Here is a 130,002-nt window from a genome sequence, read left to right as displayed (position 1 = left end):
ATCCAATCAGCTTCGCGCCCTAGATGGAAAGGGAGGAACACATGATATACACAAAGGGATCTTAACGGAAAACATACCTGGGAAATCCAATCAGCTTCTTCACGCCCTAGATGGAAAGGGAGGAACACATGATATACACAAAGGGATCTTAACGGAAAACATACCTGGGAAATCCAATCAGCGACGCACCCTAGATGGAAAGGGAGGAACACATGATATACACAAAGGGATCTTAACGGAAAACATACCTGGGAAATCCAATCAGCTTCGCGCCCTAGATGGAAAGGGAGGAACACATGATATACACAAAGGGATCTTAACGGAAAACATACCTGGGAAATCCAATCAGCTTCGCGCCCTAGATGGAAAGGGAGGCACACATGATATACACAAAGGGATCTTAACGGAAAACATACCTGGGAAATCCAATCAGCGACGCGCCCTAGATGGAAAGGGAGGAACACATGATATACACAAAGGGATCTTAACGGAAAACATACCTGGGAAATCCAATCAGCTTCGCGCCCTAGATGGAAAGGGAGGAACACATGATATACACAAAGGGATCTTAATGGAAAACATACCTGGGAAATCCAATCAGCTTCGCGCCCTAGATGGAAAGGGAGGAACACATGATATACACAAAGGGATCTTAACGGAAAACATACCTGGGAAATCCAATCAGCTTCGCGCCCTAGATGGAAAGGGAGGAACACATGATATACACAAAGGGATCTTAACGGAAAACATACCTGGGAAATCCAATCAGCTTCTTCGCGCCCTAGATGGAAAGGGAGGAACACATGATATACACAAAGGGATCTTAACGGAAAACATACCTGGGAAATCCAATCAGCGACTTGCCCTAGATGGAAAGGGAGGAACACATGATATACACAAAGGGATCTTAACGGAAAACATACCTGGGAAATCCAATCAGCTTCGCGCCCTAGATGGAAAGGGAGGAACACATGATATACACAAAGGGATCTTAACGGAAAACATACCTGGGAAATCCAATCAGCTTCGCGCCCTAGATGGAAAGGGAGGAACACATGATATACACAAAGGGATCTTAACGGAAAACATACCTGGGAAATCCAATCAGCTTCGCGCCCTAGATGGAAAGGGAGGCACACATGATATACACAAAGGGATCTTAACGGAAAACATACCTGGGAAATCCAATCAGCGACGCGCCCTAGATGGAAAGGGAGGAACACATGATATACACAAAGGGATCTTAACGGAAAACATACCTGGGAAATCCAATCAGCTTCGCGCCCTAGATGGAAAGGGAGGAACACATGATATACACAAAGGGATCTTAATGGAAAACATACCTGGGAAATCCAATCAGCTTCGCGCCCTAGATGGAAAGGGAGGAACACATGATATACACAAAGGGATCTTAACGGAAAACATACCTGGGAAATCCAATCAGCTTCGCGCCCTAGATGGAAAGGGAGGAACACATGATATACACAAAGGGATCTTAACGGAAAACATACCTGGGAAATCCAATCAGCTTCGCGCCCTAGATGGAAAGGGAGGAACACATGATATACACAAAGGGATCTTAACGGAAAACATACCTGGGAAATCCAATCAGCTTCGCGCCCTAGATGGAAAGGGAGGCACACATGATATACACAAAGGGATCTTAACGGAAAACATACCTGGGAAATCCAATCAGCGACGCGCCCTAGATGGAAAGGGAGGAACACATGATATACACAAAGGGATCTTAACGGAAAACATACCTGGGAAATCCAATCAGCTTCGCGCCCTAGATGGAAAGGGAGGAACACATGATATACACAAAGGGATCTTAATGGAAAACATACCTGGGAAATCCAATCAGCTTCGCGCCCTAGATGGAAAGGGAGGAACACATGATATACACAAAGGGATCTTAACGGAAAACATACCTGGGAAATCCAATCAGCTTCGCGCCCTAGATGGAAAGGGAGGAACACATGATATACACAAAGGGATCTTAACGGAAAACATACCTGGGAAATCCAATCAGCTTCTTCGCGCCCTAGATGGAAAGGGAGGAACACATGATATACACAAAGGGATCTTAACGGAAAACATACCTGGGAAATCCAATCAGCGACTTGCCCTAGATGGAAAGGGAGGAACACATGATATACACAAAGGGATCTTAACGGAAAACATACCTGGGAAATCCAATCAGCTTCGCGCCCTAGATGGAAAGGGAGGAACACATGATATACACAAAGGGATCTTAACGGAAAACATACCTGGGAAATCCAATCAGCTTCGCGCCCTAGATGGAAAGGGAGGAACACATGATATACACAAAGGGATCTTAACGGAAAACATACCTGGGAAATCCAATCAGCTTCGCGCCCTAGATGGAAAGGGAGGAACACATGATATACACAAAGGGATCTTAACGGAAAACATACCTGGGAAATCCAATCAGCTTCGCGCCCTAGATGGAAAGGGAGGAACACATGATATACACAAAGGGATCTTAACGGAAAACATACCTGGGAAATCCAATCAGCTTCGCGCCCTAGATGGAAAGGGAGGAACACATGATATACACAAAGGGATCTTAACGGAAAACATACCTGGGAAATCCAATCAGCTTCTTCACGCCCTAGATGGAAAGGGAGGAACACATGATATACACAAAGGGATCTTAACGGAAAACATACCTGGGAAATCCAATCAGCGACGCACCCTAGATGGAAAGGGAGGAACACATGATATACACAAAGGGATCTTAACGGAAAACATACCTGGGAAATCCAATCAGCTTCGCGCCCTAGATGGAAAGGGAGGAACACATGATATACACAAAGGGATCTTAACGGAAAACATACCTGGGAAATCCAATCAGCTTCGCGCCCTAGATGGAAAGGGAGGCACACATGATATACACAAAGGGATCTTAACGGAAAACATACCTGGGAAATCCAATCAGCGACGCGCCCTAGATGGAAAGGGAGGAACACATGATATACACAAAGGGATCTTAACGGAAAACATACCTGGGAAATCCAATCAGCTTCGCGCCCTAGATGGAAAGGGAGGAACACATGATATACACAAAGGGATCTTAATGGAAAACATACCTGGGAAATCCAATCAGCTTCGCGCCCTAGATGGAAAGGGAGGAACACATGATATACACAAAGGGATCTTAACGGAAAACATACCTGGGAAATCCAATCAGCTTCGCGCCCTAGATGGAAAGGGAGGAACACATGATATACACAAAGGGATCTTAACGGAAAACATACCTGGGAAATCCAATCAGCTTCTTCGCGCCCTAGATGGAAAGGGAGGAACACATGATATACACAAAGGGATCTTAACGGAAAACATACCTGGGAAATCCAATCAGCGACTTGCCCTAGATGGAAAGGGAGGAACACATGATATACACAAAGGGATCTTAACGGAAAACATACCTGGGAAATCCAATCAGCTTCGCGCCCTAGATGGAAAGGGAGGAACACATGATATACACAAAGGGATCTTAACGGAAAACATACCTGGGAAATCCAATCAGCTTCGCGCCCTAGATGGAAAGGGAGGAACACATGATATACACAAAGGGATCTTAACGGAAAACATACCTGGGAAATCCAATCAGCGACGCGCCCTAGATGGAAAGGGAGGAACACATGATATACACAAAGGGATCTTAACGGAAAACATACCTGGGAAATCCAATCAGCTTCGCGCCCTAGATGGAAAGGGAGGAACACATGATATACACAAAGGGATCTTAACGGAAAACATACCTGGGAAATCCAATCAGCTTCGCGCCCTAGATGGAAAGGGAGGAACACATGATATACACAAAGGGATCTTAACGGAAAACATACCTGGGAAATCCAATCAGTGACGCGCCCTAGATGGAAAGGGAGGAACACATGATATACACAAAGGGATCTTAACGGAAAACATACCTGGGAAATCCAATCAGCGACGCGCCCTAGATGGAAAGGGAGGAACACATGATATACACAAAGGGATCTTAACGGAAAACATACCTGGGAAATCCAATCAGCTTCGCGCCCTAGATGGAAAGGGAGGAACACATGATATACACAAAGGGATCTTAACGGAAAACATACCTGGGAAATCCAATCAGATTCGCGCCCTAGATGGAAAGGGAGGAACACATGATATACACAAAGGGATCTTAACGGAAAACATACCTGGGAAATCCAATCAGCTTCGCGCCCTAGATGGAAAGGGAGGAACACATGATATACACAAAGGGATCTTAACGGAAAACATACCTGGGAAATCCAATCAGCGACGCGCCCTAGATGGAAAGGGAGGAACACATGATATACACAAAGGGATCTTAACGGAAAACATACCTGGGAAATCCAATCAGCTTCGCGCCCTAGATGGAAAGGGAGGAACACATGATATACACAAAGGGATCTTAACGGAAAACATACCTGGGAAATCCAATCAGCTTCGCGCCCTAGATGGAAAGGGAGGAACACATGATATACACAAAGGGATCTTAACGGAAAACATACCTGGGAAATCCAATCAGCTTCGCGCCCTAGATGGAAAGGGAGGAACACATGATATACACAAAGGGATCTTAATGGAAAACATACCTGGGAAATCCAATCAGCTTCGGCCCTAGATGGAAAGGGAGGAACACATGATATACACAAAGGGATCTTAACGGAAAACATACCTGGGAAATCCAATCAGCTTCGCGCCCTAGATGGAAAGGGAGGAACACATGATATACACAAAGGGATCTTAACGGAAAACATACCTGCATGGGAAATCCAATCAGCTTCGCGCCCTAGATGGAAAGGGAGGAACACATGATATACACAAAGGGATCTTAACGGAAAACATACCTGGGAAATCCAATCAGCTTCGCGCCCTAGATGGAAAGGGAGGAACACATGATATACACAAAGGGATCTTAACGGAAAACATACCTGGGAAATCCAATCAGTTTCGCGCCCTAGATGGAAAGGGAGGAACACATGATATACACAAAGGGATCTTAACGGAAAACATACCTGGGAAATCCAATCAGATTCGCGCCCATCGATGGAAAGGGAGGAACACATGATATACACAAAGGGATCTTAACGGAAAACATACATGGGAAATCCAATCAGCTTCGCGCCCTAGATGGAAAGGGAGGAACACATGATATACACAAAGGGATCTTAACGGAAAACATACCTGGGAAATCCAATCAGCTTCGCGCCCTAGATGGAAAGGGAGGAACACATGGTATACACAAAGGGATCTTAACGGAAAACATACCTGGGAAATCCAATCAGCTTCGCGCCCTAGATGGAAAGGGAGGAACACATGGTATACACAAAGGGATCTTAACGGAAAACATACCTGGGAAATCCAATCAACGACTCGCCCTAGATGGAAAGGGAGGAACACATGATATACACAAAGGGATCTTAACGGAAAACATACCTGGGAAATATATGGTCTATCATTGTTGAAGGTCTAGAGGAGTTACACTGTCTGGCTTTCTTAAATGCATCTGAATACCAATTTAGATAACTAAGTCAGTCTGTAGTACTGCAAGAAGTGAGAGAAATGTTTAATATTAAAAAATTAGGTAAATGATTTTTTTTTCAATAGGTTAAATTGTTCTTAACTAGTACTTAAACAAGTAACATTTGTTGTGGAACTGTTAAAAAGTTAACATTAAACACAAATGTAGCATCATAAGGGGAGGAAAGGCAATCCCCCCTCCCCCACCTCTGCTTTTGAAAAACTTTTTAACTTAAAGACAGATTTACAGATATTTGGAAGATGTATTACATATAAACCATTGTGAAGAACACATCTACTCGCTTCACACTAGCGCTGTGTACAAAATAATTTTAATCTGACATTTCACCAAATTATGTAACAGAATTTGCTTCAGATATTAAAGCATTCGGCAAAATGGAAAAGTTGTAATCTATGAACAGTAAAACCTACAATCATACAAATGTACTCTTTTGTATTTAAAGTGATATAGTTCCATCTTTTGTTCATATGTCTGAACAAGATAAGTTTAGTTTCATTTTAAAAAGTAATGATGTGGACATTAGTACTGTATGTGTAGCTGGAATAAGCGATATGCATGATTTGAACATTCATTTAAAGCAAACATAATGTTGCTAAGAGCTTTAATAATATTAAAACTTATTGTAATAGCTTGAATTAATAATATATTATGAATAACACCTCCACGCAATGTAGATATAAAATATGTATCTCTTATCATTGAGAAAATATGGTTTTTTGTGTTTGTTTGTTTGTTTATTTAAGGTCTTTCCTCTCCGCGAGGAAAGACCTTATTGTTTTTCTCCTGTTTTTTTTTTTTTTTTTCATCCAGCATTTGTTTGACATGGCCTCCCCTCGTTTCTATTGGAGTTATCAAGACCAAATATGGACCATCGGTAGACCTCATCATGAAGTATTACCAGATGAGGCTGTGTAGGATTTCATCATCCCCTTTAGAAGTTATCTCCCTTTTATTTATTTTTTTCGACATGGACCCCCTCGTTGTTTTTAAAGATATCATGACCTTATTTGGACAAAAGTTAGATCTCATCATGATGTGTTACCATATGAGGCTGCTAAGGATTTCATTATTCCCTATGAGAGTTACGTCCCCTTGATTCAATTTCTTTCTTTTACATTTTTCTCAAAAAGTATTCAAGATAGAATCGATTTGAAAACGGCAACATGTACAAGACCAGATGGCAACGATAATAAACAAATACAATCATTTTGTTGTTAACCCTGATAAGGAGTTATTTCCCTTGAAAAAATATATATCTCGAGAACCAAAAGTCGTAAAGACTTGGGACTTACACCAATAATCTTAAGTTTATATGACCCTTAATTTGCACCCAAGGTCAAAGGTCACCGAGTGCAAAAAAAAATTACGCTGCAATTTCAAGCTTTCATATTAAGAAAACGATAAGAGTTTGCTGCATACTTACAGCGTATAAAATGTTCCTCTCGACGAACTCTACATTTTATACACTGAGCTCAAAAGTGTCCGACTGTCTGTTCAAAAGTTACGACGGGATGATTCTTAAAAATATAGTATTGTGTGTATATCTTTTTAAAGGTAACAGATATCAACCTACTATAAACTGCAAAGATGATCAGTAGTTCAAGACCTTCAATTTGTCAGGTCATGATGAAATTTCACCTTGAACTTCATATTATACTATGACCTTGACCTTGTGATATTTGAAAGGTCAAGTGGTCCTGAGTTGAATGGTGATAGTCCCATGTCTCTACGACTTCCGGTTCTCAAGTTTTGTATTTCATCATATATTTGATGATTAATTGTGACCTTGGTGAACTTTGAAATTGTCCCAATTCATTTCTTATAATGTTGTCCTTCATCTGTAGATCATTTATCATTTAACAGATTTGAGATATCTATTGTCGTTTTAGAGATAATGCAGTTTGAAGTTTTGCGAGCGGAGGCATGTATTTCTGAATCATCAAGAGCTTACCACTTAAAATATTTTAGAAATTGAAGAGGTGGACATAGTTATATGTTTGACCAAATACCAAAAACATTCCATGGAAAAAAACACCAAAAAATCAATTTGAAATTTTCATGTTTTGCATTGACTTTGTAAGTTTCATAACTTCTATTTATATAGTTGATATTGCATCATTATTTGCACTTTGTCAAATGGGGCCATCTGATATATCAAATTGAAGGTCTTAATAAACTCTACTTAAAAATGAAAATTTTAAACCCCCTTTTCATCCCAGGGGGACGGGTGGGGTCATTTAGTGCAAACATTCAAATTTCTCCGATGGTAAGGTTGTCGCATATCAAATGAAAGAACATAAAGCGTACATTTCAAATTTCAAATTGGTGTCTCCCAAAAATGGGTTGGATGGGGTCATTGAGTGCAAAAAATAAATGTTCTTTTAAGGTAGGGTTGTTGTATATCAAATGAAAGGTCATGATGTGTACATTTGAAATATCAAATTCCCGACCTCTAAAAATTAGTTGGATAGGGTAATTAAGTGCAAAAATCAAACTTTCTAGAACATGGTGTTGTCGCATATCAAATGAAAGCTCATCTACTCTGTTCCATATATCATTATTCCGATCTCAAAAATGTAGGCGGATGAGGTCATTAAGTGTAAAAAGCGAAAAGTTTCAGAAGGTATGCTTGTCGTATATCAAACGAAAGGTCGTACAAAGTACATTACGAAAACATCACTTTTACAGGAAAGACCTTTCAATTGTTTTACAAACAATTGAGATACTAGTTTTGTATTTGTATTTGTATTTTGCAAATGTCAGCTAGTATAATTTCTGTATAGGAATTTACACCAATAAATTAATTTGATTTGATTTGATTTACAATCATGAGGCCATTAGAAGCTGCATCAGTAACTCTTGTAAACATAATGCGTATATAATATTGACCAATGCATTTAAGTAGCCTAGGTCTTTGTAAGAATCATGCAGAGGATGATTGACATGGCATGTTTTTGAAAATTGAAAAAGGGAAAGTTAAAGTACCTTTAATATAGAGTTAATCAATTAAACACTTCACTATTCAAAAATGTCAAAAAAAATGACACTTTATAACATTTGTTTCCATATAGCAGCTATTCAATGAAACACGCTAAAATTTTATATTAAAAAAATCTATAATTGGCAAGGGATCATCCCGGATGTCAAAAACATTTTTGCATAGCTCTGACCTTACTTATAATCAGATACCAATCCTACCAATGCAGCCACTGAAAAAATGAAGTCTTTGTAAACACTTTCCAGATTACAGTGGTGAAAAGATATGGCAAGAAACTGAAAAAATATTACTTTGAAAATTACCAGATAAATACATAAGTTTTTAATTTTATTACATGTATCGATGTTGGATAAAATAAGGACAAATCATTAAAGGAGGGTCTAATATCAAGGTATATGTTAAACCATGCAGGAGCAGTTATTTTCCTTTTCTGCCAGTGCACTTATGTCTGGTACTATTTCCAAGGATTAGTAAACGGTAGTGTCAATGAAACTTTGTTAGGTGCTTGGGCCTCTATAAACAAGATGCTTTCCAAATCTATTTGTTGGTTATCAGGAAGGATACCTTTGTACAGTTCTTAAATGTAAAGAAATTTACTTTTTACAGACCTGTCTCTATCATGTCTACATTTCATTCAGAATCATCATACATTGGTTAAGGCTGCTATATATTATTCCTTGTTTTAAGCATCAAACTATTAAAATTTAAATCCCAGATTTCTGGTCACAGCCCCCGCCGATTTTCTTTTCTTTCAGTATAAAAGTGACTTAAATATGACCCGTTTCCTTCAATTTCCTTACTTTAAGAAACATCAGTATTGCTTGAACCTGGAAGCAATTTTTATGCAAAAACAAGCTGAGATTGCTGTTCGGTGAGCCAAGGCTCAATCTTGAAGGCCGTAAACAAATCTTACAAGACCAATTTGTACAAAAATGGCACAGTATGGCTGAAAGTGCCTCAAGAGGGGAACTTTATTTATCATTTAAAAGGGATTTCTGTCTTGAAGGCTACTTGATGAAACTAAATAAACAACGCAGAGTACAACTGAGTAAACTGCGATGTTCAAATTTAAAATTTCCTATATAGAAGCCGGTAGATGGTTAAATCATACCTGCCAACTTTTCAAAATGCCCATGGGGGTTTTGCGTGCAAGATGGCTGGCATAGTCCTAAAAAAAAACTTTAAGGAGGCCTTCAAATACATTTTAATGTTGTTTTATGGCTTCTTCATACTTTTATAAACCTAAAGTCATTATAAAATTAACTGTTTAGTTTAAAATTATGGACACAATTGCTCTTTCAAAATTTCAATTTGGGAGCCTCCATGGGGGAAATCCCCCACAAATAGTGACAGTATGGATAAATATACCTCGTGAGGACAGAATATGCACATTATGTGACATGGGGGTGATAGGAAATGAATTGCATTATCTGCTAGTATGTTGTAACCCTAATATTGAAAGAATTAGAAAAATACATATACCAAGATATTATTTTTTTAACCCAACAGAGGACAAGCTATTTGGTTTGCTATATACTATTGTAATATAAAAGTACTCAATAATGTCGCATTATTTTTGCAAAAAATCATGAAGTATTTTTGATAAAAGAAACTGTTTAGTACTTACCTAATTAAAGTTGTGTGTTATAATCCATGCAATTAATCATAAGATATCTATACGTATGCCATGATATGTGTATTTGTTTGGATCGTTTAAATCACGTGTCAAACAACCCGTATGTTACGGTGTGTTTGATGATTTATATTAAATTGACCTGTATATATGTTTATTTCAATTTTGTTCTGTTATTATACCACTTCTGTCAAGCTGTATATTATGTATATCTGCCTCTTGTAACAGTGTAAACTGTCAGAGTGTACAATAAAATCTTGAAATCATTGACCTATAATTCTTAACTTTAAATACATCGAGACCGCGGATTTTTTTCTCAATAAAATCAGTGGCTAAAAATGACCCGTTTTCCTTCGATTTCCTTACTTTAAGAAACATGAGTGTTGCTGGATCCTGGAAGCAATTTTTATGCAAACAATTATTATCTGTATTTAAAGACATTTTTGTAAAAAATTTAAACTGGTAAGTTAAAAAAAACATATAAAGCAAGATCATGGCACAGAACGCAAGATATTATTTTTATCGAGGACCTTGAATTTCAATATTGTTGAAAGCTGAACAGACATGTATATAACACGTGAAGCTAGTTTTAGATCCTCCTCATGTTTGTTTTTTTTTTTTGTATTATTATTATATGATTACTTACTCGTTTTTATAACTGATTAAATAACTAGTCAGGCGCGTAGCTAGCTACGTTTACGTCAAAACGCCCGGGCATACACTTGAATTTTGATAAAAAAAAAAAGTATATTTTAATCTAAAGAAAATAAGAAGAATTTGTTAGAAGCACATCAGCTTTATAATTCTTTCTACAATGGCTTGTAATTGCGGATCAAATTGACGAAATTTACTTTTCAGCCAAATGGTATAATATTATATATTTGTTCATTTTCTGTCAAGTCTGAATCTACTGTGAGTTTTATACTCAGTCGCTTCCCTTTTGTTTAAAGCAATTCAGTATCGCTGAGTTTCGTTTTGAGTTTTACCGAGTCTTTGACATATCTATAACGCCAAAGCGAGACATATTTAGCAATCGTAAATTTCGTCGGCGGCGTCAATATTTAGGTTCAGCAAGTATTTGTATAGTATATATATATTTACTATACAAATCTTTGGGTTCAGTATGTTGTTCAAAAGAGAAAACTGACTGAGAGCATAATATTGAAGTTAGTTTACCCGTGTTTTAATGCGACTGTCGTACAAGTGAGAGGTTTAGCGCGATAAAACTAGGTTCAATCCACCATTTTTCTTCATTTGAAAATGCCTGTAACAAATCAGGAATATGACAGTTGTTGCCCATTCGTTTCATGTGTTTTATCATTTGATTTTGCCATTTGATTTTATACTATTTACGGATAAATTTAACAGGTACGTAAAGTTATAGTCCGGGGTAAACATTTGTTACACAACAATCACTTTGTCAAAACTTCATCGAGTTAAATGAAACTTCAGCAGAATCCGAGCATTTTTTACAATTTTTGTCTGAAGCAAAGTTTTGAAATTAATTCGTTTATTCATTTTCAGTAGCATGCTGATAGACTGTATGGCTTTTAAAAAAATTATAAATGCATCAACCTTCATGGATTGTCATAAAACTTGGGCCGAAACTAATATTCCAGATAAAAAATAAACATCTAAAGAAAATGTTTGATTTTTTTTAAATCCTGCAATGGACTGATAAATGGATTCACTTTTTGCGGGGAAAATCCCAGACAAAAACCAGGGTTCCAGAACCCTTTGCGATATCTAATATTCCACTGAACATATCTAAAGATTAATTACCGGTATTACATGTTCATTTACGAAATTTCGACATAAAAAGGTGTTTTTCTTGGTTGAGTGCTTTACCCCCATGGCTCTTTTTAAACATATTTTAAAGTTACTGGTTTTGACATTTTCTCTGAATCCAATGTTCATTATATTCAAAATGAATAATTCAACATAACAGATAAACCATTTAGATTCTATAGTATGTTGCTACTGGTGAATTTATTGACTGGAATGGTATCCATTCTCGATAACTCGTTAGCTTATGTCACAAGAAATTGTTTGACATGGACCCCACACCTGTCCAAGGTTCGGGCGTACACGTAAAAATGACATAGCTACGCCACTGCTAGTGATTATTTGATTACCAAACCAAATATCTCATGATTATTTGATAATTTAGGACTGTTTTTTTAATATTTGAATATCTTGTTAATTTTTTTTAATGATTATGTGATTATATTTTATATATGAGGAGGTGGTACCACAAAGTTATTTAATTAGTACTTAATAAAGCATTTCTAGAAATGTACATGTCGCTTATAAATTCTATAATTCTAATTATATCAGTCTCACCACATGCACACGTATACAAAAATTTAAATCTTGCTTCATTAGTCATATTTAAAAAAGATGGAACTATTTAACTAATTTTGGAAAACAATTGGTCTCTAATTATATTTAGTTTTGTACATTTTAAAAGTGAAATGAAATTCATCTTCAACTTCTAAGAGACACAAAGGACAAATTATTTCGTCCACAGGGGTTTTAGTGTGACGCCCTTGTTCAATTCTAACAACACTATTACTAATGCGAATTTTAGCAAATTGCCCTATTACTTTTCTGTCTATATTTAACAATAAATAGGTTTCCAATTTATAATTTTCTTCATTCTGTCTATATGTTCTCAGCTTATTACCGTGTACTGATTTATTATCACAAAATATATTTTCTTTCCAATAATTAAGATATCTAAACGCCTTTTTGAAATAGTATCAAGATTTTTCCAAACATGTGAAAAATGTAATGTAGCAAGTATAAACTGTTCAATCTTTTTAGCAAATCCATTGCATGCAATATGGTTAATTGCAGGTTTGAACAATATACATCTTTAAGTAAACAATTGTTATCAGATTTTATTACATGCAACCAGAAGCCAATTGACAGTTTTAAAGCTTCTATAAAAACTGGATACATACCAAGTTAATTGTCGCAAAAGGACTGATGCCCATTATGAGTTGCACTAACAAAAAAAATCACCTTCAATATATACTTAATCCATCAAATTTTCAACAGATACAAAGCTTATAAAGTTTCCTTTTTTACAACAGTCAATGGAACTGAGGACAGGGGACTTTTGATTTACCGATGGTTAAACGTTTTGTGGTATAATAATATGTTGTAATTTTTTATTTGATTTGTCACTATATTATATACTTGCAACACTTGATATAATTGATTACTTGTACAATTTTTGTGGAGAAAAAGATAATAACTTGTACAACTCACTGTTTTTGAGTTGAATTTGTAGCTTTTTCTGTTTTAGATGTTTTACTCAAACAGTCCTTTCTTTGGTTTTGTTAGCTTGGGATTTTGTTGTCGTTTGTCTGGGTTATTTTTCATTAACTATTTTCTCTTATTTATTTGTTTGGTTTTTATTTAGTAAATATCACTCGATTGTGTTTTTTTTTTTCTTTTTCTTTCAAGTGTTTATTTATATTGATTTTGAAATGTTAGAAGATTACAGACGGAAAAAAAGTACAATAAAGTCTAACTCGAAGAATTAGACTTTTTCAGTCAACAATGTAATATTGAATTGTTATTCAATTATTAAAAATGCTGCTGATAAAGCTGACATGATTGTAGAATTCAAACCCAAGAACAGTCGACCTGGTGTCAGGTCAAAAAAACGTAAACCTTATTTTAATCAAGATTGTTATTTAAAAATCTCCACTGGGGATTGCAAAGGGCTGAAACAAAAGAAAATCTCATTGCTAGTAGTAGAGAGTATAAACGTACGCAGTTTAGAGAATATCAGAAGTCTGTTATAGACAAATTGAAAAACTTGCGTAAATCTGATTCGAAAGCATACTGGTCTCTTTTGAACAAATGTGATACTAAAGGTAACAAAGCTGTAAATAAAATTGCTATGGATGTATTATATGACCATTTTAAAAATCTTAATGCTCTTGATGAGCAGGATGATAACGATATTGTATTACCTAATAATATTACTGATTATAATATTGAATTAAATCAAGATATTACTGAAGACGAAGTATTATATGCTGTCAAATCATTGAAAAATAATAAAGCATGTGGTGGTGATCTTATATCGAATGAATTTTTGAAATATGGTACAGTAAAGTTAATGCCTGTTTTTGTAAGAATATTTAATATTGTATTTCATAGTGGTATTATACCTGATATAATACCACTATGAAATACAATATTAAATATTCTTACAAAAACAGGCATTAACTGATATAATACCACTATGAAATACAATATTAAATATTCTTACAAAAACAGGCATTAACTTTACTTTACCATATTTCAAAAATTGGTCAGAAGGTTATATATATATATGTCCAATATTTAAGAATAAAGGTAATCCAAATGATGTGGAGAATTATCGTGGTATTACTATTTTAAGTTGTTATGGTAAATTATTTACTTGCATTTTGAATAATAGGCTTCATACATATTTAGAAAATTCTGGTTTATTGTGTGAAGAACAAGCAGGGTTCAGAAAAGGTACGACAGATCATATTTTTAATTTGAAATGCTTGATTGATTTATATTTACATAGAGGAAGAAAATTGTATTGTGTATTTGTTGATTATCGAAAAGCTTTTGACTCTGTCAGAAGAGTATATTTATGGCAAAAACTGTTAAAATGTACCATTGATGGAAAAATGTTTAAGATTATAAACAGTATGTATAACAATGCAAAGTCTTGTGTGAGACAAGGCAACTCTTGTTCAAACTTGTTTATCTCCTGTATTGTTTGCCATTTTCTTAAATGACTTGGTCGAATTTATGTCACATTCATATAATGGTTTAGTTGATATGAGTATTGCAGCACGTCTTCTTGATACTGATGAAGTCGCTGTATATTTTCGTTTATATTTGTTATTGTATGCAGATGATATTGTAATTTTAGCCGAATCGGCAGCAGAGTTACAAGCCTCATTAAATGCCATGTATTTATATTGTCAAACCTGGAAAGTGCAAGTTAACATATCCAAGACAAAAGTTGTAATATTTTCAAGATCTAGACTTAACACAGATAATATGAACTTTAAATATAGTGGTGAAAGCCTTAATATTGTTACAAATTTTCAATACCTTGGTATTATATTTTCATGTAAGGGTAATTTTAATGACGCCAAAGCACATCTTGTACAGCAAGCAAGAAAAGCCATGTTTATAGTCTTAAGAAAGGCTAGGAAGTTGAATTTACCAATTGATATGCAATTAGAGCTATTTGATACAATGGTTGTACCTATTTTGTTATATGGTGCAGAAGTATGGGGTTTTGAAAATTGTAATATTATAGAAAACTTGCATATGCAATTTTGTAAAATAATTTTGAAGGTTAAAAAAAGTACTGCTCATTGTATGATTTATGGAGAATTGGGTAGAATACCATTACATATTCTTATTAAAGCTAGAATGGTTGGTTTCTGGCAACGTATCATGTGTGGTAAAAGAGAAAAAAAACCCATATACACTGTATTCTATATTGTATCAGCTTAGTAAAAGGGGTATCTATCACTCGAAATGGTTGTTAGAAATTAAAAATACTTTATATGAATGTGGATTTAATTTGATGTGGGATGATCAAATAAATGCCAAATCTGATAATATTAGTAAGAATGTCAAGAAATGTTTAAGTGATAAATTTATGTTGAACTGGAGTAATAATGTTATGAACTCTGCAAAAAATCCTTCTACCATTTAATTTCAAAGATAAATCAAGACAAAAATTTGCATATATTGGAAACAAAAGTAAACCCTTAATCAAATAACCTATTTGTTTGCACAAGACAACGAAGTACTACATCTCGAATTACACAATAAGATCAATCTTTTGCATTTACATTTGCCTGTTTTACAGCCACCCCAACAGCTGCGGTGAGCATGGCCTTGGCCAATACTTAAAAAAGCAATTGTACTGCATTCCTGATGTTAACGTCAGTAATTATATTGAAGTTGAGAGAACACCATCTATATAGCGGAAAGTTGAGTGAGAGAACATCATCTATATAGTGAAAAGTTGAGTGAGAGAACATCATCTATATAGCGGAAAGTTGAGTGAGAGAACATCATCTATATATATAGCGGAAAGTTGAGTGAGAGAACATCATCTATATAGCGGAAAGTAAAGTTTAAGGATAATGCTATAACTTATTTTCTTTCTTCTTAAAAGAAGTTCCTTTATGAAGTCGGCCTCATAAGAATAAAGGAACAAGTAGGCAAGAAGAGGGGCGCAGTTTGTTCTCATTGAACAGTTGAATGCCGATAGTTTGTTGAAAATAAAACGTCCACCAAACGTAACAAATAAGTTGTCAATCAAGAAATCAAGCATCTTGATAATGTCAGTTTCAGAGAATGTTGTGTGATTTTTTACAAAATAGGATGTATCCCACCCTAAGACAATTAAGATACAGTACATTGTACTTGTATCTACGTTGGCCATTCTTTTTCATGAAACAAAGCAATACCAACTCTTTCAATTGTTTTTTTTAGTTTGGAATGGGGAATACTTGTGTAAAGTGTAGAAAAATCAAATGTTTTAAAACTATGGCAAGATATAAGAGTTTAATAATGAATCGGTAGACAAAATAAAATCTGTCCCTTCGATAGAATCAAGAAAAATTGTCAAAAATTAGTGTTGTAAATTTTCAGACAAGAAGTGGCTACACGCAATTCTTAAAATTTCCACCCAAGGAAAAGGGCTATAACTTCTTTAAGGATTTCACTTACATTAATGATTGAAGGAACACAATCATACTTTAGATTGTTTCGTAACTAGTGCCCCTTTAATGCTTTTCTATCCAGTGTATAAGGGCTTTGACTCCTTTAAGGATTTTTCTGAAGATTTCTACCCAGTGTATAAGGGCTATAAAGCATTTAAGGATTGGTCTGAAGATTTCTATTCAGTGTATAAGGGCTATAAAGCCTTTAAGGATTAGTCTGAAGATTTCTACTTAGTGTATAAGGGCAATGCTATTATTTAAGGATTTGTCTGAAGATTTCTACCCAGTGTATAAAAGCTGTGTAATTCAGTGGTTGTCGTTTGTTTATGTGTTACATATTTGTTTTTCGTTCATTTTTTGTACATTAATTATGCGGTTAGTTTTCTCGTTTGAATTATGCAGTATTGGCTTTGCTCATTGTTGAAGGCCGTACAGTGACCTAAAATTGTTAATTTCTGTGTTATTAGGTCTCTTGTGGAAAGTTTTCTCATTGGTAATCATACCATATCTTCTTTTTTTTATGAGTCCTTTAAAGGGACTGATTCGACTCAAATTCTTATATGATTTATAACAATGTCAAACATTTATCCAAACTATAAAAAGTCTACAATAAACAATTTACAGGGCATGGGCTCAATTATATGTAGCTTCATTCGTGTCTATTTTAGTCTAGACGTCATCTATTAGATTTCGTAAAGGGTTATGTAGAAACCTGGTTCGCGCCCGGTCAACCTGATTGCTTTCCGCCAAAGCTGAAACCGGCCTCTCTCAGACCTTTTGAAGATTTAAAAAAAGATCTTTTGATATTATACTTAACAAGATATATCATTTTGTTGAAAAAGTGAAATTTCGTTACTTTTAGTCGAACTTACAAGCAATTGAAGAAAGAATTGCATGGCTGATCTGCTTTTATATTGTATTGAGATTAAAATATCTTTGCCTTGGCTTACACCAAACAGCAAGCTATAAACGGCCCCAAAAAATAAACATGTATTACCCTTTTGTTCTATTTTCAGCCATGTGGACCTTGTTAGAAGGCAGTTAGCATCAACAGGCAAGTTTTGAAACAAGATGCCAAACAATGATTGTAACTAGATTTGCCTCCATTTGGCTCAGTTGTAAGTTAAACAGACAACAATAGTTGTTGAGAATAGCTCACTTGACCTATGTGTCAGGTGACCTTAAAATGTGACAAAGTTACATACGTATGTGCAGAACAATTAAAAGAAACAACCAACAAACTTTAATATCAAGTTAACTTTTTTTATTCAATTAGAGTGTATCAATTCATCATACTCTAGGGGTTCATTTCTCCATACTGTTATCTGTGGCTCTGGATACTTTCTTTGTTTCACTGGATCTTTGTACTTAAGGTATACTGTACTTCTAAACTTTACTGATTTTGTATTGTTTATCTGAAATTGAATGGAAAAAAACATTTTATTTTTATTTTTTGGACCATTCCTCATGATAGAAACCACAAAGTGAGCTATCCTATGTATGGGAATGCATTCTCAATTCTTTATATTTATGCAAAAATTATTCACGAGTCCAGTCCATGTGTAAATTTACAACAAATCTATGGCTTCCATGAATTATTTGATTCTAATAGGACAAATAAAGTTTTAAAATAAATTGCTTTGCCAAATGCAGCTGGTTACGGCCGCATTGGTTCAACCCTGAACAGTTGGGGCAAACATATAATTAAACTCAAAACATTAAAGAGTATGGAAAAGCCTTGGTCTGACAAGCGAAAAACGTTGATAAGACGCACATCAGTAACTAAAAGTTCAAACCATAACCAGGATGGAGTACCACAAACCCCACATAAAACTTCTGTGGTGTAAGTATGATGCGTTAATAAAATCACATATGGTGTTGAATGAGTAGTATAAACGGCCGCGAAGGTTACAAATATGATGTTAATTGTCTTCTAATTGTTGAAATTCTGAAAATTTGAAATCAAAAGTTACCCACATCTAAAAATAAAGTTACGGACAGTCTGCTTAGTTTCGATCAAAAAGTTACGGAAATCTTATGCATTTTAAAAAAAATTAAAGTTGACCTTGCGCTTTAGTGAACTCTGTATTAACAAATTTATGGTAATTGTTAGTCATTTCTTTATTCCTATAAATATTTACATTCTGCATGAAAAACATCGCATTAGGTACATTTTGTATGAATTAAATATGAACGAGTTTAGAGTCTGCCATATGCATCTTGGGCTGTGGGTAACTTAAGTTACCCACAGCCGTTTAAGCACAGTGATTCCATTCTGTGGTTCTCTAAAAGAAGACATTTGTATGTATTTCTCATAGGGTCCTTTGTTAAACTAAGTCCCCCGCTTGCAGCCATCTTTGATGATCGAATCAGCTAAAAAGTAACAACACTTGGTCAGCACCTCATAAGGAACATTCATGTTATGTTTGGTTTCATTCCATTCAGTGGTTCTCGATCTATAAGAAAGCATTTGAATGCATTTCCCGTAGTGTCCTATGTTAAACTAAGTTTCCCCACTGGCGGCATCTTGAATGATGGATTGACGACAAAGAAACAACACTTGGTCAGCACCTCATAAGAAACATTCAGGCTGTTTGGTTTCATTCCATACAGCCATTCTTTAAAAATAGACATTTGTATGTATTTCCCATAGGGTCCTATATTAAACTAAGTCCCCCGCTTGCAGCCATCTTTGGTGATCGAATCAGCTAAAAAGTAACAACACTTGGTCAGCACCTCATAAGGAACATTCATGCTATGTTTGGTTTCATTCCATTCAGTGGTTCTCTAAAAGAAGACATTTTAATGTATTTCCCATAGGGTCCCATGTTAAACTAAGTCACCCCGCTGGCGGTCATCTTAAATGATGGATAGGCTACAAAGTAACAACACTTGGTCAGCATCTCATAAGAAACATTCATGCTACGTTTGGTTCCTTCCCATACGGTGGTTTTTCTAGAAGATGTTTAAAATGTAAAAAGTTAACAATGACGAAGACGACAGACAACAGACGACAAGTACTGATAAAAATCATAAAGTCTACAAAACCTCACAAATACAAACATAAGACTATATGAAAAAATATTCTTGACCTGGTACATGTATTTTGCAAAGAAAATGTTGTGTAAAATCTGGTTTTACAGCTAGCTAAATCTCCCACTTGCATGACAGTTGTTGGTAGCTCAGTTGTGTGAGCAGTAAGAAAATTTTGTTGCACAACCAAATGACTTCTAGATGTCAAAATGCTCATAAAAAAGGAAGTTGTCTACTTACAGTTATTCCAAGCGTTAATCTCCCTGGTGTAGTCACAGGCTCTTCTGGAAGTTCTATGCAGCCTTCGTCTGATATTTCTACATTCTGATTAAAAAAAAAGACAATTAAATGGTCAAAAAGCAAAATGTTATTTGTCAATTAATTTAATTCCAGTAACCTTGACATCCCTACTTAATAGTATAGAAGTCAGTATCATAGAGTTTTTCATGCAATCATTACCAAAAACTCATGTAAAGTAAGTATATACTAAGATTTCCAGTTTCACTCTATTCCCAAGATAATCCTCATTCTTTAAACAAATTTAAATAACATTCCCATTTCAGCTATAACACAGATTGAAATTTATTACTACCTATAAATATCAGATACACTGTTGTTCTTGACAAAGAGAAATTTCCATATTTTCCTGCCCAAAGCACATTGCTACCAACAGATGTAAACACACTTTTCCATCTGATTATGATTTTTTTTGTATCAACTTGTTAAAATGTTAATTATTTTTTGTCTTGAGACAACTAATTGTATTCAACTTTTAACAAGAAATATTTTTTTTAGCTTTCAATTAAAATGAACTATATTATTTTGTTTCCATTCTTAAACAAACTGTTGATCCATAATCTTTTCACTTTCCTTCTTAAGTACACAATCTCTTTCAAGAAACAATTTTAAAAAAAAACACTGTGCCCCAAAAAAATGCATGGTTTGTGCTTTTAATATTTACCAAAAGTCTGAGAGCTATTCTGACATGTGACTTTTCTAGCTGCCATTTGGTGTCTCCATTCATTGGTATGGGAAGGTGTAATTCTGATATTTCCTTCAAAAACTATAATGATAAAACCATTTGACATAAATAATTTTCATCATAGACAGTAATAGAACATCGGGTTCTTTACATAAATATCTATTTACACAGAAATAAATGCAAGTGAATTATTTTGCTTTTTTTTTACTTCTAGATTTCCAAGTTTTTTAAGTAAACAGTCAAATCAGTGAGGAACAATAAAAAGCAGCATAAAAAAATGTTTAAACATTACATATACTTGTCTTTTTACAATCTTTGATTGATGTTCAAAAAGTAAATACATTTGTAATTCAACATTGTGAAGATTTCTTCATTGAAATACTGAAATGAAAAACAAATATCAATAGTTACTAGTTTAAGCAAGATAAAGATAAGAAATTAATAAAGTTCATCTGATATTTAGCATTCAAGACAACTAACTTAATGCTTAATTTGTGTCAAAAGTGATAATTTTTCAATCATTTGCAATTGGCCAAAATCATATGTATATTTGAAGTTTTGTTTTCTTTTTAAAGTGTTAATCCTTATCTATTACATCCCTTAGGTTGGAAATTAGCACTATATTCTTTACCTTTCTTGTATATGGTGTGAAGTTCTTATATTTCCTAATTTCTCCTGTTTCCTGGAAATATACAATAGATGTTAATGTCAGTCTGAGGTAACCCTATGATTTGGTTTAGGAATAATCAGTAACTATTTTTGTTACAACATTCTTACTTTTTACCCATGAATTCCATGACTATATTACAGTAGTATCCAATGAATATCAATGAATTCACAGTATTAACAATATGTGTAACCTCAATCTGCAACATAAGACACTATTGACTGTCTCACTATCTGTTTCATCCAATTCATCTGAAAAGATGAATTTACTACCACATTTAAAGCTTTTTGATTCATGCGTTATACCTATTCTGTTATATAGCAGTGAAGTTTGGGCTACTATTAGTTTTGTGAAACAAAATACTACCATCGAGTCAAACTATGCAAACTTCAGTCCAAATAAAATTCAAATTAAATTTGCTAAATTTTTATTGGGTGTAAATAAAGGTGCTGTTAATAATGCTGTACTTTCTGAATTAGGTTTATTCCCACTTTCATTGTCAGCCCTTAAAAATACAATTAATTTCTGGCTTCATATCATTAATATGGACAGTGAGAGTATGGTAGTTTTATACTTATCACCAAAGTATGTTCATTATAACATACAATACATATTTACATAGTTTTATCAATATATTTTCTGTATTTACAAAGAAAATCAATACTTATTTTTTTTTTTTATTGACTGCTGCCTGCAGTGACATAAACTACTGTTACCAAATTACAATGTTAGTTGAGAACAAAAATTTATGACAAAAGAGATAATTTCAGCTTCCAAGTTGTGAACTTCTCATTTCAACGTAGCATGAGTTGGTTGACTACTATGAAATATCTGTTTAAAATAAGACAGATGAAGACAGATATGTTTCAATTGTTGAAACCTCTTTTCTTCGAATTTGACGTACAGAATTAGTTTATCAACGGATATGTACTAACATGAGGAAAATGAAGCATGCCACTATTGAAGCAGGATCTGCAGACCCATCCAGAGCACATGCGGAGAAGATTTTTAAAAAGTTTACAACACTCTGACACCAAGTGAGCTAAAAAGGTAAAATGTTAGCACTTGTATTTTTAAATGTATTAACACACAAAGATATTTGTAGTCTTCGCAAATATTTGATTTATGAATAAAGAAGCTTTAACAATATTGTCATTCAACAGACCAATATAGACTTATTGCAACACCTCAAGCAACTAAAAGGAAACAATAACTTACTGAATATTCATATTACCACATGTTATATATTGTGTGGTAGTGGATAGTATTTGTTGTCAGGTTATAAAAATTGCATAATTTGGTATAACATGTAAAAGTGATTCACTCATGGAGTCTTTGCATTGGAAATAATAAAATTGAAAATGGAAATAGGGAATGTGTCAAAGCGACAACAACCCAGCCATAGAGCAGACAACAGCCGAAACACATTTATTCTAAAACCAGTTGTGGGTTATGTTCCTTCATATTTATATTTGATGATGGTATTTTAGTTCATTTTTATGTTATGGATTTTAGTGTGAGGTCGATTTTTACTTAATCATTTTTTTTAGGAGCCTGCTCAAGCCCTCCTCCAGGTGGGGATTGGATTTGCTGTTTTGAAGACCTGTTGGTTGCCTTGGGCTGTTTTCAACTCTGAAGTCGAACTGTTGTCTCTTGGAAACATTTCCAATTTCTAGATGCATGATGAGGATGGCAGCAAATTCAAATGGACATTTAAAACAAGAACATGTTAATGCAATTTAAAAATAAATGCTGCTTTGTTCATGCTGAGCCAAGATTTTTATATTGTCATCCAACATGAACACTATATTCTAACTCCAAATCATGCTTGGAAGAGAAGCAGCAAAATACACATTTTAAAGTCTTTGGTTTCACACAGATGGGTTGGAACTCAGGACAAATTTGTTACCACAAGACTTATATTGTAGTATAATCTTACTATGACAATAAATTTATTTGTTTAGACAAAAAAGAAAAGATTTGAGATTAAAACCCTATTAAATAGCTGTCAATGAGAGGGAAATATTAAGGTGTCTTGTCTTGATCATTTATTTCGGCGTTTTACATTTCCGCATTTTGGCACTACGTTTCTACATTAAAATTCCTACGTTTCCACATTAAAATTCCTACGTTTCCACATTTTCATAGTACTCTTTTCCGCATTGTTTTTACATTGATTTTGTTAAAGATTATTTGTGTTTCCACATTTTAATTTTGAATATATGCCTAGAACTTGGAGTTAAAATGAGAATGAAATGATTCCGGCCCTTTAGTGGTTCTTTTCGCTTCTGTGTCGGGAGGAGATCCCCATCATTTGTGGTGGAAACTATATATATTATCATAATAAAATACAAATTAAGAAAATATACTATGATAAAATAAAGATTGCATATTTTGGCTTTAACATTGATTCACTGATAGGGTCTTTGCATCGGAACTAAACACATTTATTTCTAAAAAAACAGTTGTTGGCATGACACGGGTTATGTTCTTCTCATATATTTTATGATAGTATGATACTAAACCCCTAACGGGAGGGATTGTACCTGATATTCATATGATGAAGACATAATCTTTCAATCAGTTTAATTGAGGTCTGGAGCTGGCATGTCAGTTAACTGCTAGTAGTCTGTTGTTATTTATGTATTATTGTCATTTTATTTATTTTCTTTTGTTACATCTTTTGACATCAGACTCGGACTTCTCTTGAACTGAATTTTAATGTGCGTATTGTTATTCTTTTACTTTTCTACATTGGCTAGAGGTATAGGGGGAGGGTTGAGATCTCATAAACATGTTTAACCCCGCCGCAATTTTGCGCCTGTCCCAAGTCAGGAGCCTCTGGCCTTTGTTAGTCTTGTATGATTTTAATTTTTAGTTTCTTGTGTATAATTCGGAGTTTAGTATGACGTCCATTATCACTGTACTATTATGCATATTTTAGGGGCCAGCTGAAGGACACCTACGGGTGCGGGAATTCTCGCTACATTGAAGACCCATTGGTTGCCTTCGGCTGTTGTTTGCTCTATGGTCGGGTGGTTGTCGCTTTGACATATTCACCATTTCCTTTCTCAATTTTATATCTTATATATATGTCACAGTAAATAGGTGAAATTTGGTTAAAATCCAGGATGGTTTATGAAATCTAATAAATGTTTTAAAAACTTTAACTGCAGAGTATGTAATTTTAACTGGAACCAGATGCTCCGCAGGGCGTAGCTTTATACAACCGCAGAGGTTGAACCCTGAACGGTTAGGGCAAGTATGGACACAACATTCAAGCTGGATTCAGCTCTAAATTTGGATTGTGATTAAATAGTTGACACAGCATAGGTTTCTGACACAGAATGAATGTGTTCTAATGAACTTAAAATTTGTGTTTCTCTTAGAGCAATTCACTATGCTGTTGAATATTAATCCTCTCAAAAAAATGTTTGAAGAAATTTTCTTTTTTATTTATGAAATTTCAAATGAGAAAAATTGAACCCAATTTTTTTAATCACATCCCCCTTTCCCTTATTCCAAAACTAATCTCAATTAAAATTTCTAATGGAGTTTGCAACAATAACTACTCATTTAAATACATCATAAAATATTAAGATGTAAAAAAACTGCTTGTTATCACTGAATGGTAAAGATTATTTTAATTTATCAGTTGGTAGTAAAAAGTGAATATACATTGTATATTGTATATAACAAAGATTTAAGTTGATTCTGGACAAAGAAAGATAACTCCAATTAAAAAAAAATCTTGCTATTGCACAATATTTTGCAATTAGATATTTCTTGCTTACTATTCTGGACAAAGAAAGATAACTCTAATTAAATTTTTTTTTGATATTTCACAATATTGTGCAATTAGATATTTCTTGCCATTGCGCAATACTGTGCAATTGAAAAGACTTGCTATTGCACAATACTTAATATAATAATTTTAGATCCTGATTTGGACCAACTTGAAAACTGGGCCCATAATAAAAAATCTAAGTACATTTTTGAATTCAGCATATCAAAGAACTTCAAGATTTCAATTTTTGTTAAAATCAGACTAAGTTTAATTTTGGACCCTTTGGACTTTAGTGTAGACCAATTTGAAAACAGGACCAAAAATGAAGAATCTACATACACAGTTAGATTTGGTATATCAAAGAACCCCATTTATTCAATTTTTGATGAAATCAAACAAAGTTTAATTTTGGACCCCGATTTGGACCAACTTGAAAACTGGGCCAATAATCAAGAATCTAAGTACATTTTTAGATTCAGCATATCAAAGAACCTAACTGATTCATTTTTTGTCAAAATCAAACTAAGTCTAATTTTGGACCCTTTGGACCTTAATGTAGACCAATTTGAAAACGGGACCAAAAGTTAAGAATCTACATACACAGTCATGACAGTTAGATTCAGCATATCAAAGAACCCCAATTATTCAATTTTGATGAAATCAAACAAAAGTTTAATTTTGGACCCTTTGGGCCCCTTATTATGTTGGGACCAAAACTCCCAAAATCAAACCCAACCTTTCTTTTATGGTCATAAACCTTGTGTTTAAATTTCATAGATTTCTATTTACTTATACTAACGTTATGGTGCGAAAACCAAGAAAAATGCTTATTTGGGTCCCTTTTTGGCCCCTAATTCCTAAACTGTTGGGACCTTAACTCCCAAAATCAATACCAACCTTCCTTTTGTAGTCAATAACATTGTGTTTAAATTTCATTGATTTCTATTTACTTAAACTAATGTTATTGTGCGAAAACCAAGAATAATGCTTATTTGGGCCCTTTTTTGGCCCCTAATTCCTAAACTGTTGAGACCAAAACTCCCAAAATCAATCCCAACCGTTCTTTTGTGGTCATAAACCTTGTGTCAAAATTTCATAGATTTCTATTAACTTAAACTAAAGTTATAGTGCGAAAACCAAGAAAATGCTTATTTGGGCCCTTTTTGGCCCCTAATTCCTAAAATGTTGGGACCAAAACTCCCAAAATCAATACCAACCTTCCTTTTGTGGTCATAAACCTTGTGTTAAAATTTCATAGATTTCCATTCACTTTTACTAAAGTTAGAGTGCGAAAACTAAAAGTATTCGGACGCCGGACGACGACGACGACGACGACGACGACGACGCCGACGCCGACGCCAACGTGATAGCAATATACGACGAAAATTTTTTCAAAATTTGCGGTCGTATAAAAAAACTTAAGTCCATTTATAAGTAATATACGAAAGAAGGAGGTTTTTTTACAAACTTTATTTCTGGATATATTATCTATATGATCATAAACAAGCTTCTGTACAAGTTTGGTAGAAATCCAGGATATTTTGAAAGTTATTAAAATGTAATGTTAGCTGTTGTAACTAGAGGCTCTTATTGAGAGCCTGTGTCGCTCACCTTGGTCTATGTGCATGTTAAACAAAGGACACAGATGGATTCATGACAAAATTGTGTTTTGGTGATGGTGATGTGTTTGCAGATCTTTACTGAACATTCTTGCTTCTTTCAATTTTCTCTATCTATAATAAACTTGGCCCTAAAGTTACAGAGGGAAATATTTTGTAAAAATTTACAAACATTTACCATATTAATGAAAATTGTAAAAAATTTACTATAAAGGGCAATAACTCCTTAAGAGCAATTCTATATAACTGTCAAAGAGATATCAAAGTACTCAGAAATGGCATGTCTCAGAATTAATTGAAATTCATGTCACATGTTTGCTTAGTAATACTAATTTATAAAATAAAGTAATTTTTTCTAAATTCAATTCATGGTTGCCATGGGTGACGGGCAACCATTTTTTGATATTTCTGCTCATTTTCTGGAAAAAATACTAAGATTTTGTCGAATTTGAAACATTTATTTCAGAGCATAAATACAAAACAATAACTATTGAATGACATTTATGTTCATAAACTGCATTTCTGTTACTATAAAATAAAAAGTATAAAGTGTCAAGTCCAATAAAAAAAAATTTTTAATGGTATCTTAATAGGGTACTTTCTCCAAAACTCCATTTCTGGAAAAAAGTGATTTTCATCATTTTTCAAATTATTCTCTAAGAAAATTGCAGTGTAGAAAAATCTTAAAACTTGTTATCATGTTTCATTAATATAAAAGATTACAACCGGATGCTCTGCAGGGCGCAGATTTATACGACCGCAGAGGTTGAACCCTGAACAGTTGGGGCAAGTATGGACAAAACATTCAAGCTGGATTCAGCTCTAAATTTGGATTGTGATTAAATAGTTGACACAGCATAGGTTTCTGACACAGAATGAATGTGGTCTAATGAACTTAAAATATTTTTTTTGCCTTTGAGCAATTCACTATGCTGTTGAATATTAATCCTCTCAAAAAAATGTTTGAAGAAAGGAGTAGGTCCGGTAAGGATCGATTTTGGCCTCAAATTTCAGGTTCATCTGACGAAAGATTTTGACCACTTTTTAAACACTTAAGTGTCTATTTCGTTTAAATCAGTTAGTTTATGTGAAAGATTTTAACTGATTTAGTCATTAAAAACGATCCGATTCAAGCTCAAATATGAAAAATCTACCAAATATGCTGAAAAATGTCACTTTTCAGATGGTTTTTGTCAAAAATGAAAGTGGCCGCATCCGTGTTCATCCTTAACCTTTATATATGTTATGTATTATCATAAAATACAACTTACATTTCAATATAAAGGATGAACACGAATGCGGCCACTTTCATTTTACACGAAAACCGTCTAAAATTTAACCAAAATGCTAGAATTGTGAAGATTTCAGTAATTTAGCATGACTTTATGGTGCTAGTACCTGATGTGTGTGCATTGTTATGTCAAAAACAGCCCATATTTATGTAGCAGAAGCATTCTACTGTCCAATAAATAAATAAAAGTTAACATTTTAAAAACTTTATAAAACTGCTATATTTTGGGGCCAAAAAGGGGTCTTACTGGACCTACTCCTTTTCATTTTATTTTAATTGCAACAATAACTACTTATTTAAATACATCATAAAATATCAAAATGTAAAATAAAGTGTTTTTTATCACTGAATGGTAAAGATTGTTTTAATTTATCAGTTGGTAGTAAAAGTGAATATACATTGTATATTGTATAAAAATAAAACAATGATTTAAGTTGATTCAACTACTATTCTGGACAAAGAAAGATAACTCCAATTGAAAATTTCTTGCTATTGCACAATATTGTGCAATTAGATATTTCTATCTATTGCGCAATACTGTGTAATTGAAAATATTTGCTATTGCACAATACTGTGCAATTGAAGATTTCTTGCTATTGCACAATACTGTGCTTAGTATTGAAAATTTCTTGCTATTGCACAATACTTTGCAATTGAAGATTTCTTGCTATTGCTGAATACTGTGCAATTGAAAATTTCTTGCTATTGCACAATACTTAATATAATAATTTTGGATTCTGATTTGAACCAACTTGAAAACTGGGCCCATAATAAAAAATCCAAGTACATGTTTATATTCAGCATATCAAAAAAGCCCAAGAATTCAATTTTAGTTAAAATCAAACTTAGTTTAATTTTGGACCCTTTGGACTTTAATGTAGACCAATTTGAAAACGGGACCAAAAATTAAGAATCTACATACACAGTTAGATTCGGCATATCAAAGAACCACAATTATTCAATTTTTGATGAAATCAAACAAAGTTTAATTTTGGACCCCGATTTGGACCATCTTGAAAACTGGGCCAATAATCAAAAATCTAAATACATTTTTAGATTCAGCATATCAAAGAACCCCAAGGATTCAGTTTTTGTTAAAATCAAACTAAGTCTAATTTTGGACCCTTTGGACCTTAATGTAGACCAATTTGAAAACGGGACCAAAAATTAAGAATCTACATACACAGTTAGATTCGGCATATCAAAGAACCCCAATTATTCAAGTTCAATTTTGGACCTTTTGGGCCCCTTATTCCTAAACTGTTGGGACCAAAACTCCTAAAATCAAACCAACCCTTCCTTTTATGGTCATAAACTTTGTGTTTAAATTTCATAGATTTCTATTTACTTATACTAAAGTAATGGTGTGAAAACCAAGAATAATGCTTATTTGGGCCCATTTTTGGGCCCCTAATTCCTAAACTGTTGGAACCAAAACTCCCAAAATCAATCCCAATCTCCTTTTGTGGTCATAAACCTTGTGTCAAAATTCTATTCACTTAAACTAAAGTTATAGTGCGAAAACCAAGAAAATGCTTATTTGGGCCCTTTTTGGCCCCTAATTCCTAAAATGTTAGGACCAAAACTCCCAAAATCAATCCCAACCTTCCTTTTGTGGTCATAAACCTTGTGTTAAAATTTCATAGATTTCTATTCACTTTTACTAAAGTTAGAGTGCGAAAACTAAAAGTATTTGGACGATGATGACGACGATGCAGACGACGACGCCAACGTGATACCAATATACGACCAAAAAATTTTCAATTTTTGCGGTCGTATAAAAATTGATGAAAAATTGGTAAAAAAATACTATAAAGGGCAATAACTCCTTAAGGGGTCAACCTGTTTGTAGATCTTACTTTGCTAATCATTATTGCTGTTTACAGTTTATCTCTATCTATAATAGTAACTTGATAAACCATTAAAATTCTTGTCAGATTTGCTCTAAATGCTTTGGTTTCAGAGTTTTAAGCCAAAAACTACATTTTTTCCCCTATTTTCTATTTCTAGCCATGGTAGCCATCTTGGTTGATTGGTTGGGTCACAGCATACATTTTTAAACTAGAAACCATAATAATTATTGTAGCTAAGTTTGGTTAAATTTGGCCCAGTAGTTTCAGAGGAGAAGATTTTTGTAAAAGATTACAAAAATTCATGAAAAATTGGTAAAAAATTACTATAAAGGGCAATAACTCCTTAAGGGGTCAAATGACCAAAATGGTCATGTTGACTTATTTGTAGATCTTACTTTACTGAACATTATTGCTGTTTAAAATTTATCTCTATCTTTTATAATATTCAAGATAATAACCAAAAACTGCAAAATTTTCTTAAAATTACTAATTCAGGGGCAGCAACCCAACAACAGGTTGTCCGATTTGTCTGAAAATTTCAGGGCAGATAGATCTTGACCTTATAAACAATTTTACCCCCTTGTCAGATTTGCTTTAAATGTTTTGGTTTCTAAGATATTATCCAAAATCTACATTTTACCCCTATGTTCTATTTTTAGCCATGGCGGCCATCTTGGTTGGATGGCCGGGTCATCGTGTGGCCAAGTTTCGGTAAAATTGGCCAAGTAGTTTCAGAGGAAAAGATTTTTGTAAAAGTACAGGACGCCAGATGAAGGACGCAGGACGACAGACGACAAGTGATGAGAAAAGCTCACTTGGCCCTGTGGGGGCCAGGTGAGCTAAAAATGGCCAACAGTCTTATATCGATAGTCAGATGAAAAATCAATTGCTGGCCAACAGTCTTATATCGATAGTCAGATGAAAAATCAATTGCTGACCAACTTGGCAGAAAAAAAACATTAATATCTTATTTATTTTAAAGAAACATAATAAAAGAAAATACAAAACTCCAAGGAGTTATTTAAAAACTCATTGTAATCATGATTACTTGTCAGTGTGATCATTAACTTGATAAGTTACTTTGAGAAATGGTGTAATCCCTTTATTTAATTTAATTGTAAAATTGACAAAGTAATTGTAATTCAATAAATTCAGAAATTATTTGTTTATTCATCAGAACAAAATTGATGAGCAAGTAACAAATGCTGACCATCACACTAGATGGAAGTTTTCTTCACAACATATGGCATAATGTTCAAGTGGTCAATTTCCTTGATCGAGCTTTAGAAATTTAATTGTTCCACCAAACATTGTAAAATTGATAACAAAGGTATTTTTTGTAAATTGATTAACTGCTTGTCTGGCAAAACAGCCTTTGGACCTCAGAGTAAAGGACTATAACAAGTATTGGTGTGGTTGTGGTCATCTAACAAAACAGCCTTTGGACCTCAGAGTAAAGGACTATAACAAGTATTGGTGTGGTTGTGGTCATCTAACAAAACAGCCTTTGGACCTCAGAGTAAAGGACTATAACAAGTATTGGTGTGGTTGTGGTCATCTAACAAAAGATTTTTTATTTTTGTCTCCTAGAACTAGTCTTCAATGTTAAAACAATCCATGTCAAATAACTGTGTGTTCAATAACTACTTGTTCATTGCAATGAGCTAACACAATTACATATTGGCATTCCGATTTTTTACCTTTTATTTACAAATGGAGCAATAATGTGGTTGAATCGATAGGAGCAATATATGCACAAGAAAAACGTCTAGGTGGGAAAAAAAAATATTCAAGGAGAACTAATTTTGTTGATGTTGTTGATTCCGTCATAATGATACAAAATAAAGATAGGGTCACTGACTTTGTTTTTACGGTATGCATCATTCAAAGTTGTGTTCTTTGTGAAAAAATCCAATAAAACTTCAAAATAATTGTAACATCGCCGCATTGCAGGTTGAAAACATTGATTTTTTATGCTTTTCACTACAAACTAGGTAACAAATTGATTTTTAGCCAAAAACAAAGTCAGTAACCATATGATTATTTTATATCATTAAAACAGAAATTTATGTGTCAACAACATAAAGTTTTTTAAGAAAAATCTATGAAGTAGAATTAGAGATTTGCCGATTTTAAGACAAATTTATATGTTTTTTCACTGATTTTATGTGCTTTTTGTATACAAATAATCACCCATATTAAAAGAAATCAATCTTCAATATTTCAGATAATCTAAGAGATTCTGTGGATTCATTATTATTTGTTGGATACCAATTTTTTTTGGTTTCGTGAATACACACAGTGTGGAACAGAACTGTACGGTTTTCTAATAATTTGGTAATTCAGGAGACTGTCAAGTGGGGCTCCAACATTTGCAAAATACCTAGTTGCTTGATGGAAACTTTGATGAACTCTTATGTTACTATATAACGTTTCTACTTCAAGTTTTGGTTGCTCAAACATTCTTTATGTAAATATGAACCAATAAAATAATAAGAAAGATATATGCATCCAAACGTTTTCCTTAGAATGATGGAGCTCCGTGTAAAACGATCAAAATTATCACACAACAAATATAAAAAATGTCAAATAAACATAAAAAAATCACTGCTTGCTACCTGACTCTTCACATGTACCTTTTCTGATATATAGTCTTACCTGTCTAAAAGTTTCAAAGCCATTGTCCCAGTAGAAATCCAAATATATTCATTTTCTCCATGTAGGATATTTTTATTGACTGTACAATAGCTTGCATGTTTACTGTACAATCACTCGGACCCTTCCTGTACAATTGCTGGGAGCTTTCCTGTAGAGTTGCTTGGCCAAATTTATTAAATACATTGCATATGCATTGCATTGGTTGTTCCTTGTCTGTCCTATTATATTCATCTATAGTATTTGAAATGAAAATAAGTACAAAACCAGTCATTTTGACAATAGGCTATTTGCCAAATCCCGTAATTGACCTTGTAATTAGAGATCCCTATTTCAGGTGTCTCCCTTATGAGGGACATTAATTTTAATTTTTAATGGAGAGCTAGCAGAACGAGCAAATTTACCTGTGCGTAATGTGAGTAATCTTTAAGGTTTCAAATCTTTTAGTTACATTAATTTGTTAATCTAAATACTTTTGACATCAAAAATTATTTTTTATGAAAAATTAGTTAAACCGGCGATACATCACTTTCAATTCATCATACTTTGCATTGACAAAAGCCAATTTTGTCCGGTATGGAACCAGTCTACGATTGACAAAGTGTGTAATAACAGAATCAAATCGGTAATTGGCAAATGGACTATTAAGAGGAACCCTTTTAAGGTGACTATATCAGAGACAAAAACAAAATGTGTACAATGGATATAAAAACAAGAATGTGTCCATAGTACACGAATGCCCCACTCGCACTATCATTTTCTATGTTCAGTGGACCGTGAAATTGGGGTCAAAACTTTAATTTGGAATTAAAATTAGAAAGATCATATCATAGGGAACATGTGTACTAAGTTTCAATTTGATGAAACTTTAACTTCATCAAAAACTACCTCGACCAAAAACTTTAACCTGAACTTCACACTATTATTTTCTATTTTCAGTGGAAAATGAAAATGGGGTCAAAACTATAATTTGGCATTAAAATTAGAAAGATCATATCATGGGAACATGTGTACTAAGTTTCAAGCTGATTGGACTTCAACTTCTTCAAAAACTACCTTGACCAAAAACTTTAACTGGACGGACGGACGAACAAACGGAGGCACAGATGGACGGACGGACGAACGGAGGCACAGATGGACGGACGGACGAACGGAGGCACAGACTAGAAGACATAATGCCCCTCTACTATCGTAGGTGGGGCATAAAAAAGATGTGGTATGATTGCCAAAGAAACAAATCTCCACAAGTGACCAAAATGACACAGAAATTACCAACTATAGGTCACTGCACAGCCGTCAACAATGAGCAAAGCCCATACCGCATAGTCAGCTATAAAAGGCCCCGAAATAATGATGTAAAATGAGAAAACTAAGGGCTTGTTTATGTACAAAAAATGAACGAAAACAAATATGTTACACATAAAAAAACAACCACTGAAGACAAAAAGAAAAGGACAGTACAAAAAATGTTAAGAATCTAATCTAAAATAAAAATGAAAATAATCCTCGTACAAAATAAATATTTATATATACTGAAAAGGTGACTAGATGCTCTGGAAGGGTAATTAGAATATTTTGAATGTTACTTAGTATATTATTTACCAGCAATTTAAAAAAATAATAAATACATATTTGAACAATACAGCTACTGGTAGAAACTAATTCATAATAAAAACAATTTACGAAAAACATATATGACAGACATGAACCAATGACAAAATGGGGTTAAAAATGTCTGTGTGCGCTCATTTCTCCATAAAACTAGTACAACACAAGACAAAACTATAAAAAATCAGTTGAATGATCAGATCATCATTTAATACTATCATTGACGATATCAAACCAGGTGCAGATCCAGTCTTTCTGCAAAAGGGGGATCCAAACCACGGAACTCCCTGAAAAGTCCACAAAATTTTTAAAAATCGTAAAAAATGGGGTTTCAACCACCAAAACTCCCTCTCCCCGCATACCGGATCCACTAATGAATACTGCATCCATTAAAATAAAAGCTTGAAACATCAGTAACACTTTTGAGTGTGTAATTTAGGTTTTAAAAAAAACTGATAACATTACCAAATAACTAACTGTTATTAAATCGTAACAGAAAAAGGAGAGAAAAATCATGCCAGGCACAGGGGTTTCATTATCTTTCATGTTGACCGGTACATTCCTATTTGTAGGTGGTACTTTTCAATGTATTCAATGAACATCTTATGTAAAAATTCCTGAATTCAGGCGGTACTTATCAGTAGCATAGGAGGGTAAAAGTACTTGGTACCGCCTCCTAATGAATGGCCTGCAGGCATATGTTGCATTGGATTACAGTAGTTTTAATAAATATTTATATGACAGATATCATGGAAAACATAAACTGATCATGAATGTGGCAGAGGAGTTAATAGTAAGCATTATCTACTTAAGAGTTATAATTAGTCATATGCCACTAAAAACTATTGCAGCAAAATGCAATGAGTGTGTAGGTAAAGGTAATACCTTTGACTAGCTTGCCTGCTAGCTGGACCGTGAAGTCATAACAAGGTAAAGTAGATTACCCTCCTTTCGGAGTAGTCTAGTTGGCCAAACGATGAAAGAAAAGCTCCAAGGGATTGTACAGGAAGGCTCTGAGCGATTGTACAGTAAACTTGCAAGCAATTGTAGTCAATAAAAATATCTGACATGGAAAAAATGAATATATTTGGATTTCTATTGGAACAATGGCTTTGAAACTTTCAGACAGGTAAGACTATATATCAGAAAAGGTACATGTGAAAATTCAGGTAGCAAACATTGATTTTTTTATGTTTATTTGACATTTTTTATCACTGTTGTGTGACAATTTTGATCATTTCACACAGAGCTCCACCATTCTAAGGAAAACGTTTGGATGCATATATCTTTCTTATTATTTTATTGGTTCATATTTACACAAAGAATGTTTTAGCTACCAAAACTTGAAGCAGAAACGTTATATAGTAACATAAGAGTTCATCAAAGTTTCCATCAAGCAACTTGTTATTTTGTAAATGTTGGAGCCCCACTTGACAGTCGCCCGAATGACCAAATTATTAGAAAACTGTACAGTTTCTTTCGCACACTGTGGTACAGGTGAACCATGAATTAAAATGTTCCACGAATAAAATATTTTCAATAGGCTATGTATACAGAGATTGGCAAAACCAAGAAATCAAATATCCCGAATATGCAAGATTTTCAGTTGTAGTTCACCAAGCCAAGGTTGTATGCAAAATGTTGGCAAAATCTGCAACATAGCCCATTTACTGTTCCTTAACCATAAAACAAAATTTTCAAAGACACTTTATCTACATAATTATAAGGTTGTTTTTCTATAAGATAAGAAACCTGCATTTACCTCAAGTCTCTGTTGGACTTCAGCAATGTTCTCTGGTGTGGGATAAAGTGCATGTCCCAATGGCAATAATGAGTTTCTAAAAATAGATCTTTTCACCATTACAACTTGGCCCGGGTATCCTACACCTGTAAATGATTTTATTTTAACATTATTGTTATCTATAACAAAACGTTAGCTGATAATTAATAATCTGAAAAAGAACATAAATTCTAGTTTAACCTACAGTGTACAATCTTATTATCATGGAATTAAAAGTCCCAATAGAACCTTATTGCTCAGTAAACAATACATTTTTTTAAACAAAAGGTATCACTGTGATGGGTCAATGTATAGTTTTGTTTAAATAGTTCAGGCTGTTTAAAGCAAAAAGTTTTTGGCTTCATTATCCAATAAGTTCCATTGCTTACTATGGATTCATTATAATTCATTAGGTATGCATTTTCATGGATTTCCTGGGTGCAGGTGAACCACTAAATTAAATGTTCAACGAATAATAAATTTTCTATAGGATTGTATGCACACCACTGAATTAAACATACACAAACAAGTTTTCCTTAATCAATGGAAATTGGTACCAAAGAGAACTAGAGGCTCTAAAGAGCCTGTATCACTCACCTTGGTCTATGATCATACTACACAAAGGACATACACATGATACATAATAGATGAGAATAGAATTCATAAGAAAATTATGTTTTGGTGATGATGATGTTTTTGTCAATCTTACTTTACTGAACATTCTTGCTGTTTTCAATTTTCTCTATCTATAATGAAATTGGCTCAGTACTTTCAAAGGATAATATTTTGTAAAAGTTTACAAAAATTTACAGAAATTTACAAAATTGTTTAAAATTTACAATAAACCCTTAAGGGGTCAATTGACTGTATTGGTCAAGTTGACTTATTTGTAGATCTTACTTTGCTATACATAACTGTTGTTTACAGTTTATCTTTATCTAAGATAATATTGAAGATAATAACCAAAAACTGCAAAATTTTCTTAAAATTACCAATTCAGGGGCAGGAACCCAACAACAGGTTGCCTGATTTGTCTGAAAATTTCAGGGCAGTTAGATCTTGACTAAATACACATATTTAAATGAATAAGATTTGCTCTAAAAGCTTTGAATTCAGAGATAATAGCCAAAAATTGCATTCTACCCCTATGTAATATTTTTAGCCATGTCAGCCATCTTGGTTCACGGAAGAAGGTCATTGGACACATTATTGAAACTACATACCCTTAAGATGATGGTTGCCAAGTTTGGTTAAATTTGTCCCAGTAGTTTCAGAGGAGAAGTTTTTTTAAAAAGATTAATAAAATTTTAGAAAAATGGTTAAAAACAGACTACAAAGGGCAAAAACTCCTTAATGGGTCAACAGATAATTTTGGTCATGTTGACCTATTTGTATATCTTACTTTGCTGAACATTATTGCTGTTTACAGTTTATCTTTATCTTTTATAATATTCAAGATAAAAACAAAAAACTGCAAAATTTCCTTCAAATTACTAATTCGGAGGCAGCAACCCAATATCGGGTTGTCCGATTTGTCTGAAAATTTCAGGGCAGATAGATCTTGACCTGATTAACAAATTTCCCTTACCATATTTGTTCTTAATGGTCTGATTTCACAGATATAAGCCAAAATCTACATTTTACCCCTATGTTCTATTTTTAGCCATGGCGGCCATCTTGGTTGGTTGGCCAGGTCATCGGACACATTTTTCGAACTAGATAGCCCAAGGATGATTGTGGCCAAGTTTGGTTAAATTTGGTAGAGAAGTTTCAGAGGAGAAGATTTTTTAAAAAGATTACTTAAATTATAGAAAAATGGTTAAAAATTTACTATAAAGGGCAATAACTCCTTAAGGGGTCAACTGACAATTTGGTCATGTGATCTTACTTTGCTGAACATTATTGTTGTCTACAGTTTATCTCTATCTTTTATAATAATCAAGATATTAACCAACCAGATGCTCTGCAGGGCGTAGCTTTATACGACCGCAGAGGTTGAACCCTGAACGGTTAGGGCAAGTATGGACACAACATTCAAGCTGGATTCAGCTCTAAATTTGGATTGTGATTAAATAGTTGACACAGCATAGGTTTCTGACACAGAATAAATGTGTTCTAATGAACTTAATTTTTTTGTTTCTCTTAGAGCAATTCACTATGCTGTTGAATATTAATCCTCTCAAAAAAATGTTTGAAGAAATTTTCTTTTTTATTTATGAAATTTCAAATGAGAAAAATTGAACCCAATTTTTTTAATCACATCCCCCTTTCCCTTATTCCAAAACTAATCTCAATTAAAATTTCTAATGGAGTTTGCAACAATAACTACTCATTTAAATATATCATAAAATATTAAGATGTAAAAAAACTGCTTGTTATCACTGAATGGTAAAGATTATTTTAATTTATCAGTTGGTAGTAAAAAGTGAATATACATTGTATATTGTATATAACAAAGATTTAAGTTGATTCTGGACAAAGAAAGATAACTCCAATTAAAAAAAAATCTTGCTATTGCACAATATTTTGCAATTAGATATTTCTTGCTTACTATTCTGGACAAAGAAAGATAACTCTAATTAAAAAAAATTTGATATTTCACAATATTGTGCAATTAGATATTTCTTGCCATTGCGCAATACTGTGCAATTGAAAAGACTTGCTATTGCACAATACTTAATATAATAATTTTAGATCCTGATTTGGACCAACTTGAAAACTGGGCCCATAATAAAAAATCTAAGTACATTTTTGGATTCAGCATATCAAAGAACTTCAAGATTTCAATTTTTGTTAAAATCAGACTAAGTTTAATTTTGGACCCTTTGGACTTTAGTGTAGACCAATTTGAAAACAGGACCAAAAATGAAGAATCTACATACACAGTTAGATTTGGTATATCAAAGAACCCCATTTATTCAATTTTTGATGAAATCAAACAAAGTTTAATTTTGGACCCCGATTTGGACCAACTTGAAAACTGGGCCAATAATCAAGAATCTAAGTACATTTTTAGATTCAGCATATCAAAGAACCTAACTGATTCATTTTTTGTCAAAATCAAACTAAGTTTAATTTTGGACCCTTTGGACCTTAATGTAGACCAATTTGAAAACGGGACCAAAAGTTAAGAATCTACATACACAGTCATATATATTGACAGTTAGATTCAGCATATCAAAGAACCCCAAATATTCAATTTTGATGAAATCAAACAAAAGTTTAATTTTGGACCCTTTGGGCCCCTTATTATGTTGGGACCAAAACTCCCAAAATCAAACCCAACCTTTCTTTTATGGTCATAAACCTTGTGTTTAAATTTCATAGATTTCTATTTACCTATACTAACGTTATGGTGCGAAAACCAAGAAAAATGCTTATTTGGGTCCCTTTTTGGCCCCTAATTCCTAAACTGTTGGGACCTAAACTCCCAAAATCAATACCAACCTTCCTTTTGTAGTCATTAACATTGTGTTTAAATTTCATTGATTTCTATTTACTTAAACTAATGTTATTGTGCGAAAACCAAGAATAATGCTTATTTGGGCCCTTTTTTGGCCCCTAATTCCTAAACTGTTGAGACCAAAACTCCCAAAATCAATCCCAACCGTTCTTTTGTGGTCATAAACCTTGTGTCAAAATTTCATAGATTTCTATTAACTTAAACTAAAGTTATAGTGCGAAAACCAAGAAATACCAAGACGACGCCGACGCCAACGTGATAGCAATATACGACGAAAATTTTTTCAAAATTTGCGGTCGTATAAAAACTGCAAAATTTTCTTAAAATTACTAATTTCGATGGCAGCAACCCAACAACAGGTTGTCTGATTTGTCTGAAAATTTCAGGGCAGATAGATGTTGACCTGATAATCAATTTTACCCCCCATGTCAGATTTGCTCTAAATGCTTTGGTTTCAGAGATATTAGCCAAAATCTACATTTTACCCCTATGTTCTATTTTTAGCCATGTCGGCCATCTTGGTTAAACTAGATACCCCAAGGATGATTGTGGCCAAGTTTAGTTAAATTTGGCCCAATAGTTTCTGAGGAAAAGATTTTTGTAACGACGGACTATGGACACCGGACGCCAAGTGATGAGAAAATCCACAGTAATTATGTTCTAAATAGGATAATACCAGACATAGCTGAAGTAACCACAAATTTGTAAATGAGTATTATAAACTTTCTTTTGTTGAATCAAGCATAAGTCTAAGGAACGATATACAGATTTTGAAGCAATTCTTAATTTAAGTCTGTACTTAAAGCAATATTTTTCATAAAAAAAATAGTTTTATTTGAATAATTTGTTTGTGCTAACATGTGATTTTATACATTTATGTGTGTAATTTTTAAATTTACTTTATGTGTACTGTGAACTCATTAGTTTTCGAAGATATTTGATTTTGTGCTTTACTTAGGTCAGTAGAAAATTGTACTTAATTGAACATTTGAATTTGTGGTTCACCTGTAACCATGTAATCAACAATAATGAATCCATATTACTACAATACAGAACCCCAGTGCATATATGGGTAAATCCTTTCATTATCATTACTTTGTATGACATTCTTGTATGAAAGGTACCCAAAAGTAGAGCGATTCGTATTAGTAACAAGAGGCAATCACAACGACAGCAAACCGGATTTATTAACATTTATTTGTGTCCTGGCAATATCACAAGAACCATAACTGATGAATGCTGAAAGTGAAAATCGTCAATATCAAATTTGACCTCCATTTTGTAGTCAGTATCAACATATTAAAATTTGAAAAGCTTAGATTGAATGGTTCATTAGTAAATGCAACAACGTGAATAAAAACACCATTTTACAATCTTTCAAGAACCATAACTCCTGAACGGTAAAAGTCAAAATCGTCATTATTGAACTTGACCTCTATTTTGTCATCAGTAACAACATATAAAAATTTCAAAAGCTTTGGTTGAATGTTTTATGAGAAAATGCACGGACACAACTGGAAACACCATTTTTCAATCTTTCAAGAACCATAACTCCTGAACGGTATAAGTCAAAATCGTCATTATTGAACTTGACCTCCATTTTGTCATCAGTAACAATATATTAAAATTTGGGAAGCTTTGGTAGAACAGTTCATGCGTAAATGCATGGACAAGACTGGAAACTCCATTTTTCAATCTTTCAAGAACCATAACTCCTGAACCATAAAAGTCAAAATCGTCATTATTGAACTTGACCTCCATTTTGTCATCAGTAACAACATATTAAAATTTGGGAAGCTTTGGTAGAACAGTTCATGCGTAAATGCACGGACACGACTGGAAACTCCATTTTTCAATCTTTCAAGAACCATAACTCCTGAACGGTAAAAGTCAAAATCGCCATTATTGAACTTGACCTTCATTTAGTTGTCAGTAACAACATATTTAAATTTTAAAAGCTTTGGTTGAATGGTTCATGAGTTAATGCCCGCCCGCCCGCCGTACATCCCCAAATCAATAACCGACATTTTTGTCACAAAAATCCGGTTAAAAAGTAAGATATACACAGGTAACCCCAGGTAGTGCTATAATCTACAGAAACGACCAGTGACTTTAAGTAACAATCATAATGAGGCCCAATCCTAATTATATTCAAGGGTTAAACATGTTAAAGTAAAAGTTGAATAATTCTATTAAGTTGAAAAGGGCTTTTGTTGTCCTAAGGTTACTTTCACTTGCCCAATGTAATCAGGATTTGACAGTAAAGGTTATCTGCAACTGCTGAACATAAACCATAAAAAATAAGATATATTTTTGTAAAGTGTCCCCAAATAATCATTGATTTGGTGTTGTAGTTTAAGATGACAGATTTAATCGTATGACTTACCATCAACTACTTTAGTCAGAAGGCATTCTATATCAGGCAGTGAAATCTGATGTTTGTTTTCTTTCAGTTTTATCACATCATATTTTTGGTCAAATATGGGATTACTTCCCCTTCTACGCTCAGGTGTGTAGTTCTCATGATCAAAAACACAGGTACTCTGAAATGCAAAATAGTTAAAAATCTATCACATGATTACAATATGAAAGCTAACAATTATGAATTACAGTTTCTCTCCATCTTTTTTTAGTTTTTGTCCAAAACAAACATAAGGGGAAACAAATAGTCACTAAAGTGCAGTCACCTCTAAAAAAAGAGTCTAGTAATGATTTTTACAAATTTTAGTCATTTGTAAATATTGTCTTGCTGATCTTTTTTGCTAGTTAAAGTGTCTATCATATGCAGCATGGCTTCTCTTGATCTATGAAATAACAGCAACAACAGTCGAATCCATACAAAATAAATTGGGACCGGTGTCATATGGTATTTTGAACCCCCTAAAAAGTGAACCCGGGGTCAAAATACCATGCGGTAAAATGACCCCGGGGTCATTATACCGCATGGTATTTTGACCCCGGGGTCATTTTTCACATATGGTATTTTGAACCCCCCTGCGGTATATTGAACCCCCCTGTTTTTGATAAATAGTATTGCAGATAATCTAATTTACAATTTATTGGCTATCATTTTTTTTTATTTGTGGTTTTAAGTAGGGGGTTCAATATACCGCAGGGGGGTCAAAATACCATGGCTAAGTAAAATTTTCAAAATATCTTTTCCAGTATATTAAATACATACAAACTTCTTATTGGAGAATTATAACTATGTTAAGGAGTCAGAATAGCTTGAATTTTTGAAATTCAAGGTCTATAGTAGGGGGTTCAATATACCGCAGGGGGGTCAAAATACCATGGCTAAGTAAAATTTTCAAAATATCTTTTCCAGTTTATTAAATACATACAAACTACTTATTGGAGTATTTTAACTATGTTAAGGAGTTAGAATAGCTTGAATTTTTTAAATTCAAGGTCTATAGTAGGGGGTTCAATATACCGCAGGGGGGTCAAAATACCATGGCTAAGTAAAATTTTCAAAATATCTTTTCCAGTATATCAAATACATACAAACTTCTTATTGGAGTATTATAACTATGTAAAGGAGTTAGAATAGCTTGAATTTTTGAAATTCAAGGTCTATAGTAGGGGGTTCAATATACCGCAGGGGGGTCAAAATACCATGGCTAAGTAAAATTTTCAAAATATCTTTTCCAGTTTATTAAATACATACAAACTACTTATTGGAGTATTATAACTATGTTAAGGAGTTAGAATAGCTTGAATTTTTGAAATTCAAGGTCTATAGTAGGGGGTTCAATATACCGCAGGGGGGTCAAAATACCATGGCTAAGTAAAATTTTCAAAATATCTTTTCCAGTTTATTAAATACATACAAACTACTTATTGGAGTATTTTAACTATGTTAAGGAGTTAGAATAGCTTGAATTTTTTAAATTCAAGGTCTAAAGTAGGGGGTTCAATATACCGCAGGGGGGTCAAAATACCATGGCTATCTAAAATTTTCAAAATATCTTTTCCAGTTTATTAAATACATACAAACTACTTATTGGAGTATTTTAACTATGTTAAGAAGTTAGAATAGCTTGAATTTTTAAAATTCAAGGTCTATAGTAGGGGGTTCAATATACCGCAGGGGGGTCAAAATACCATGGCTAAGTAAAATTTTCAAAATATCTTTTCCAGTATATTAAATACATACAAACTTCTTATTGGAGAATTATAACTATGTTAAGGAGTCAGAATAGCTTGAATTTTTGAAATTCAAGGTCTATAGTAGGGGGTTCAATATACCGCAGGGGGGTCAAAATACCATGGCTAAGTAAAATTTTCAAAATATCTTTTCCAGTTTATTAAATACATACAAACTACTTATTGGAGTATTTTAACTATGTTAAGGAGTTAGAATAGCTTGAATTTTTTAAATTCAAGGTCTATAGTAGGGGGTTCAATATACCGCAGGGGGGTCAAAATACCATGGCTAAGTAAAATTTTCAAAATATCTTTTCCAGTATATCAAATACATACAAACTTCTTATTGGAGTATTATAACTATGTAAAGGAGTTAGAATAGCTTGAATTTTTGAAATTCAAGGTCTATAGTAGGGGGTTCAATATACCGCAGGGGGGTCAAAATACCATGGCTAAGTAAAATTTTCAAAATATCTTTTCCAGTTTATTAAATACATACAAACTACTTATTGGAGTATTATAACTATGTTAAGGAGTTAGAATAGCTTGAATTTTTGAAATTCAAGGTCTATAGTAGGGGGTTCAATATACCGCAGGGGGGTCAAAATACCATGGCTAAGTAAAATTTTCAAAATATCTTTTCCAGTTTATTAAATACATACAAACTACTTATTGGAGTATTTTAACTATGTTAAGGAGTTAGAATAGCTTGAATTTTTTAAATTCAAGGTCTAAAGTAGGGGGTTCAATATACCGCAGGGGGGTCAAAATACCATGGCTATCTAAAATTTTCAAAATATCTTTTCCAGTTTATTAAATACATACAAACTACTTATTGGAGTATTTTAACTATGTTAAGAAGTTAGAATAGCTTGAATTTTTAAAATTCAAGGTCTATAGTAGGGGGTTCAATATACCGCAGGGGGGTCAAAATACCATGGCTAAGTAAAATTTTCAAAATATCTTTTCCAGTTTATTAAATACATACAAACTACTTATTGGAGTATTTTAACTATGTTAAGGAGCTAGAATAGCTTGAATTTTTTAAATTCAAGGTCTATAGTAGGGGTTCAATATACCGCAGGGGGGTCAAAATACCATGGCTAAGTAAAATTTTCGAAATATCTTTTCCAGTTTATTAAATACATACAAACTACTTATTGGAGTATTTTAACTATGTTAAGGAGTTAGAATAGCTTGAATTTTTGAAATTCAAGGTCTATAGTAGGGGGTTCAATATACCGCAGGGGGGTCAAAATACCATGGCTAAGTAAAATTTTCAAAATATCTTTTCCAGTATATCAAATACATACAAACTTCTTATTGGAGTATTATAACTATGTAAGGAGTTAGAATAGCTTGAAATTTTGAAATTCAAGGTCTATAGTAGGGGGTTCAATATACCGCAGGGGGGTCAAAATACCATGGCTAAGTAAAATTTTCAAAATATCTTTTCCAGTTTATTAAATACATACAAACTACTTATTGGAGTATTTTAACTATGTTAAGGAGTTAGAATAGCTTGAATTTTTGAAATTCAAGGTCTATAGTAGGGGGTTCAATATACCGCAGGGGGGTCAAAATACCATGGCTAAGTAAAATTTTCAAAATATCTTTTCCAGTTTATTAAATACATACAAACTACTTATTGGAGTATTTTAACTATGTTAAGGAGTTAGAATAGCTTGAATTTTTGAAATTCAAGGTCTATAGTAGGGGGTTCAATATACCGCAGGGGGGTCAAAATACCATGGCTAAGTAAAATTTTCAAAATATCTTTTCCAGTTTATTAAATACATACAAACTACTTATTGGAGTATTTTAACTATGTTAAGGAGTTAGAATAGCTTGAATTTTTGAAATTCAAGGTCTATAGTAGGGGTTCAATATACCGCAGGGGGGTCAAAATACCATGGCTAAGTAAAATTTTCAAAATATCTTTTCCAGTTTATTAAATACATACAAACTACTTATTGGAGTATTTTAACTATGTTAAGGAGTTAGAATAGCTTGAATTTTTAAAATTCAAGGTCTATAGTAGGGGGTTCAATATACCGCAGGGGGGTCAAAATACCATGGCTAAGTAAAATTTTCAAAATATCTTTTCCAGTTTATTAAATACATACAAACTACTTATTGGAGTATTTTAACTATGTTAAGGAGTTAGAATAGCTTGAATTTTTTAAATTCAAGGTCTATAGTAGGGGTTCAATATACCGCAGGGGGGTCAAAATACCATGGCTAAGTAAAATTTTCGAAATATCTTTTCCAGTTTATTAAATACATACAAACTACTTATTGGAGTATTTTAACTATGTTAAGGAGTTAGAATAGCTTGAATTTTTGAAATTCAAGGTCTATAGTAGGGGGTTCAATATACCGCAGGGGGGTCAAAATACCATGGCTAAGTAAAATTTTCAAAATATCTTTTCCAGTATATCAAATACATACAAACTTCTTATTGGAGTATTATAACTATGTAAGGAGTTAGAATAGCTTGAAATTTTGAAATTCAAGGTCTATAGTAGGGGGTTCAATATACCGCAGGGGGGTCAAAATACCATGGCTAAGTAAAATTTTCAAAATATCTTTTCCAGTTTATTAAATACATACAAACTACTTATTGGAGTATTTTAACTATGTTAAGGAGTTAGAATAGCTTGAATTTTTGAAATTCAAGGTCTATAGTAGGGGGTTCAATATACCGCAGGGGGGTCAAAATACCATGGCTAAGTAAAATTTTCAAAATATCTTTTCCAGTTTATTAAATACATACAAACTACTTATTGGAGTATTTTAACTATGTTAAGGAGTTAGAATAGCTTGAATTTTTGAAATTCAAGGTCTATAGTAGGGGGTTCAATATACCGCAGGGGGGTCAAAATACCATGGCTAAGTAAAATTTTCAAAATATCTTTTCCAGTTTATTAAATACATACAAACTACTTATTGGAGTATTTTAACTATGTTAAGGAGTTAGAATAGCTTGAATTTTTGAAATTCAAGGTCTATAGTAGGGGTTCAATATACCGCAGGGGGGTCAAAATACCATGGCTAAGTAAAATTTTCAAAATATCTTTTCCAGTTTATTAAATACATACAAACTACTTATTGGAGTATTTTAACTATGTTAAGGAGTTAGAATAGCTTGAATTTTTGAAATTCAAGGTCTATAGTAGGGGGTTCAATATACTGCAGGGGGGTCAAAATACCATGGCTAAGTAAAATTTTCAAAATATCTTTTCCAGTTTATTAAATACATACAAACTACTTATTGGAGTATTTTAACTATGTTAAGGAGTTAGAATAGCTTGAATTTTTTAAATTCAAGGTCTAAAGTAGGGGGTTCAATATACCGCAGGGGGGTCAAAATACCATGGCTAAGTAAAATTTTCAAAATATCTTTTCCAGTTTATTAAATACATACAAACTACTTATTGGAGTATTTTAACTATGTTAAGGAGTTAGAATAGCTTGAATTTTTCAAATTCAAGGTCTATAATAGGGGTTCAATATACCGCAGGGGGGTCAAAATACCATGGCTAAGTAAAATTTTCACATATCTTTTGCAGTATATCAAATACATACAAACTTCTTATTGGAGTATTATAACTATGTTAAGGAGTTAGAATAGCTTGAAATTTTGAACCCTTTACTATAGACAATTCTAAAAAATCTGGCAATTTTAACTCTTATATGTAGTTAATATACACACACAAGTAGTTTGTATGTATTAAACTTGCTGGAAAAGTTAACCCTCACTCTAGACCTTTTATTTAAAAAGTTCTGGCATTTCTAACTTTTTTATGGTAATAAGTATTGTGTTTAAGTTTCATAAAATTTGGTTATTGAGTTAGAGAACGGAAACAAAAAATTCAGCATTTTTTCCATCTGTAAAGGGACATAACTCTAGAACAGTTAAAATTTATTAGATTTAAATACAAGGTATCAAAGACAGACTTGAAACGACTCTCAGAGACCCAAAATATAACAAAATCAGTAAGGCTGGAATCCAATCTGGGCAAAATGCTCCACAATAACTGCATTAGATCTGAAGCAGAAAGTATTCCTCATCACAGAGACAAATTGGCAACACCTGTACTGGTAGACAGGGTTTAGACATTTCCAACAATGGTCAAAGGTAACACCAAAAGAGCAGCATGGTGCAGTCAAAACAAGACATGTAAACTAGAGGCTCTAAAAACCTGTGTCGCTCACCTTAATCTATGAAACAAAGGACACAGATGGATTCATGACAAAATTGTGTTTTGGTGATGGTGATGTGTTTGTGGATCTTACTTTACTGAACATTCTTGCTGCTTATAATTATCTCTATCTATAATGAACTTGGCCCAGTAGTTACAGTGGAAAATGTTAGTAAAAATTTACAAATTTTATGTAAATTGTTAAAAATTTAATATAAAGGGCAATAACTCCTTAGGGGGTCAATTGACCATTTTGGTCATGTTGACCTATTTTTAGGTCTTACTTTGCTGTTTACAGTTTATCTCTATCTATAATAATATTCAAGATAATAACCAAAAAAAACCAAAATTTCCTTAAAATTACCAATTCAGGGGCAGCAACCTAACAACAGGTTGTCTGATTCATCTGAAATTTTCAGGGCAGATAGATGTTGACCGGATTAACAATTTTCTTCCCGTCAGATTTGCTCTAAATGCTTTGGATTTTGAGATATAAGCCAAAAACTGCATTTTACCCCTATGTTATATTTTTAGCCATGGTGGCCATCTTGGTTAGTTGGCCTGGTCACCGGAAACATTTTTTAAACTAGATACCCCAATGATGATTGTGGCCTTATTTGGTTTAATTTGGCCTAGTAGTTTCAGAGAAGAAGATTTTTGTAAAAGATTACTAAGATTTACGAAAAATGGTTAAAATTTACTATAAAGGGCAATACCACCTAAAGGGGTCAACTGACCATTTTGGTCATGTTGACTAATTTGTAAATCTCACTTTGCTGAACAATATTGCTGTTTACAGTTTATCTCTATCTATAATAGTATTCAAGATAATAAAAAAAAAAAAAAAAAATTCCTTAAAATTACCGATTCAGGGGCAGCAACCTAACAACGGGTTGTCCGATTCATCTGAAAATTTTAGGGCAGATAGATCCTGACCTGATAAACAATTTTACCCATTGTCAGATTTGCTCTAAATGTTTTAGTTTTTGAGTTATAAGCCAAAAACTGCATTTTACCCCTATGTTCTATTTTTAGCCATGGCAGCCATCTTGGTTGGTTGGCTGGGTCACCGGACACATTTAATAAATAAGATACCCCAATGATGATTGTGGCCAAGTTTGGTTTAATATGGCCCAGTAGTTTCAGAGGAGAAGATTTTTGTAAAAGTTAAAGATGACGACAGACGACGACTAAGGACGACGGAAGCCAAGTGATGAGAAAAGCTCACTAAATGGCCCTTTGGGCCAGGTGAGCTAAAAAGGAACAAAGAAAGGCAAAAGCAGTAGAGTCAAGTTGTCAAGGAGCATGGAAGAAGTGGAAAATGCCAGAAAGAAAGATCACATGGGCAGAGTTATGGAGGATGGAACCATTGAGAATATCATTCATGCTTAGATCAGTCTATGATACACTTCCTTCCCCTTCAAACTATCATCAATGGGGACTGATAGAAGAACCAGACTTCAAGTTGTGTGGAAAAAGAGGTACTTTTAAGTGAAACCGTTTGTAATTAATGACAGTTGTCTATCATTCTGTATATAAGGTATCAATTCTCTTGAGTAAAGAATTGGATAATAAAGTGTGGGAATCAACTTTCATATCAATACACATCTTGTACCATATTTTATTCAATAATAAATTACACAAGCATAAGATACTTATAAATACTTTCATAATTTGTATGCAAGTGTATATCTAAAATAAAGTAGCTGTTTTTTCTTAACTTAAGGACAAATTACATGCCAAAAGTTGGCAGTAGATGATTATCAAAGTGGTAGTCCAGTCAAAGTTATTTTACTGTCAAACTCATTGCAACAGAAAATGTTTGAGTTGTAATCTATAGCATTAAGCCCCAAATATACAAAGTCCCAAAAAATCTTACTTGAGGAAAACTCAAAATCAACATTTTTAATTTCTTATGGAAAGGAGTAGGTCCGCTAAGGACCGATTTTAGCCTCAAATTTCAGGTTCATCTAACGAACAATTATGGACACTTTTTAATCACCTAAGTGTATTTTTCAATTGATTCAATTAATTATGTGAAAGATTTTAACTGATTTAGTCATTACAAACCCTCTGATTCAAGCTTTAATATGAAAAATCTATCAAATTATTATTATATAAAATGCCAAAAAATGTCACTTTTCAGTTGTATTTTGTCAAAAATAAAAGTGGCCGCATCTGTGTTCATCCTCAACCTTTTTATATGTTATGTATTATCATCAAATACAACTTACATCTCAATATTATGAATGAACACTAATGCAGCCACTTTCATTTAAGACATACTTCAACTAACGAACAGCTCCAAAAGTATAGTTAGTATACCCATTTTTGTTCAGTTTATATGTGCATATGTGCACAAACATGAGCATTATAGGAAACTATATTTCAGTGTGTATACATTTTGTAGATTTTGTAGTTAACCTGTGCTTAGTAAATTGTTGCTAGGGAGGCCAATGTCTTAGGATCTTAGGAAAGATTTAGAACAATCTTTCCAAAAATGGTGTTTAAAATTTCTGAAAGTCATGTTTTTTATAAGTTTACTTTATTTATATGTTTTGGAGTTAAGTGTGACATCCATTTTTTTCTGAACTATTACACATTTTTGTTCATGGGCCAGTTGTAGCCTGACACTAGGTGCCTGATTTTCTCAGTGTTGAAGACCCATTTAAGTGGCCTTGTGCTATTTTCACATTCCACATTTCTATTCTCAACTTTATAAAAACAACTAATTAGTTTCATGATATGTCTTCAACTTAAAATTCTGCAACATAATTCAGCATGACTTATAAATCAAAAACATCCATACCTAAGGTTGCTGACCAATACTTTCTCAAATTTATAAATTGTATAAAAAGTCTCACACAAGTGAACTTATGAATTAGAATATTATGTCTTTTATATATATAAAACGTCTGAATAATTGTCAACAATTTTTCCCACGAGAGCGCTGGATCATGACAAGTAACGGTACATATACACAATAAATAAATTATATAAACGCCTAACAAGTGTTCAAAACAACACCAATAACAAAAAAAGGAAACTATAATTGTTATTATTTATAAATATTTCGGATAAAAGATATCCTTCATCAGTATGATGTGATATTAAATGAATCATATCAGTCTACCTTGATTAAACTATAACAATCTGGAAATTTATACAATAAAAAAAGTCAAACCAAACATCAGTTAAGACACTTGTACCATTCTTAAAATTTCTTAAAACATGACATAGGTTATATGGCAAATAACAACAGAGACTGGAAATGTATGCTTCAAACAAAAATAAAATTGTGCGATATGAACTAGCACAATTCTAAAACTTTAACAGTGATGACAGTTATGATGTTACAAGAACGATTGCGTCAATAAAAATTCCAAATAATGAACAAGCACTGAACAATCTAAATTTGTAAACATTTTAAATTTGACAACGGTACAATAATTACAACAGAGGCTGCGTATTTAAACATCGCAAACAATAGGCCGTTAAAATATAATAAAAATAAATTTTGACTAAGGTAAACTAGCTGAACGTGGCTTGGTACTTTTACATCCCTCAAAAAATTAAGCAATTTTAATTGGTATATTCAACAAATTTATTTTTAAAGATGAGTAAGGTAAAGAAATAGAAACAGAGACTGAAGTAATAAGTAAAATAGCCAGAATGTGAAGCACTAAACGAAGTCGAACTACATCTTTTCATTAATCCCATTTAGTGCCAAAGTTTTTAATTTTTATATCCAAAATCTTTCCGGAGTGAGTCTATCATCCATCAAGTAGAGTTGTGGTCAATGATTGAAATGGTCAGTCGATTGAGATCTGCCTTAGTGTGGCCAGGGGATCTCAAATATCGACTGAGAGGGAGGTCTGGCTTGCATTGGTAATTGATGTCTTTTATATATATGACGCCCTTCAAGCAAAAACAACCTTATCACATTTGACGTCGTTATTGGTAGTTAACGCTAGAATGAAACATACAACCAAAAAATAAATTGCACGTTGAAATTGAGACATTTTTTTTTTAATTAAAAATATAACGTTATCCATGCGTGTTGAATAGTATATGCGTATAGTACATTGCTTCTGTAAAATAATGCCGTATTAACGATTCAAAATTTAAACATAGCATGATTTTAATTTTATGATATAATTCTATTAAAACTTTAAAAATTCTTGTTTTGACACAAATTGTACATGTATATTCTTATTGTCTTAAGTGGAATGATTGATAAACAATATTAAAAAAATCCCCACATCACTGAGTCTCATTAAGTCATAGTACCACGATGTGTGATGATGCAATACAATAAATGTATTAACCTTCAAATATATATAAACAATAACAATGTTACATATAAAAAAAATATATATTTTCTAAAAAAACACTTAAAAGTTATTTTCAGAAGCTAGATTTCTTTTATACTTTATGTACGGCAAGTTATTGTATGAAGAACACAAGAAAATAATTTAATATTTTGGAGAACATTATGCATGCCAAATGCAGGAAATCTTGTGATCGTTTGCTTAAGAGAAGTCAAGGACGACAGAGAAGAAAGTCTGTCTGAAAGTTTTGGTTTTTTCTTTTTGCCACGTTTTAATCCGCAATATTAACTTCTGTAGATAAAACAATAAATAAATTTGTTCAAATAAAAACATTCTGTGAGTATTTTATAATATCAAAAAGTTTGCAGTGCGTTTAAAACTGTTAGTATAAACATGTAGATGGAGCGCTAACAAATATCAGTTAATTCATTGTCTACACGCTTTTGAAGTTTACATAAATCTCCTACTAAAATCACCTATAGAGGTCCGGCCACTGATCTTTAAAGTGTGAAGGGATTGGAAATTGGAATTAACTCGGCACATACGACACAAAAACTTAAAAGTATAATGTTGGCAATAACCTACAATTCTGTTCTTTGGTCAGGTTGTTGTATTTTTGACACATTCTGCATTTCCTTTCTCGATTTTATTAAGGACAAGCTTTATTTCAATCTTTGTTTAGCATTTTCTAAAAGTAAACAAAGTAAATATTTTCTGCTTCCTTTCGAAAACAAATTCCTTTATTCTTAAATGGTCTGTGTGGTAGGCCCTGAAGAATCAAACCAACAAAGAAAGAAAGGAAAAGGAAGAAAATCATCAGTAATCATTAGAAAATACAGATGCTAGAGGCTTGAGGTATTCGAAAAATGATTGATTAACATTTTTTGATGCATACACAAGATCGTTTTAGCTGGTTAATCGCTGTTTCAATGTTGTCAAATATATATATAATATTTAGTGGTCTAAGTTCAATTTCTATTGTATTAATTTTCTTTGATTATGAATAAAATGAGATGTGGATATTGTTTGACTTAAATAATTGTTGACTTTGTTGAAATAATATGCAGCTTTAGTACAAAAGTTATACAATGACGAGTAGACAATGTTTTAATTGATTTTTGTGATTTAATGCTCAGAAGTCACTAACTGTATCATGTGTCGTGTAAATCTCTAAAATCACTAATAGATCAGGTTTACAAAATGAACTTTCAATGGTATGTTTTAACGCCATGTTATTTCAGAAACAGAAGAAAAAAACAGCAATAATGCAATGTTGCGTTAACTTTCTAAAAGTTGATGCTGGATATAAAAAAATATCTTTAAATAGGTGGCAATGACTAATTGAGGCAGCACAGGCTGAAAAAATGTACAACTAGATCACATCAAATAATCTTGTTGTTCTTCATATTTTTTTCAATCCTGAAATGTCATACTTTAGATATTAAAAAACTATCTATTTTACTTTTGAATAATATTGAAATACTCAAGTTGACTTCGAATGAATTTTTTCTGATAAGGGATATCCCGGCGAAACTTTTTATAATCATACATACACATAGTCGATATTTATGAGCAACAAGGAGAGATTGAGATTTCGCACTCGAGATATATTTGTAATGTTATTTAATAAAGTTTTCCAATGTCATTTTTCGTTTAAATCACTTTAGCTTAACGGCATTTAAGTTTGTTCTGTAAACATTTACATGTGTACATGCATATGTTTATTGCAAGAAATACATTTAAAATGGATGTTATTGCACACACAGCTGCAGCTTTGGTTTATCATTAAAAATGGCAAAAATAACTCGAGATTGGGGTTGTCTTGTTATATGTATCAACCAATTGGAACAGGATGAAAAAATAAGGCATATACTCTCTAAACGTGAACTATCCAAAGAAGGCAAAGACATGTATTTATTGGTTCAATTAAAATCAAAAGGCATAGATAAATCCTGTTCTAGATAGGAGAGCGAAAGCATACACAATTTGCATATACTTTTGACGACAGATAAGTTTGTCATGATGTATTTCTGTTACCCATGATTAGAGATTGTATTTAAAATCTTTGAGCAAACACATGAACATTAATAAAACTACCAAGAAAATATCGAAATTTTGATACACGTCCGAAAAATGCATTTTCATTTGAGGCCAAATTGAGGGAATTTCAAATATGGTACAATATTTGAAAAATTACGCTTTACACAGTTTACCACAAACAGTCCCTCCTAACAGAAATGACTCTGAACCTCAAATTGTGCTATCTTCTTGTGAATTTAAACAGTCGGGTTTTGACACATATGTATCAGGATTTCAGGCAAATGGAACTGGATGTAGATATAAGAAGATGTGGAATGAGTGCCAATTAAACAACTCTCCATCCAAGTCACAATTTATAAAAGTTAACCCTTATAGCTATATATAGGTCAAAGTAAGGTCTTAAACATGGAGCCTTTATAAACTAGATGTGTCCACTTAACAGAATGATCAAATATCTGGTTGCCTTGTTGTCCACGCATACTATTTGCATCTATGTATTCTGATGTGTGTTGTAGTTGTAAAAAAAAATATGAGTCTGTTACATTGGCACAAACAGATAAGAAAAAAAATGAAAGTTCCCAAAGTTACATACCACATATGTAAAAACAAGAGCTGTACAATAAATGGTTGTCAAAATCGCGCGCAAAAAAAAATATAGAAATTATAATCAATAAAGATTTTATTTTTAAATGTTCACTTTACACTTGAATTCGATCAAATTATTAGTTTGCCACTTCATACCCATCAAGCTTGATAAATATATTATTTATCCTGTAGAAAGGTTAAAGTTTTTGGTGTATGTATGGAAGTAAAATGAAAATAATAACAAATTTTTGGTTGATGAAGATGAAGCAATTTTAAGAGATTGTGCCAATACAAAGGGTCCAAACACAACAATGACTATGTTTGATCATACTATTGAGTGTTATGGTCTGAGTGAGGCTGAATACATTGTTTTAATTATTCTGGTACGTTATTTTCACTTTTATTTCTGTTGAGGTGGCTTTTAATAATAAATTCTTACCAATATGAATTATGAAAATAAGGAGATATGTTATAAGTAAGTAAGTAAGTAAGTAATTATTTATTATAGTGACATGTGTATCAGAACATACATTTATACAATTATATACATAGCAATTTGATATTTATACCCGGCCCCTTGGACCTATATGTCACTTTTGCAATATAATATCATATCCGAAAACGTAAAAGTTTACAAAATAAAAATACAGAATTAGACGTAAAGTTGTTTTTTCTATGAATGAAAGCTGAATTTACAAATTTTGCAGTTTGAATTTGATAGTATTTCAATAAATGGATAAGTTTTTCGCTGTTGTCACTAAAATTGTCTAATGCGGCCATAGGTAGAAACCTTTGTCTAAGTTTGTCATAACATGGACAGTTTAACATAAAATGTTTTTCATTATCGACCTCTGGCTTTTCACACAGTACACATATTCGGTCTGGTAGCGCTTCGTTACGGAACCTTCCGGTCTCAATGCGTATAGGAAGAATCCCACATCTTAATTGGGAAAGAGCCGATCGTTCTTGTTTAGACAGATTTGATGTAATATACTGTTCTAGTTCATAATTTTCTGTGAAGGTCACAAATGTTCGTAGTTTCGGTGATAAAGCAGATTTGTATTTCCAGACACTTTCAGTATAACATAAAAGTTTTTCTTTAGCTTCTTGTATGTCCACTATTTGTTTTGTTTCATAGAGGTTACTTAAACCAATTTTATTAAAAATGTCCATAACTTGTGTGCACCATAATCCATTATTCTTATACTCCCACTCGAAAACTTTTTTCGTGAGTCTCTCGTCGTCCATAAGAATGAGACGGTTCCATAGGCGTACCATATTTAACCAATGTCTTTGCGTTGGTGGTAACCAGCCAAGTTCACTGTTTAATGCTATTGTGGGTGCAAACCGATGTAAACCACAGAAATATCGTACTGCTCTGTTTTGTATCATATCAATGCCATGATAAGTATTGTAGCCCCAGACACCAGAGCAATAATCTAAAACAGGGCTGATACAGAAGTTAAACACAGTTTCAAAGGTTTTAAATCCAATTTCTTTGTATGAATGAACTTTTGAAATAGCAGCACCAAGTGCTCTACCACCGGCTTTGGCAAATGCATCCGCTGCAGCAGTAAACTTAAGTTTCTCGCTAAAAATAACGCCCAGGTACTTGTATTGCTCAACTATTTGTAGTTGTTCATTTCCAATTTTGAATGTTGAACTGGTCCGTGGAATTCGACCTTTCCGGAAGTGCATAACACTTGATTTTGCACTATTTACGTTTAATCTCCATTTCTCACACCATTTATTAAGTACATCAAGAACAACTTGCATATCGCGTTCGTTTTTAGTCACTAAAGCAATATCATCGGCGTACAACAATATACTGATTTTTTCATTTTCTACCGGGATACCCATGTTCAAATTTTTAATCTCAACAGCTAAGTCTTTATAAAGATCGAAAAAAGCGTCGGCGAAAGGTTGCCTCCCTGTCGGACACCATTTACACAAGGGAACCAGTTCGTTTGGAATCCGTTTACACGCACACAAGACTCAGTGTTAACATATAAACTGGATATAGCATTGTACATGTAACCATCTATTCCATTCAATCTAAGTTTGTACTGCAGTAAGTTGCGATCAACGAAGTCAAATGCTTTCTGCAAATCAACGAAAGTTACAGGTAGACTTCCGAACTTTAAAACATCTTCAACAGACCGGGAAGTATCCTAATCGTGACCATTTCCTTCTTGATTATTCTCCTGACTTGAATCTTCATTTTTCTTAACTATTCTTCTGTTTGCTGTCATGCGATATTGCGCACCTTGCTGCAGTTCCTTTAAAAGAGTGCGTGTATTTAGTTCCATCATTCTCTCTACATATGATTTGCTGCTTCGTAAATACACACTACGATAATCAGTCGATTGTCTGAGTTTATGTTTTTCTCTAAGAATTCGTTTTTTGATCTCGACGCTGGGGAAACAAATTTTAACAAATCCAGGTTTATCGGATCTTTTACTTCTCAATCGATAGGTAGAAATTATATCGTGTTCTACCACAGATCTATCCAATTCAGAAACAAGTTTCTGTGCTTTCGCCAGTATGTCTTCGCCTTCCTCAAACAGAATATTACTTGTTATAACGGCCATGTCATCAGAATACTTTTGTGTATTGTCGAATTGACTATCATGATTTGTTTGATTAACAAAAGAAGTATTTCCCGTTAAGCCACCCGAGGCGATTGACGACTCCATCGTATCAAGTCTTGTCGCAATACCGTGAACAACGTCTGATAACTGTTCAATCTTTGATTGTTGACTGCCAATTTCTAAATCGATATCAACTTTTAATGCCTTCATTTTACTGTCAATACTTGAAGTTAAATCGGTACGCATTTTATCCAGTTTACTTTCGAACATCTTTTGCATAGAGGCCTGTCCTTTTTTCAAATCTCCCATAGAATCAATCAACATTTTAAGTTGATTTTTTATTTCGGGGTCGCTTTCTGCATTTGACGCCATTTTAACAGTTTTCCCTTCAGGTTTGGGTGTCTCACCATCCGAAGTTTGAGGCCTTTTCTCACCTTTTTTGGCTTCTAGGGTTGACATTAATCACATTATATCATGTAATACACATTTAAATCCATCTAAGTCCATATAAGCTAATCCAAATCAGTTTTTCCAACAAAAATTTCTGACATAGAAAAAGAACGTCTTTACACTGACGCATGCGTATAAATAAATGAAATCGCTACCAAAATAAAAAGAATTCTTATATTTAAAATCAAACAAATAAAAGTATTTCAATATTTATTATTCTGTTATTGTAGAAAACAAAAATCTGTATAAATGACTGACTATCTTGCTTTGTGTGTATTAACTGGACGATATAAGAAAATAAGCCTAGTTCTTTGGTTATACAAAATGCTTGTAAGATTTTGTCAAGCTAAACAATTACTGACGATCAAACTGTGATACTGTATCTCATTTAGCAGAAGTGTTATGAAAATCATCATCAGTAAAATAAGTGGTTTTACCGTTTAACAGTGTAAGCAAGACTGAGAAAGATGAAACTACTTAGCAATGGAGAGATTAGAAACCAGTTTTATCTGATTTTTTTAAACCTATTCTATGGTATCAGAAAGTACCATTATTTCATCGTCTGTCATGATAAATCGGGAATTAATATTGCAAAAGAAAATGCAACGGGTTGAAAATCAGAAATAGATACTCTGCAGTTCGATCTGTTGGCTCGTCCTTCAGTTACATGTATTCCCTCCGCCAGACTTGCACGTGTTAGGTAGGAACATCTATATTAAAAAATTTGTCCATATGGTAGGAAGGAATATCCAGCTCCATTTTGTCAAGCACAAGGAGAAGAGTAAACTAGTAAATTACAGCAAACTTAAATCGACGTTAAAGTGTATGATTCAAACGTTATATTGAATTTTACGTTAGAACACATTTTCATGTGTAATTAAAATTAAAATTTATCAACTAGATTTTCACTAATCATTGTCAAATCTTTTACATTGAGTTGGCATTAGATTTTTCTGTTTAATTAATGAAAAATCTGATAATACATAATTTTTGCTGTAAGGATCGTTTTTGCTTGTCGGGCATCATATATAGTATTTGTATTCGTTCAATCATCAATCATCTTCAGGACATTATTCTTTACCACCCAGTATTGTCCAATAAAACCCTGGTTTTCACAGTACTTCCCACTGTGCTTGGCAATACTCATATAACAGGGGTTTTTGCCAACACAATCTATATACATATCAAATGTATATAGATTGGGTTGGCTAAGATGATATCTTAATGTTTGGATTTTCCAATGTACAAAGTTTAATAAACATTCAATACGTTTTCTTCAGGGTGCGCTTTACATGCAGGTGCATTATATGTAAGGAAAAACACAATCTTCCCCCCTAAAAACGGCTGTGCGCCTTATAAAATGATGCGTTTTTTATTCGGGAATATACGGTATACTTAATACATGTAGTATAAGCAATTTCAGTCTAACTAAAAGGGGAATGTTAGGATCTTACAATGTTCATATTTTCAATCATAATTTTTAGCATGAGGGAGGAGCTTCATTTACAGAACTTCAAAGTGAATACATAAGCATTGTGAAATAGGAAATATATAGATAAATGCACTATTTGAAAGTCATTGATTTTGTGTGTGTGGGGGGGGGGGGGGATTCTTCAGTTGCATTTCTGTAATTGTACAATTGGACATTTTAGACCTTTTGTTCTCTATTTCATGCTACACTTACCCTGATATGTTGTAATTTGCAGAATGTTGGTGTTTTGGTCATTTGTCTTGCCACTGATTGACATGCATCATATCCTACTCTAACAAATGACTGCATGTTTATGTGGTGTATACTCAGATTTTCTTTTCAGTAATTCTGTATTCTAAAAAAAAAAAATTAACTAAAAATAATTATACAGATTTTCATAATTAATTCCCTTCTTTCTAAAAAATAATACAGTGTACTTATTGTCAGGGCCATAACTACCTATGAGGCAGGCAAGGCAACTGCCTCCCATGAATTTTCTACCCCCAATTTTTTTTTTTGAAGTAATAAAATGAAATATTGACAATATGTACACGAAGAACTTGAATTTATATTATAGCCAACACAAGTTTACAGTTTTAACAGTGTTATCATGATACGTGATATATGTAATTTTTCCGGATTTTTGATCGATAGTGAAATGTTTCAATATTTGTTTGGTTTTTTTTCGTGTGGCCGTCCGTCTGTTATTTAGTATTCGTACGAGAACACATATGAACTAGCATTGCTTTTCGACCATTTTGAATAAAATTTAACTGTTCACATTTATTTAGGGGCTCAATTAAGCAGAGGAAGTTACCTTTGTATTCTGAATCTTTTATGATATCGGAAATTCGTTACCAGCTGAATCAGCTGTTGGATCATTTTTTTTTTTACGTCTTCCGATCGTACGAGAACATTATGATCAATGCCTTAGTAGTTAAACACTCCAATTCGTTGTAGCAGGGACTTTCTATACTAAGTATATACTACTAAGGATATGCTAGTATAGAAAGTCCCTGGTTGTAGTTATATACATGTCTGTTCAATTTTCAACAATATTGAAATTCAAGGTCCTCAATAAAAAAACAAGTTCTATCAGGCCTCTACAATAACTTTTTTTTCAACTTGTCCAGTAGGACAAGTACATACCAAAACTTACTTGTCCGAATGAAATTGTTACTTGTCCAATTTTTTTTTACAAAAAAATAACCTTTTTACATCTTTAGTTGATTAAAGGAACAAAACGAATTAAACAATAGAACAGAATTTCATGTTTTTCTTTTGAAATACTTTTCAAAAATATGAGTCAAGTACAACTGAATCTAGTTATGTCACCATCTGATAGGCCTGTTTACTCATTTGACATTTGTATCCTATATTTTTCTAAGTTGAAAAAAGTGTATTCAAATACAATCAATAAAAAGAAGACAAGGTCTGATTGCCAATGAGACAACTCTCAGCAAGAGACCAAATGACACAGAAATTTACCACTATAGGTCACTATATTGCAAGTATTGTTTTTTTCTTCTTATGATCAAATATGATTTTGTGAATTTTATGGTAAATAATAAAAAAAAAATTGTGAAAAAATTACTTGTATGGTATGTATTATATTAAAGGAACAGAATAAGGTAGCAAAGTGATGAGTCACTGATTTGTTTTGGTCCCGAAATGTCTCCTGCCTTGCCAAACTGTCTATCAATCATGTCTACTAAATATGTCTCCTATGGTGCCAAACTGTCTATTAAACTTGGAGCTAAACCTGTCAGGTGACGAACTGTCCTATAAAGTTACCTTATCTACAAAGCGCATCATTGATTCGGATCAGTTATACTGGTTTCCGAGAATAGTATACCTTTACCTTTCAAAATGTACCTGACAAAGAACCAGTTAAAAATTATCAATTGCAAGTAGAAAAAGAAGAAGAAAAAAGTTTTGCATTTGAATAAACAGAATACAGACACAAGTCAAATTATTATTTGTTTTCTTGTTTTCTGTTTATAATTACTTTGTTCATCAAAGTTGGATTATTAAAATTTATTTTCTGCAAAATAATTGAACTTGTCCCGACGGACAAGCTTGAAACAGCTTTTACTTGTCCGACCTTTTTTCCCTCTGGTACAATCGGACAAGCGTTATTGTCGAGGCCTGAGTCTATGATCTTCCTTTACATGTTTTTTTGACTTACCAGTTTGTTTGATAACAAAAATATCTTTAAATACAGATAATTATTATTTGCATAAAAATTGCTTCCAGGATCCAGCAATACTAATGTTTCTTAAAGTACAAAAATGAAGTAAGGAAATCGAAGAATTTTTAGCCACTGATTTTATTGAGAAAAACATCCGCGGTCACAATGTATTTAATAATAATTATAGGTCAAAGTACAGCCTTCCAGACGGAGCAAGACGGAGCAAGATGGATCCTTGGCTCATCTCGAACAGCAATCTCAGCTTGTATTTCCATAAAAATTGCCTCCAGGTTCAAGCAATACTGATGTTTCTTAAAGTAATTAGGAAATCGAAGGAAAAAGGGTAATTTTTGCTCAGAGAAAAAAATTGTCGGGGGGGCTACCCCCCAACCCCCCTCTCTAGGGGGCCTCAGTCAGCGGCCACCAAACCACTGCCTCCCCTGAATTCAAACCCTAGTTATGGCCCTAATTGATGAATAAACAACTCATAACAATTAGAAATTTCATAAGTGATTTTCCTTAAAAACTGGCAAATTGGTAATTCTCCCTGAACAAGAAGTTCAACTAGCTGTGTAAACTCAAATTAAGTGACCCATTTCAATGCATGTCTTAACTTGACAGCTTTGGTGTCAAACACACTGTAAATAAACATTCTAATATAATGTGATTCTTTCGCTTTATGAATAAACCTATGTTCTAAATCCAATAAAATTTGTTTGCGTATTGATTAGTGCAGAATAAAGAATATCAAATTGGCATGCATTTAATATATTTTATTAACTAATAATACTTCCAAACTCTTAAATGATGCACATGTTGTTACTTATTCATTTATCATGACTAGTACTGTAATGTGTTGTATTTCGAAATTGACATATTTGACCTAGGACAACCGTTCATGCTGGCTGTTAAAAACTCTTCCCTCTGAAAAATCAAAGTGCCAGTCGTTTGCTTAACAAACAGAAATGGGAGGTTCATGGAAGAGCCTGCACAAACGTTCTACACATATACACATCGGACATAGAAATTACCTTAATTGTTCTTATCAGAATCGAAATAATTGATGCAAGCTATTAGTTTATTGTAGTTTTAACATGGGTACTAAGGCATTATATTCGTGTTATTTTAGCCCTCACTATTGATCGGGCAAACATAATCACGAATATAATGCCTACCCATGTTAAAACTACAATAAAGTATAGCTTGCACCAATTATTTCTTAACCAATTACTTTTGCTTTAGGTTGTAAAAAAGTGTATTTCAAAGTTGTTTTAAAAACAATTTGAGTTACTTCCCCTTTTGCCCCCATTCACAATATACTCTTTAAGCTAATGGTCTTTTTTTTGTAAAAAGATTAAATCTAAAAAGAATTGAATGCAAAACATGTCAGATTAATACTTTTACTTATTTTTCTACCTTAGAACAATTAAAAAATAAAAAATTCTGAAAATTACTTTTTTCATCTATGCTTCCTTTAATTGTTTAACATTATTTTATTATATTCTACTATCAACAATTTATTAGGTTAAGCCAACCATAGCCAGTCAAGGTAGTTAAAAACTTCCATTTGTTGTTTTATAAGGTTTAATGTTAAAAGCTGCACAAATGTATTGTAAAGAAAAAAACAAATTGGCACATTGTGTGTAAATCATACCTGCCAACTGTCACTATTTGCGGGGGGATTTCCCCCATGGAGGCTCCCAAATTGAACATTTGAAAGAGCAATTTTGTCAACAATTTTAAACAAAACAATTAATTTTACAATGACTTTCAGCTTATTAAATAAAGTATGAAGAAGCCAAAAATCAACATTAAAATGTATTGGAAGGCCCCCTTGAAGGTTTTTTAGGACTACATGTATGACAGCCATCTTAAAAGTTGGTAGGTATTATCATGGAAGTAATATTTAAAAGGAATAACAACGACTAATTAGCATGTATTAACGGCCTGCAGAGCTCTGTACTAAAGTCATATGATTTTATCCAATTATAGTCTCAGCGGCAAGACCCCTTTGTGTTACCGCGGTTGTAAAATGGCATCTGGAATTTCTTATCAGTCACATGATTTTATCGAGTCCGGTAATTATAAAGCACCTGTGTGAAAGCCGAGGTTTATTAATTAACAAGGTGGCGCTGTATCATATAAAACTTCTACCTTCAGAAAGAAGTTGTATGATGTAAAAAACTTGAAAAACGGACGAGAATTGTTCAAACTACAACAGTTTAGCATGGAAAATTGTATTTATTTTAGCATATTTTTGCTTTTTACAGTTTGTTTTAAACTGTTCTACAAGTATTTTCCGGTTAAAAGCGGATCTCGAGTAAAAGTTAAATACTGATGAATCGGTCAGGTTTCACATGATGTTTAACAAAATAATGTAGACAAATCTAGACATAGATTTTTTTACTGTCGAACTGTGCAAAGTTCGAGATTTAAAAAAAGAATATATTTACTTTCAAGTATTCTAAATTTTATATATGTCATAAATGTCATTGAGTACATTATTGAAACTGGACCTAAACTAAAATGGGGATAATATGTTCGTAAATAAATATTTTTCTTTTAAAGTGTTTATTGTGGAATACTTAATATAACAAGCTATAGCAATAATTAAAACAAACAGACAAAATGAGCTTGACGCTATATGTCTTACGGCAAATTAATTTTACACGACTTAGTTTATGTATCAAGAACTATAAATTAAAGGAAAGAACCGTTTAGAATTGTGAATATTCTAATTGACTAATACAGGAAATACAAAGATTATTCGTATTTAATAAAAGGAGGTCCAAACCTATTTTTTGTACAATCATCTTCTTAACTTACGAAAATGGCCTTTAAACTGTCTGTAAATATTAAAATTGATAATGACCCAGCCTTGTTCTCCAATTTCATATGTGATAGCTGTCAGTTTAAACTATTAAGATCGAACTAACCAGAAATAGGAAAATTGGTCTAAAATAAAAATGGAACAAATGACTATTCAGCTGTGTACTTGTTGACGGAATGTAACGAATGAACTATTCGGGTTACTTCAATCACACGTCTATACAACAAAAACTTGTCTGTTCGTAATTCTCCATGAACACGAAAATGACTGAAAAGTGTCAGTGATTTGTTAGATCACATGTGGAGAATCAACTTCCATGCCAGATATTAAACCAATTAATGAGTTATCGAAAAATGGGCGGTAATGCAGATGAAACCTTTGAAGTGACAACAATGTTATTCCTTTCAATATTACTTCCATGGTAATATTATACAGTGTTATAGTATAAATATGAAATGGAATTTAGGCAGTGTAACACAAATCAATCCATGGCTTTCAAGTGCAATGAAATAATAGTATGTACAGTTTTAAATTACTTGACCATGTAAACATGTTTTGGAAACTGTTTGATTTAAATTATAAGAAAAATGTCCCCTAAATCCTGAAGTACAGCTAGAAAAAGGTTGTATGAATTATGACCTGAGCTTTCATTCTTCAATGCAGTGAATTTTCATTTGCATAGGTTGACAGTTATGATGCAGCTTGATTTTTTAACAACAGATTTGAATGTTTTTGAGTTCTAGAAAAGACAAGGCTTCACTATATAGTTCATGTTTTGTTTTTCCAGAAGTACTTGTTCCAGAAGTACTTCAAGTATTACAAATACTATCGATACAGTTAAAACATGCGCTTTTGTAAATTTCATGCCATAAATAGAAAAAGGAAGTCCTTGTTAACTGGGATTTTATTATAATCACAGAAAACTGTGGTAATGCTTGTGCCCAACCTGTACTAGACCGAATAATCTGTCTCTTGTGTGGCTACATTTGTCATGTCATATTTTCTTTTTATCATTTGGCTATTTTTTTATTTTTTTTTTGTCCACACGGTAGCACTTTTAAAAAAATAATAAATAGCCAAAGAAAATATGAAATGACAAATGTATTTTCGGACAGTCAGACAGCATTAGGTATCTTAACTCTAAATTGGAAAAGTGACAGCTATCATCAAACCATTAACGAAATCAAAGGGAAAATAAAAAATTTAAATGAACATGGAATTTTAATCAACTTAAACTGGACACCAGGACATGCCAACATAAAAGGAAATGATGAGGCAGACTCCCTGGCAAAAGAAGCTGCTAAAGAAGCAGAAACACTAGCAGTTGATGACATAGTATTTACAAAACAAGATGTAAAAAAAGCTGCTAGAAATTCAGTAACAAAAAAATGGCAACGCAGATGGGAAAACAGTAATACTGGACGTCATTATTTCAGATTTCACCCTGAAGTTAAAAATAAAGTAAAAAAAAGACTTCCCGTCAAAAAAAATGTACAACATAATAACAGTTTACGAACAGGTTATTCTAAATTAAATGCATACCAATTTATAATAAACCAGCACATCAACTCGGAAACCTGTGATCACTGCAAACAGAAAGAAAATGTCCAACACTACCTTTTTGAATGTGACCTGTATTCAGATGCCAGAGACAAATTATTGTAACAAAAAATATGTTCCGGCGTGACATTTGTTCCGCTGGAACAAATTTCATAGGAAATATGTTCCGCCGGAACTTATATTACAAAAAATATGTTCCAGCATTGTAAAATTTGTTCCGGAACTAATTTTTTTACCAAATATGAAATAAGTTCCGGAACAAATATCATAGCTCCATGAATATTGTTCCAGTTAATATTAAAAGTTTTAAATAAGTTCCTGTGATATTAGTTTAAGACCAATATGTACATATTTCAAAGAAATCAATGAATAAGTTCTTCTCAAACCTATTTTCACTGAAATAAGTACCTTTGCAACATATTGCACAGCGAAACATTTTCTTGTTACACTTAAATTATAAAGCAAGCTAAATGCTGCACTGAGTGTGCTGGTATGGGATACATGTGCAATTGTAGGCATGACTAAAGTTCTACAGGATAAAGTGATAGTAATTTATCATAATTTCTATCTATGTTTTATGTGGTATTACTCCTAGGTTCCTGTTAAATGTCATGGCCCTGTTTCTAGTCATACATGTACTCGTCATGGAACAGTTTCAAAAGAGTGTGTCTTTTGTTTCTTCGTGTCTTTTGGAATCATTAATCAGTTATTTTGTCCTTCTCAAATTTGTTCATATGTTCATGTTCATCTTTTACTTTAATTTTTTCTGAAAGATTTTTTTTTCATCCTACTCTTTTCTGGCTCAAAGTGGGACTGTCATTTTGATATTTTTTACGTTTATAATTAAACATTTGCTACAGTCCACACTAAGATTCTTATTGGATGATTTACATTTTTCATTTATTATATTATCAATATATTATACTTATTTTATAATGCACTTGAATGATAACTTTAAACTCATTGATGACAAATGTTCAGTATATAAGATAACCTGTTTAACCAGTGGATCATATTTCACAGACTAGGAACTTATTTTACCAGGTGAGGAACAAATTTCACAAACCCAGAACTTATTTCACCAGGTAAGGAACAAATCTCATAAATCTGGAACCTATTTCACTAGGTAAGAACAAATTTCACCAACCCGGGACTTATTTCACCAGGTAAAGTGTGGAACTTATTTCATAGAGATGGAACAAATTATATTGAAATTATCTATGAAAAAAGTTCTCCCAGAACATATTTCCTGTGATATTAGTTCCACTGGAACTTTTTTCACAGGAACAAATTTTGGCTCACAACTACACTAGTGATAATAATTTTACAAGAGAGGACAATTCACAAGAGTGATTACTCTGTCATCACGACAAAGATTGAAGATTGAAGATGTAGCCACACTAGAGACAAATTATTCCATCTAAACCTAGTCCAAATAATTATGCTGTCTAGAAAGTCTATTTTTGATTTTGATGTTACGCCTTCCTACGAAGGCCTACGAAGGAAGGCGTCAAAAAATATATCAAAAAGCCGAACTAAAACGGCATAATTTATTTGGACTAGTCTAATTCTAAACCTGTACAATTATATCAATGATTTTTGTCATGGCATAGGAACATGAGGAATAACACCTGGTAAGATCGGTTTAAGGTTCATCATAACAAATGGACAAATATGGCCGTATTTTCACCCCAAAAACTACTCTGTGTACAGACTTACCTGTGCTGTTTGGAAAGTTTTAATGCCTAGCATCCACTAGATATATAAAAGTTAAATGCATTTTGTGTTTAAGAAAGATCTTTCTTAGTTTTTGATGGGCATTTTTTTTCCTTTCTGCAGAAGGTGTAAAAATAAACAAACACCTGAATTACTTTGATACTGTCCACTCACTGACTCAAGTTAAACTCTTTAACTCACCTATAGTTGTGAAGATAACTCTTGTCCATGTCAATTAAGGACAATCAAAACAATACAAACCGGTTTTTGCCCTGAGGGAGCATCGCATAGTAATATTAGTTGTTCCACAACTTAGTTAATTTTCACACCTTTTGCATGAAGGAAAAAAAATGCCCATCAAAATCCAAAAGAGATTTTATCTTTTTGAAACACAAAATGCATGTAACTTTATTATATCTAGTGTCCAGTAGTGGATGCCAGGCATTAAAACTTTTCCAACTTCACAGGAAAGTCTGTACTCAGAGTAATTTTTGGCATGTAAATACAGCCATATTTGTCCGTTTTTTATGATGAACCTTACCACAAAAGCCTACGCACTCCCTGATGCTATAAATCTTACGTAAAAAAAAGTCAACTACAATATTAACAAATGGATAGTTTCCAGTCACACTGTCTTCTTCTTGCAGGTCAAATTTGGGGGATGTAAGTGTATGGGAAAGATGTCAATGTAAAGATCGTAAATTGTAAGTTCTGAATAAACCTCTTTCTAAGGAGCACCATCTCTGTAATCTGTATAATAAATTCTGCCAGTCAAGGCACACCTCCAATTATAGCTGGAGTGACATCCACCACCACGAATATATATATAATTATCACACAAATAATGGTTCCATCCACCGGAATATTATATACACAAATGTCAATTTATACTATACGCAATAGGCAATTTTAAAATCTAAAATTATCTAAATAAGAAGTGATAATTTGGACTGTCTTATGCCAAGGATTTGTATCACTATACAAATCCTTGCTTATGCTGAGTCACTTACATAACACTTTAATTATATACAATTATATATAATTAACTAATAGTCTTAAACTTTCCTCCTCTTTTTGAGTTGTTTAGTATCCAGACCGAGAAGTCTATATCTTGTTGTATGGAGTAGGTGTAACATTTTCCCACATTGAGGTTCAAGAATTTTTGATATATTATTATCAAATATTTTATCACTGTTATTTTTGCAATAGTTGTAAGGATCGCAAATCAATCTGAGTAGTTCAATGTTATTGACTCTGTTGCTCTCAGAGAAAATTCTACCAGCAGTTCTCACTATTTTTTCCAATATGGGTTTTCTTACAGCATCTAGAGTTACACAAGTAAGCAGGACATGGGATATTAAAGTTTCTTCTCCATTTTTGCATAATTGACATGTTGGGTCCACTGCATTAGAGTTATATTTGGCTCTTTGTGATTGTAGGATGTATAGCCCTGTTGCAATTTTCACTCGTGGTGGCAATTTTTGTATTATTTTTGGGTCAGAAGTAGATATACTGATCAACGGATGACAATGACCAAGGCTGTATATTGGAGATAAATATTGTAGGCTATTGAAATGTTCTTTCTCATCCAAGATCTTTCTATGCCAGTATGTTTTAATTTTATTCACCATGCTTCTTTTCCATGTTTCTTTTGTTGTTATTGTATCCAAAAATTCTACTGGGTCTGTTAGTTGATATTTAAAACAAATTTTCTTTGCATCTATGAACCAACTGTTGCTTTCGCACGATTTAATTTTCAATTGACGGTTTGCTATTTTCCATTCAACAGTTGATTTGTCAGAACATAGAATATTTCCAAGTAAAGTTATAATTTTTATATCAATTTCAGCATTTATGGGTAGTAATCCAGATAATAAACATATAGCCAAGTCTGCAGTTAATATTGGTAAAGATAATATTTGTTCTATCGTTTTCTTGTAGAAAGATTGTAGTATTTTCAAAGATTTGCTGTTGATCATTACAACATCTAGTCCATATAGTAGGATAGGCATACCATATGTTCTGAAGGTGGATATAGATGTAGATGGGTCTAGTCCATTTTCTCCATGCAAGCCACTTGCCATTAAACTGTATAAAGCTCTTCTTGCCTTCTTAATGTTTTCCTCCGCAGTTACTAGTTACTAGCACCATCATAATCGTAGGAGCACGGCCGACACTCGGCTAACCGAGAGATTGGTCGGTTAATCTATATTGAGTATGCGGCTATATGGGCGATTGGTCTGTTAATCGGGTTGGTTATACGTCTGTTAAGAGTAAAACGCACAATTTTATGTTAAACTCTATTAAATATACAAATTTTTGGCATATTATAAGAACCAAATCAAAAAAAGAAAAGTGTCTGACAAAATGATATCTATCATAGAATATTTTCCACCTGTAAAAACATTTCATAGTCTGCGCAGTTTTCAGTAAAACTAAAAGGCGTCGCGCAAGTATGTATAATTTATGCTGATACGCATAGTAATTTTTTTAATAAAAGGCGAAACAAACAATTATAGATATCATTTAAAGGACACAAAATAGTACTTTGGTTCTAAAAAATAAATTGACATTAGTAAATATTTCATAATTGTAATATAACGAGAATAATACCATGTTTTAGTGAAAATTATGGGAATAAAGTCTGTTAATGGGTTGGACAATTGAAATTGTGTCAGTTAAGAGTCATTTAGCCACTGCAATAGTTTTGCTTCATTTATATTTTCCCATTGAAAAAGTAAAGAATGAGATGTTCTTGAGTTAAAAAAAAATGACAATACGGTGCAACAGTATCGTTCTAGTAAGAGCATTTTTATTTTGACTTTCTTTGCATTTTATTGAAGGGTGTGTCACTTCAATATAGCATGATATGGATTGGCCGCTGGAATATGCATAAATTTAATATCAACGTTTTCAATCAGCCTTAATTTTTGAATCTGTTCAAAGTAGCACGTTCTCAAAGAACGTGTCTTTCTAATACAACACAGGGGTACATATAACGTGTTGTCGTTCTCATATGCACATGATATTTGTCACTGGACGTTAACCCCTAATTCGTCAGCATCATCCAATTGGTTCTTTTCTTCTATTACTTAATCATATGTTGTTTTCAAATCATTCTAAGAAGTAAATGGAAAGGAGCGAATGCAGCTACATTTTGTTAACTTAAGTTTTAATTCATTTTATTCCGTTTAGTTACTTTCTACATAAGTGCAGAGGAGAACTGCAGTTGACCGCATGTAAACTTCTAGCATTTGTCACCAATATGAGTACATCGCAATCCGTTACTGTTTCAACACCCAGGGGTGTTTCATGTCTGTATTCTTAAACAATTATTATTTTTTCTCTCTTTTTTAGCAATGCATCAATCTTCTACTGTCCTTATCTACTATTCTATATTTTGCGTCTCCATCCAGATTCTCGTGTATACCATGAGGGTCCGGATTGGGGGTGGTGTTTATTTCTGTATTCTTTAAATTGTTATGTCACTTTTCTCTACATTTTATCTATTTTACTCAGTATTATTAATTTGTATATTTGAACTTATTTGATTCGTTCAAGGATAGTCACATGTTAAACTATATTTTCGAAGGTGATCCGGCAAAAACGGCAGATAGCAAAATGTATATTGCGCAGCAAAAAGCATATTGCACGGTTTATTTATATGTCGTTAATGTATAGGAGACAATATGATATCTATAAAATTCAAACAAAATCAAATGACGATTTTGATACGAATATGGTTGGAAATTTAACAATATAACAATTATATCAGGAGCCTGTAATTCAGTGGTTGTCATTTGTTTAGGTGTTACATATTTGTTTTCGTTCATTTTTTTACATAAATAAGGCCGTTAGTTTTCTCGTTTGAATTGTTTTACATTGTCTAATCATGGGGCCTTTTATAGCTGACTATGCGGCATGGGCTTTGTTCATTGTTGAAGGCCGTACGGTGACCTATAGTTGTTAATGTCTGTGTCATTTTGATCTTTTGTGGATAGTTGTCTCATTGGCAATCATACCACATCTTCTTTTTTTATATTGATGTTTATCGTGACAGTTTCACATCATAAATATGATCATATTATATATCCCATCTGTACAAATTTTATTGAAATCCATTCAGTAGTTTGTATTTATTTCTTCGTTTATATTTGGATGCTTGGTTCTTGTTGTTACGTCTTACATGGCAAATATGGCACTATGAACAAGGAAGCATTGCTTAATCATAAAATAAGACATAACATTTTATTTATTAAAATCAGGTTTTATTTAATTTGGATTCAAATAAGAAGTACAGACAAGTTACTATTTAATGATTCGTAGAATTAATTTGTTTTCGTCCTACTTATTCATCAAGAAATGGTCAAATAAAACATAGACCGAATACCGTGTGTAATCAACGTCTTTATAGATGATGTTCCCTCACTAAATCATCATTCAAAATTTGGTGACTATGTTGAATGCATCCATCCCATCGAACTAGAGATAAAGGATACAGCAGATACAGTTAAGTCTGCCTCATATCTTGACTTATATCTAGAAATTGACAATAAGGGACGGTTGAAAACAAAAAAATTAAGACAAAAGAGATGATTTCACGGCTTCTCAGCAGCGCTTGCATACGGACTTTATATCTCCCAATTGATATGATATTCCCTGGCTTGCATTTCCTATCGTGGTTTCCTTGACTGAGGGTCTCTGCTCAGAAGGAAGCTATTAAACCAGGGACTTTCTATACTAAGTATACTAAGTATAGAAAGTCCCTACCAAGAGTCAGTCTAAATGGTGAAGTAGAAATCATTCATGATCATTCATTGATACCTTAAAATCATATTTTTTCTTTATTTAACCTTGTTTTCATTGGAAGTCGAGTGTAAGTTTCTTGATATTTTCAAGGACGTATAACTAATAATATACGTCCTTGATATTTTATTATCTACTGCGCTTAGTTTTTCCCGAGTATTTTTCATAGCGGTTCTTGTAAACGGAACAGATACGTAGTCAATACCGGAAATTTTATTTTCGCTGCCGTTTAATTTTTAAGCATTTACCAGACAAAGACGCGCACTTTGCCTTATTCAAAACGTTTCTTTGATATGCGTGTTGCATTGGATACAGAACTATAAACAATATTCATTAGTTATAAAGTCACAAAATATATATATATTCAATTGCATTGCAACAAAAGTCTCAAAAATGGATGGTGATTTTGAACTCGAAAAAATACGCCAGGAAATCCAGCAAGAAAAGCAAATGAAGTAAGAAAATATGTTTTCGAAGACAAATGTTATTTAACTTTTTTCTTTCGAACGGAATTCCCGAACATAAACAAAAAGCCCGCATACAATATTGTCCGTCGGACAAAATATCATATAAGATATTGTCTACTGAAACTACTTCATAATGAAATACTGTAGACAATATTTTTTATGAAATAGCGTCCTATTCAATGAAAATTTGTCACCCTTTTCTGGACAATAATTTACATTTCACTATGAAATAGTGTAACACAAAAATTGTTCCTGGTTAGGGTGAAGTTTGATGCCTATTTAAACCTGCTGCATTTGTTTGAACCTGTCCTAAGTCAGGAACCTGATGTTCAGTGGGTTTTTTTTGTTTTTTTTTATGTGGTTCATATGGTATGTGTTTCTCGATTCTCTGTTTTTCTTCTTTTGTTACAGAAAACCATCAACGTACTGATGTTTACTTTCCGGCGCATGCCTGGTAAATGTTTTTTGATAAATTTATGTGAATAATTTTTGTCAAAATATAAATTAACAAAATATATCTTGTTCAAAGTTGTTTTTGGTCATACATGTATATTTTGGTATTTTCAATTTTTTACAATTTTTCTTTGTTTTTAATTTATACAATTTTTTATTTCGTTTTTAAATATTACTTTTTTTATTTTTATTTTTTGGTATAAGATAAAAACAAGAGTATCTGTTTATTTCAGATGAGGGTAAGTATCAAGGAGCACGTTGTGTGTGAGTGCATCCTTGAAGTTTTTGGTAATTTTAAAATAGATTAGACCATTTGTTTGCCTGTTTTGAATGGTTTTACACTAGTCATTTTTGGGCCCTTTATACTTATAGCTTGATGTTCTGTGTGAGCCAAGGCTCCCTTATGATGACTGTACTTAGACCTTTAATGGTTTACCTTTATGAATTGTGACTTGGATGGATGGTTGCCACTCATACATGCTACATGTACTATGTACACGTACCACATCTTCTTACATCTATTATTTTAAGGCACATTGTATATTTTCTAAATATTACAGAGAAATGTTGGAGCAATCTGCAGCTGAGTTGAGAGCTACTGTAGAAGAACTAGAGAACAGATATGATACTGTTGACAATGAAGGTAATTCCTCAGAAAGTTTTGTCTGTGGCAGTTGAAAATCTTTTGCTGAATAAAATGCTGCTCCATGCAGGAACAGATCTTCACTTTTATTGTATATGGTTGATCATTTTTCCATTTGTTATCATATACAGTTCAAAATTTTTATATTTGTCTGTGTTGGTAAGCATATTTGTCTGAAAATTTAGTTATTAAAAAATTAACTAATGCTAACTTTGCTTTTCTGTTTCAAAATAACAAACTTTTAAAAAGACTGTTATACATTGATAGTATACAATGTACAATTAACTGAACTTAAAAGAGACTAAAAGAATGAAAAGTCAGTGTTCTTGTTTTCCTTTCTAAACCTATGTAAAAATAATAAGGATTTTATAAGATGTTTAGAAATTGCTCTTTACACGATCTCTTACACTATATGCAAGAAAAATTATAAAAAGAAAAGTGAACAACAATTTTTTCGCATGAATAAAACCAGCGGATTTTGAATATCTGACAAAAAGTCAAAAACTAGAGGAGCAAACCACCTTAATTACATCTGATTTGTTGTTTTAATTAACAAAAACACTAAGTTGATCTTTTTGTATGCTGTTGTATATAGAAGCAGCTGTAAGTTCTACTTTTGAAAAGTTGAAATTGGTTACTAACATGACTTAGATTGTGAAGTTGTCCTCTATTTTGTTACATTTAGTTAGAAAAGCAAAATGCGAATTAGGTGGATTGCATTATATCAGTATTGATCTAAGAGGATTGCTCTTATTCAAATTTAACTTTAAGAAATTTATTATGATATCTATTCACTTTTGAAAAGTGACTTATCATATTTTACCTATTGACCATTCCAGCAAAAAATATAAGTAAGTAAACAAAGTATTGCTTGTTATTATAGCTGACTGACTTGGTGTTCACTATCTCTGTACTTGTGTACAAAGAACTAAAGATAATAAGGCTGATGTTAATAGCTTAAAACTTTGTTTCATAGTTAAATAGTTTAGGTTTTACAGTCATATAAAAAACGATGAACCTATGTTGACTCTTGTTAGTATGAGTATAATTATAATGAATACATTGTAGGTGACTTTTAAAGGGTTTTACTGTGAACTGTTCTAATAATTGATGAGAAAATGTTCAAATTTTTTTACACAAAGATATATTTTAGAGATCTGTAGCACAGGCAAATCTAGGGAAGGGCCTATTGAGACAAACACAACAAAAAGCTATGAATACAAATACGGATATTCTTAGAATTGAGGGTCATCATTTAAAAGTTACGATCATCCTTTATAAATTACAGTCAATCTTTACAAATTACGGTCTTCTTTTACAAGTTACGGTCATCTGTTTACCAATTACGGTCATCCTTGTTTTATGTTACGGTCATCTTGAAAATATTTTGATAATGATTTACGGACATCTTAGCGATTTTTTTAAATCGAATTTCCTGTTTCATGCACATTTCTCAGAAGTAATTTGTGATTTCCGTGTGAATCTTTTATAAATTTACATCGTATCAATGTCTCCTTTGTAAAGAAAATGATATAGAAACACTGTAACAGACAATACAGATACTGACCTATTTTTTCATCCGACAGCTTGGGATGACCGTGAATGCAGTTACGGTCATCAGCTTTACCCCAGTGATTGTGAAGTCAGATTAGCATTAGCCCTTGTTTTAGTTTGCTTGTGATATTTGATTTCAAAAACATTAAGTTGATTAACTGATTACTTTTGTAAGACTTTGTCTACAATGTAATGATTCCATCAGGACAGAAGAATTCCTGGGAAGGGAAGTGTATTTATAGGAGTGGTACTTTGCCAGTTTTAGGCTAGTAGTTTAATGCAGTTTGCATTTTGTAGTCAATTCAAATTATGGTGTTGTTTTATCTTTTTGGTGAATTTTTTTTGACATACAAAACATTGGAATTTATAGCATTATATACCAAAAACATTTAATGATAATTCTTTGGATCAATTGAAAATCTAAAAAAAAAATGAAAGGTACAATGTACATGTACTTTTACCTCTTTTTTGTTTGAAAAATTTTATTACACATTTTTCAAAAAGTATTTTCAATTATCAAGATAAGCACTGTCATTCAGCAAATTGTAATAGCTTGCTTCTATGTTTATATTTGAAAAATAAGATTTTTTCATGCCATCTTAATTAGACAAAAATATGGAGTAGGATATGTACATTGTACCTCCATCTTTTCAAAATATAACAGGTGTTCACCCTTTTGCATTGTGCTTTAAAATCTTTTTACTTTACCAATTACCATGATTACATATTATAAGTTAAAACTAACTATTTTACTTTCTGTGATTTATATGTACTTACTTTATCATTTTAATGTAATTTATTTGTTAGTTTATTTTTTACATCATATTTATATATAGCCATTTGTATAATCTTCCTGACCTGAACCAACAGCAAATAAAATTTTCAATTATGGTATGTCAAGTGAATTCAGGTTTAAAAGTAAGCAAATTCTCTTCTCTTTTGATATCTGCATGATGTTACCTTGATGCTTCATACCTTGTATGCAGAAACCTTATATTACAAGGTTTGTGTCCGTCTAATGTCCTTGACCTCATAGTTCAGAGACTTCTTGAAAAATGTTTAGATTTTTTGGGGTCATGTAACTTTCTCACTGATTATGCATAAGCATGGTATATGGGTTTCTTTGAACAAAAACATGTTCGTTGGTTTTATCGTTTGCAATGGTTAACATTTTCTAATATTGGGGCAGTTTATATCTTACTTTAGGGTAAAAAAGCTGATGTATTATTGGCTTGCAAGTCAATACTCAACTCTTTTGAATCATTATTCACCAAAACCTTTATTTTGACCTTGGTGGAGAGGGTTTGTGTCTGTGTTGAGCATGTGGTCTATTCATTGAAAAGAAAAGAATGTCAACGTTGAAACCTTTCATGGACTTACATGTACAATGTATACATCCCTCAAAAAATCTTACTTACATGTACTTGTAAGTAGTTTTATCTTTTTAAGGAAATGAGTGGAAAACCAGGTATGAAACTCAAACAGAAATAAATGAACAGCTTGAAAGACAAATACTGAATTTGCAGAATAAAGTACAGGAAGCAAAATCTAATCTTAAAGATGGTAAGTATTTATATGTCAATTAGTACTTCAGAAATCTGAGCAAAGCTTCAAACAAACAAGTGTCTGGCAAAAATGAAACTCATTCTCAACTTTGATAACAAACTTATGGTCTTTGTTTGCTCCATGTGTTATTATAGAAGTGTCACATGATATGATGTTTTCATATAGAATTTTTTATATAAATTATGTCAAATAACTTTGTTTTTGTGTCCACACAGGGAAGTGATTATTGTTTGTCATCTGTTTTACCCATGTGTTATTTGCCTCTGCTCCAAACCTACTTGATATAAACTTATCAAGATTACCAAAATTAAAAATCTTCAGGCAAAAACTCTCAGTAATTTCATATACAATGTAACTTCCAAGGGATAAAAAAATCGCATTGTTACCCAAATTAAAACATTAACAGTACAGTCTATTATAAAATCTATTAAGATAGCACCGTGGTAATAAATATAACACAACTGTGTATTGAATTTTATTTATTTGCCATATAGAGTTGTTGTTTGTCTTCAACTGATGTCAAGTTTAGATATTCTTTCTCTGTAAGAATTTTTTTAATTTTTTAGCTCACGTGGCCCGAAGGGCCAAAGTGAGCTTATGCCATCACTTGGCGTCCGTCGTCATCCGTCGTCTGTCGTCGTAAACTATTTCAAGTTCTTCTCCTCTGAAACTACTAGGCCAAATACTTCCAAACTTTAACTGAATGTTCCTTAGGGAATCTAGTTTATAAATTGTATCCGAAGTGTTGATCTATCAACAAACATGGTCGCCATTGCTAAAAATAGAACATGGGGTCAAATGCAGTTTTTGGCTTATATCTCAAAAACGAAAGCATTTAGAGCAAATCTGACATGGGGGTAAAAATGTTCATTAGGTCAAGATCTATCAGCCCTGAAATTTTCAGATGAATCAAACAACCCATTGTTGGGTTGCTGCCACTTAATTGGTAATTTTAAGGAAATTTTGCAGTTTTTGTTCATTACCTTGAATATCATTATAGATAAAGATAAACTATAAACAGCAAAAATGATCAGCAAAGTAAGATCTACAAATAAGTTAATACGATGAAAATTGTCAATTGACCCCTTAAGGGGTTCTTGTCCTTTAATGACAATTTTTCACAATTTGTTCATCATATTTGCTAACTTTAAAAAATCTTCTCCTCTAAAACTACATGTACTCAACCAAATTCAACCAAACTTCAACTGAATGATCAGTAGGGTGTATAAAATAAAGTTTGTGGTTTATTTTCTATTTCGTCAAAAAACATGGCCGTCATGGCTAAAAATAGAACACAGGGTAAAATGCAGTTTTTGGCTTACATCTCAAAAACTCCAGCATTTCGAGCAAATAAGACAAGAAGTTAAAGTGTTTATTAGGTCAAGGTCTACCTGTCCTGAAATTTTCAGCCGAATTGGGTAACTGGTTTTTCAGGTATAATGCCCCTGAATTGATGATTTTAAAGAAATTTTGCAGTGTTTGTTTATTATCTTATTATAGATACAGATAAACTGTTAATAGCAATTGTATTGTGAATCATCAGATTGACCTAGACTGTATCTTAATCAATTGTAGGGCGAACTCATGCCCATTTCTTTCCAGAGGTTCCTAAGAGGCTTTAAAAGGTATTTCCAGGATAGTACATGGCCTTTGTTACTCGATTTAATTTACAACAAACATTAATTTATTAATTTAGTTAATAAGGCATTGTTTACCAGGTTACCAGGTGAGCGATTCAGGCTCTTGAGAGCCTCTTGTTTTTAAAGCAAAATTTTCAGAAGACATTACCCATTTTGTGTAAAAGTTTTCAACCTGTCTATCCTTGAAACTTCAATGATAGATTAATTGATTTTATTTAATACAATTTTTTTTATTGAAGTTGTGCACCTGATAAAATTAAAATGTTTGAGGAGTATTTTCTTTCACATTCTGAATATTTTTTAAATATTGCCAATAGTACATCAAGCTTCAATGATAAATATAAGGTGCACCAGGCCAGACTATTAAAGTAAAAGCTCTTCAAAAGTTTATTGGTATCGAACTAGACAATGTTACCATATTCTTATATAATTATTTCTTTTGATTTTTATTATAAAGATGAGAATTTAAATGAATCCTCCAGTGTTGAACAAAAGAAAAAAACTAGTTCACTTGAAAGTAAACCCCTCCAACATAAACAAGAGAAAATTAAGTCAAAGACAAATAACACAGCAGTCAAAGGTAAAATAAAGTGTGTGAAAAACTAAATAAAAAAGGCATGGTGTTTATATTTTAATATAAAACAAATTACACTAGTAACTAACTTGATAATATAATTGAAAAGTTGTGGCACAATAATTGTAAACTATTATTGTACCATTTGTCAATTGGCACTGAAAGAAACAACTGTTAGTTACCTTTATCTAGCAAAGGGACATTTATAAGTTGTTTATTTTTAATGGTAGAAAAGACAGTACAACATGGACATATCATATTTGTATGCTCAGTCATTGTTCAGCATAATACAGGTTTGCCTGTCTCTGTCCATTTGTAAATTCTTACTTTAGTAGTTTGTGTATATAGTTTGAATTATTCATTTCTCAAAAAGTTGAAATTTAATATGTAATGCCAATTGTAATTCATTACTGCAGTTCTGTTGCAGTGCTGTCTAAGCTCTAATTAGCAATAATTAAAAGGACCAGTTAATCATAATTGAGAAAAATCTCTCACATATGGTCTAGTTCAATAGGTGTTTATATGCTACAATAGGTCAATAAGTCCATCAAAAAAATGTCCAAGCAACTGACTGTCAGACAAAAATGTGTTAGCTAAATGGTTGATATTTCAAAACCTTGTCATCTGCACCTTAGGCTGAGCATAAACATGTAAAACAAATATAAGCTCCAATAACCCAAATATTATTCATCAGCATAAAAAATCTGTTATTCCAAAAGTCGAGTGTTTTTGTGACAAAAATATCATAAAAATGACATTTTTTTTCTCCAATTATAATACATATAATCACTTTCATAAGTCTCAGAATAGTATAATGACACCTAGCAAGAAGCTTTAAGAAGGCATTTTGTAGCATAATGAAATTTCAAGAACCTATACAATATTGAGATCATAGGTCTGAAAGTTTGAACACTCATTGGCATTGTTTTTCTTTTGTGTTTGTATCTGGAAATTAAAAATTCCATTACAGTGTTACACTGTATCTAAATTGTTTACTATAATAATGATATAGTACATAGGGTCTGTTATAGAAAAGCATGCTTCAATATAATCATTTTAATTATTTTTTTTAAAGTTTAACAACATTGTTGCATGATTTAAACCTTTATTTGATATAAAATTGAATACTTAATTCTGTTGCAACTGTTTTGTTTTGATCTAATAACATGTGTATTTTGCTGTCAGATGACTTTTTCCCTGATGGTAGGGTACGACCATATCGCCGTACAGTGCGACACAGAACAGGTACATATTTGTACTTTGGCTAAATATTGTTGTATGAATTACTAGTGTTCAATTGAATCTAACCAGTATTGAAATATATGTTAATAGACTGAAGTTTTTCAAGTGTTTAAACAGACATTAACATTTGTTTTCTTGATGAACAGGAGGTCATACAAAAGTAGCAGAAATTTAGAGTATTCAAGTCTTTCAGATAATAAATCAATCACAATATAGGGTTGAAACTTTGAAGTGTTGTGTTGTATTTATTATTTTCCAAACATTATTGAGTGACTATTATCTCATTTTATTTCTAACTATTGATAATATACCATTCTGCTCAGAAATAACATCTTTCTGAATACTGTTTATATTTCAAATTCTTTTTTTGTTTGTTAAGTCTTGATAAACTTTTTCCAGTTCAGTACAGTGTAAAAGGTGAGATATCACAATATTTTTATTTTTTTTTATGCTAGAGACAATTAAATGAGTGACTTTTATCATTTTATAATGTTTTGTGATAGGTAAATTAGAAATATATATGTATTAGCAAATGTTTTTGCATTAACATATTTTCCAAATAATAATTTTTTCAAACTACTTAGAATTTTTGAGGATGTTTAGTAGTTGTATAATCATCAAATGTTTTAACTTTTAATAACATATTCAAAATATACATTAGCTTATTTTTCTAATTTTTTTTGTATTGTTTTCTTTATTCAGTAAATAGAATTTTAGACGTTCATTTGTCAATTGTTTGCCCTTTCATCAGATAAGTTCATTGAATGGATGTCTAGATATTGATTTGATAAGTTCAGTAGATGGATGTCTAGACTTTTATTTGTCGATTGTTAAGACCTTTTATCTGATAAATTCAATAGATGGATGTTTAGATGTATATTTGTCACTGTTTTGCCTTTCATCTTATAAGTTCTAATGTTTTTTAGATGTTTATGTGTCCATTGTTTGCCCTTTTCATCTGATAAGTTCATTAAATGGATGTTAAGATGTTTATGTGTCGATTGTTTGCCCTTCCATCTGATGGCAGTCATTCCATTCTTTTCCCTTATTCAGTATGATATGATTGATCCCATCATGCAGTATGATTTCTACAGTGATTTAAAAAAAAATCATTATACAATTGTCACTTTTCATATCTTTACTTTCAAATTACTCATTTAGAAGTTCTATAGTTAGAAGGGTATCATTGCAATCAAAAGACCAAGTTTGTTAGGATATTGTTGTGGTATTGGGTAGATAATAAAGTACCTTTAGCAATATAGGAATTTGACTGCTCAGGGTTCTCACGAAGGCGAGTCCATGAGTCTTGGACTCATCAAAATCTGTCTGGACTCACCATTTTCAAAACTGATGCATCAAGATTGAAATATTTTGTATTAACTGAACACAGTTAAACACAAATATCATTGTTTTATAGCAAAAGTTTAAAAGTGATCTGAATTTGATTTGATTTCATTGCTCTGTTAGGAAATGGAGACTAAAATATTACTTATATTGCAATAAAATATTTTCTTCTTGCTGTTGGACTCATCATACCTAAAAATGATGAGTCCCTGGACTCACCTTCAAAAATCCTTAGCGAGAACCTTGACTGCTCAACATAAGGTTTTGGATTTCTTATGGCTCAGAATAAAAGTTCTCAATTTCCCTGCTCTTAAGTATATGTCAGGTTAGACCTGAGCTATCATAATTCCCAAATAGATATGTATCTTCTAGATTATAGAAACAGCTTCATACACAAGAATCATGATTATTTTTATATTTGAAGTTATATTTTGCTAATGTACTGATTCATCATAAGTTATTTGAGTTAAAAATTAACAGATTAATATAAGTTATAAGCTGATGTGTTAAATCACAAAAAAAGTTATATCTCTAGCATTTTTTCAGAAATTTGATATTTTTGGTTGTGTTTTGATATGTAGTGTTACATTAAAATTTCAGTACGAACTAGAGCAGGTAGGAACTTACAGTCCCGTTCAAGTATGATGAGTAATTCTATCCAAGGTTCTGGGTCAATAGCTGACTCTAAACCTGGATCAGCAACAACAAAATCAACAGGAATTGAAATAAACATTGCATTTAGTCCCAGAGAAGGTAACAATACTACTGTGGTCACCTTTGTGGTCACACAACCTTTGTGGTCACATTACCTTTGTGGTGGTGCATTTTCTCTACTTTTAGTCAGTATGGTTATTTTGTCATTGTAAAACTTTCTTCAAACAACTTCTCTCATTTTGTACAGTTTTCAAAATTAACAAATACGGCTAACACCAGTACTTTATAAAGCTTTACCAAGCTAGTATAAAATTAGTTTCACTCAATAGAAATTGAATATTGATAGCTAGTATTAGAGATATCAGTTAGTTAAAGGAGATCTGCAGCTTTTTGGTTTGGCTGTTTTATGTTTTTTGAGATGACACATATTGAAATAAGCTTGATGAATAAACTTTTGAATTATAAACAAAACATCTGTTGTAGATGGAAAAGTTGATTTTTTTAATAATGCTAGTAAAATCAATTATTTTCTTCTTAAATGATGAATTGGATGTAATGGATGACAATTCAAATATGTGATTGACATGATTTAGAACTGTAGATCTCTTTTATTAATCAGTGTCTCTGCTTGAATATATAAAGTTTACGACTTGAAAACTGTACAGTAAGAGACTACACTTAATAATGCATTGAGTTGTTCACAGTATTAAAAGGAATCCTGGTTTGTAACAGCAGTTGTCACTTTTTGAATGAAGCACTATGTGTCACAATCATGTAAGATTCCTTTCTCTGAGATTTCCAGAAAAACAGGAGTCTGATGAAGTTAATGAATTAGTTATGTCTGTTTGAATTCCATTATTGTTACATACATTTCTATGACATGATCCTTTAATAACTGACCAATACTATGGTGATTCCAGGCTTTCATTCTGTTGTATTTATGAATAAAAGAAATTGTTGAGTATATTTCAGTGTCAGTGAGACTTCCGTTAACACAAAAACTTTCAAAAGACACTATAAGATCAAAACAAATCAACTCAATTGGTCTTTTTTTCAAATTTTTATTTAATGTTCTCATCTTAAACTGCTAAGCCAGCTTTGCTAAGTCATGGAAGGTATAATGTTGTGCAATGTCCTTTGACAAATTCCCTGACATTTCATTGAATTTGGAGAACATTAAACTTAGATACCAAATTCAATGATTGATGATGATTAGTTAGTTAGTTTTAAAATTTCTACTCCCTGCAGTTATACAGACAAATTAATCAAAACATTATTGGAATGGTCTAAGATCTTTACAGATATTTCGTTTTGTGAGGTTGGGAATAATGTAATAGGATATGGTGTATTAATTCATTATACAAAATCCTTACATGCTTCAAACCCAAATCAAAGGGAAATTTGAATTGACAATGTGGAAACTTTATACCATACTTTCATGGGTGATCAGAATCAAAATGTTACGTTTCAATCAAACAGGCAAGAAAATTGCATCCAATATTCTGTTCTTAATTTAGATACGAAAACTGTATAAAGATCGAACCTTATGTGATTTATTATTATGCATTGCTCTATTAATGCATTACATATGTTCCATTGAGTGCTTAGAGGTATAAAACTTTCATTTTTTTTCTCTGACACTATATGCCAATATCAACTTAACCATATCAGAAAAAACATATCAGAACATTTTTATTGAAATTTGATTTCTAAAAGATATTTTATGCACATGTAGTTTTAATTTTGTAAACTTTACTACTGATTCTATTGATTTTTTATTTTGATTGGTCATTTTTTTTCTTCAGAAAATGTTATTTTAAGTCTTCAAAAGACCATTTCAAAAGCAATTGCTTAATTGTTTACTTAGAAAGTTGGTGAGTTAGACAATTTTAGGCAGTAAGAAATACTGTTTTTGTAATGTCTTTTTTGTCTTTGGTACTTTATAGCTTTTTTTTTGGTTACAAAATAAAAGAAAATATTTTATATGTATTTCTAGTTCATTGGTAAAAAGTTAATGTTTTGATCACATATTTTTGATGAAAATTTGCATAAAGGTTATTTTTTACCTGATTTAATCAAAATATGTAATAAAAAATATACCTTCATCAGGCTTCATGTGCTACTTTTTGTGTAAAATGAGGTTGAAATTTCAGATATTTGTTAAAAATTCAGATTTGTTGACATATTATTCATTTCGAAAGAATCATATAACTTTTTTTTGTTTTAAAAGATAAACAAAAGCTATTTTTTTGTTAAATTTTTTGTAATACATTATCTATATAATAATCCTATATATCTGTGCATTTTTTTTTTTGTCGAGCTTGCAACTTTAGTTGCAGAAAGCTCGACATAGGGATAGTGATCCGGCAGCAGCTACGGCGGCGGTGGCGTTAGCTTACTTCTTAAAAGCTTTATATTTTTGAAGGTGGAAGACCTGGACGCTTCATACTTTGTATATTGATGCCTCATTTTATGAAGTTTCCGTCAGTCACATGTCCAATGTCCTTGACCTCATTTTCATGGTTCAGTGACCACTTGAAAAAAAAGTTCAGATTTTTTGTAATGTTGAATTTTTTCTTATTATAAGTAATAGGATAACTATATTTGGTATGTGCGTTCCTTGCGAGGTCCTCATGCCCGTCAGACAGTTTTCACTTGACCTCGACCTCATTTCATGGATCAGTGAACAAGGTTAAGTTTTGGTGGTCAAGTCCATATCTCAGATACTATAACCAATAGGGCTTGTATATTCGGTGTATGGAAGGACTGTAAGGTGTACATGTCCAACTGGCAGGTGTCATCTGACCTTGACCTCATTTTCATGGTTCAGTAGTTATAGTTAAGTTTTTGTGTTTTGGTCTGTTTTTCTCATACTTTATGCAATAGGTCTACTATATTTGTTGTATGGAATGATTGTAAGGTGTACATGTCTAGCGGGCAGATGTCATCTGACCTTGACCTCATTTTCACGGTTCAGTGGTCAAAGTTAAGTTTTTGATTTTTGGTCTTTATCTAATACTATATGCCATAGGTCAACTATATTTGGTGTATGGAAATATTTTATGATCTATGTCAGTCACGCAGGTTTTCTTTTACGTGACCTCATTTTCACGGTTCATTGCACAGTGTTAAGTTATTGTGTTTTGGTCTATTTTTCTTAAACTATAAGTAATATGTCAACTATATTTGTTGTATGGAAGCATTGTTAACTGTACATGTCTGCCTGGCATGGGTTATCTGACCTTGACCTAATTTTTAGGGTTCATTGGTCTTTGTTTAGTTATCTTGGTTAATGTTAAGTTTATGTGACAGTTGTAATAAAGCTTTATACTTAGGACTATCAACATAATATCATAATAAATGATTAGTTAAGAAGGCGAGACATTTCAGCGTGTGCACTCTTGTTTAAAGAAATAACTAATTTTTATAAAATATTCGTGAATTTAGAAAAAAACGTGATGTTTTGCTGTATATTTATCCAATTTCAAAAAAATGGCATTATTGACTTTTTTTATGAAAATTGGTACATATAATCTAATGATTGTCATTGTGAAGGATAAACAAGAAATAATGTTTTTCCCGTAGATTATACTTTGATATTCTCAATTCTCTAATAATATTGATAGCAGTGCTGACTATCAATTATAAGTAATCTGCAGATTAATTCATGCAATAAAGCTTCATATTTTTCTAACCACCTGCTCTACATAGAAATGGGAGTGATGATGCCCATAAACACAAAGTTTTTGATAGAAATGCATCGAACTCAAAAGTTGTCTTTTACATCATTTACATTGATAAATTATTTGCCAAATTATATATAAAGATACTTTTATTTACACGATGTGCAATTGTCCTAATACGAGAATTTATCGGGTCAATAAAATTCATATTTGGTGAGCAGTATTAGGACAATTGCACATTGTGTAACAAATTCATTCTGATTTGTTGTATAATACAAATTTATATATTCATATTCAAATTCAATTATTAGGACAAGATTAACTAAATATATTTAGGCATTTATTCTGAAACTGTGACAAAGGAAAAATATTATATGACTATATATCAACTAGAAAATAATTTGTATTTATTAGGTCAATGGTATATAAGGGAGATAATTCCAATTGACATAATAACAAAAATGTACTGAAGTTTATTAGGACAATATCAGCCAATCAAATTGAGAATAATTCAAAATCAGAATAAAGATATTTGTCAGCTGTTGAAATTTTACAATGACAAAACTAACCTCTCTTTCTAACCTTGTTTCCTATTTAGATTTATTTTAAGTTAAACTTTCCTTTTTTCAGTAATTACTCATTCCTTCACTTATTGACAAACATGTACACAAATTCACATGTGTATACTGCTTTAGGCCTGAAACAACTGGATTCATAAGAATTTATCTCAGATCCCCACCTGAGGTATTTTAGTTTAAACACTCATATTTTTACATTATCATACCATATCCATGTTACACAGCTTTTTTTTCATCAGTACTATTATATAATATTTCAATTCCATTTTTTCAAACAAATTGCTACCTTGGTTTATTTGAATTCTGCATGAGCGCTCATCCTGAACAAAATTAATGTAGCATAATTGAGAGTAACTACTTTATCTGTCTGTCTTATCTGAAACCATCTGTTTCCAGATAATTATAGTAAACTTAGGTTTATGACCTTAAAACTATTTACTCTTTATGTAATGAAGGTCAAAGTTTGATTGTCACAGTTACTGCAGTTACTTTAAATTTCATGAGTTAAAGCCCTTTACAACTCTAATTATTACTTACCATGAATTACAGATTAATTAGATGGCTTATGAAATATAGCTTATATTACAATTATTAAGAAACAAAATTGGACCCTAGCTTGTTTATCCAGCCCTTTATAGCTCATTCTTTAGAACCTCATGAGTCAGATAATAACACAACTTTTTATTACATACTTAAGCATCAGAATATGATAGATAGGGTATCTTTTTTTCCTCGATTTGTAAACATTTAACAAAAGGGGGATGCATGTTGTGTCTGCAACTGCTTGACTGTCCCTATAACTGATTTTCAGAAATATGGTTTCACAGAAACTTTCTTATATACTGTAATGCTATTTACACTTCCTATTATTTTATTTGTTGATTTAAATGAATTTAAGGGTTTCGTTTCCTTTACAAAACAAGAACTTGACTATTCTTCATATAATATATGTGAAGTCATTTTGTATCTGCAATTCCTCCTCGATGACTTATTGGAATTCATATATATTATCTTACATGATGTGATTTTGCACTGAGTTAATTTATGATTTGTTTGTTGGCACAGTTTTTTTTTGTTTCCCATAAATAAAATATAACTGTCAAATCAATTAAAAAAAAGAAATTGGGAGTTTGAATTTTTGAATTTTGCAGGAATTTTTAGCTCACCTGACCTAAAGGCATCTATCATCCATGGTTCGTCGTCACATGATAATTCAGAGATCATTAATTATTGCAGTGAGTCAGGGGAGGCACTCCGAGCTATCTCCCCATTTCTTGAGATATTTTATATAAATAACTATGTGAACACTTATAAGTTTACGACTAAAGATGATGTCAAATTTTATACAACATTTAAATAAGAAATGGAAACAAATAAAAAAAATCTTTAAAGCGATATTTACTCAAATTCAAAAACTCACTGCAACAAAATTAATCTATTTGTATAAATAATAAAAATCATGGCCCCTTATTTTGCATACCGGTAATATTACAAAGACTTAATTTCTTGATTTTTTTAAGACATAAGGATAAGTAATATAAAAATATGAAGTAAACTATTATATTAATTTATTTGCAAAAAGATGTTAACACAGTAGATTGTTGTTAGGTTTGTCTTTAATTAAAACTAAAAAGTGGTACACTTTGGTATAGACTAACAATTAAATTGTTAAATAAACTATCATAAAGTTCTTCTCATTTCATGAATATAGTATTGAACATATGTAAATATCTCTGTGTTTTCATCAATATTTAAATCTTAGCAATCCTGAAGTAGAACTTTAAGATTGACATTATTTAATATCCTCAATTTTTACGAAAAAGCTCATATCTCTGATAGTTGTGATATGAATAGAAAAAATCGGATTGTCTGACAAATATGTTAAGATTTTTTAGCTCCTTACTGAAATTGTTACTGAAATTATCTTCCATTTTTGCTATTTTAGTTAGTGGTTTGATTTCTTTGGCTTTTATGTTATATATAATTATATTAGAGGTTGTAGTATAATATTTATATTCATCTATTATTTTTCTCTTTTATTTTCAAGGACTGATGAAAGTTGATTTCTTTTTATGCAGGAAAGAGAAATCACATGTATTTTTGCTAAATAGCATTAATTTTTTACAAGGGCTTTTATTGTTTGTAATATGAAGAAGTATAATACTGGTTTATTTTCTGTATTACAATTTTGGATTTTATTGGCTAAAATATTGTACATCTTGGTTTTCAAATCTTTTGGTCTCTAGTAAACAGTTCTTCATTGAAAGTGTCATATAAGTAGTATCTTGTTGATTATTTATTTATATGTATTTGCTTTTAATTGTTTTATTTTTTCTGCTTAATTATTTTGTTTGTTTGTTTGTGGGTCTTGTCTTTTTTTAATTTCCTGTTCATGTGTCCTCTAAAAATCATATAAGAAGTGATCACTGTTCAAAACAATTGTATGGGATTTTTATTTTGAGTTCCTTTAATTTATTTGAAGAAGACTAACTTACTTATATGGATGGTAGTTTTTGAAAGGTGTAGAAGCCTATTGATTAAGAGAGAAAGTTCAAGTGTAGGTAAATTTGTTAGTGACTTTTTACTCCCTGAAAGAAAGAAAAATTAACTTTCATAGTTGCATTGCTTCGGATGATAACTAAGTATGCTGTTATGGATTGTAACACATTTGCTTTCGACAGTGCCTACTTTTTATTGATTTATATTTTGATGTCATTGAAGGGGGACTGTTGTTGAGTAACCTTTGGATCCAAGTCTTCATACACTTATGCTGCAGGTTCTAGGGATTAACAAACTGTCACATAATTAGTACATAGGTGCAAACTAGAAAAATGACAAATGAGCCAGAGTAAATGTTTTAAATATTCATTTATGTTTATATACTCTGATCGATATGATGTTAACTTTTGTAAAGGAGATGGGGCAATAAGACCGTTATTTGGCCCAAATATTACTGCAAGTTTTAAAGTTATCCAAATATTCTTAAATTTGTCCTCACTAGACTAAAATACAATGTATTTAGAAAAAACAACAAATTTTACATTAAACAATTTACAATGGCAACAAACAATGACAAAATTTATATATTTAGTGAAATTTCTTGATTATCCTTGCGTTTCATCAAATTTTAAGTATGTTTTAGATTGCCAAAAGTATATGTGCATCCAAGAAACAACTTTATACTTATTGAGATTAAGCAATAGTTATAATAAAGGTTCTTTTAATTTATTTTGTTGTTTCTTGGCTGCACACTATTTTTTCATAATAGTAATGGCACTTTCAAATTAAGGCACCAAATAATAAAAGAATAAGACAACAGCCAAAATATCCCAATTTGTGCTATTACAATTTATGTTGTAGTTCACTGTTCTACATAAAGTTGTATATCATTCATTCTCAGATACCAACTGACCTACAATCATTACATTGGTGTAATGACTATAAGGATGAGTTAGGGGAGCATACAGTTCCCAATTGAAATAAGTGATTCTAACTTATAATCTATTCTTCATTTACCTTTATAAAGTTCTATTTTTCATGTGAGTTCTCAAATACTAAGTGACCTAAATTTCAGGGAATTATTTTATTGATATAGAGGGATTCTCTAATTTTTACAATAGTTGTAATAGTAGCATATGCGAGGAAATTCATGAAGTATTAAGTACTCAACCAAGAAATTTTCTTTGGACAATTAATCAGTTGATTTTTGTTTCCTTGTTTAACTCTGAATTGGTTAGATTTTAAAATGTGCCTTTGTTATTTTTCCAATAACATTCTATCAATCATTAGAATTTCTTATAAATCTGCTGCTCTGAGAGTAACATTTAGATATTTTTTTTTTAAATAAAATGTTAGTTAAATGAACAAATTGTTTAATGTATATGATATATATCTATATGATAGAAAGATGAAATTTTCTATAGATGTTTGAAAATTAATTATTAAGTTTTTGTTTTTTAGCAGGTAAAACCCCTAGAGATATGAATAGATTTGATGATTTATCTGATGTAAGTATTTCACTTCTTTTACATATCTTATGCAATAATATTGAATTAGATTTGATGTACTTTTCCATGTTATAAATATTATACAACAGTGTTTATTATTATTGATATAATATTGGAAAAGAACATATGAATTGCATATCAGTCCTTACCAGTGGCAGAACCAGAAATTTTGTAGAAGTTGGGTGGGGTTTGGGCACTAACTGCCTGAGTTTGGGCCTGCTCCAGGCATGCCTCAGTGATTCCCAAAATAATCAACCAAGTGTTCCACAAAAAGGGAGGTGTTGGGCTACCATCTAAATCCGCCTCTGCTTACCATATTGAATAAAAACTTATTTGCACAAAAATGTTAGGTTGGAAAAGAGCAATGCAAATGAATATCCCTAATGGTTACTGTAGGTGGAAAAGATTAAAACAGGCTGGCAGAATTTTTTCACATTTTGTAATAAAGAACCTTTAATAGCTGACAGTCTTAATTGGAGTATCTTTCTTTAAACATATGTTCTATGACCCTGTCTGCCAACCAAGATGGGTGACATGGCCAAGAATAGAACATAGGGATAAAAGCAAGTTTTGTTGAACCATTTTAAATAGAGAAAATCTGACAAAATCTGACAAGGCAAAAATGTTCAGTATTTTTTAGCTCTACTAATTGTTCATATACATCAAAACACTCAGTTGGCTGTTTATAAGAAATAATGCCCTTAAATTGTAACCAATTTTTTTGACATTTTTGCAAGTCAGTAAAACAGATACAATACTAACAGTAAGTGATAGCTCATCTATATTTGGTGTATGGAATGATTGTATGGTGTACATGTCCAATTGACAGGTTAATTAGTTCAATGGTCTCTGTAAAGTTTTGTGGTTTAGTGTATTTCATTGTTCATTGAACCTTCATATTAATGCAGATTTTTAACATAAGTTCAATCATGATAAGTAAAGTAGGTTAGATATTTTTGTGTGAGTACTCTTATTATAGTTTATTCTTATGTTGTGCTGTAACACCACTTTCCCAGATTACAAACATTTTTACACCTGTCATGTTCTGTTTCTGCCTGTAATTCAGTGGTTCTCCCTTATTACATATCTGTTTTCTTGTTTAATTTGTTTAACATTGCCAGAAACTTTTATAGTTTTGCTCGTTGTTGAAGTGTGTATAAGGGATTATACTGTGATGTAGTTGTTAATTTTTATGTCATTTGGTCTCTGCTGGAAAACTGCCTTATTATCAATAATGATCATGCAACAACTTCTTATTCTTATATAACAGATTTATAAAAATCTAATTAATTTTCAAGTTTTTGTTATGACTTAATGAATGGTTCCAGAGTACACATGCATTACGTAATCACAGAGTGTACCGAACAATATATTATTTAGGGTTTTTTTTACAGAAAAATTAAAATTCTTAATAAAAATACTTAGACAACAGTCATATATAATGATAAATGAATACATAACTTAAATGTAGTGGATAATTGTGTTGAAAAAAATTAAATTACAGCTTTTTATAATTTGTAGGCAAATCCACATATGATAAGAATGTTGGAAAAAGAAAAACAAATGTTGTCAAGTCAACTGAGAGATTTGGAATGGAGATTAGATCAGGAGTCAAAGGTAAATGTACATTTGTCATGATATTATTGTCTTATTCTTTACTCTTTTTGTCATTTCTTTCAACAATGTTTTAGAATCAATGTTTAAATTTTGTTCCCCTAAAAAAATATACTGATTGCCAATATTGTGGTCAAGCTGACAACAAAATAGTTTATTCTGAATCCAGATTTTCCCCATAACTTATAGTTATAAACTTTGAAAAGATTTATTTGATTGGAAGCATCGAAAAAAAAATAATCTGATTCAGACAAATTTGAATTTGAAGTTAAATGGTGGCTCACTAATGTATGTGGTGTTGTTTTTTTTAGATCTGTCACGCACCTACTTTTTTTTTATTGCTATAATAGTTATAAAAGGTACCAGGATTATAATTTAGTACGCCAGACGCGTGTTTCATCTACATAAGACTCATCAGTGACGCTCATATCAAAATGTTTATTAAGCCAAACAAGTAAAAAGGTGAAGAACATTGAGGATTCATAATTCCAAAAGGTTGTGCCAAATACGTCTAAGTTAATCTATGCCTGGGATAAGAAAATCCTTAGTTTTTCGAAAAATTCAAAGTTTTGTTAACAGTAAATTTGTAAAAAGACCACATTATTGATATTCATGTCAACACTTCGGTGTTGACAACTGGGCTGGTGATACCCTCGGGAACGAAACGTCCACCAGCAGTGGCATCAACCCAGTGGTGTAAATAGTTATCAAAGGTACCAGGATTATAATTTAGTACGCCAGACGCTTGTGTCGTAATAAAATTCAAATGATTAGTTTACCTTGCATAATAATCACAATTTAATTTGGTGTTGGGTGTGTTAATTAAATTACTATGCGTGAATTTTTCAAGCTTATCATCATGCAAGCTCTTGAATTATAGGGAATATCGTACCTTTACCAACTTGTACCTAATTATACCCCATGCAACGAAGTTGCGGAGGGTATAATGTTTTTGACCCGTCCGTCCGTCCGTCCGTCCGTCAATCCGTCAGTCCTGTTTCTTGTCATCGCAACTCCTCTCAAACCACACAACAGAATTTCACTAAACCTTTTTGAGATAATAAGGACATACTATGTAGTTGTGCATATCGACGGGAAATTGCGATACAATTTTTTTTCTAGGAGTTACGCCCCTTTGAACTTATTTACTTTAATGTATTACTGCAAAAGTTTGTCATCGCAACTCCTCTCAAACCACACAACAGAATTTCACGAAACCTTTTCAGATAATAAGGACATACTATGTAGTTGTGCATATCGACAGGAAATTGCGATTCAATTTTTTTTCTAGGAGTTATGCCCCTTTGAACTTATTTACTTTAATGTACTACTGCAACAGTTTGTCATCGCAACTCCTCTCAAACCACACAACAGAATTTCATGAAACTTTGTAGATAATAAGGACATACTATGTAGATGTGCATATCAACAGGAAATTACGGTTCAATTTTTTTCTAGGAGTTATGCCTCTTTGAACTTATTTGCTTCAATGTACTTCTGCAACAGTTTGTCATCTCAACTCCTCTGAAAACACACAACAGAATTTCATGAAATTTTGTAGATAATAAGGACATACTATGTATATTGACAGGAAATTATTATTCAATATTTTTTCTTATACTTATTTAATTTCTCCAATGACAATGTGGGGACGTGGGGTATGTGAGCGTGCTCACTAAGGTTCTTTAATTTATAATTATTTTTTTATCAACTCATAATTCTACCAACTCATACTGTGTTTGTTTATTGAATTCGTATAAAGTTGCACATTTAAAACAACTTCAGTTCACTCATTGGATCTCTGACCATGTCTCCAATTTAACAAATTACTCTGTATCATTTCATCTTTGAAAATTGTGCCATAAATGCATCTGTATTGATAACCCTGGATAGCGGTGTACTTTTTCCTACTTTGGACTCTAAAAACCTGACATTTACAATTACATTCAATTATTGAATATACCATAAACATTACTGAGGTCACAGACAAAATATTAACTCTGAAAGTTTTAGAGGTTCTGATGCTTTAAACTTTCATCTGATAACAATTTGTCTGTTATGTAGAGACAAACTTGCAGGAAAAAGAAATCGGACATGTTTTGGCGAAATATGATTTTGTGAAATGGGCAAATGTGAGCATGTTGAGAGTGTTTCAAATAAATAACTATATTTTTATATGTTTAATTCATGTGGAAGCTAGCTTTATGACATAAAAAAAGGGCAAAGTTCCTGATATAAAAAAAAGTACAACAACTCACACCAATTGAAAAAGTCAGTTAAAAAGTTAATTATTAGAAAAAATAGATTTGCAGCTGAAGATCTAGTGCTGTGTGTCCTCATTTACTATCAAGGGAGAAAACTGATGAATTTGTTACTTTTCAAATCAAAGAAATTCATTCTCTATACTGTCTTAGACAATATGTAATACAAATTACGATTTAGTTATTTATAGGCAATTAATATAATTAGATGATACACAACACTACTACAGGAATGTGTATGTGTAGTTTGTGTACAAGTTGGATGAGTTGCAAAGGTACAATAACAACAACAACAATTCTATATTTTGTAGAGGGTAAACACAGTTTTTTTTGTAATTTATTTTTATTTCATCTAAAACACAGCTAGCTATATAACTAAGAGGGGGGTAAAGGTTGGGGTATCTTCACAGAAGAAGGCGAAATAAAATTGCCATTTCATGATGAAAGAACAATTAAAAATTATTTGCACGTTGATCTTTTTACCGATTTCACGAAAGGCTGTGAATAACAAACCTTTTTCATGGCTGCACATGAAATAAAAATGGCAAAACATGTTGCACGAAAAGAACCCTTTACCACCCTCAACTAATCTTCCCTGAGGCTCTCATCTAAGAAAAGCATAAACAAAAATGAAAACATATACATGGCAGACATTAGTATAAAAGTCAATTATGATGATAACTTGATAAAGAAATGTTATGAAAATAAACATGATGAAATTATCAGTATTCAATTTCAATAAATGATCTGCTATTTCGTATTTGAAAAAATTAACATTTGAAATATTTCTTTAAGATAATGGCAAATTATTCAACAAGAATGGTCCAGAATACATAAAAGATTTGTAATACAATTCTGTTTTTGGTTTAAAAAGAGTATGAGGTTTCCTTATACAGCATTTCTCAATGCCATTATGGGTATGGATTTTTGTCTGAAACAAAATAAAACTTGCTAGTACCAAGATAAGATAGGGCATCATTCTTAAATGTCATCTCAAAGGTGATATTTTATTCTCTGTTCAACTGTCATCCAGTTTGAGTGTTGAATAAGGAGTAGGAAGGATCAAAAGGGTTTGAAGTACTATTCTAGCAGTTGTGGTGTACCCAAATTTCTATACCTCTGAAAAAATACTTACTGACCATTCATCTTTTCGTGATCAGGGAACATAGTTTAACAAACAATATTATTCACTTCACTAATATAACCATTTTTTAAATTAAATTTTGGCATCAACCCAAAGTAGTTGTTGACTTGTTTGATACTCCAAATAAAAATTCTGGTATTAAAGCGGTTTGTTGAAGACCATATACATGAACATTTACTTTAATACAGAGATCAATCACATCGTAAAAGATTTAGCAAGTTAAGCTTTGTAAAACTGAGCTTTTTGCAATTATTCCTTTTTGCTCATGTTAAACCAATCTATGTATATATATATCCATTTGATGCATAATACTGTTTAATTAACTCTTGTGATTTTTTAATGTAAGCATACCTGGATTTTTTTCTCTTAAATAAATCAAAAATAGCTCCATATTCTAGCTGCAAATTCTTTATTCCCAAACTTGATAAAAAAAATGATTGCTAAAACACTGATGATATCATAAATGACATCACTAAATTTGTATCTAAGTGCACATCGATCAAAGTATGTTATGTAGTCCATGTACTACCTTCCTGCAATCTTTGACTTGCTTGCAGTTACCTTGTCAATGAATGGAGAAAGTTACATAATCATCTACTAACTGGAAGCAGACAGGCATATTGCAATCAAACATTGGAACTTTTGTTTATAATTGCTTGCTGCATGCTTGTGACAAGCGTAATGCTAGTCTTGCATGCATGCAGAGATTTATATGTTCATCTTCTAGCTTTCTATGAGCATCTTGAAATTGAAAATTAAAAGTTTTATTTGCAGCATGCTTGCTGCAAGATTGTGACGAACACATTGTAGTCTTACATGTAGCAAGCTTCTTGCAATTAATAATTTGTGACAAGCATTTGGAAAGTATGCAGTTTGTATGCAAGTGTATGAAAGTGTGAGTATGTAACACAATTGTGACATATAGTCTTGTTTTTTTTTAATTATTGATGATAAGATGAAGAATCAACTGATTTGTGATATTTCTGTACTTGCTTTTCCATGCACTTGTTTTTTTTAGGCCTATCATAAAGCAAATGATGTCAGACGAAATTATCAAAATGAGATCAGTTCAAAGAAATTCCAAGTAATAATCCTCCTCTAAATGATTTAATATACTTGAAAAGATTAACATATTTTGCATGATTGCAGTTTCATATAAATACTTGCATGAATAGACTGCATGATATTATGTTGCTTTTTATCCTATTGTAGATCCTATCTATCTCTAATTGTCAAATAAAAACCACAGTAATTTTGAGTTGCCCTGTACAGTTGTGAATGATCTTGTTTCTTGTACAATACATATAATTGACAAGGGCAGCAAGTTAAATACTGAGGATTCTTCAATATTCATTGGATACTAATTTCGTGGATTTCGTGGATACAGAGGAACCATAAATTTTAAATATTCAACAAATTACATTGGACAAATTTACAAAAGAACAAAACAAAACAACAAAATTAAATTATGCATGAAAATGCAAGTTTTACTCAATGTACGAAAATTGGTACCCACGAAAATAAATAAATCCACAGTATAGGTATGGAATGGTTTTAAAGTGATAATCTAAAGTGTTGATGACGCTGTGATGTACAATATTTCAAACTACAATACATTGAATAGCAAAAACCAGTTTTTGTTTTGTTTGAAATGATGCATAAAAGTCAAATAACAAAATACTGAACTCTGAGGAAAATTCAAAACATAAAGTCCTCAATATACATGCTCAAGCTACTACAAAATACTGTAACAGTACATTTTGACAACAATTCATGTTTATGCACCCGCAACAAAATGATGTGCCAGAGGCATATTAGTTTACCCTTGTCCGCCTGTCTGTCGTACCGACTGTGTCTAGATCAGGATACATTATTTGTCCAGCTATCTCCTACAGTTTTGGAGGTACAACTTTAACATTTTTTAGGATGTTCATATACATAATGAAAGTATACATGACCACAGGAATTTGATTTTTTTCAAATATTCTGAAAATGACTGGTAGTTAGACTTAGTCATTTTATTTTGGCACAAGCTGCAAAAAGAGATCATGGTTTGTCCAGCTATCTCCTCCTACAGTTTTGGAGATACAGCTTTATGTTGAAGGAAACTCACAGTATTCTTGAAAGTTGAAAGCTTTTTGCTAGACATTCAGTTCTGCAAGTGAAGCCTTAAGTATAAGCATAAAACATGGATCATTATATTAAGTGTAAAATTTATAATTTCCTATGGTCAGGACTTACAGACAGCGTATGACAACTTCACTGTTGATCAAATCTTAAATATGTTGAACTATAACCATGCATATTGCAGAGCAGAAAAAGTGGCTTGGTGTTTGTTGGGTTTTTTTTTTTGGGGGGGGGGGTGAGGAGTGTCATTGTCCATAGCTAGTTTTATCATTGTTTGACTTGAAATCATGAAACAATGTGATTCCCTAAGATATTTAACCATGTATTTTTCACACATATTTTTAAAAAGTAACAAAATGGTCACTCTGTGATGTTGTAGGGATTTTATCAGTTGCCCATTTCTTTTGAGTAGGTTCTGTGCTGTTGAGACAATAAAGCATTATTCAGAATATATATATATATAGATACAAATGTAGAATCAATGTAGAAAACATATATTTTTCTTCTGCTCTTCTCATTTAAAAGTATTTGTAGTCCAGCTAAATGTCAATGTCACCAAAACTCATCTTTGGTAATGTTATTGTGCTTGTTCCACATCTTATTTTTTTCAACCTTGGTATGCATTACAAATCCAGTTTTATTGAAACAGGAGGCCTCCCATAAATCATACATTCTTCCATTTACAGATCTTATTAATCTATATATTTTATGTGAGGAAATATATACATTACATAGTTATGTCACAATATTTTTAGTGATAGTAGAGAGATTTGTTTTAACCCACCTTTGGTTTCTAGTCACATGGCTAGGGCTGCAAAAGAAAAGTTAATTTTAACGAATGTTTTAAGTTTTTTCATCAAAATACGATCAATTATCTTTTTTGTTGTGATAGGAACTACTTGTGATAAAAGATAATTGAAAAATACAATTTTAGAAATGACAATAATTAAATTAACTTGATGTAATGTTTACCATACTAACTGTAGTGAAGGAGAACGATTTTCAAACATACAATGAGAAAGATCTTCACAACCCTCTTACATAAAAAATTGTTGTGACATTGCCTTAAATGTGGAAGTGGTGAAATTTATATTTGTTTTTATAGTTTGTCAAACTTTCTTAATAGACTTGTATGAACTTTTGACTGATGCATTTTTATGATAAAGAAATACCTCTTAACATCTGAAGCAAAATTTTTAGAAAATATACTGTAGTTTCTGTAATTTACTTAAAGTCAAATTAAAAAAAAATAAGATTATGAACTGTATTTTAATAGAAAATCCTTAAATACATTATCAAAATCTTCATAAAAATTCTGATATTGAATTATTGACTTCCCTGACATTTATTTGCTGATATTTTTTCACATGCCATGACTTAATTTTTAAGTACGAGGCCAATTGTTTTAGCTTCAGCCAGCCCTTAACCCAAGTGTCAAAGGATAATTGCGATGAAAGAATTTAAACAAACATGCTCTTGAAGCTAAATCATTTAACAATTGTTAAGGAATAATAAATTAAACAAATGGGAACGCATGGAAAATATAAAAAACAAGTGTCATTGCTCTTAAAATTAAAATTTTCAATGTGCTTTGTTTTTATTGTTTATCAATGCCATAATCTGGTAAACTCCAACAACAACCTGGAAAGTTGATTAGATTGTGATCAACAACCACAGATTAAAATGTTATTTGTCAATGATATGTTATAGATATGTAATAAATATATAAAAACGTGCATGCAATACTTAGTTTGGTATATATGCATGCATTGGTTCAATGTTATCAATAACATTGAAATTTCAAGAAACTCCTTTCATATAACTTTAAAGACTGCAAAGGTAATTTTTTTAATCATCAATATCTTTTATAAACCTTTGTGAAATGAAAGTTGTACAGAAGCATCTTTATAATCAAGAAATATCATCTGTAGAAAAGTTTTTCATTTACTTATTTTTCCCCTATTTTACTTGATATCTATACTTTTTGACTGTGAACATATACTGAATCAGCAACATTTGCAAACTGGACAAAGATTTTCTCAGACTTTTTTTAAGACAGGATTCTAAAGGTTACTATTTATAACTAAAAATAGTAATGACTAATTAATTAATGTTACATATTTTTCTGAAGTATTATTTGATTCATGTCTCTAGACAAGGCTGTTCAACTAGGAACCTCTTTAATGAAGATGAGTCTTTATATAGGAAATTCAGAAAAGTAATAGCCTAAAACTATAAAATTTACAAATTTTAACTTTCATGTAATGATTTATATTTTGATAGGCATATCATAAGGCAAATGATGAACGAAAAACTTACAACCTAGAGATAAATACCACAAAACATCAACATGGTGAAATGTCATCTCGGCAAAGAGCAATGGGGAGCCGAGAACAGTTGGACACTATATCAGGTTCTAGGACTCCAAGAGACTTGAGTCGGTAAGTACACATGGGATTATAACTTCAGTACTAATTGAAAGGATTTATTTTTAATCTATTTTTGTTCACTAGTTTGCTATTTTAAATAAAGCGTTTGTTTTTATGCGGGTTTTTTTATGGAACATTTTAGACTTCTAATTCTAGCTTTTATTGTGTTGGTAAATTTCAATTGATTTGTTTGACTTTTGTTTGTTTTATGCCCAGTGTTCAATGGCAGTATACATCCATACATTCTTTTAAACTTTCTACACACATTCAACCTTATGATTTGATATTTGTTTTCTCTTTCAAAAAGTCACAGATAAGGAAATCTAGTGGAATTGTAAGGAATAAGTAAGCTTCTGTATAAAGCTTTTAAATATTTCAGAAGGTTAAATACATTTTGCATATATATAGATGGCTCATCTTCTTGTGATCAAGTCTGACATAGCATTTGACAATGACCTATCATTGGAGAGGTTTTACACTTAATCAATTCATTCTTTACTATGAGTCATACATTAGGTTAACTTTATTTGGTATATCATATAATGGTATCCATATTTTGCACTGAAGTCAGTTTCTCATTTACTACAAGTAATGGGTTAACTCAGAGACATATAAAGATATGTGTCTCTGATTAACTACAGTTGGTCTATAGAATCATCCTGTTTGAATAAGGACACCTAACTTTGACCAATTTGGTCAGATTTTGAAGTTTAAAAGGTTTACTACGTATGCCACTTTTTCATTAGATAAGAGTAAGTGGTCATTGTATATATATTCAGTTGATAGAATCATTGTGTGGTATATTTGTCTTTCGTGGGATTTTTTGATTGATTTTTTTTCATTGTTTTGAAATTGCTATTAAGTTTCTTTTTGACAACGATTCCTCGTGCAGTTTTTATTAGAATCAGGTCAACTATATAGGTTAACCATAACTGCATTCCTTCCTATCGGTATCATCTTACCTTGACCTCATTTTCATGATTCATTGATTAAGGTTTTCTTGATACATGAAGTAAGTCCTTTATTACAAAACTGGTCACATATTTTTCAATTTTATTTTAATGAATTTGTCAAACAAGGTGAAGTATTTTCTGGCTGCAATGAAGACCAATTTGTGGCCTTGGGGCTGTTTTCTGCTCTTTAGTTAGTTGTCTGACACATTCCCGTATCCATTCACTATTCTATGAAAGTGTGACAAAAAATAAACGCATTTTATGAAATACAAATAAGATGTGGTGTAGTTGTCAATGAGTTATCTATTAACAATAGGATGTAGATGTAAGCAAATATAGGTCAATGTACTATGAACCTTGATACAATATTAACAAGAAAGCCAATATTAATCGTAAACAAAGAACAAAATGACAGACAGCATCAAACAGTAACCATTGAAAAAAGAGTACCTGACTTAGGAAATGCATATATAGAATAAGTATAGATATGTTTGTGAGTGCTCATTTTCAATCCTGTGATAGTCAAATGCTACAGCATTACATAAGAACAAACTTTAAAAAGCAGTTTGAACAAGGGCTATCAGATCAGCAGAATGCACTAAAAAGGTCCTCTAGATTTGAATTCATTTTTGTCGAGCCTGCTACTCTTGTAGCAGAAAGCTCAACCTAGGGATAGTGATCCTGGGCAGCATTAGCTAACTTCTTAAAAGTTTTATATTTTAGAAGGTTGAAGACTGGGATATCGATACTTCATACTCTGTAAATAGATGCCTCATGTTACGAAATTACAGTCTGTCACATGTCCATTGTCCTTGAGGCTTGACTTCATTTTCATGGTTCAGTGACTACTTGAAAAAAAAAAATTCTCTCTTATTATGAGTCATATAATAACTATTTTCGGTATGTGACCACCTTGCAAGGTCCTAATGTATGTCAGACAGTTTTCACTTGACCCTGACCTCATGTCATGGATCAGTGAACAAGGTTGGTGGTCAAGTCCATATCTCAGATACTTTAAGCAATAGGTCTAGTATATTTGGTGTATTAAAGGATTGTGAGGTGAACATGTCCAATTGTTAGGTGTCATCTTACCTTGACCTCATTTTTATGATTCAGTGATCAACAGTTAAGTTTTGCAGTTTTTGTCTTTTTTTTTCTTATATTATAAGCAATAGGTCAACTATATTTGGTGTATGCAGCTGGGTGTATGGAAATATTTTATGATGTGAATGTCAGTCTCACAGGTTTTATTTGGCCTTGACCTCATTAAGTTTATGTGTTTCTATCTGTTTTTCTTAAACTACATGCAATAGGTCAATTATATTTGTTGTATGGAAGGATTGTAAGGTGTACATATCTGTCTGCTCAACCTGATTTTCATGGTTTATTGGTCAATGTTTAGTTTTCTCATTTAAGTCTGTTTCTTAGAAACTATAAGCAATGAGTCAACTATATTTAGTGTATTGAAATGATTGTAATTAGTAAATGTATTTCTGTTTTGGTTTATATGACCTTGACTTCATTTTTTGTGAATGTGTTAAGTTTATGTGATAGTTGTAGTAAAGCTTTATATCTAGGACTATCAACAAAGAAAGTATCAATGATTAGTAAAGAAGGCGAGACATTTCAGCATGTGCACTCATGGTTTTTTAAAAGTGATTTAAATAATTTGACATTTGCATTGTGTTTTTTATTATTTTTAATAATTTGTACCATTTCATATCAAATATGATCAGGATGACACAGTCATATCTGAAATTATAATTTGGAAATATCTGATCATATATCTATTATCCAGTTTTTATACAATTGTTGTACCAGTAATAATACCCAATCTTGAAGAGACATGTGTATAAAGTGACACTAGTCTGTCAATCACAAGTTTGGTTTCTGGATGAAAATTGAAGTATTCAACATTTAGAAATTTTAAACAGTAAAATAGTCAATTTTGATGATTTGATGTTTACCTTTCCACAGACTGTATTAATTTTAGTTTTATGTTTTGGTATATACTATATTGTACTCCTTGATACCTTAAAAGATTTTGATTTATTGTGTTTCCAGATGATAATTAAATTGCTGTTTCACAAAATAATATAGATTTTCACACAATGTGATAAAACATAAGATACAGGTCACATTCAATTTCAATTTTGGTTTTCCATTTTCCATTTTCTGTTATATTTTTTATTGCAAGCGAGGGTATCATTATGATTACTAGATCACCTAGGTCTGGTTTTGAAAGGTTTGAATTGTCTATTATTTTTGCTCCTTTTCAAGACCAAATAATGACTCTTCTCATAGCTATGTCCTAAGTCATGGTGAACTCTTTACGTTATCTTGTACTGGTATATTTCATAATATATTTTTATTTTACAATTTAAAGGCCTTCATATCAAACTAAATCATCTGGTACAAATAATTCAAGGTATGTTGTTCTTGTGACAGTTCAGCTAATGTGTTATATAGCTTTTTATCATAGGTGAAAGTTAATAATGCAATAAAAAAAGATTAGTTACAAAGGAAATTAAACAATCAATTTGTGTTTACCTAGCTATTCATTTTTTTGTCACAGGAACTGTCCCATTGAATGAAAACAATAGCTATTGTTTTCCGTGGATTTCATTCAATTGGAACTTTAAGAAAAAAATAGCCTTGTAAACATAAATTAGTCTTGGGGAAAACCTGTTTTGGAAGGTTTAATTTCCTTATCAATAACAACTCATCTGAAGAACCTAACATCATATAAAAACAGAAGCATTCTGAAATGACTACCAGTGTGGCTGAGGATGTTTTTCATATTAACCCATGTATATCTGGTTTTAGGGATGTTTTGTGTTTTGGTCCATTCTCAGAAGTCTATGATAGGTTAACAAGTTTATTACTTTTTAGCTCACCTGGCCCGAAGGGCCAAGTGAGCTTTTCTCACCACTTGGCGTCCGTCGTCCGTCGTCGTCGTCCGGCGTCGTCCGTCGTCGTCCGTCGTCGTCGTCGTTAACAATTTACATTTTGAACTTCTTCTAGAGAACCACTGAATGGAATGAAACCAAACATGGCATGAATGTTCCTTATGAGGTGCTAACCAAGTGTTGTTACTTTGTTGCCGATCCATCATCCAAGATGGCCGCCAGCCGGGGACTTAGTTTAACATAGGACCCTATGGGAAATGCATACAAATGACTTCTTTTAGAGAACCACTGAATGGAATAAAACCAAACATAGCATGAATGTTCCTTATGGGGGGCTGACCAAGTGTTGTTACTTTGTTGCCGATCCATCATCCAAGATGGCCGCCAGCGGGGGACTTAGTTTAACATAGGACCCTATGGGAAATGCATACAAATGACTTCTTCTAGAGAACCACTAAATGGAATGAAACCAAACATAGCATGAATGTTCCTTATGGAGTGCTGACCAAGTGTTGTTACTTTGTAGCCGATCCATAATCCAAGATGGCCGCCAGCGGGGGACTTAGTTTAACATAGGACCCTATGGGAAATGCATACAAATGACTTCTTTTAAAGAACCACTGAATGGAATGAAACCAAACATGGCATGAATGTTCCTTATGAGGTGCTGACCAAGTGTTGTTACTTTGTTGCTGATCCATCATCCAAGATGGCTGCCAGCCGTGGACTTAGTTTAACATAGGACCTTATGGGAAATGCATACAAATGACTTCTTTTAGAGAACCACTGAATGGAATAAAACCAAACATAGCATGAATGTTCCTTATAGGGTGCTGACCAAGTGTTGTTACTTTGTAGCCGATCCATCATCCAAGATGGCCGCCAGCATGGGACTTAGTTTAACATAGGACCCTATGGGAAATGCATACAAATGACTTCTTTTAGAGAACCACTGAATGGAATGAAATCAAACATGGCATGAATGTTCCTAATGTGGTGCTGACCAAGTGTTGTTACTTTGTAGCCGATCCATTATCCAAGATGGCCGCCAGCGGGGGACTTAGTTTAACATAGGACCCTATGGGAAATGCATACAAATGACTTCTTCTAGAGAACCACTGAATGGAATAAAACCAAACATTGCATGAATGTTCCTTATGAGTGCTGACCAAGTGTTGTTACTTTGTAGCCGATCCATCATCCAAGATGGCCGCCAGCAGGGGACTTAGTTTAACATAGGACCCTATGGGAAATGCATACAAATGACTTCTTTTAGAGAACCACTGAATGGAATAAAACCAAACATGGCATGAATGTTCCTTATGAGGTGCTGACCAAGTGTTGTTACTTTGTAGCCGATCCGTCATCCAAGATGGCCGCCAGTGGGGGATTTTTGAATGAAATTAAAGATGTTCCTTTCCTTATAAATGAGGTTGTGTTGTCACTTTTAGCCAAATTTTATATTTTTTTTTTTATGATTTCAAAAACCCAAGTAGAATCAGGTGAGCGATACAGGCTCTTGAGAGCCTCTAGTTTGTCCAGCCTGCAATATTAGTCACTAAAGTTAGACAAGGCAATCCTCAATTCAGTCGTCAGCAGCATCAACATTTACATTAAGTCTGTGATGTAATTTTTAAAACATCAATATCTTTGTAAAACCTTTATTGATTTTTATAAAATGTTGACAAACTTTAATCTCTTTTATGGCCAAAAGACAGTATTAAATTGATTTACTTTTATGTCTTGCATGTAACAAAACTTGAGGGAAGCAAGACATAGGTATTGCTTTTCCAGCATCTTTGTCGCAAACAATTGTTACATTTTCTGCATAATTCAGTTTGATATCAGCTACTTGTGAGTGACCAACGATATTTTCTATAAATTTGTATTACAATCCCTATATATATCTTTGAGGACTTTTTTGTAGCCTAGTCCTCTAGGTCAATTAATAATCAACTTTCAATGTTAAGTTTCTGCTTACATTAGATAAGAACTTGTGATAAGTCAATTATATTTTCTATAAAGTTGAATTACTATCAGTCAGTTAATTTTTACCTGATTTCAGTGTCCTGTCTACATTAAAAGAGGGCATTATGTTTTCTGGTCTGTGTTTGTATGCTGGTTCATTAGATAAATATTTTTGTTTGAGGAAGTTTACAATAGTTGTGGTGACATCGAGTTGAAGCTAAGTTTAAATGTTCAGTATGATAAGAACTGTTTAACAATATGCCAAAAAGTTTATGATCCAAATGTCCTGATCATTCAAAGCTAAACAGTATCTCACTTCCATATTAATTAAAATCTTTCCATACAAACTTACATATAGTAAGTACATGATTTTAAAGAGGGCCATCTGATATATTTTAAAGGGGACCATATGGTTCAAAAGGTCAATACTTAAACAAAGGACCAATACTAACCTTAAAACGAAGGTAGGTTGTAGTTGCTCTGGTGAATGGACATCACATGTACATGCACAACATTATGACGGATACGTCATTGTTCCTCCTGCCATTGATGGTTCCCTATAATTCATGTTAATGTATATGTAGCTTTAATATTATCTCAAATGCAGCCACTGTGTTTGGATTACTTTTTACCAGGCTTTTCCTAACAAAAACCTTTTGTTTTGAACATCAATCATGTTTAACTGGACATAGCTAGGATTGACATCTTTTGTTTCTACATCATACATGTATTTATTTGTTGATGAAAAACTTTAATTTAAGTAGTTCTCATCAGTTCTATTTAAATCTGGTGATCCACATCACAAGAGGCATACAAGTGAACTATGGGTGTAAATGAAAGAAACGAGTTTTCGTTTTTTTAAGGACAGATAATTGCCCATGTAAAATGAGTTTTTGTATTTTACAAAAGATTATGTGTGATATATTTAGATTTTACAATAAAGTACTCATTTTTTTTATAAACCATGCAACTAATTCAAGTAAATACCAGGGAAGCAATGCATTTTAGCCTTAAATAGATGAAATACAATAGAAAAAACAAGTGATTTTATAATAATAAAGCCATTAAAATAGAAAAAAGAAAGCTGTCAAAAATACCAAATGGTTAACTTGTACTTTGATAGATTACTGATTAAATAAAAATTACATAATTAATTTTCGTCTGATTGTTAGAAACACTTAAATATTTTGTTTCTTTACTAATTTTAATATAGCAGATATTCCAAGTGAGGGGTTGCCATGAGGTTGAACATAAGAATTTATCCAACAAAACACAAGAAAAAATATATGTACATAAGCGAAAATGAATTTTCTTGTATTCTGTTTACCAAAAAAATGTGTAATTATCTTATATATTATGTTTATCAATGAGTTAATCTGTGCTAAAAAAAATGTATAACTCATTTAGTTGATTGTTTTCAAGTATTCAGCTCCTTTGGGTTTCAAGAATAAGGCCAACCCAAGATAATTAAATAACTGTAAATTTGGACATTATTGCATTCATTTATTATTGCAATTTTTGTCGAGGTCGACAAAAGGATAGTGATGCGGCGGCGGCGACGCAAGTTAATCTCTTAAAAGCTTAATAATTCACAAGGTAGAAGACCTGGATCCCTCTTACTTTGTATATTGATGCCTTATGTTATTAAGTTTCTGTCTGTCATATGTGCATTATCCTTAACCTCATTTTCATGGTTCAGTGACTACTTAAAAAAAGTTCAGATTGTTAGTATTTTTAATTTATCTCTTATTGTGAGTATTAGTATAACTATATTTGGTAAGGTTCTCATGCCTGTCAGACAGTTTTCACTCAACTTCAACCTAATTTTATAGATCAGTGAACAAGGTTAAGTTTTCGTGGTTAAGTACATATCTCAGATACTATATAAGCAATAGGTCTCCTATATTTTGTGTATGGAATAATTGTAAGGTGTACATGTCCAACTGGCAGGTGTGATATGAACTTGACCTCTTTTTTCATGGTTCAGTGGATTTAAGTTTTTGTGTTTTGATCTGTTTTTGTCGAGCCTGCGACTTTTGTCGCAAAAAGCTCGACATAGGGATAGTGATCCGGCAGCGGCGTTAGCTAACTTCTTAAAAGCTTTATATTTTAGAAGGTGGAAGACCTAGATACTTCATACTTTGTATATAGATACCTCATGTTAGGAAGTTCCCGTCAGTCACATGTCCAATGTCTTTGACCTCATTTTCATCTTTCAGTGACTACTTGAAAAAAAAGTTAAGATTTGTTTTGTAATGTTTAATTCTCTTTTATTATGAGTAATAGGATAACTATATTTGGTACGTTCATACCTTGCAAGGTCCTCATGACCGTGACACAGTTTTCACTTGACCTCGACCTAATTTCATGGATCAGTGGACAAGGTTAAGTTTTGGTGGTCAAGTCCATATCTCCGATACCATAAGCAATATGTCTAGTATATTCGGTGTATGAAAGGACTGTAAGGTGTATATGTCCTACTGTCAGGTGTCATCTGACCTTGACCTCATTTTCATGGTTCGGAGGTTATAGTTGTTAATTTCTGTGTCATTTTGGTCTCATTGGCAATCATACCACATCTTCTTTTTTATAGGGAAGTTTTTATGTTTTTGTCTATTTTTCTTATACTTATGCAATAGGTCTACTATATATGGTGTATGAAATGATTGTATGGTGTACATGTCTAGCTGGCATGTGTCATCTGACCTTGACCTCAATTTCATGGTTCAGTGGTCAATGTTAAGTTTTTTGAGTTTTGGTCTTTTTTTCTAATACTATATGCAATTAGTCAATTATATTTGGTGTATGGAAATATTTTATGATCTATACTAGTATGTCAGTCCTGCAGGTTTTATTTGACCTTGACTTCATTATCACGGTTCATTGTTCAGTGTTAAGCTTTTGTGTTTAAGTCTGTTTTTCTTAAACTATAAGCAATAGGTCAACTATATTTGTTGTATGGAAGAATTGATAGCTGTAAATGTCAGATCAAACATGGGTATGAAAAAAAAAAAGTAAATGGATATGTCAACCATCCACCTTAACCGCTAGGCAATTTATAATAAACAAACACACACCAAACACAGTGAAGACGTATATTTGTTTTTACTAAAATATTGGTGATACTTCAACTTTTAATTTTATTTCAGAGCTTTTTATATTTCCCCTCATTTGCTTTTTCTAGATAATACTTAATGCCTAAATCATTTCAAACCACTTCTTTTGGGTTTCCAAAAAAAATAGGATATTTGCAATATTAAATTAAGTTTGTGGGCCGTTTGTAAGGACACCTGCTAAAGTCTACTGTTAAATAAAAAGTTAATTGAGCTAATACCACTAGTCTCTAATGTATAAGGTGGTACTTAAAATAGTATAACCTCACATATTTAGGAACAGCAGAAAAAGTGGAAGTCATGGTAGCTTAAGGTAAATATACTCAGCTTTTTGCTTCAAGCATTCACGCTGAATACACATGTGTTTGTGTAACTATATCATTTGATCAACACCTCATCAAACACAGTATTTTACTTCATGCAGATATGAACACAATATTGTATTTTGCTTTCTCAAAAACTTTCAAATATCTGTTATATCTGTTGCAGTTAAATGTGTACCGTTATGTTGAAAGGTGTTTTAAACTGTAGATAGATTGTATAATTATTTAAAATACTAAAATGAAATAACAAAAATCAACTAAAAGTATATTGTATAATAAAAAACCTTTAAAAATCTTGACAGTAGAAATGTGTTTATAATATGTTGAGATCTGCTTACTGTCTTTTTACCTCAACATTGTCCTACAACATTTAGGAGTTATTGCCATTATAGTAACATTTTTTATAATAAAACTTTTAATAGATAGATAGTAGATAAAAGATTTAAATAGCAAAAAAGATCCAGAAGGCAAGATCTTCAAAAAGCTCAGAATGGTTAAAATCCTCAGATGACTTCTTATTGAAGTTATTGCTCTTTAAAGTTTTTATCATTTTTTTGTCGAGCCTGCAACTTTTGTTGCAGAAAGCTCGACATAGGAATAGTGATCCGGCGGCGGCTACGGCGGCTACGGCGGCGGCGGTGTTAGCTAACTTCTAAAAAGCTTAATATTTTAAAAGGTAGAATACCTGGATGCTTCATACTTTGTATATAGATGCCTCATGTTACGAACTTTCCGTCAGTCACATGTCCAATGTCCTTGACTTCATTTTCATGGTTCAGTGACTACTTGAAAAAAAAGTTAAGATTTTTTGTAATGTTAAATTCTCTCTTATTATAAGTAATTGGATAACTATATTTGGTATGTGCGTACCTTGCAAGGTCCTCTTGCCCGTCAGACAGTTTTCACTTGACCTCGACCTCATTTCATGGACCAGTGAACAAGGTTAAGTTTTGGTGGTCAAGTCCATATCTCAGATACTATAAGCAATAGGTCTAGTATATTCGGTGTATGACAGGACTGTAAGGTGTACATGACCAACTGGCAGATGTCATCTGACCTTGACCTCATTTTCATGGTTCAGTGGTTATAGTTAAGTTTTTGTGTTTTGGTCTGTTTTTCTTATACTATATGCAATAGGTCTACTATATTTGGTGTATGGAATGATTGTAAGGTGTACATGTCTAGATGACAGGTGTCATCTGACCTTGACCTCATTTTCATGGTTCAGTGGTCAAAGTTAAGTTTTTGAGTTTTGGTCTATTTTTCTAATACTTTATGCATTAGTCAACTATATTTGGTGTATGGAAATATTTTATGATCTATATGTCTGTTATGCAGGTTTTATTTGCCCTTGACCTGATTTTCACGGTCCATTGCTAAGTGTTAAGTGTTCGTGTTTTGGTCTGTTTTTCTTAATTTATAAGCAATAAGTCAACTATATTTGTTGTATTGAAGAATTGTTAGCTGTACATGTCTGCCTGGCATGGTTCATCTGACCTTGACCTCATTTTCATGGTTCATTGATCAATGTTTCGTTTTCTTTGGTTAATGTTGAGTTTATGTGACAGTTGTAATAAAGCTTTATATTTAGGTCTATCAACATAATATCAATGATTAGTAAAGAAGGCGAGACATTTCAGCGTGTGCACTCTTGTCTTCTTCATTTTTTAGCTCACCTGGCCCGAAGGGCCAAGTGAGCTTTTCTCACCACTTGGCGTCCGTCGTCCATCGTCGTCGTGGTCGTCGTTAACAATTTACATTTTGAACTTCTTCTAGAGAACCACTGAATGGAATGGAACCAAACATGGCATGAATGTTCCTTATGAGGTGCTGACCAAGTGTTGTTACTTTGTAGCCGATCCATCATCCAAGATGGCCGCCAGCGGGGGACTTAGTTTAACATAGGACGCTATGGGAAATGCATACAAATGACTTCTTTTAGAGAACCATTTAATGGAATGAAACCAAACATGGCATGAATGTTCCTTATGAGGTGCTGACCAAGTGTTGTTACTTTGTTGCCGATCCATCATCCAAGATGGCCGCCAGCGGGGGACTTAGTTTAACATAGGACCCTATGGGAAATGCATACAAATGACTTCTTCTAGAGAACCACTAAATGGAATGAAACCAAACATAGCATGAATGTTCCTTATGGAGTGCTGACCAAGTGTTGTTACTTTGTAGCCGATCCATTATCCAAGATGGCCACCAGCGGGGACTTAGTTTAACATAGGACCCTATTGGAAATGCATACAAATGACTTCTTCTAGTGAACCACTGAATGGAATGAAACCAAACATGGCATGAATGTTCCTTATGTGGTGCTGACCAAGTGTTGTTACTTTGTAGCCGATCCATCATCAAAGATGGCCGCCAGCAGGGGACTTAGTTTAACATAGGACCCTATGGGAAATGCATACAAATGACTTCTCTTAGAGAACCACTGAATGGAATAAAACCAAACATAGCATGAATGTTCCTTATGGGGTGCTGACCAAGTGTTGTTACTTTGTAGCCGATCCATCATCCAAGATGGCCGCCAGCGGGGGACTTAGTTTAACATAGGACCCTATGGGAAATGCATACAAATGACTTCTTTTAGAGAACCACTGAATGGAATGGAACCAAACATGGCATGAATGTTCCTTATGAGGTGCTGACCAAGTGTTGTTACTTTGTTGCTGATCCATCATTCAAGATGGCCGCCAGCCGGGGACTTAGTTTAACATAGGACCCTATGGGAAATGCATACAAATGACTTCTTTTAGAGAACCACTGAATGGAATAAAACCAAACATAGCATGAATGTTCCTTATGGGATGCTGACCAAGTGTTGTTACTTTGTAGCCGATCCATCATCCAAGATGGCCGCCAGCAGGGGACTTAGTTTAACATAGGACCCTATGGGAAATGCATACAAATGACTTCTTCTAGAGAACCACTAAATGGAATGAAACCAAACATAGCATGAATGTTCCTTATGGAGTGCTGACCAAGTGTTGTTACTTTGTAGCTGATCCATTATCCAAGAAGGCCGCCAGCGGGGGACTTAGTTTAACACAGGACCCTATTGGAAATGCATACAAATGACTTCTTTTAGAGAACCACTGAATGGAATAAAACCAAACATAGCATGAATGTTCCTTATGGGATGCTGACCAAGTGTTGTTACTTTGTAGCCGATCCATCATCCAAGATGGCCGCCAGCAGGGGGACTTAGTTTAACATAGGACCCTATGGGAAATGCATACAAATGACTTCTTTTAGAGAACCACTGAATGGAATGAAATCAAACATGGCATGAATGTTCCTAATGTGGTGCTGACCAAGTGTTGTTACTTTGTAGCCGATCCAATATCCAAGATTGCCCCCAGCGGGGGACTTAGTTTAACATAGGACCCTATGGGAAATGCATACAAATGACTTCTTTTAGAGAACCACTGAATGGAATAAAACCAAACATGGCATGAATGTTCCTTATGAGGTGCTGACCAAGTGTTGTTACTTTGAAGCCGATCCGTCATCCAAGATGGCCGCCAGTGGGGGACTTTTGAATGAAATTAAACATGTTCCTTTCCTTATAAATGAGGTTGTGTTGTCACTTTTAGCCAAATTTTATATTTTTTTATATGATTTCAAAAACCCAAGTAGAATCAGGTGAGTGATACAGGCTCTTGAGAGCCTCTAGTTATACGACCGCAAAAATTGAAAATTTTTTGGTCGTATATTGGAATCACGTTGGCGTCGTCGTCTGCGTCGTCATCGTCGTCCGAATACTTTTAGTTTTCGCACTCTAACTTTAGTAAAAGTGAATAGAAATCTATGAAATTTTAACACAAAGGTTTATGACCACAAAAGGAAGGTTGGGATTGATTTTGGGAGTTTAAGTCCCAATAATTTAGGAATTGGGGGCCAAAAAGGGCCAAAATAAGCATTTTCTTGGTTTTCGCACTATAACTTTAGTTTAAGTAAATAGAAATCTATGAAATTTAAACACAAGGTTTATGACCACAAAAGGAAGGTTGGGATTGATTTTGGGAGTTTTGGTCCCAACAGTTTAGGAATAAGGGGCCCAAAGGGTCCAAAATTGAACTTTGTTTGATTTCATCAAAAATTGAATAATTGGGGTTCTTTGATATGCCGAATCTAACTGTGTATGTAGATTCTTAATTTTTGGTCCCGTTTTCAAATTGGTCTACATTAAGGTCCAAAGGGTCCAAAATTAAACTTAGTTTGATTTTAACAAAAATTGAATCCTTGGGGTTCTTTGATATGCTGAATCTAAAATGTACTTAGATTTTTTATTATTGGCCCAGTTTTCAAGTAAGTCCAAATCGGGGTCCAAAATTAAACTTTGTTTGATTTCATCAAAAATAGAATAATTGGGGTTCTTTGATATGCCAAATCTAACTGTGTATGTAGATTTTTAATTTTTAGTCCCGTTTTCAAATTGGTCTACATTAAAGTACAAAGGGTCCAAAATTAAACTACGTTTGATTTTAACAAAAATTGAATTCTTGGGCTTTTTTGATATGCTGAATCTAAACATATACTTAGATTTTTGATTATGGGCCCAGTTTTCAAGTTGGTTCAAATCAGGATCCAAAATTATTATATTAAGTATTGTGCAATAGCAAGAAATTTTTAATTGCACAGTATTCAGCAATAGCAAGAAATCTTCAATTGCACAGTATTGTGCAATAGCAAGAAATTTTCAATAGCACAGTATTGCGCAATAGCAAGAAATCTTCAATTGCACAGTATTGTGAAATAGCAAATATTTTCAATTGCACAGTATTGCGCAATAGCAAGAAATATCTAATTGCACAATATTGTGCAATAGCAAGAAATTTTCAATTGATTGGAGTTATCTTTCTTTGTCCAGAATAGTAATTGAATCAATTTTAATCATTGTTTTATACAATATACAATGTATATTCACTTTTACTACCAACTGATAAATTAAAACAATCTTTACCATGCAGTGATAACAAGCACCTTTTGTTGCATTTTAATATTTTATGATGTATTTAAATGCGTAGTTATTGTTGCAAACTCCATTAGAAATTTGAATTGAGATCAGTTTTGGAAAAAGGGAAAGGGGGATGTGAAAAAAAAGGGGGGGGGTAAATTTTTCTCATTTCAGATTTCATAAATAAAAAGAAAATTTCTTCAACCATTATTTTGAGAGGATTACTATTCAACAGAATAGTGAATTGCTCAAAGGCAAAAAAAATATTTTAAGTTCATTAGACCACATTCATTCTGTGTCCGAAACCTATGCTGTGTCAACTATTTAATCACAATCCAAATTTAGAGCTGAATCCAGCTTGAATGTTGTTTCCATACTTGCCCCATTCGTTCAGGGTTCAACCTCTGCGGTTGTATAAAGCTGCGCCCTGCGGAGCATCTGGTTACCTATTATCTCAAAAAATGTAGATAGATAAGATAGAAGCCTTTTAAAAGCAAAAATGATCTGCAAGACAAGACCTGCAAAAAGATCAGCATAGATGAAATAATCAGTAGTTATCCTATAGGAGTTATTGCCCTTAATGGATAATTTTTCATGATACGTTTTACCAAAAACTATAGACGATTGAGAGAAATTGTAAACTGATATATTGATAAGCAATGCCATGAAAATCAACAACAAAAAAAGGTTTAGTCATGAATTTTATTTTAGTCTACATTGAAATAGAAAGTACATTGTTGAAGATCCACATAGACCTAGGTGAGCGACGCGGGCTCTTTAGAGTCCCTAGTTTTATATTTTCTTGATTTTTTTACGATCCTGTTTTTAAATAGGTTTTGATGATTAAAAACATAAAAATGAATATATCTGTTTTTCATATTATACTGGTATAATATACATATAATCATTAAATATGTGACCAGCTTCAAACACACATAATTGCACTTGCATTTAAATAACAATTTTTTTATACTTCAACTTAACTAAAAACTAAACTAGAAAAAAACATCAGTAAAAATTCTAAATAATCATGTCATGTAATTTAAACTATGATATCAATGAAGTTGGTTTTTATATTTTTTTTGCTATCAAAATCGGGCTAATCTTTGAACAGTTTCTCTTATATAACTAAATAGATACTTTCCTTACTAGATACAACAAATAGCTATTGGGGAAAAACAGGTTCTACATGACAAGTAGTATATGTTTAACTCCTTGAATTTAATCAAAGTATATATTACACACAAGTTTGATTATAATTGCTGTCATGTGTTTTCATGTGCACCTTTATTCTTTTAATTTTTTATCGATTTTGAAGAAGTTGTTATGATCCTATATGTAGGTGAAGGAAATTTTTGATAACCTTGACTGGCTATACAGCCCTTGCACGGTCGGTAAATAATGTTTAAAGACATGACATCTCTTAAATCCAAGAAAAGGTTATAATTTCCTTTTACTGGAAAAAATATATGTATTCATCAAGACCCTTTCAAATGTCCTCTTTCCAGTACATTTTAGCTATCACAGACATTGTATTGTTCAATGCCCCGGCAATCAGACTATCGTGGGCATTACGACAGAGATGGTATTACTTATGGTGAATTTGTTGTATTATTTATATGTTGTTAGTGGTTTCCTGAATAAAATATTTAGTTATTAATAATAATTTACCTGTTTTGGTATATACATGCATCTTAATTACAAAATGACATTTTTACTGTCTTTTTTTATGTGTTAAACTAATGTATTATTTTTGTATTTAATTTCAGTAATATACCAGAAGATCAAAGAATTATAGATCCAAAAAGAGGCCCCATTAAAAAGACAGCTGGAGTGAAAAATTTACCAAGTTTAGAAATGACTTAAGTTAAATGTGCTAACTTTTACAGTCTGTACGCAATAACTGTTCACTAATTACATCACATGATCATGTCATTAGATATTCATATTTATATATATATATGTACATCACATGATCATGTCATTAGATATTCATATTTATATATATATGTACATCACATGATCATGTCATTAGATATTCATATTTATATATATATGTACATCACATGATCATGTCATTAGATATTCATATTTATATATATGTACATAACATTTTGTCTCGCCTGAGTTTGAAGTTGATAATGCAAGACCATAGGGATTACAATCCAATAGAAGTATAAGAACTTGTACAAAGATTTATATTTCAGAGGGTACCTTGTATGCAGATGCCTTATGTTACAAAATTTCAGTCTGGTCTTTGTCCATTGTCCTTGACCTTATTTTCAGGGTAGAGTGACTGCTTTATTAATATGTAGGGTGGGGTTTTTTTGTGTACATTTTTCACTTACTGAAATAGGATAACTGTATTTGATATATGGGTTCCTTGTAAGGGATACATAATAAAAAAAACCAACAGATATGGGATATCCATCCATGTCTGTCAGACGGGGTTTATCAAACCTCAACTGTATGTCATGGATTGGTAATGAAGGTGAAAGTTACTTGATTAGGTTGATTTCTCAAGTATTATAAGCAGTAGGTCAACTATATGTGGTAAATGTAATGATTGTGTAAATTTCAGTCTGTCAGGTTTCATCTAACCTTGAACTCATTCATGGTTCATTGGAAAATGTTTTGTTTTTTGTTCAGGTCTATTTCTTAATTACTATCGATAAGCAATAGGGTAAATATATTTGGTATATGGAATGATTATAAGGCATACATGTCAGTCTAGCAGGTATCATCTGAACTTGACCTTATTTTCATGGTTCTTTTGACAATGTCAAGTTTTTGTGATTAAGTTGTGTCTCAAAAACGATTATCATTAGGTCAACTATATTTGGTATATGGAATGATTGTTTTGATTGTATATGTGTGTCTGGCAAGTATCATCTCTCCTTGACCACATTTTTATGATTCGTTGGTCAATGGTCAGTTTCAGTGCAGTCTGGTTCTTGAGCAATAACAACATAAAATCAAACATGGGCAAAAATGCAAGCGAGATATTTCAGCATTTGCAATCTTATTACAGTTAAATGAGAATATAAAGAAGGGTATTACGGTACAAACATTGTGATCAATTAATGTGAATTCATTTATTTTTGTTGTTACTAATATTTGTAAATTGAAAAACAACTGTAATTATCGTGGATGCAAACATGTATTCAATTTCATGTTTTTCCCATATATTTTTTCTTCACTTAATCGATTTATGACGATATTACTGTGTATTTGCCAAAGTTTGCTCACACAAACCTTCACTTAATCGATTTATGACGATATTACTGTGTATTTGCCAAAGTTTGCTCACACAAACCTTTAGAAAATACTTTGCTGAACATTTAAATTCATGGTATACTTTTACCCACTAATTTCATGAAAATGGTTTTCAATGATTAATAATCAATCCATGGTAACATAGTTTGCTTTAATATGGGAGCTCTGAAGTCTTCACAGTTTCATTCAGTCAATTTCAGTGCATCTCCTAGTGAAACAAATCACTAGTACTAATAATAGATTCCACCATACAAACCACTTGGAAATATATGTATTCAATTAAGATAGTTCTATTTCAAACCTTAAAATGCAAGGTTTACAATTTTTTTTTTAATTTAAATGTGGAGAATAGATAAATAGCACACACAGTAACTGGGATTAAATAGAAGAATCTGTTTCTCTAAATATAAAGTGGAAAATGGTGTGTGCCATGTTCCCAATGTGGCAATTCACATGAGACCATGTGTAGTTTTTCAAACTGGTCCGAAACCTGTAAATGAATAAGAGAAAATCATTTTCACCTGGGACATTTTATAACTTATTTTAATTTGACCTATTAAATGCATTGTTAGAACAAGTTAGTGTAAAAAAAATTAAACTTTAATGAAAATTGCTATGTTTTTTATAAATGTACTGATAATTATATATATAAAGCATGTTAATTATATATATAAAGGTAAACCTTTAACTGAATATAAAAATTATTTTCAAACTATATATATAGCACCTTACTTTATTATGTTTAATCTCATTTTGTACCGAATAATAATGTAGGGATATCATTAATCAGAATCATTAAATGTGTCAATGAAGGTATAATGTCTGCACTCCTGGTAGTGGTGACCCTGGTTTAAGATGTCTTCATTTATTAAAATATATCAATGCTTGTTTATATGTGTTATATTTTTTTGAGTTTTATAATACTTGATGCTGAATCTGATATCATCTGTCTGAACTAGTCATTGAATATGTTTGAATGAAATCCTTTCATGAAAGTTGATAAAGGTCATCATAGACCTTTCAAAAACTTCACATTTTCAACAATTTCAGAAACCAATGATCAAATTATTGTCCGTCATGACTATTAACTTTTTATACATTGTAACTTGGATGACATTCAAACAACACCTTCTTATTTATAGGATTTCATGTATTTCAATCCTTATAAAATTTGACCACTTAATATTTAATACAAAAGGAATACACTCCAAATACATGTAACACCTTCTAATTGCCAAGGTTAACGTTTAGGTAAACTATACCAATTTTACTTTTATCCTCATGTCTTTCTGTTGATTTGTTTATTTTCTAGCCTATAACAAAAGTCATAGAATGGAAGACATGGGGATAACAGTTGTAGCAGGGCTAACTATTTGTAGAAAGCTTTATATTTTATAGGGTTAAAATAAGCAATAAGTGACTATAATTGGTTCTGAATTGCTAGTAAGGTGAACATGTATGTCTGGCAGAGTTTATCTGACTTTGGCCTCATTTTTCGGGTTCATTGGTTAATGTTAATGCTGCACAGCAGTCTTTAATGATTTGATTTTATTATATTATCCATCCAAGGAATTTAATATGCAACTCGATCCATCTGAACATTTTGTAAAAATCCAAGAGCATGTCACAAGGGAGTAAATTAATAATTACATTGTGTAAAGACCCTCTGTAAATAAAAGCACATGGTATAACTATTATATATATTTTCAGTCATCTGTTGGTACCATATTTCCAGCTGTGAATATCAGACCACAAGATAAATACTGTAGACCCAAGTCCTTAGTCAGGGGCATGTAGTTCAGTGGTTGTCGATTTATCATTATTCAATCTAATTAAAAACCGATCTCTCATCGCTTCTGTTTCTGGATATGTCGCGTGGCCCACGCGACATATCAGAAACAGAAGCGATGAGAGATCGGTTTTTAATTAGATTGATCTTTATTGATTATATTTGTTTTTCGTTCATTATTTTGTTCGCAAATCAGGCCATTAGATTTCTTTTTTACATTTGTCATTGCGGAACCATTTAGACATTATAACAGTTTTTGTAGAGCCTGCGACTTCTGATGCAGAAAGTGACATAGGGATAGTGATCAGGTGGCGCATTAACTAATTCTTAAAAGCTTGAGATTTCTGAAGGTAGAATACCTGAGTCCTTCATATTTTCTATATAGATGCCTTATGTTACGAAGTTTCCATCTGCCATATCCATTGCACATTGTCCTTAAACTCATTTTCATGGTTTAGTGACTACTTGATAACTATAGTTGGTATGTGCGTAGTACCTTTCAAGATCCTCATGCCTGTCCGACAGTTCTCACTTGACCTTGTCCTCTTTCGTGGATCAGTGACAAGGTTTAGTTTTTGCAGTCAAGTCGATTTCTCATATACTATAATCAAAATATCTACTTTATTTGGTGTACAAAGTGATTGTTAGATGTATATGTCCAACTGGCAGGTGTTATCTGACCTTGACCTCATTTTTAAAGTTCATTGCTTAATGTTAAGTTTTTGTTTTTAAGTCTGTTTTTCTTGTACTTTATGCAATAGGTCAACTATATTTTTTTCGTGAGATGCACGGATTTAGATAATTTCTTACGTATTGAAACAACGGAAGTATTTTTTCATTATACAAAATATTAGCTGTAAGTCACAAGATGAAGCTTTTTGTCGAGTGAGAGCAGCCAACGAGTTCAAAAAGACTTTATACCATACCGAGCAGCTGTTATTATAGAATGAATTATATAATCGCATTGAGACGCATATTATGTTCTTTCCATCTTTTGTAGAGCCTGCGAGGGTTTTTTTTTCGCGGAAGCGAAACATAGCAATCCTGGTTTCCGTCGTCGGCGTCAACATTTAGGTTCAGTCTGTGGTGAAAGATTATTCTAGACAACAAAAACTTTGTCAAACCAACCCACATGGATTTTTTTTACCGAAATACAGTATACAGAGCAAAATTTTGAAAACGTTTATTTTCATTTTCCCGTATTTTACTGATAAACGGGTTCTTGTAGATGGACTTAGTTTTTTACAGTTAACATGTACAGACAGTCTTATGTTAAACTTTATCGACATTAAACATTAGTAAACCTTTATTGATTGTTATGAAACTTGGGCAAACGCTTATCCTCAAGTCCATGAAATAGCATTTAAAGAAAAAGTTTGATTTTTTTTACTGATTTATTTATGCAGATAAATTGACTCACTCTTTAAAGGGGCACTATAGCTATGAGATATTAAAAAAACGATAGAATATGATTTCGTTTGGTTCAATCATTAATAAAAATGAATTTTAGCAGCCAATTTGGTTCAATATTGTCAAAATAAGCAAAGAAATATCGGTGATGAATTGTTCACTTGCAAGTTAAATAATTCGACCTCACTAAATCTGCATTTGACCTTCAATCTAATTCATTAGCAAGAGATGGGTTGTGCATGCATAAGTCAAGTCATTCCGTAGACTGATTCGATCCACACAAAAAAACTAGATAAAAACGTAAATATAACATGAAATCAAACAGACCTATAAAAATCCAATTGCACGAGATCGCAATCTATTTAAATTTATGTTTATGTTTATATCGGGTTATTTGACCGTCAGCAGTATCCGGCGGTCATCTCGATATTTAATAAGCGAGTGTTTAAACTTAAATGCACACGAAATTTTAATAAAATGATCGAGTACACGCGTTGTTAACTGTTTATACATTTTATACTTATTGTAATTGGGATATACGTTTTGGTACATACGTAATGACAACTTCAGTATGTACACTAAGAGATTTATCCCGCCGAACTGACTTTAAATAACGCTAAAACTAACAATGAACACTGCTCTTTCCTGAATCTTGATATCTATATCTTTAACGGGAAGCTTAATACCAAAATTTATAATAAAAGAGATGATTTTTCATTTCCTATTGTTAATTATCTCTTTTTAGGTGGTGACGTTTCCTTGACACCATCTTATGGTGTTTATATATATATCAACTTGTTTTATTCGCTCGTGTATGTAACAACGTATTTGAATTCAACGAAACAAATATCTGTAAAAATTATTTCATCAGGATGTCACAAACTAGTCCCAATATTTACTAAATTTATATCATTGGTACAAGGCCAACATTCGTAAATATCAATCAACATGTAGATATCTTATACGTTCCTCAGATATTTCACATCCATTATTTTATGGTTAAAATTTTGACAAAGCACAAAAATGTCGGCATTCACCTCAAAAGCTTACCAAACCTTTAAACAGACTTATTCGGAAAGGATATAGTTACGATACTGTATATTTTAGTATTTAATTATAGTGATTTACTCACCCTCCCCTTTTCAGGAATATGACCTCCTAATTAGAATATTTACCGGGTTTGTACTAACATGAGCAGCACGACGGGTACCACATGTGAAGCAGGATCTACCCACCCTTCCGGAGCAGATTAGATTACCCCCAGTTTTTTTGTGGGATCCATTGGTAATAAAATAAAAAATAACCCTATTAATAATCATTTAAAACAAAAATATTTTTTTCTTTGTAAAAATCTTAAAAAGATGGTAAAGCTAAAGAAAATAGAATATAAAGAAAAAATATTTCCTTCACTGTCGGATAATAGTGGTAAAAGTCCAAAAGAATATTGGAACATTCTAAAATCATTTGTAAAAAAGAGAACAGATGAAAATGATGATATCCCTGAAATATTAAAAGAAGAAGACAAACTGATCAAACACTTTATAGATCAAGGAAATCCAACTAAAATTAATACTACCTTCCAAAGGGAAATAGAAAATAAACTTAAGAATATAGAAAATAATATTATAGAAAATTTAGAAACAGATAAACCATTCAGTTTCTCTGAAATAAAAAAAGTTATAAATGGACTAAAATTAGGGAAAGTTGCTGGCCCTGATAGAATTATAAATGAAGTTATAAAATACTCTAACCCATTTATGATTAAAAATTATGTAAAAATATTTAATCTTATTCTACTAACAGGGAAATACCCTAAAACATGGAGAAACTCATTTTTAGTCCCATTACATAAATCTGGAGATGAAAATGATCCCAATAACTACAGAGGAGTCTCTATGATTAATTGTCTTGCAAAAATATTTAATGCAACTCTAAACAATAGGCTTACTAAAATTATAGATGAACAATTAAGTAACAGTCAATTTGGTTTTAGAGAGAACCACAGAACTGCAGATAGCATTTTTATATTAAAATCTCTAATAAATAAGTATTTACATAAAAACAAAAAGAAATTTTATGCTTGTTTTGTAGATTTAAGAAAGGCATTTGACTCTGTATGGAGAGATGCTCTTTTGTACAAACTTTATAATATGGGGGTAGGAAAGAAACTTTTTAACATTATAAAACATCAATATGATGACACTGGGTCTTCAATTAAATACAAAAACATGGTAACTGATATGTTTAATATTACAAGAGGGGTAAAACAAGGTGATTCACTGAGTCCTACTTTATTTAATATATTCATTAATGACATCACAGAGGTCTTTGAAAATGACTTGTGTTATCCTCTAAAAATTATAGACTCAAAACTAAGTTGCCTGCTTTTTGCAGATGAAGTGTTAATTTTTTCAGAAACTAAAACAGGGCTACAGAATAGTCTCAACAATTTAGCTTTATACTGTGATAAATGGCAGATACAATTGAATATTAAAAAGACAAAATCTATGATATTAAATAGGACATGCTCTAAACTAAAAAAATCATTTTTAAATTTTAAAAACAGTAACATTGATAATGTATCAGAATACTCATTTTTAGGCTTATTAATTAAATGCAATGGCAACATGTCTCATAGTACTAAAGAACTTGTCAAAAAAGCCCAAAAAGCATTATTTGGGTTGAAAGCTTACACAAAGTCTTTGAATAATTTACCAGTCAAAGTTGCATGCCACCTCTTTGATTCTCTCATAAAACCAATAATGATATACAACTCTGAAGTTACATATTTAGACACATATATATCTCTTTTTAGAGCAAAAAATAGAGCTTTAAATTCTGGAAAAGAAGTAGATATTTTAAGTTTTGCAGAAAAAAGTCCAATTGAAAAATTACACTTGCATTTTTGTAAATTTTTACTAGGAACTAGAAAGAATGCATCTAATCTTGCAACTAGAGCTGAATTGGGGAGACTTCCTATAGAATTTAATATTAAAACACAAACTTTATTATATTTAAAGAGATTTGAATGCTGTAAGTTAAATCCTCTTTTGAAAGAATCTTGCACGTTTAGTAAAAACTTAGACTCAGAAGGAGTATACTCCTGGTTTACCTATGTAAAAAATATTTGAAGTGAACTTAATTTAGATATAGCACAAATTCAACAAAATACTAGTTCAGACAAAAAAATAAATAATTCATTTAAAGTTTATATAAAAACAAGCTCTAAAAACTACTTTGAAAATTTGATACATGATAAGATGCAAAACATTGATGAAAAAAGTAAACTTTATTTATATAAGAATCTTAAACAAAATTTACGTTTTGAAGACAATTTAAGAACATCAAACTTTACATATAGAAAATTAATAACAAAACTAAGAATTAGTGACCATAATTTAAATATAGAAACAGGCAGACATACTAATATTCCTAGAGAGCAGAGATTATGCCTTAAATGTAAAACATTAGAAAACGAAAAACATTTTATATTAGATTGTAAATTAAATATGGAACTAAGAAATAACTTTTTTAACAATTTGGATTTTAATTTTTCTGTTAAAGATTTATCTGATGAAGAAAAGTTGATTTTTATACTCAATCCATCAACACCATCACAAGTAAATAAATTGGGGTCCGACATCAAAAGGTCATTAGAACTGAGGACAGGGGACACTGGAATATTTACTGTAAATGAATGATTGTGTATATATATATATGTGAAATATAGTTATATTGTTTATTATTTTGTATGTCACAAACTTAATGTTTAAAGTTTACATGGCAATAAATATTTGAATTTAGTATTCTATATTGTACTGTGTCTTGTGTACTTTTTTTGTCTTTTTCATTTTTAGCCTTTATTTTCTATCTATGAGTTTGACTGTCCCGCTGGTCTTTTTCACAGGGTATTTATTTCCATCAGAAATAAACACATTTATTCTAAAACCAGTTGTTGGCATGACCTTGTGTGTCATGTAATAATTATCTGAAATTACATCATACGGGGGATAAGATAAGATAAGATGATTTTATTAACCAATCATGGTGCCAAAAATTTTAGCCTGTATAATCAAATGAATCACAAAATAAAGCACAGAAAATGATTAGAATGATTAGAAAGATTAGTATGATTAAAGTACATTTAAACTTAAAAAAAAACATGAATACACATTCACACTAAGTAACCTGATTATAAACCAAGTTATTGACAAAAGATAAAGTTATTTTAGGTGACACTGTGACCTGAAGAAATTACATAGTTTTATAGTTCTAGGTCTTATTTTTATAGTTCTAGGTCTATGGGACACAATGTTTCGATGTATGTTTTGAAAAAAATTGAATACACCAGAAACTCTCGATCTGAAACCTACACTCTTCAGGTTAGCGAGGGGAAATACTCGGTTTTTAATTTTGTCATTTTTGCGCATAAGATCGTTAAAGACCCTGTCAGTGGTTCAAAGTATTGCTTGTCAAAAACATGTCTACCAAGTTAACGAATGCTGCTTTCGAATAGGGGCTGCTATATTCATTCTCAGAAATTTTGCAATCTTTTGAGATAGAAAACTATTTAAACGAGATATTCTACATTATAAGGTGTCAACTTTAATTTAAGTTAGTAATGGAACTTGAATAACTTTGAAAAGTTTCGTTAGATCTAAGACTTAAACAAAAGGTTGCCACATATGTAATATGCTGGACACACTAACATTTAAAGATAGTGATACCCCTTCTATGTTGCCTTACCCTTGGAAATCTTTTAAAATATATATCTTCTCATCATTTAATGCTTTCCCCTAAAAAATATCTGACAAAAAAGTTTTAGATAGTTCTGCTTGAAAAAATCATTTTTTTCTAGTTATTCAGAATTATTAAAGGTTAAGCTTTTTCATGTCCAGTGGCACATATAACAGTGTTATCCGGATTCATCGTTATATATATATATACGATGCGGGGGAAATTTCTATTGTCAAATTCAATTTCAAATAATAGGTTCGTGTTTAACAAAACTATGATATGTGTGTGAAACTTCTAAGATGTGCAATGATTGATGTATTCATTCACGATTGTTGGTCTTTAATGCCACTTTGGTCATTATTTGCTATTTCATGGTGCCCAGCATTTTTTCGTGTAGAAAGCTACCACGTGAAGGGTTCGAACTCTGAAATAAGCAATGAAGCAGTAATTTTTAACTAATGAAAGAAACTTGTTTCTAACTTTATCCAGTTTTCGTTTGATATGTATAGTTTCGTCTTCTATTATTCAAATTGAAGAAACCAAAACGTTTTAAACACGAATTGAAGAAAAATAGGTAGCCGAGTGCATTATGAGTTCTTTCAAATATATTATGTTATTGCTGGGATGTTGCCTCGTCATGCCAAGAAATTACCTCCGTTGAAATTTTGCATCCCAAAGAGCAAATTACCGGCATGGATGATTAGTATTGATCATTTGGTTTATGGCCGTGTTCTAAGCGACAAGTACATAAAATCATAAATTAATTTGTCAGTGAATGAGATCAAATCTTTAACTACTAAAAGGTGCCGTAGGAGGTCAACGGCGGAATTTTAAGCGAGGATTTCTTGGCATGGTGAGCCCCTTTATGACTTGACTAAAATTTCTGGGTCCGCTATAAGACCTTGAAAAAAATATTTAATTTTAGCCAATTTTGAAGACAATTAGGCTTAAAATTATCTATATCGAACATTAAAAATAAAAAATAAATTTTTTGGTTACTTCAGGAACATATATATTATATGGATATACTGTTCCCAGGTTACTTCAATAAAAAAAAACATTCCTCGCTGACTGTCATTCACTTTGTTTAAGGGAGCTACCATTTGATTTTTATGGGGGGGGGGGGGGGGGGGGGGCTAGGATGAAATTTGAAAAAAAAGGCAGGACAGGATATTGAGTTAAAAAAAAAGGCAGGATGAGTAACTTGGCAAAAAAAAAAGGCAGGATGACAATTGTTGTAAAAAAGTCAGGATAAGCTAAGAAAAAAAAGGCAGGACCGAATAGTATGAAAAATAAAAAGGCAGGACAGAGATTACAACTAAAAAAAAGGCAGGACACAATTTTTCATTCTAGCCCCCCCCCCCATAAAAATCAAATGGTAGCTCCCTAACTGGCTACCCGCTGATTGTTACTTCGACACACTTATTGTGTACACAGTGTGCATGGGAATGGAACTGTCCGGTTTTATGATGTTTTGGTCATTCGCTGGAGACTGTCAAGCGGGGCTCCGACATTCGTAACAATAATAAGTTGCTTGTTGGAAAGTTTGATGAACCCAAGTGTTACTATAAAACGTTTCTGCTTCAATTTTTGGTAATCAAAACATTCTATACGTATATATGAACCAATAAAATGATAAAAACGACATATGCGTCCAAACATTTTCATTTGAAAGGCGGGAATCCGAGTAAATAGATCAAACCTGTGACGGAGCAGCGATCAAAAACGTTTAATAAACATCGAAAAACCCATCGTTACTATCAGAATTTTCAAATATACCTTTTCTGATATATATAGTCTTACCTGTCTGAAAGTTTGAAAGTCATTGTCCGAGTAGAAACCCAAATATTTTTCTAAATGTCGGATATTTTAATTGACTGTACAATCGCTTGCAAGTTTACTGTACAATCACTTGGAGCCTTCCTGTACAATCACTCGGGGCTTTCCTTAGCCAAATTCATTAAACACATTACATATGCGTTTCATTGGCTGTTCTTTGTCTGTCCTATTATATTCATCTATGGTATTTGAAATAACAATGAGCACGGATTCAGTCATTTTGCCGATTAATACAGATAGTTAAGAATCTATCACAGAAACATTTTAGAAGGTGTCTATATCAGAGAGAAAATCAACATTCGAACAATAAGTATACAACTACAAGACAAAATAAAAGGAGAGTACAAATGTAAAAGAAATTACTAAAAAGAAAATAGTGCTCGTACAAAAATAAATAACCGAAAAGATTACTAGGTGCTCCGGAATGGTAATCAAATTTGAAGTTGACTATATTTATTAATCCCAATAGTTTAAAAAAATATACAAGTATACTAAAAATACAACAAAGAATTTTCATCAGAGAACCGGGATATTCTAACTTGATAAAGGAATTTGAATGTGGAATAGAGGTAGCTATGTAACGGTTTATTTCTTCCTCTGTGATATTTTATCCTGAGGATAATTTGTCCCGGTATTTTTTTTCCCAGGTATGGTATTTCACAGGTTGATTTTTTCCAGAGGAGTGAAAATCTATCTAGACATAAGACATAGACATAAAGCTTTATTTAGAGTCGGTATAAGCAAGCAATTATGCGGATAGTATGTACCGGTATATATTTGCCGTACTATATTTCACAGAACCGTGTGAAATAGAGTCCCATTAAGGGTGCAATCAACAGTTTTTTACGTGACGTCATTCTGTAACAGGGCATGTAATAGTGGACCCATCATGCAGAAGTCAGATATTCATAGTTATATAGATATCTATACATCAATGGAAAGATAATTCTATGAACTTTCTGAATAAATAAAAAAAAATCCAACATCTCTTGTTTAAACATGCAAATTGGTACAAGTTATCAGCTGGAAATTAGGCATTTTCCCCCTAAAAAACCTTAAAAACAGACCACCTTTGGACACACGGATCAGTAACCTGTGCATATATTTGAGATTTCTTATAATATGCATTTCGAAGAGCTTATCCGGCTGATTTAAGAAAATGTAGTTTCAGCCTACGTTCGCCTGCTCCGAAAGGAGCTATCTTACCTGACAAATCAAAGTGCTTTTTCCAACAGGTGAAAATCAGCTGTTTATGGAGTTGCCTCCCATATAGTAGGAAGTCACAAAAACATTTTTTTTTTTTTAAATCTTGACAAAAGTGGCATTTTAATTGAACTTCAATATATGTTTTTCACATTGAACATAAAAAACAATCAACTTTTTCATTTAGTGGTATATAAATAGCAGGGAATTCCATCAGTATGTAAATCTCACTGGGGAAATACCCCTAGTTTTTAGTACGAAACTGTTTATAGCACCCTAACTACTATGTAAGTTACTCACAATCAATATATACATATGTACCTGACTATAATTATAAAATGTTGCACAAAGGTAGACCAAATTTGCATAATTTATCAAAGGGAGGTAATTATGAGCAATTTATATTTTAAAGATATTAATATAATAAATTTCTGAATCTATTTTATAGTGAAATTTTCCCTTGAATCTTATTTTTTATATATTCATTTATATAAAAAGCTGACTTACAACGATTTTATAAGACAGATAACATTTCACAGGTAAAATTAAACTATAGCTATAAACTATACAGTTTTGACTGATTTACTCGGAGCCATTGGCGGATCCAGGGGGGGGGGGGGGTTCCGGGGGTGCGCACCCTCCCTTTATTTTTGCCGATCAATGCATTTGTATCGGGACATATGTTTTGCACCCCCTGCACCCTACACCCCCCCCCTTTCGAAAATTCCTGCATCCGCCCCTGCGGAGCCCCACCATTCTGATGAAAATGTTTGGTTGCATATGTCGTTTTTATTGTTTTATTGGTTCATATATACGTATAGAATGTTTTCATTACCAAAACTTGAAGCAGAAACGTTTTATAGTAACACTTGAGTTCATCAAACTTTCCATCAAGCAACTTGT

At 32.3% G+C, this 130,002-nt stretch overlaps 3 protein-coding genes and 1 long non-coding RNA gene across 16 annotated transcripts; 3 read left to right on the top strand and 1 right to left on the bottom strand.

Annotated features, from left to right (window-relative positions):
* Window positions 1-14,607: 14,607 nt before the first annotated feature.
* LOC139486848 (uncharacterized) lies at window positions 14,608-21,042 on the top strand. The gene is made up of 2 exons (XR_011655654.1): window positions 14,608-14,913; window positions 17,978-21,042. It is a non-coding gene; the product is annotated as an uncharacterized lncRNA (long non-coding RNA).
* On the bottom strand, window positions 18,204-68,541 carry LOC139486844 (large ribosomal subunit protein bL9m-like). The gene is made up of 8 exons (XM_071271908.1): window positions 68,399-68,541; window positions 59,735-59,876; window positions 42,086-42,242; window positions 36,219-36,343; window positions 21,608-21,658; window positions 20,956-21,057; window positions 20,235-20,318; window positions 18,204-18,376 (listed from the first exon to the last, which is right to left on the bottom strand). Exons 2-8 carry the CDS (start codon window positions 59,828-59,830, stop codon window positions 18,230-18,232), a joined length of 762 nt encoding a protein of 253 aa, XP_071128009.1. The 5' UTR covers window positions 59,831-59,876; window positions 68,399-68,541; the 3' UTR covers window positions 18,204-18,229.
* On the top strand, window positions 65,635-66,207 carry LOC139484298 (uncharacterized). The gene has a single exon (XM_071268034.1). The coding sequence runs from the start codon at window positions 65,635-65,637 to the stop codon at window positions 66,205-66,207; it is 573 nt and encodes a 190-aa protein (XP_071124135.1).
* Window positions 68,542-72,890: 4,349 nt separating the features above from the next.
* On the top strand, window positions 72,891-119,011 carry LOC139486843 (coiled-coil domain-containing protein 169-like). Of its 13 annotated transcripts, XM_071271894.1 has the most exons (12): window positions 72,891-73,079; window positions 74,105-74,187; window positions 77,191-77,304; window positions 81,163-81,180; window positions 82,708-82,860; window positions 90,983-91,029; window positions 92,551-92,646; window positions 97,067-97,132; window positions 100,459-100,616; window positions 103,944-103,985; window positions 109,825-109,860; window positions 116,615-119,011. In XM_071271894.1, the coding sequence occupies exons 1-12, from the start codon at window positions 73,018-73,020 to the stop codon at window positions 116,709-116,711; spliced, it is 972 nt and encodes a 323-aa protein (XP_071127995.1). In that variant the 5' UTR covers window positions 72,891-73,017; the 3' UTR covers window positions 116,712-119,011. The 13 variants fall into 13 exon arrangements, with proteins under 13 accessions (XP_071127995.1, XP_071127996.1, XP_071128007.1 ...); XM_071271895.1 differs by lacking the exon at window positions 81,163-81,180 and having other exon boundaries at window positions 72,892-73,079; XM_071271906.1 differs by lacking the exon at window positions 82,708-82,860 and having other exon boundaries at window positions 72,892-73,079.
* Window positions 119,012-130,002: the final 10,991 nt, after the last annotated feature.

This window comes from Mytilus edulis, chromosome 8 (genome assembly GCF_963676685.1).
Source record: "Mytilus edulis chromosome 8, xbMytEdul2.2, whole genome shotgun sequence".
Taxonomy (NCBI): Eukaryota; Metazoa; Mollusca; class Bivalvia; order Mytilida; family Mytilidae; genus Mytilus; species Mytilus edulis.
Note: the sequence above shows the minus strand (reverse complement) of the source record. Positions and strands in the feature narration are given on the sequence as shown.

Coding starts and splice junctions, on each gene's coding strand:
- LOC139486844 (XM_071271908.1), bottom strand. CDS start 59,830: ATGCAGTCATTTGTTAGAGTAGGATATGATGCATGTCAATCAGTGGCA. Junction 21,659..36,218: donor AAGTCCAACAGAGACTTGAG/GTAAATGCAGGT, acceptor GTATATTTCCAG/GAAACAGGAGAAATTAGGAA. Junction 18,377..20,234: donor GATTAACGCTTGGAATAACT/GTAAGTAGACAA, acceptor ATTCAATTTCAG/ATAAACAATACAAAATCAGT.
- LOC139484298 (XM_071268034.1), top strand. CDS start 65,635: ATGACAAATGTATTTTCGGACAGTCAGACAGCATTAGGTATCTTAACT.
- LOC139486843 (XM_071271894.1), top strand. CDS start 73,018: ATGGATGGTGATTTTGAACTCGAAAAAATACGCCAGGAAATCCAGCAA. Junction 92,647..97,066: donor GATTAGATCAGGAGTCAAAG/GTAAATGTACAT, acceptor TGTTTTTTTTAG/GCCTATCATAAAGCAAATGA. Junction 97,133..100,458: donor TCAGTTCAAAGAAATTCCAA/GTAATAATCCTC, acceptor ATATTTTGATAG/GCATATCATAAGGCAAATGA.